The sequence below is a fragment of the Crinia signifera genome, chromosome 1 (genome assembly GCF_055691185.1).
Source record: "Crinia signifera chromosome 1, ASM5569118v1, whole genome shotgun sequence".
NCBI classification, from domain to species: Eukaryota; Metazoa; Chordata; class Amphibia; order Anura; family Myobatrachidae; genus Crinia; species Crinia signifera.
Genome location: NC_139217.1, coordinates 371603419 through 371721930, shown reverse-complemented (window position 1 = coordinate 371721930; position 118512 = coordinate 371603419). Strand labels below are relative to the sequence as shown.

General features: G+C 43.2%; 2 protein-coding genes across 3 annotated transcripts; both read left to right on the top strand.

Moving 5' to 3' along the window:
• The first annotated feature begins 12947 nt into the window (after nucleotides 1-12947).
• ABCB9 (ATP binding cassette subfamily B member 9) lies at nucleotides 12948-86648 on the top strand. Of its 2 annotated transcripts, XM_083151090.1 has the most exons (12): nucleotides 12948-13089; nucleotides 30462-31132; nucleotides 54714-54828; nucleotides 55423-55553; nucleotides 59673-59878; nucleotides 64106-64303; nucleotides 66354-66482; nucleotides 68599-68787; nucleotides 72961-73134; nucleotides 76585-76744; nucleotides 79561-79697; nucleotides 84410-86647. In XM_083151090.1, exons 2-12 carry the CDS (start codon nucleotides 30490-30492, stop codon nucleotides 84665-84667), a joined length of 2340 nt encoding a protein of 779 aa, XP_083007216.1. In that variant the 5' UTR covers nucleotides 12948-13089; nucleotides 30462-30489; the 3' UTR covers nucleotides 84668-86647. The 2 variants fall into 2 exon arrangements, with proteins under 2 accessions (XP_083007216.1, XP_083007226.1); XM_083151100.1 differs by lacking the exon at nucleotides 64106-64303 and having other exon boundaries at nucleotides 84410-86648.
• A 4719-nt stretch (nucleotides 86649-91367) lies between these two features.
• Nucleotides 91368-118054, top strand: VPS37B (VPS37B subunit of ESCRT-I). Its single transcript, XM_083151077.1, has 4 exons — nucleotides 91368-91765; nucleotides 110479-110650; nucleotides 111095-111177; nucleotides 115369-118054. Exons 1-4 carry the CDS (start codon nucleotides 91661-91663, stop codon nucleotides 115873-115875), a joined length of 867 nt encoding a protein of 288 aa, XP_083007203.1. The 5' UTR covers nucleotides 91368-91660; the 3' UTR covers nucleotides 115876-118054.
• The last annotated feature ends 458 nt before the right edge of the window (nucleotides 118055-118512 follow it).

The following is a 118512-nucleotide window of genomic DNA, read 5'->3' as shown; positions in this document are numbered from 1 at the left end:
GGTTCGTACCCAACTTATTTGTGCTAGGAATCCCTGATAAAGAGAACTAGATTGATCACCTAATGGTGTTTTCAATGTAAATGACAAATAGATAGAAATTAAAAGTAAGTTAGTAGAAAGAAGAGCCATGAGTCTCACTTGGGGTAGCTGCTGACCCACCATGTGCCGTAGCAGTGAACAGTGATTTGAGTGTGCCCTAAGAAAAAATGGAGATTCTCTGGCTATAGAAATGATAGTTCAGGTCTGCTGTTGATGTGATAGTTTTTAGGATAACCCCACAATGAGAGCCTGATAAGTAGTGTAGGTCAGAGAAAGTGCAAAAGTAACACGTTTGCTGTTGATTAATGCAACCAATTCCCACCTGGTGGTACATGCCAAAGCCAGGGGGCTGGAGAGTACGCAATGCCAATGAGAGGCGGAGGATATTGGGCCTTATTCTAGTTCACTCTTTCTGACAAAATCCTTCTTAGATGGACAAAACCATGTGCACTGCAGGGGAGCAGATATTACTTGTGCAGAGATAAATAGATTTAGGTGGGGTTTTACTTCAAAGTGAGATCTATATTGCAGTGTAAAAATAAAGCAGCCAGTATTTACCCTGCACAGAAACAAAATAACTCACCCAAATCTAATTCTCTCTGCACATTTTACATCTTCCCCCCTGCAGTGCACATGGTTTTGTCCATCTAAGAAGGATTTTGTCAGAAAGAGTGAACTAGAATAAGGCCCATTGTGAAAGGGGAGGAAGTGCGTACGCCACAGATTGTAATGGGAGAGATAATCACCCACAGTACCTGACAGGGAAGATCAGATACTTCTGGGAGAAATAAATGCTTGATTCTGGCTATGGCCCTTATTTAGATCTGATCGCAGGACACATTTGTTAGTGCCATATATACATATGCCCCCAATAGTGCCAGAAACACATATGCCCCCTACGGTGCCAGGTATGCACCACACGGTGCCGGGTATGCCCCCACAGTGCCAACAAGCTGGTATGCCCCCACAGTGCCAAAAACTGCTATGCCCCCACAGTGCCAAAAACTGTTATGCCCCCACAGTGCCACCAACTGCTATGCCCCCACAGTGCCACCAACTGCTATGCCCCCACAGTGCCACCAACTGCTATGCCCCCACAGTGCAACAATCTGCTATGCCCCCACAGTGCCACCAACTGCTATGCCCCCACAGTGCCACCAACTGCTATGCCCCCACAGTGCCACAAACTGTTATGCCCCCACAGTGCAAATTTCCCAGCAGCAGCACTCACCGTTGTTGCTGCCAGGCGGGGAGAGGACAGTCTGGTGTCCCCCTGCAGTCCTCCTGTCATGTCACCGATGGGAGGAGAGCACAGCACACCGCGTGACTCCTAGTCCTTCCCCACTCACTTCCCTGTGACTGGGCCGCCCACCAATTTAAGCTCGCTGGCCGGCTCCTGATTGGATGCTGGCCCACGAGCTCTGATTGGCTAACGGCCCAGTCACAAGGATGCACAGTAAGGGGTAGGAGAGATGCACAATGCGCGCTCTCCTCCCCTCAGAAGGAGAAGGGATTCAGGGAACCGGCAGCAGGGGGGACTGGGACAGACGGTGGACGGCGGGCAGCAGTGGGAGCAGGAGACACACTTTACAAGGGGGAGAGCCGCATGAGGCTCAAGAGCCACAGGTTGGCCACCACTTTACAATTTGATATCTATAGCAAGAGACCGGTACAGTTGTGTGTTGTCTGCATAGCAGTGGTAAACCAGGCCATGGCATCTGATTAGGTCACCCAGTGGTAGCATGTATACTGCAAAAAAGCATGTGAGATAGTATAGAATCTTGTTGGACACCTCATATCAGTGGCATTGATGATGATGAGTAGAAGATTCCAGAAGAAACTCTCTGTGACCAGCCAGTGAGAAAAGATTTGAACCTGCTAAGAACTGTGCCATCCTGTTCACAGAAATTCCATGATCCACAGTGTCAAACCATGAACTGGGTCTCTTGCCATTAGAAGATCATTCAGCACACATACCAAGGCTGTTTCAGTGCTATGTCTTCTCCTGAATCCTGACTGGAATGGATTATAAATATCATGGGTTGACAGGCGGGTTTCTAGTTGTGTTGTATTGCGTTCTCTCCTGCCTCCCTGCTCTGGCACGTTCCATCAGGTGGGACATGGTTGCATATGCCAAAAGCAGAACTGCTTTTACTTATCATCAGGTTCTCATTGTGGGATTGTCCTAAAGACCATCACAGACAACAGTAGACCTAAACTATAATTTCTATAGCCAAAGATTCTACCTTTTTTCTCCGGACACACTTCACTCACCGTTGCAGCACACAGTGGGTCAGCAGCTACCCAAAGGGAGACTCGTGGCTCTTCTTTCTGATAACTTGCATTTAATTTATATTTCTTTTTCATTGACATTGCAAACACCATTAGGTGATCATTCTAGATCTCTCTACCAGGGATTCCTAGCACAAATAGGTTGGGTATGCACCCACAGGACATGGTTCCTCCAAACTGCTAGATACATTGTGGGTCCACAGCATTTCTAGATATATAAGCAAAAAAACCATTGATTTACGCTGATACAATATACTTTACCGGAATTTTTAAATGACATCTATGTATTTGAGACCTGACTATTCTTATAACCTTCTACTCATCAACACAGCCACCTGAACACTGTGGCTCACATGATCCTGTGTCCAACCAATTGTGACCACCTGAACACTGTGGCTCACATGATCCTGTGTCCAACCAATTGTGACCACCTGAACACTGTGGCTCACATGATCCTGTGTCCAACCAATTGTGACCACCTGAACACTGTGGCTCACATGATCCTGTGTCCAACCAATTGTGACCACCTGAACACTGTGGCTCACATGATCCTGTGTCCAACCAATTGTGACCACCTGAACACTGGCTCACATGATCCTGTGTCCAACCAATTGTGACCACCTGAACACTGGCTCACATGATCCTGTGTCCAACCAATTGTGACCACCTGAACACTGTGACTCACATGATCCTGTGTCCAACCAATTGTGACCACAAACACTTATACTGTTTTATTACAAAAGGTTTACTTGCGAAAAACTTATGTCGACCTTCCTAATGTTTGTATCGTCCTTCAGACCCTGTCGACCTTAGCCATGTCGACCTATTTCATGTGTCAACCTTCATAGTGTTGTCCTAGCGACCGTATACCGTCGGGAGAACAGCACCTTGGAATGGAGCACAGTATCACATTAATGATAGACTACTTTTTAATTCATCTATTACCACTAAGAATAACAGCAATTACAAAGTTATTTAATTAATTAATTGATTGAAAGAAGGAAGGCGGACATAATTAAGTACATTGAATCAATATAAAATATAAGCTCATAGTATTCCATAGCAGCATGAACAAAAGACTGGTAAATAGTGGGAAGTTGGGTTGCACACAGACACACCGAAACATTTTGTGACTCGGACATACGAGGCTGAAGTTGGCTTCTTATTCGGCCAGCTTCTTATTCGAGCTCCAGCTTCTTATTCGAGCTCCAGCTTCTTATTCAGGACAATCACTTTTACAAGGGTTAATGAATCTTAAACCACAAATTTGACTGCAGAAATCAACACAGGGGGTCACGTACATATGACCCACTAGCAATTTATTTTGACCAACAAGGATTTGGGCAGAAAATGGGCACAAAAATGGGCATGGGTCCCAGATATCATTTTGAATAAGTAGCTGGTGTCCTGCAAGGGTTAAACAGCGTTGGTCAAAAAATATTACACTGGAAACCCGCACAGGGGGGTCACTTACATATGACCCACTTGCCATTTCTTTTGACCAACAAGGATTTGGGCAGAAATAGGGCAGTAAAGTGGGCATGGGTCCCAGAATCATCATTTTGAATAAGTAGCTGGTGTCCTGCAAGGGTTAAACAGCGTTGGTCAAAAAATATTACACTTGGAATCCACACAGGGGGGTCACTTACATATGACCCACTTGCCATTTCTTTTGACCAACAAGGATTTGGGCAGTAATAGGGCAGTAAAGAGGGCATGGGTCACAGATTTCATCATTTTGAATAAGTAGCTGGTGTCCTGCAAGGGTTAAACAGCGTTGGTCAAAAAATGTTACACTTGGAATCCACACAGGGAGGTCACTTACATATGACCGACTTGCAATTTCTTTTGACCAACAAGGATTTGGGCAGAAAATGGGCACTAAAGTGGGCATAGGTCCCAGATTTCATCATTTTGAATAAGTAGCTGGTGTCCTGCAAGGGTTAAACAGCGTTGGTCAACAAATATTACACTTGGAATCCACACAGGGGGGTCACTTACATATCACCCACTTGCCATTTCTTTTGACCAACAAGGATTTGGGCAGTAATAGGGCAGTAAAGTGGGCATGGGTCCCAGAATCATCATTTTGAATAAGTAGCTGGTGTTCTGCAAGGGTTAAACAGCGTTGGTCAACAAATATTACACTGGAAACCCGCACAGGGGGGGTAACTTACATATGACCCACTTGCCATTTCTTTTGACCAACAAGGATTTGGGCAGAAATAGGGCAGTAAAGTGGGCATGGGTCCCAGTATCATCATTTTGAATAAGTAGCTGGTGTCCTGCAAGGGTTAAACAGCGTTGGTCAAAAAATATTACAATTGGAATCCACACAGGGGGGTCACTTACATATGACCCTTTTGCCATTTCTTTTGACCAACAAGGATTTGGGCAGTAATAGGGCAGTAAAGTGGGCATGGGTCACAGATTTCATCATTTTGAATAAGTAGCTGGTGTCCTGCAAGGGTTAAACAGCGTTGGTCAACACATATTACACTTGGAATCCACACAGGGGGGTCACCTACATATGACCCACTTGCAATTTCTTTTGACCAACAAGGATTTGGGTAGAAATTGGGCACGAAACTGGGCATAGGTCCCAGATGTCATTATTTTGAATAAGTAGCTGGTGTCCTGCAAGGGTTAAACAGTGTTGGTCAAAACATATTACACTTGGAATCCACACAGGGGGGTCACCTACATATGACCCACTTGCAATTTCTTTTGACCAACAAGGATTTGGGCAGAAAATGGGCACAAAAATGGGCATGGGTCCCAGATATCTTTTCGAATAAGTAGCTGGTGTCCTGCAAGGGTTAAACAGCGTTGGTCAAAAAATGTTACACTTGGAATCCACACAGGGGGGTCACCTACATATGACCCACTTGCAATTTCTTTTGACCAACAAGGATTTGGGCAGAAATAGGGCAGTAAAGTGGGCATGGGTCCCAGAATCATCATTTTGAATAAGTAGCTGGTGTCCTGCAAGGGTTAAACAGCGTTGGTCAAAAAATGTTACACTTGGAATCCACACAGGGGGGTCAGATACATATGACTCACTTGCCATTTCTTTTGACCAACAAGGATTTGGGCAGTAAAAGGGCAGTAAATTGGGCATGGGTCCCAGAATCATCATTTTGAATAAGTAGCTGGTGTCCTGCAAGGGTTAAACAGCGTTGGTCAAAAAATATTACACTGGAAACCCGCACAGGGGGGTCATATACATATGACGCACTTGCCATTTCTTTTGACCAACAAGGATTTGGGCAGAAATAGGGCAGTAAAGTGGGCATAGGTCCCAGATTTCATCATTTTGAATAAGTAGCTGGTGTCTTGCAAGGGTTAAACAGCGTTGGTCTAAAATGTTACACTTGGAATCCACACAGGGGGGTCACCTACATATGACCCACTTGCAATTTCTTTTGACCAACAAGGATTTGGGCAGAAAATGGGCACAAAAATGGGCATGGGTCCCAGATATCTTTTCGAATAAGTAGCTGGTGTCCTGCAAGGGTTAAACAGCGTTGGTCAAAAAATGTTACACTTGGAATCCACACAGGGGGGTCACTTACATATGACCCACTTGCCATTTCTTTTGACCAACAAGGATTTGGGCAGAAATAGGGCAGTAAAGTGGGCATGGGTCCAGAATCATCATTTTGAATAAGTAGCTGGTGTCCTGCAAGGGTTAAACAGCGTTGGTCAAAAAATGTTACACTTGGAATCCACACAGGGGGGTCAGATACATATGACTCACTTGCCATTTCTTTTGACCAACAAGGATTTGGGCAGTAAAAGGGCAGTAAATTGGGCATGGGTCACAGATGTCATCATTTTGAATAAGTAGCTGATGTTATGCAAGGGTTAAACAGCGTTGGTCAAAAAATGTTACACTTGGAATCCACACAGGGGGGTCACTTACATATGACCCACTTGCAATTTCTTTTGACCAACAAGGATTTGGGCAGAAATAGGGCAGTAAAGTGGGCATGGGTCCCAGAATCATCATTTTGAATAAGTAGCTGGTGTTCTGCAAGGGTTAAACAGCGTTGGTCAACAAATATTACACTGGAAACCCGCACAGGGGGGTCACTTACATATGACCCACTTGCCATTTCTTTTGACCAACAAGGATTTGGGCAGAAATAGGGCAGTAAAGTGGGCATGGGTTCCAGTATCATCATTTTGAATAAGTAGCTGGTGTCCTGCAAGGGTTAAACAGCGTTGGTCAAAAAATATTACAATTGGAATCCACACAGGGGGGTCACTTACATATGACCCACTTGCCATTTCTTTTGACCAACAAGGATTTGGGCAGTAATAGGGCAGTAAAGTGGGCATGGGTCACAGATTTCATCATTTTGAATAAGTAGCTGGTGTCCTGCAAGGGTTAAACAGCGTTGGTCAACACATATTATACTTGGAATCCACACGGGGGGGGTCACCTACATATGACCCACTTGCAATTTCTTTTGACCAACAAGGATTTGGGTAGAAATTGGGCACGAAACTGGGCATAGGTCCCAGATGTCATTATTTTGAATAAGTAGCTGGTGTCCTGCAAGGGTTAAACAGTGTTGGTCAAAACATATTACACTTGAAACCCACACAGGGGGGTCACCTACATATGACCCACTTGCAATTTCTTTTGACCAACAAGGATTTGGACAGAAAATGGGCACAAAAATGGGCATGGGTACCAGATATCTTTTCGAATAAGTAGCTGGTGTCCTGCAAGGGTTAAACAGCGTTGGTCAAAAAATGTTATACTTGGAATCCACACAGGGGGGTCAAATACATATGACCCACTTGCCATTTCTTTTGACCAACAAGGATTTGGGCAGAAATAGGGCAGTAAAGTGGGCATGGGTCCCAGATTTCATCATTTTGAATAAGTAGCTGGTGTCCTGCAAGGGTTAAACAGCGTTGGTCAAAAAATATTACACTGGAAACCCGCACAGGGGGGTCATATACATATGACGCACTTGCCATTTCTTTTGAACAACAAGGATTTGGGCAGAAATAGGGCAGTAAAGTGGGCATAGGTCCCAGATTTCATCATTTTGAATAAGTAGCTGGTGTCCTGCAACGGTTAAACAGCGTTGGTCAAAAAATGTTACACTTGGAATCCACACAGGGGGGTCACCTACATATGACCCACTTGCAATTTCTTTTGACCAACAAGGATTTGGGCAGAAAATGGGCACAAAAATGGGCATGGGTCCCAGATATCTTTTCGAATAAGTAGCTGGTGTCCTGCAAGGGTTAAACAGCGTTGGTCAAAAAATGTTACACTTGGAATCCACACAGGGGGGTCACCTACATATGACCCACTTGCCATTTCTTTTGACCAACAAGGATTTGGGCAGAAATAGGGCAGTAAAGTGGGCATGGGTCCCAGAATCATCATTTTGAATAAGTAGCTGGTGTCCTGCAAGGGTTAAACAGCGTTGGTCAAAAAATTTTACACTTGGAATCCACACAGGGGGGTCAGATACATATGACTCACTTGCCATTTCTTTTGACCAACAAGGATTTGGGCAGTAAAAGGGCAGTCAATTGGGCATGGGTCACAGATGTCATCATTTTGAATAAGTAGCTGATGTTCTGCAAGGGTTAAACAGCGTTGGTCAAAAAATGTTACACTTGGAATCCACACAGGGGGGTCACTTACATATGACCCACTTGCAATTTCTTTTGACCAACAAGGATTTGGGCAGAAATAGGGCAGTAAAGTGGGCATGGGTCCCAGAATCATCATTTTGAATAAGTAGCTGGTGTCCTGCAAGGGTTAAACAGCGTTGGTCAAAAAATATTACACTGGAAACCCGCACAGGGGGGTCATATACATATGATGCACTTGCCATTTCTTTTGACCAACAAGGATTTGGGCAGAAATAGGGCAGTAAAGTGGGCATAGGTCCCAGATTTCATCATTTTGAATAAGTAGCTGGTGTCCTGCAAGGGTTAAACAGCGTTGGTCAAAAAATGTTACACTTGGAATCCACACAGGGGGGTCACCTACATATGACCCACTTGCAATTTCTTTTGACCAACAAGGATTTGGGCAGAAAATGGGCACAAAAATGGGCATGGGTCCCAGATATCTTTTCGAATAAGTAGCTGGTGTCCTGCAAGGGTTAAACAGCGTTGGTCAAAAAATGTTACACTTGGAATCCACACAGGGGGGTCACTTACATATGACCCACTTGCCATTTCTTTTGACCAACAAGGATTTGGGCAGAAATAGGGCAGTAAAGTGGGCATGGGTCCCAGAATCATCATTTTGAATAAGTAGCTGGTGTTCTGCAAGGGTTAAACAGCCTTGGTCAAAAAATGTTACACTTGGAATCCACACAGGGGGGTCAGATACATATGACTCACTTGCCATTTCTTTTGACCAAAAAGGATTTGGGCAGTAAAAGGGCAGTAAATTGGGCATGGGTCACAGATGTCATCATTTTTAATAAGTAGCTGATGTTCTGCAAGGGTTAAACAGCGTTGGTCAAAAAATGTTACACTTGGAATCCACACAGGGGGGTCACTTACATATGACCCACTTGCAATTTCTTTTGACCAACAAGGATTTGGGCAGAAATAGGGCAGTAAAGTGGGCATGGGTCCCAGAATCATCATTTTGAATAAGTAGCTGGTGTCCTGCAAGGGTTAAACAACGTTGGTCAAAAAATATTACACTGGAAACCCGCACAGGGGGGTCACTTACATATGACCCACTTGCCATTTCTTTTGACCAACAAGGATTTGGGCAGAAATAGGGCAGTAAAGTGGGCATGGGTCCCAGAATCATCATTTTGAATAAGTAGCTGGTGTCCTGCAAGGGTTAAACAACGTTGGTCAAAAAATATTACACTGGAAACCCGCACAGGGGGGTCACTTACATATGACCCACTTGCCATTTCTTTTGAACAACAAGGATTTGGGCAGAAAATGGGCACAAAAATGGGCATGGGTCCCAAATATCATTTTGAATAAGTAGCTGGTGTCCTGCAAGGGTTAAACAGCGTTGGTCAAAAAATATTACACTGGAAACCCGCACAGGGGGGTCACTTACATATGACCCACTTGCCATTTCTTTTGACCAACAAGGATTTGGGCAGAAAATGGGCACAAAAATGGGCATGGGTCCCAGATATCATTTTGAATAAGTAGCTGGTGTCCTGCAAGGGTTAAACAGCATTGGTCAAAAAATATTACACTTGAAACCAGCACAAGTGGTACACGTACATATGACCCACGTGCAATTTATTTTGACCAACATGGATTTGGGCAGAAATAGGGCACTAAAATGGGCATAGAAACCAGATGTCCTAATTTTGAATAAGTAGCTGATGTTCTGCAAGGGTTAAACAGCGTTGGTCAAAAAATGTTACACTTGGAATCCACACAGGGGGGTCACTTACATATGACCCACTTGCAATTTCTTTTGACCAACAAGGATTTGGGCAGAAATAGGGCACTAAAATGGGCATAGAAACCAGATGTCCTAATTTTGAATAAGTAGCTGATGTTCTGCAAGGGTTAAACAGCGTTGGTCAAAAAATGTTACACTTGGAATCCACACAGGGGGGGTCACTTACATATGACCCACTTGCAATTTCTTTTGACCAACAAGGATTTGGGCAGAAATAGGGCAGTAAAGTGGGCATGGGTCCCAGAATCATCATTTTGAATAAGTAGCTGGTGTTCTGCAAGGGTTAAACAGCGTTGGTCAACAAATATTACACTGGAAACCCGCACAGGGGGGTCACTTACATATGACCCACTTGCCATTTCTTTTGACCAACAAGGATATGAGCAGAAATAGGGCAGTAAAGTGGGCATGGGTCCCAGAATCATCATTTTGAATAAGTAGCTGGTGTCCTGCAAGGGTTAAACAACGTTGGTCAAAAAATATTACACTGGAAACCCGCACAGGGGGGTCACTTACATATGACCCACTTGCCATTTCTTTTGAACAACAAGGATTTGGGCAGAAAATGGGCACAAAAATGGGCATGGGTCCCAAATATCATTTTGAATAAGTAGCTGGTGTCCTGCAAGGGTTAAACAGCGTTGGTCAAAAAATATTACACTGGAAACCCGCACAGGGGGGTCACTTACATATGACCCACTTGCCATTTCTTTTGACCAACAAGGATTTGGGCAGAAAATGGGCACAAAAATGGGCATGGGTCCCAGATATCATTTTGAATAAGTAGCTGGTGTCCTGCAAGGGTTAAACAGCATTGGTCAAAAAATATTACACTTGAAACCAGCACAAGTGGTACACGTACATATGACCCACGTGCAATTTATTTTGACCAACATGGATTTGGGCAGAAATAGGGCACTAAAATGGGCATAGAAACCAGATGTCCTAATTTTGAATAAGTAGCTGATGTTCTGCAAGGGTTAAACAGCGTTGGTCAAAAAATGTTACACTTGGAATCCACACAGGGGGGTCACTTACATATGACCCACTTGCAATTTCTTTTGACCAACAAGGATTTGGGCAGAAATAGGGCACTAAAATGGGCATAGAAACCAGATGTCCTAATTTTGAATAAGTAGCTGATGTTCTGCAAGGGTTAAACAGCGTTGGTCAAAAAATGTTACACTTGGAATCCACACAGGGGGGGTCACTTACATATGACCCACTTGCAATTTCTTTTGACCAACAAGGATTTGGGCAGAAATAGGGCAGTAAAGTGGGCATGGGTCCCAGAATCATCATTTTGAATAAGTAGCTGGTGTTCTGCAAGGGTTAAACAGCGTTGGTCAACAAATATTACACTGGAAACCCGCACAGGGGGGTCACTTACATATGACCCACTTGCCATTTCTTTTGACCAACAAGGATATGGGCAGAAATAGGGCAGTAAAGTGGGCATGGGTCCCAGAATCATCATTTTGAATAAGTAGCTGGTGTCCTGCAAGGGTTAAACAACGTTGGTCAAAAAATATTACACTGGAAACCCGCACAGGGGGGTCACTTACATATGACCCACTTGCCATTTCTTTTGAACAACAAGGATTTGGGCAGAAAATGGGCACAAAAATGGGCATGGGTCCCAGATATCATTTTGAATAAGTAGCTGGTGTCCTGCAAGGGTTAAACAGCGTTGTTCAAAAAATATTACACTGGAAACCCGCACAGGGGGGTCACTTACATATGACCCACTTGCCATTTCTTTTGACCAACAAGGATTTGGGCAGAAATAGGGCAGTAAAGTGGGCATAGGTCCCAGATGTCATCATTTTGAATAAGTAGCTGGTGTCCTGCAAGGGTTAAACATTGTTGTCAAAAGAAATTGCAAATGGGTCATATGAAGTGAAGCCTCTGCGGGTTTCAAGTGCCATACTGTTTACCAATGCTGTTTAACCCTTGCTGGACACCAGCTACTTATTCAAAATGATGAAATCTGTCACCTATGCCCATTGTATCGCCCTATTTCTGCCCAAATCCATGTTGGTCAAAAGAAATGGCAAGTGGGTGATATGTAAGTGAGCCCCTAGTGCGGGTTTTCAGTGTAATATTTGTTGACCAACGCTGTTTAACCCTTGCAGAACACCAGCTACTTATTCAAAATGATGAAATCTGGGACCCATGCCCACTTTAGTGCCCTATTTCTGCCCAAATCCTTGTTGGTCAAAAGAAATGACAAGTGGGTCATATGTAAGTGACCCCCCTGTGCGGGTTTCCAGTGTAATATTTTTTGACCAACGCTGTTTAACGCTTGCAGGACACCAGCTACTTATTCAAAATTATATCTGGGACCCATGCCCATTTTTGTGCCCATTTTCTGCCCAAATCATTGTTGGTTAAAAGAAATTGCAAGTGGGTCATATGTAGGCAACCCCCCTGTGTGGGTTTCAAGTGTAATATGTTTTGACCAACACTGTTTAACCCTTGCAGGACACCAGCTACTTATTCAAAATAATGACATCTGTGACCCATGCCCACTTTACTGCCCTATTACTGCCCAAATCCTTGTTGGTCAAAAGAAATGGCAAGTGGGTGATATGTAAGTGAGCCCCTAGTGCGGGTTTTTAGTGTAATATTTGTTGACCAATGCTGTTTAACCCTTGCAGAACACCAGCTACTTATTCAAAATGATGAAATCTGGGACCCATGCCCACTTTAGTGCCCTATTTCTGCCCAAATCCTTGTTGGTCAAAATAAATGGCAAGTGGGTCATATGTAAGTGACCCCCCTGTGCCGGTTTCCAGTGTAATATTTGTTGACCAAGGCTGTTTAACCCTTGCAGGACACCAGCTACTTATTCAAAATGATATCTGGGACCCATGCCCATTTTTGTGCCCATTTTCTGCCCAAATCATTGTTGGTCAAAAGAAATTGCAAGTGGGTCATATGTAGGCAACCCCCTGTGTTGATTTATGCAGTCAAATTTGTGGTCCATGATTCATTAACCCTTGTAAAAGTGATTGTTCTGAATAAGAAGCTGGAGCTCGAATAAGAAGCTGGAGCTCGAATAAGAAGCTGGCCGAATAAGAAGCCAACTTCAGCCTCGTCTCGGACATCCATAATGCAAAGAGAGGCACCGACTCCAGCAGCGACCTGGATGTTGTCCAGGGTCACCCGTGGCCGCGTTTGCCCTGTACCCGGATGCCGAAGCTCTACTCACAATCGAGCTTGGGCATGCTGTGGGTGTGGCTTACTGACGTCAGCGCCTGTCTCAGCCGCAGCAGCATCTGTCTGACTCTGTAGCAGGTGAACGGAGACGTATGGAAGAGGTAAGGACCGCACACTCCCGCATCCATCACATGGCGTGGCCCCCGCAGGCTCCTGTCCACTGCGCCGCGCAGTGTGGAGGGCGCCGGCAGGACAGACCATAATGACCCTCACTGACTAGTGTTATACTGACTCTTACCTAGTGTCCGTCTATGTATGGCCAGCATTGTACCGGGCGACCTTACACGCTGCCCTTTCTATTACATTTAAGATAGAAAGCGCTAACGCTGTACAGTAGTAGTGGTATCATACCTCCCAACATGAGCCTCTCCAGGAGGGACACATTGCTCTGTTCCTGTACTTCCCTGTTAATGTGTGATTGCCAGCACCTTTGTACAACAAACTTTCAAACAAATTAACATGTTCAACACAGATGAAGGTAATCATGCATTAAGAGGGAAGTCCAGGAGCAGAGCAATGTGTCCCTCCTGGAGAGGCTCATGTTGGGAGGTATGGTGGTATTATTACTGGCACATAGTAAATTACATTATCAGAAAGCTCCTGTCGTGGATAATATCTTATTTGTTTGCACTGGACACCTGTATTTATATATATATATATATATATATATATATATATATATATATATATATATATATATATATATATATATAAAGTCCGATGAATCGGCACTCACCCAGCACAAAGCTTGATAACTGGCCCCGGGTGCCCTCTTGGGTAGACCAGTGATGTAGACAGCGTAAAAGATAGCGGCACTCTCGGGAAATAAACGACACGTACTCAGCAATTGCTTAACGTTTCAAATCTTGTTAGGATTTTTCATCAGATTTCATATATATATAATGTGTGTGTGTGTCCAAGACAGACCGCACTCACAAACGGTCCAAGTATATAATATAAAACCCATCAAGGTTCATGTTGTACATGACATTAAAAGTGACAAAACTGTCTAAGATGTTTGCAGTAGAAAGAGCCCATAGGGTTCCTATGCGAGCAGGTCCCCCGGGTGCCCCACCTAGAACTTTAATCTTCAAAGTACTGAACTTTCGGGATCGTGACATTATTTTGAGGCTGGCTCGGGAGAAAGGGCCGCTGGAGCATAATGGAGTTAGAATTGCTCTTTTCCCAGATTTCTCGCTTGAAGTTCAAAAAGAACGCTCAAAGTTTACTGAAATTAAAAAAAGGCTGAGAGAAAGAGGTGTGAAATATTCGCTCCTATTTCCAGCGAAACTGAGAATTGTGGTGGACGGTTCGACCCGTTTTTTTCAAAATCCTAATGAGGCAGCAGTTTGGTTAAATCAATGGGAACCAGGCCGCCATCAGTTGGCAACCTGCCAGGAGTAATAGTGTTAATGAATGCAGGGAGCTCACCGCACATTGGTGGCCTTAAAGGAAGCTCCATAAGGGGTCGGGATAAGGGTGGGTAGAGGTATGCCTTGTGGGTATGGGTATACAGGGAGGGGGGCGGAGGGTGGGGTTGGGGTGTTATGTGTTGGTTTAAATGTTGTATGTAGAGGTAAGCCCGAAGTCAGTTGTGGTTTATATTTGGAAATGTGGTGGGGGTCAGCCCGGCCTAGTAAGGCCAGAACCTATTCTGCCGTGAGGAGTGGAGAGAGCATGGTAGGCTATAGTTGTAATTTATTTTTAACATTAAGGAAATGGTGGTCCTAATGACCTGGAATGTTCGAGGTATAAACAATCGGGTCAAAAGGTCTCTAGTTCTGGGGTATTTAAAAAAATCGAATGCCGATGTGATTACTATAATTGAAACCCACCTAGTAGGCAATAAGCTTTTAGCCTTAAGAAAACCATGGGTGGGGACAGCCTACCATTCTCAATTCACAACGGCCTCGAGGGGAGTGTCTCTTCTAATTAGGAAAACTCTTTCGTTCATGTGCAATCGTGTTTTAATTGACCCATTGGGGCGGTTCATTTTCCTAGACTGCCAGATCAATGCCAGGCATCTCCTTATTCTGGCGGTGTATATTCCTCCGCCTTTTTCATTTGAAATATTATCTAGGGCAGTGGAATTTACGCAATTGGCTCCTGATACGCCTGTCATTTGCATGGGCGATTTTAATAATATATTGAATGTTGAGTTAGATAGATGGAGCAAAAAAAGTGCTGGTCAGAAAAAGGGTAATGGGGGATTTGGGGAGTTCATTGAAAATTTGGGCTGGTGTGATCCTTGGAGGATTAAAAACCCCGATAGGCTCCAATATTCTTGTTACTCCGCATCTCATCTGTCCCTATCAAGAATTGATCTTATGCTTATTTCGGTAGGACTACTACCCGAGGTTAAGAAGGTGGAATATCATAATAGAGGGATTTCAGATCACTCGCCGCTCTGTTTAGAACTTGAGGAGGATGGGAGGAATTTACAAAAATTTTGGAGGTTTGACCCCAGATGGTTGGATAGATTAAGTGGGGCAGAGGGGTTAAATGAGAGTTGGGAGGAATTTTGGATTCTTAATAGAGACTCTGCATCAATGGCAGTGGTGTGGGACTCTCTTAAGGCACATATTAGGGGGACATTTAAAAAGCAGATCAGTGTTACTAAAAGGGAGAGCCGGGATAAGATTAGGAGATTAGAGGATGAATGTGTAGAAAAAGAACAGAGATTTATTGAGGTAGGTTCGGATGAGACACAAGCTGCTTGGTTGACAGCTCAGCAGATTTGGCTAGACAGTCTACAGGTAGAAAATGCCAGGATACTGGCTAACAATATGCACACAAAATATGTAAGTTGGGATAGATCAGGTAGATTTTTGGCGCAGCTTGCACGAGCAGAATCCCCTCCAAATACTATCGCCAAAATAATTGATATTAACGGCCAGTTGGTGACTGCCAATAAAGATATTGCAAATGCCTTCAAGGACTATTTTTTAGACATATATGATTCTAAATTGAGATACAGTGAGGAGGAGATTAGGAGTTTCTTGGGGAAGATAGACTTACCATCCCTCACGGGGGAGATGAGGGAAGAGTTAGATGCCCCGCTTAGTTTAGTGGCAATAAAAACTGCTATTAACTCCTTCCCTAATGGGAAATCTCCGGGGTTGGATGGACTGCCAGGGGAAATTTATAAAAAATACATTGAGGTACTGGCACCAATGCTTTTGGAAACACTCAACGTTTGTTTTGAGGAAAATACATTGCCTGCTTCAATAATGGAAGCTAAAATCATAGTTTTATTGAAATCAGAGAAAAACCCTGAGTTATTAGAGTCCTACAGACCCATTTCTTTGATATCATTTGAAGCGAAGGTGTTGGCAAAGGCATTGGTGTCTCGATTAAACAGATTTATTGATAAGTTAATTCACCCGGATCAATCCGGCTTTATGCCGGGCAAATCCACTGTCATAAATATACGCAAGGTTTTTAAGCATTTACAGGAGACTAATGCAGAGTACCCGCTCCCCGCGATCCTGGCCCTGGATGCCGTTAAAGCCTTTGATGCAGTGGAGTGGCCTTTCCTTTGGGAGACCATGCGGCGGTTCGGCATTGGGCCGACATTCATCAAATGGGTCCAGCTATTATATGCGGCGCCACGGGCCAGGGTGGCGGTGAACGGGAGAACTTCTGATCCCTTTTCCCTATATAGGGGAACGAGACAGGGTTGTCCACTCTCCCCCATGCTGTTCGCCCTCTCTATAGAACCCCTCGCCTGTCTTATGCGCAACCACCCGGTAATAAAGGGGTTAAAATCAGGTCCAAATAATGAGCTACTGGCTTTATACGCTGATGACCTTTTAGTATTCATGCCAGATGCTGAGAAAGATGTCCCTGCTATATTGGAGTTGATAGGTAATTACGGGGATTTTTCTGGTTTTCGGATTAATAAAAGTAAATCAAGCTTGATGGCTATTAGGCCAAATGCTCCAACAGATAGAGTAACAGATCTGGCCGTTAAGTGGGTTAACCAGTTTAAATATTTAGGTGTTTATATCTCACGTAACCCGAAAGATTTTCAAGAGCTGAATTTAAATCCCCTGGTTGCTTATCTAGCGGGGAAAATCAAAAGTTGGGGGAAATTGCCCCTGACGACAATGGGTAGAGCCAATTTGCTGAAAATGATTATTCTTCCGAAATTTTTATATATTTTGCAGCATGCCCCAGTGTTTATCCCTGATACCTTTTTTAGAAAAATCAATAGTATGATTTCCACATTTGTGTGGAACAATAAACGACCAAAAATACGATTACAAGCCCTAATGAGAACTAGGGAAGAAGGGGGAATGTCAGTTCCAGACTTTGAGCTCTATTACTTGGCGAGTCAGATAATATCTCTGCAGGAGTGGCTGAAGAGGGAGTCCAACTTCGATTATTATGGGAAGGAGGGGTTAACACCGCTACAGAAAATTATAATGGGACATAAGGGGGGTAGAGATACACCTATGACTACTCAGCTAGTTAAGATATGGAAGAAAGTAAATAAGATCATGGCATTTTCTGATTGGGAAACTGAATACCCACTCGGGGATTTAAATAAATTTAAAGTCTTGAAGGCATTGCAAATTAATAAGGTTTGGCTACCATACGGTATTAACTGCCTGAGTCACTTGTTTGCTAATGGAAAGATAAAATCCTTCGAACAATTAAAACAGGAATTTGACCTACCTGAATCACATTATTGGAGGTATTTACAGCTGAAAAGTGCCCTTCTGGGACTCTTTGAGGGAGAGGTCCCCAAATTCGGTACGAGTCCGATAAAAAAGTGGCTGATAGGGGGGAATAAGCCTAAGATGCTGTCAAGGATATATGCGGAGCTTGTACAGATGAAAAATAAAAATGGGATGTTGGGATTGAAGGCTAAATGGGAAATGGATGTGGGTCCTATTCGAGATTGTGAGTGGAGACGGGTCTTGGGAGTAAATATGAAGCTCACCAACTCGATTAGGACTCAACAAATTCAATTATTAATGATGCACAGAGCATATCTGACCTCAGAAAAATTATATAAAGCGGGATGTAAAGAAACGGATATTTGTCCGAAATGTGATACTGAAGTGGGTACATTTTACCATTTAGCATGGGAGTGCAGAGAAACCCAGGAATTTTGGAAAGAGGTTATTTCCTGCCTGTGTAAGGTTGGGATTAAACAGGAGATGTTAACACCAAAATGTTGTTTGTTAAATGTATTACCTGATCAATATCAACAGTGTATCGATAAAGAGTTTATTTTTAATATGGTGGCACTTGCTAAGGTAATGATTGCTAGAACATGGCTTGCTAAAAATAGACCCTCGATGGTGGAATGGAAGGCTTTGGTTGAATTTACTATTAGGCAGGAGAAATTATTATATGCACGTAGAAACACGTTAAGTAAATTTATGAAGCACTGGGGTAAATGGAAAAGTAATGAGGATGGCACTTAATAGATTTATGAGTGTTATGATACTAGAAGGTGTTTTGCGATAATGGAATAAGCTGTAAAATATAATTCACAAAAGAAGTTAAAGAATTTTAGGTCACTGATGTATAAATAGATATTGAAAGTAAGGATAGTGGACATTTTGCTGATATTGGAGTAAGTCACATGAGCACCTGAAAGGGGGAAAGATAATTTTTTTTTTTTTTTTTTTTTCTTCTTCCTTCTTTTATAATGCGGAATAGTAAATATATGTATAATATATGTGTGAATATACCTAATAGTTAATTGACGTAAAGGGCAGGTTGCGAGGGCTGTGTAAAAACTATGGAGCCTTGCTGACTACCCGTATTTGATCACCACAGAGTTTTAGATGGAATGGGCTACCTCTTGTATTGTTTTTTCTGTGTTAATATTTTTGATTTCAGCTGAGTATAGCGAAAATAGAGTGTTGTTTATACTGTAATTGCACTTTTGCATTTTTTTTTGCTATTATAGCTATATTGGAGTATTGAATGCTAAGTAATAGACGGACTTTACCCAGCTGAATTTGCAAGTTATGAATTTGTATGTTGTGTGTTTGTATCATTGTCTTATTGTCTTTTATAAGTATGAAAATAAATAAAAAGGAAACAAAAAAAAAAAAGTGACAAAACCCAAAACCCAACGGGTGGCACTCCACTGTAGATGTATGTAGCAATTCCGATGCCTGGTCCATAAAGGCAAAACAGGGCAAACTTACTCCCCACAATGTGGCAGAATCAAGACCGACACTGAGCGCTGAAGAAAACTTATTTTTATTCCATAAACGTGCAAAAAATAGGTAATAGCTGCTGTTACCTGTCTTTCCACACATTTGTGGAATAAAAGTTTTCTTCAGCACTGAGTGCCGGTCTGGATTCTTCCAGAGTGTGTGTGTGTGTGTGTGTGTGTGTGTGTATATATATATACATATATATCTTAAAAGATTATGGGTACTTTATTAAGACCAACAGTTTTGGGGTTCCCCCGTTGTCAGGGACAGCAGCATGTTGTACTTTTGTGCTGCTGTCCCTGATGACGGGGGAACCCCAAAACTTTTGGACTTAATAAAGGACCCATAATCATTAAGCCTGTGTGAGTGCCGCTTTTTTGGAATACTGTGGTGAGAGATCCTTTGGAATTATCAAGGAGGGCACCCCAGCAAGTATGCATGCTTTTGCAATTTAAATTTGTTATGACACTTTGAGTGCCGGAATTTCAAGTTTGAGATATATAAAGAACAGTAGTTTTACTGTGTGTCAACGGCGTTTCGGGCTGGGGGCCCATCTTCAGGACAAAAACAGTAGCTGTTATTGTCCTGAAGACGGGCCCACGGCCCGAAACACTGTTGATACACAGTAAAATGACTGTTCTTTACAAGTACCTGGAGTGACGTCTTTATTCTGCAATTGTACACATACCAGAGTGTTCCTCTGGACGGACGGGCACCCAGGCCAAGATATATATACTGTGTATATATATATATATATATATATATATATATATATATATATATATATATATATATATATATATATATATATATATATATATATATATATATATATATATGGGTTCCCACTGGTGGTGGGATGTGGAGCACTCTCCTTTATAACAAGTAGCTATCAACATCCAAGTGAACACGCAGAAAAATGTGTTGTTAATAAATATATTGTACTTGTGATACAATTCTGTTTTATGACTCTTTATCTTATATAATACTGCCAAGTGGGGAGTTTATTTGGCATATTACCTTTAGGCTAGGTGCCCAATTCACTATTGTTATATATATATATATATATATATATATATATATATATATATATATATATATATATATATATATATATATATATATATATATATATATATATATATATACACACACTTTGGAAGAACCGCACTCAGTCCATTGATAGGAGATACAGGGCGGTGCTCCACTTTAGAGGATTTTGAATCCCAAACATAGAATTTGCAGAGAGGCAGGCACTCACCAACACTGAGATTTTGTGCAAAAGCGAAGTAGTATTTATTCGTCACATCATAGGGACATCAAACAGGCATCGACGTTTCGACCCACAACAGGGGTCTTTGTCAAGATTATCAACATGGGTACACCAGACAAGATATACAGCTAACCTACTGACCGGCTATTTATGGCTTGTACCTTCATTAACTGTCACCACCCACTCACCTGTGGCAGTCTAACAGGAAACACTGAGAATACCGATTTACACTAACAACAAACTTACCAATCTTACAGGATAGAAGAATCCAACTGCGTACTGTTACATAATTAACTTAGAGTGCACCCAAAGGCTAAAGAAAGCCGTAAATTTACTAATTGGGCTTGAGACGCCGTGACCGGAAGTATCATGCGTTCCATAGCTTTGGAACGCACCTTCCGACCGGATGTAGTCATCCACAGCGCTCAATTGTACATAGGCAGTGCAGCGTACTCACAGCTGCTGCAGAACAACCCGGAAATGCGATGCGTTCCACACTCATGGAACGCAACCCGGAAATGTATGCGGATGACAACCGCTATACTATGAAATCACCATAGGCAGTTTGCACGATCTAATAGGTAACAACTATCATATATCTCAAGCCATACATAGCATAGGTCAGCAGGTCACTTGCGTAGCATCGAAACGTTGCAGTCAATAAAGAATAATTTGTTTTACCCACTGCCGTAACGTATATTTGGAGTGCCGCGCTAATACTGGGACTACATACGCATCTACAGTGCGGGCACCCAGGACTCACAAATTGAAGGAGGCTGTGCCGGGCATCTGGCTCTCTCTCTCTCTCTCTCTCTCTCTCTCTCTCTCTCTCTCTCTCTCTCTCTCTCTCTCTCTCTCTCTCTCTCTCTCTCTCTCTCTCTCTCTCTCTCTCTCTCTCTCTATATATATATATATATATATATATATATATATATATATATATATATATATATATATATATATATATATATATATATATATATATGTCTTACATTTTTTTAGTCCATTTATTTTATATCAGAATCAACTTTATTGACCATGTATATATGTGTACACTAGGATATTTTTGTGGACAACACAGCAGTAGAGAACGAGGGGAGAGGGGGGCGGTGGGGTTACATACATTTTAAGCATTTCAATCCTTAAGATACATTTTTAGTGGACAGGTAGTTAAAAGTTTATTTTATTTAACGGATAGTTGTTCAGTTGATGGATGGCTAGTGGGAAGAAGCTTCTTGCAGATCTGGTAGTTCTCACAGGGACGGACCTGAAGCGTCTTCCCGATGGAAGGAGGTCGAACAGTTTGTAATCAGGTTGCAGCTTGTCCGTCGCGATCCTTCCGGCACGCTTCCTAGCCCTGGTTGAGTATATGTCTTTAACAGGGGGGAGGCCAGTTCCAATGATCTTCTCTGCTGTCCTCACCACTCTCTGTAGTCGTTGTTTGTCGTTTTCACTAGGACCCCCATACCAGATTGTGATAGAGGAGCATAGGACGGACTCCATGATTGTGGTGTAAAAAACACACAGCAGATCCTGCGGGATATTGAATTTCTTGAGTTGCCTCAATAGGAACAGTCGCTGTTGGGCTTTTTTGACATTAGTGGTTATATTTAAACATGCTTGGGATAGGCATATAAATATCCTTACAAAGAAATAACGATCAAAAAGGGTTGAGATTACCTGAAGGATAAAAAAGGGGCAGACTAGATGGACCAAATGGTTCTTATCTGCCGTCAAATTCTATGTTTCTATATTTAGTCCCCATTTCAGGTCACTGGTAATGGTTGACCCTAGGAATTTGAAGGATTCAACAATCGGCATCACTGCGTTGGATATTTTTAGCGGGGCCAGGACATTTGGTTTCTTCCTGAAGTCAATCACCATCTCTACTGTTTTGGAAGGGTTTAGGACAAGTTTGTTCACTTCTAGTCTGTATGCGGATTCCTCGCCCTTTTCAATTAGGCCGATGACAGTGGTCTTGTCCGCAAATTTTATGATTTTCACTGATTTCGCTGCTGAGGTGCAGTCGTTAGTGTAGAGGGAGCAGTGGGGAGAGGACGCATCCCTGAGGGGCACCGATGCTGATCGTGCGTGCACTGGACGTGTGGGCACCGGCTTTCACTACCTGTGTCCTTGCCGTTAGGAAGTCCGCAATCCAGGAGCATGTTGATACTGGTACTCTTAAGGAATGGAGTCTTGGCTGCAGGATGTGGGGGGCGATGGTGTTGAAGGCCGAGCTGAAGTCCACGAATAGAGTTCTCACATAGGTACCGGGGAGGTCGAGGTGTTGTAGAGTATAGTGCAGCTCTAGGTTGATCGCATCCTCTACACTTCTATTTGCACGGTAGGCAAACTGCATGGGGTCGAGATGGTGGTTGCACACTTTTTTTAGGTGCGCCAGTACCAATCTTTCAAATACTTTCATGGCCACTGAGGTTAGTGCGATTGGCCTGAAGTCGTTTAGGTCCTTTGCTGGTGTTTTCTTTGGGACCGGGACAATGACTGAGCTTTTAAAGCAGGCAGGGACCTTTCAGGAAGCTAGAGAGGAGTTGAAGATCCCTGTGAAGATTGGAGCAAGTTCTGTTGCACAAGTCAGTAGGATAGATGGCGATACTCCATCAGGTCCCGCAGCCTTCCTTGGTTTAACACTTTTGAAAAGTGGTTTATTTTTCTGCTGCTGCTAAACTAGTGCAGGAAATGTCTGACTAGGGATGGACATCGCATCACAACTTTGTTACCATCGATGTTTTTGTTTGGTAGTAGTTATACCATTCAGCGGTTGCGCATGGTGTTCCAATGATACACTGTTATATTCTCCATCCATGCCGTAGTGGATGGTAGAGTATGAAATACCACCTTACGGCACATGTCGGATCAAAATTTTGTAAAGCACTCATGCCAAACTTTTTCATGTCAACCTTTAGATCCTGTCGACCTTTTGACCCTGTCAACCAATAGTGGTCGACCTTATGACTGTCGACCTAGCCACTGTAGATTTAATGACTGCATACCCATGTCCATTGCAGCAAAACCATGACCCTTTAATGAGTCATTTTAACGTAAGGACATAACTTCCACACACGTCAGTCTCACATAAGTACATACTGTACTTACAGTGTAATTTGCCTATTTATTTAGAGATGGAGGTCATGTCATTGGTAACTATTCTGTTATATACTTGACTGTTACTAAGGAACTTTACCCTTCATGAACTCTTTGGTCCCAACCAGTGACTTATAGGTACAAGACAGCTTGCTTAACACCGTATGTGGTAATTAATGGGTATCCATTGTGATGGTGTTATCATGCATGTGCCAGTTTTAGATTATTACAATTGTTTAGTTGTGCAGACAATCCCACTACTATTCTTTTATCTACACAATACTATTTAGAGTGCAGCTATCCATTTGTATTTCTTCTTGTTTTCCTCTGCGGGGCCTGACTATCCCCATCCCCTTAGCAGCAGCTGTTAGAACCCCAACCCATACACGCGCCTAAGACAAAGAATAAAGGGCCATGCATACACAGGCTTACAGTTGGGATGCTGGCAGTCGAAATACCAGCATTGAATCCTGCTTTGCAGCTACAGGGCCAGTGCCAGGATCCCGACATCGCTAGAAATAGTGATACCAGATCCTCCTGACTGCAGGCATGCTTATGATAAGTATTCTGGTTTGTGTTAGGGTAAGCCATAGTGGGGGTGGTGAGGAAGGCCAGGTTTAGCACTAGGGGGTGGGTTAGGGTGCGAGGGGTAGTTTTGGGTTAAGCCATGGGGGGGATGGTTCAGGTGTGGGATAGGAAGGTTAGGGTTAGGCTGCAGGAGGAGGGCAAAGGGGGTGGGGGGGTCAGGGAGAAGGTTAGTATACCATTGGGATGCCACTGTCTGTCTTCTGACTGTCGGCATCTGTATGTATTTCTTACATTCTATAGGTTATATGGGTGGACCCGGTAATTTGGTAGCTCTTACATAGCGAAATAAGTCATTCTGAGGGTAAACCAATTCTTCATAAATATTGTCCATGAAGTGCATCTGTGATGACTGTATCCTTAGATCACTGATTAGTTCAGCCCACAAAATGACAATAATATAGATGGCTAGAAATAAGGAGTCAGGTTAGAAATAAGGAACCAGACTGATGTCGATCACTAAATCAGAAATATTTTATGTAAGTAGAATAAATTAAGTCTTTAATATACTAATAGAAAAAATGGGTGGTGTTTACCTGTTCACTAGGCTGCGAACATACACAACCTGTTGAACAGACCCGAGTTAACTGGCCCTTTATCTCCAAGATATCATAAATAGTCCCCTAAGTTTTCAATATCCTCATAATTCTCCTGCTCCAGTCAAGCTAGTACCACTGCATCTTAGCTCTGCCAGGCAAGTAGAAGTGAGCCTGCCTATTAAATATATATGTGCCTGTAGGTAATGTGATCATGGAAAGAAAGACAGTCTCATGGTTAATTATCAGCATGTGTTAGACAAAGAGAAAGCAGCTGTACTGTTAATTTCTTAAAGCACAGGTTCTCAAAGTCAGTCCTCAGGACCCCACACTGTTTTCCAGATCTCCTCACAGAATCAGGAGAAATAATTTGCAACACCTGTGGATCTTTAAAAATGTGTCAGTCAGAAATTTGTGCACCTGTCCAGTGACCTGGAAATCGTGAACTGTGTGGGGTCCTGAGGACCAACTTTGAGAACCACTTGCTTAAAGACATCTACATAACTGTGTGAAAGGAAGGACCTGTAAACTACATGTTGAATCAATGTGAAAAGTTTTGTCATTACCCAGGGTTGCCTACCTGACCACCTCCTTCAGGGAGAAAATGCTCTGTTCCTGGACTTCCCTGATAATGTATGATTGCCATCACCTGTGGTTAAAACACCTTTCTTATCAATTACTTCAATAGCCTTCCCATTAGAGTTAATGGCGGAAATTTACTAAGCCAAATACAGCTAAAATATCGTAATTGTACTGCAAAATACGATTGTTTTAGGTATATTCGTATTTTCAGGATTTACTATCCTGAAAATATGTTAATTTGTATTTATGGGACATTCGTATTCATATTTACAAATACGAATGTATACGCCATCGATAGAATACGAATAGGAATCACCAATCAAAAGAATGGTGATGGTGATTCCTAATTTACTAAACGGCCGTATTGAAAATAGGGCTGCTAATTATGGCAATTAGCGGGATACGGCCGCTAATTGCCAGCCAAATACGCCAGGAAAATACACAGCATATTTGGCAGAAGCATGCACGGATCAGTCAGATCCGTGCATGCTTTCAAAAGTCCCAGAGATTTCCCAGTGGTGGATTCCCTGATATCACCCAATGGTGAGATGGTATAGGGATGCAGTCCTTAAGGTATGGCTGATACCAGGCTCAGTGGCTGCAAATTGGGGGATCCAGGAGATGGTGTAAAACTGGTCTGGATATGCTGTGGTGAAAGCACAGTGTACAAGTCACTGCTTTCTGTTCCAGCATAATATTGGAGAACCTTCACCCTTTCCATTCAACACCTTGGAATCCTCACCACAGCATATCCAGAACCAGTTTTACACCATCTCTTAGATTCCCCAATTTGCAGCCACTGAGCCTGGTATCGGCCATACCTTAAGGACTGCATCCCCCTATACCATCTCACCATTGGGTGATATCAGAGAATCCACCACTGGGAAATCTCCGGGACTTTTGAAAATTCCTGTCTCACAGGACTCCACCATCCATGGTAACTATATCCATCGGTGTTGATTTGGACAAAAAATCCATTCCTCACAAATTTGAATGCTAGCAGTTTTCAACCATTTACTCATACTGTTTTTTATTATCCATTTATTATCCTCCTCCTTTATTATACTCGTAAATAAATTAACAAACAGTCAGGTTTAAACCTGACTGTTTGTCAATTTATTTACGAGTGCCGCCGTCACCTCTCCCCATTTGCATGCAGGAGCAGCTTAGCACTGCTCTGAACGCAGGCGGGCACCGGCTAATTTGCCTTATTATTCCAAGTTTTGGAGTGCCATCCCAGGAACTATATATATATATATATATATATATATATATATATATATATATATATATATATATATATATAATGGCGTAGCAGCACTCCACGGATTTTAATAAGAAGACTCCAGACACTGGTAACAGTCAACGTTTCGGAATTTACTTCCGTTCTCAAGACAAGTTCTTGTCTTGAGAACGGAAGTAAATTCCGAAACGTTGACTGTTACCAGTGTCTGGAGTCTTCTTATTAAAATCCGTGGAGTGCTGCTACGCCATCCCCTCTGCATTTCCTTTACCTGCAGCACCCCGGTCAAATACCCCATCTCATTGCTGGAGTGCCGGTTTCTTCACCTATATATATATATATATATATATATATATATATATATATATATATATATATATATATATATATATATATATATATATATATATTTCTCATATATATATATATATATATATATATATTGTATTGTACATGATTGATTGTTTTATTAATAATTTTTTTATGTTCATTTTTTTTTTAACTAAATTCTTTTCAGACTAACCCAAGCGCTGTATCACACCTTTTTTCTTGTATTCATACCCTTTGGGAGACTTACACCCTCCCGATACAGCAGCTGTAGCAACACTGGTGGTTCCTTCTCTCTTCAATACAATTGATATAGAACTGAACTCTAATTCTCTCTGCACAAGTTACGTCTGCCCCCCTGCAGTGCACATGGTTTTGTCCATCTAAGAAGGAATTTGTCAGAAAGAGTGAACCAAAATAACCCCCAGTATCTCATCCTGACATCCCACGGCGTAATACGTTTTCCACACCGCACACCCACTTGCTGGCCCTATGTTTGCTTGCTGGAAATGCACCCTTTTCCATCTCACGCCTTTGGTTGGTAATCCAGATTTTCGTCCTTGGCGTATGGCAGGCATTTCTCGAGTAAACCAATTGGTTGATACCACAGGCACTCTGAGCTTTCCTGATATCCAAAAAAGCTGGGTTTTACCAAACGAAGAGATATGGAAATACTTTCAGATTAAACACTTTCTTTCAAGTATCTGCTCCTCAGCTAAACCTCTGAGGTCCCCTAAGCCTTTTGAAAATCTATGTACAGCTGAGTCTTACCCTCGTCACTTTCTCTGATGCAATGTTTCTAGCTAGTCCAAAATTCATGTTAGATTGGGAAAGGGATTTACTAGGGTCATTGAGTGAAGATGACTGGGCAGAGATTTTTAGAAACATCTTTTCCTCCTCGTTTAATGTAACAACAACTGAAACCCATTAGTCCTCACAAGGTGGTACCGTTGTCCTAACCTGTTAGCAAACATTTATCCGGGGGTTTCAAATTCTTGCTGGTGATGTGAGAAAGAAGTGGGCACGCTTTTACATATATGGTGGGACTGCTCTATCATCCAACCTTATTGGGAATCAGTAATAGCAAATGCAAGTATCATTTTACAAGAAGACCTTCCCAGTGTCACTAGTTTTTGGTTACTTAATCTTATACACAGACCCTATTCATCATACAAAAAAGTCCCTACTACGACACTTGCTCAGTGCGTCTAAAGAAGTGATTCCTATACACTGGAAATATAGCTCTCCTCCCTCTATCCTAGAGTGGTGTAATCAGATATGGTTATGGAAGACCTTATTTCTTCACTGGAATCCAAACACCTTGCCTTTGCCTCAACTTGGCTAGCCTGGTTAACATTTAAAGAATTGGAACACTATAAAGCTTTACTTTAATTAATTTATTGTCGATGCTTCTCATTAACCAATTTTTCTTTTAAGACTTTATTACTGGTGATCTGGTGATTAGGGGTCCCCCCTTTCCCCCCCCCCCCCCCCCCCACACACACACACCTTTTTTCCTTTCCCTTTCTTGCTGGTCTCACTTTTCTCTCCTTGGCTTTGCTCTCTCTTCCCTGTGGAGTAAGTAGCTGTTGCTGTCTTGATCCAACTGGCTGACATTTATTCCATCCTGGCACAATGTGAGCGGATCTCTAAAATCCGAATTATTGATCTGGTTTATAAAAACCAGATTTACACCCTGAAACTTTTTATGTTGTTTTTTTTTGTTTTTTTTAAAATAAATTATTTTTGGTGGAGAAATGCATGTCTTCGGATTCTTGGAACCTAGGGTCACAATATCTCGAGAGACCTCTCCCAGATAGATGGCGAATTCCCTAAATGAATCAATTCTCACCTAGGCTCAGGTTCCTCTGACATTTATCTATTGCCTTGATGACCCATGAGCAGACCAGGGCAGGTTTTATATGCCACTAAACTAGCTAAATGTGTCTGCATTAAATGACAAAGTCATCCATGACCATATAATGCTTTGGGGTCGTGGGCAAATATGACAGCCTTACTTAATATAGGTAGAACATTGATAACCCTCACTACCAAAACCCTAATGTCCTACAGCCTGACTCCCTTCAACAGCCTAACCAAGCTCTCCTGCAGTCTACTACCCCACAGCATCTAAACATCCTGCAGCCTAACTGTACCCCATGGACTAACTGAGCCCTCCCGCAGCCTAATTGAGTCCAACTTCTTGTAGGACAATACAGGACCAAAGATTTTATTTTATAGCCAAATGTCAGGGCAGTCATGATCCAGAAATCCACTATTTTCCTGGACCTGTGGGCAGGGGCATTGTCATGATGGAGAAGGGCACCAGGAGCATCAGTTCTTGGATGGTGCCTGGTAATGCAAGCCTATTTCCAGCAGTTTCGTGACGGTGGTACAGTAAGCAACATAACCATTCTAGGCCACAACAATGGCCAACATCTTCTTGGCAATACTGCCAAGCAGTATTATTGTGTATTTACTATTTGCATTAATTATTTTATGAGTAATACATTTATTGCTATTATCTTTATACCCAATTGATCCAATTGAATGATTTAGCGCTCCACCTTACATTATTTGGCCAACACTTTTGGGAATTGACCTTCCCTTGTGTGAGCAGCTTGGCAAAACACCCCTACAGGTGCCTGATCTACCATTAGTAAAATATTCTCTATTTTTCAAACACAGCCTGTAATATTGCAATTGGAATCTGGTTGGCTGGTACTTTAGGGGTTATTCTGGTTGATTCGCAAGGCTGCGAATATGCAGCATTGCAAGTCCACCAAATCCTGCCTTGCGAATGGTGGCCTGGCCGCCACCCATTTGCAAAGGCGATTCCCTCACAGGGCCTGCAAATTAATGTTACACAGTAACATCCATTCGCAGCCTCGGGCGATCCGCCCACAACATTGGATGGTCGGCGACCATGATGATGGCGAAGGTGCACGCATATACTGTTAAGTCACTTACATATGCGTGGACGCTCAGGAGGAAGTGGGTGGGCAGCTGACATTTGGTGATGTCAGCTGGCCGCCCCCCGCATCATTGGGGCATTTGCATGAGAACGCCCAGTGTTCTTATGGGAACACCCATGAAACGCTGGGCGTTCCCATATGCAAATGGCCCAGCCCACTGCTCCACGCCCCCCACCCGCCCACTTGGGTGAGTGTGTCCGACATTGATCTCCCTGGCCGCACGCATCTACGCATCAGGACATGCGCAGAAATGCATCTGCGCATGTGCAGATGCATCGGACCCCTTGCGAACGAAGGGGTCGAAACGAACGTACCTGAATTAGGCCCCTTATCTCCATCCAGTTTCTCTCTCTCTAAGGTTTAATGTATAGAAACCCCTATTTTATCATACAACACCATCTTCATGGTCTGTAATATTCTGTCTCAAGTACTATATAAGTACAAACTCCTTCTCAGGGCCACACAAGAGATCTACAGTATACGTAATGCCGAAAACACTATCATTAGACACCACTGTCGGCAGCCCTATGTGTGTGATGAGGTTGGGCAATTTGTTATCCATAAAATTGAACCTGTCAGGTTAATCCTAAATGTTAGTATTGGTGTTTGTGAATAAAAACTGAATATTGAGTATGTTATTATTACATAAGATGTCTTATTTACAGGGTAATTGAAGAAGATGTGCCTTGTTTGATGCGAGAAGAACCAACACATTTAAATATGAGTTCTTGCAATGTTGTTATGCTTTGCACACTCACATTCACTGTCTGTGACCTCACTATATCTACACTATTGTACAACTTCAGCTGTAAAAAAGCGAGTATTATTCAGGACATGATGCAGTTTAGTATGTTCCACTCTATGATGGATGTCTGGGGAACCTCTTTGCTGAGAACCTGCATATCTGTAGGAGCTGTGATAGGTGTTGCACGAAACAGAATGAATGGTCCTCAGAGGCTGCAGGCATCCATAACTCCTATGACTTTGGTGTGCTACCTTATTGGTTCTTACGCCATGATCAAATTGTTGCTGTATTCTGAGGTGGAGAATCCTGTAAAAGATCCTTGGTTCTGGAGTCTTCTAGTATGGACCTGGGTGTCATCAGCTGTCACACTCTTGACATGGAGACAACTGGGCAAGTTAACATTTTCCAGGCAAGAAGCAAGGTTTTATTCTACGCTGTTTGATGATCAGGATGTGGCACATGAGGACAGACAGAAACAGGATGTGCAAAGTGACATATCTGGATCAACTGTAGGAAGACTGCTATCTTATTCTAAACAGGATTCTGGTTATCTGCTCATAGCTATGGTCTTCCTTCTCCTGTGCACACTGGGTAAGTTATGAGTACACTATATTTTCATCATTATTAGCTGTAATTATGAGTTTGTCTAACATTAAAAGCTAATTAAGTGGATTAGCAAAATTATGGTTTAACAATAATATACACAGAAAATCACAGACATTTCTGAGCCCAATGTACTGTATCTAGGATATTCAAACGATAGTTTTACATTAGGGGCATGCAGAAAAGCATATTTATCTTTGAAATAGATGGGTTATAGCTGAAAAAGACAACAACTACTGTAGGAACAGGAGACTAAGATTATAGTGGGCACAGGTACACCAACACTAGGAAGCTGGAGATTGGAAAATATTGTTTGGTCTTTCAATTGAATTTTTTCCACAGTCTACCCATCTTCTTATGGGGACTTCCAGCAGTATTAAGGTCCCTACTCTTAGTGTGATATGGGCACGTTTCATGGGATTCAGATGCATTGTTGCAATGGATCGCATGAAAAGTGTCATATCGCATGAAACAAAGACTGGCGTCCTAGGATGTCCTTCTTCTCCGGGTAAACTCAGTAGCAGGCAAAATACAAAGGAGTTAAAATATAACATTTACTGACAATAATCTTGGGTCAGTTTAGAAGTTGGCTGTCCCTGCTGCATGTGAATTTGGGATTGGCTGTCCCCACCAGGAAGTGAAAAAAAAAGAAAAACAATGGATTGGATCACAGCGTCTGGGAAAGAGGCTGGTAAATTGAGGAATATCAGCATATGTTAATTTTGTCAAACAATATATCAATAAAACATTAATATATCTGGAGCTAAAGTCTGAGTGATGGAGATGGATTTGAAATATGTGGCTTGGTGAACCACAATAATGTTTTTGCATTAGATATATTACTCTTTGTGTTTCTGGTAGTTGAGTACTGTAACGCCGGCATCCCAGCAATTGCTTCAAACAAATAATAATCCTTTGCAGCATAGGATACACTCACCGCACTTGGCACTAAAGTCCATGAATGTTGGACTCTCCGTGTGGGACAGAAAAGGGTAAAACCCACTGATGAATAGATTGAGCGGTCTGGCACATCATGAGATGCAAGGCACATTGGGAGTTGGAGCTGATTGGATGGTGCATTATCACTTAAATCTTCCCCTGTGATTTTTTTTTGCCATTTATCTGAAAGTCGTCCAATGTTGCAATAATGACCACCTCCCTCTAAAACGTAAATGAGAAAGTAGGTTCACTGACCTAGAAGTCTTGGTTATTTAGAGAGGGCAAATGAATAGACAGATAGTGGCTATGATCTATTTATGATGTAATATATGATACAATTTTATTTAGGGTCAAAAGCAGAGGCATCACAAGGAGCGTGCAGTCTGCATTTGGGTGTCACCTTTCAGGGGATGGCACCAGAATGCTGAATCCTACAGAAACTTGGTGGGGCAGTGTGACATTGGCCTTTATTTTGGTTCACTCGCATAGGCAAATTCCTTCTCAAATGGACAGAACCGTGTGCACTGCAGGTGGGGCAGATGTAACGTGCAGAGAGAGTTAGATTTGGGTGGGGTTTTACTTAAAAGTGAGCTCTATAGTACAGTGTAAAAATAAAGCAGTCAGCATTTGTCCTGCACAGAAACAAAAGGTACTCTTTACCTAGAAGGGCGCCCACGATTTTGATCGTGGGCATCGTAAGGAAAAAAAAATCGCGTTGATCGCATGCGACCAAAAAATCGCATGCGATGCGACCGACGCGATGACCGCGATTTCCCATAGGGAACAATGTTAAATGTCCCAATTGACCCGATTTCCCATAGGGAACAATGTTAAATGTCCCAATTGACCCGATTTTCCATAGGGAACAATGTTAAATGGCCCACAGAGGCCAAATATGCACCCTGAAGTGTGAAATGGCCCCCCCAATTGTTAACGCCACCCCACGATCAACGTCAACCCGAAGCGTGGCGAGGGGCGGCGGTACGCTTCCTCCGACCTTTTCATACCCCCACTATCCACGTCGGCGTGGAGTTGAGAATAGAAAGTGAGGCGAGCACAGCAAGCCACCGAGCCCGAAGCGTGGCGAGGGGCCGCGGACACCTTCACAGGTATTAGTTAATAAACCCCTTTTGTCACTAATTGATACAAAAAAAAGGTATGTTGGGATGTATAGAGGAATTGTAAAAAAAATCGGTGATTTCTGAACCAAATCCATCAGAAAACCTTGTATAGATAGGTTCCAAAAGACTATCAAATGCTAATTGGCATCTAGGCTAACCAACATATTGGAGACTAAAAGGATTGAATCAATGAGGCTAATTGCTGTTTTTATCTCTTTCACAAAATTTCTTAAGACACAAAAGGGAGGGGAGAAAAGACTGGAGCCTATAAGTCATTATCTTTCTAAAGAGCTAAAAATAAAAATTTAAAAGCATGTTAGGATGATAAAGTATGGAAAAAAGCAGATTTAAAGGTAGAGTAATCGGTTTCCTGTATAGAGTGTATTCTAAATGGGAGTATGTGTATCTGTTAATCACCGACACATCCAGGAAATCCACGGTGGTACTGTCCACATTTGCTGTAAATCTGATCTGACTGTCCAACTGGTTTAATTCTATGGAAGTCGAGTTACACACACGCCATTTTAGGATAGTATGGCCGCCATTTTGGTTCGCAGAGTTGCGCAAATAAAGTTTCCATACCCGAGTATGTGTGACAAAGTGGACCAGAAGAGTAGCCATACTATCACACATAAATTCATAATAACATACTGACACTAAATAAAATATAGTTAAAGGTTTAGAACGCCACACATAGCTTAGTTAGCCCTGCATACATCTGTCTGTATCATGTTTAGTACCGTTCCGTTCCGTTCCGTTTCTTATGCGTAGTATTCCGGTCATTGCGAATATTTCACAATATACACGGCTCGACAGTTATGGACATAATCCATATTCCAGAGACAGTTTCTGTTGAAAGTAGGTAACAAAGGAAACTAGATGAAACCAGTTCTTATCCCTGCTGACGCCGAAACCATCAAACAAAGGACTCTTAAAGTTCACTCCCCTGCACCTATTCAGACCAGGTGCAGCGTCTAACCCCCAATCACAGTGGACCTGACATATGATCTCTGACCAATGAGAACGGCCTTTGACCTCCCCTTTCTGACCCTATAAGATAGGCGAACCAGAGCAGCCAAACTCTCTTCGGCACATCTACTTTTCCCTGACTTACCACCGGACTATAGTTCATCCCTGAACGATAGTGAGCTCTGACCGGACTGCGCTTCGCATATTTGATGAGAACGGGTAACGGTTGCATTAACGGTATTTATACTTATTGTATAGTTGGCTGGTTGTGTCTTGTATCTGTATTATTTCCCCTTAGCAGAGCCTGTTTAGTATTCATTGTTAGCATATTGTATCACTTGTTAAACCTGTATTTTCTATTCCTGTAACCCCCTTTTGTCCATTAGGGACTTAAATACAACCTTTTTATGGAGTTCTTATCTCCTTACTTCTATACTGTGGTTTGTGTCTGTTATTCGCATTTAGCGATAAAGGTATATTACGGACACTGTCCATAAGGGTATATTCGCAGATTAGAGACAAATTACTGCAAAGGAATCTCTTATTAAGGTATTGGTTCTTGGTGTACAATATACAATCAAAGGTACGCTACGCTGCGCTACGTTTTGTTCGCACGTAGTTAGGTATAAAGGGTACGCAGGTTGCGGACTTATTACGTAACCTGCGCTTTTCACTTATTGTCTCTCTGGTCATATTTAATAGCCATTAACAATTGGGGGCGCGTCCGTCCGCTCCACATTCCAGAACTCAGTACCAGGCGTGCGACCCGACCTATACCAGCAAAAGGGTGGAAGTATTATCCATTGCTGGATAGGCCGGGTCCGCGGCGGTGCGGGGTTCGGGAAGTGCTAGCGTTGAACCCGGAGCACAATAAGTGAAAGCCACGTGTTTAAAGCATATATTAAGTGTTTAGTAAACTGTACTTCTGCCTGCCACAAGTAGTTTAACGGGGTATAGTGTCTTGAGTTGCTTGTTCATTACAGTATATGTACCACGTGCGATAAGGTTCGCACACGTGGAGTCTGTGTTTATTATAGTACATAGAGGATCCCCTCTGTGCAAAACTATAATTGTTTATTGTTAGTTACTGCAAAACCAGGGACTCCGCCACGTGGCGACAAGCCCTGGGCCTTTTTGCAGTAACGTAAAGCGTCTATTGTGTATTACGCAAGGTGCGCGCGCACGTGCCCATATCGGGAAATTTTCGCATCTTTGTACGAGATTTACGGATTAAGTGCGGGATTTATTTCGCATCTTCATACGTAACTTTCGGACGGAGTTAAGGGATTTATTCCACATTTAGGCGCAATTACTGCGTATAGCGAAACCCGAGTGCAACCTTGCAAATATACTATAGAACACGTGGGTGGCCGATTCATCGGCGGCCTGTGAACAGCGCATGTACACACGTGGCTGTTCATTGGTACTGCACATGCAGCACACATAGGAACTCAAAGGTGAACAGTATTGAACCACTAGCTTTATTTAAACAGTATAGCAATATACTGTGGATAAGGTGGTGATTAAATAAAGAGAAAATAAGTTTTTTTTCTTTTTGTTCATTTTCTCATTAAGCAAGCAACTCAAGCATTATTTTAATAGATTCCTATAGCGTATTATAAGGGATTTATACCTGCATAAGTATCTAGTGACAAGCTACCAGCCTGGGAAGATTTTCTGTACAGAAATATTTCAAATATATGCATAAGACCAAGGTGTAACCAGCGCCCAGTGTGAAAAATAACTGAGGCGAACGGGTGTGTGACGACACGACTCAAGCGCAGTGTAGTCCAGTGTAGGACAGTCCAGTTAGGACCGGGTTCACGTGACGACGTGCCCATAGGAACTGCCCCTTCAGTGGAATTGATTCCGCTAGGAGGGTACAAGAAGATACATCGGAACGCACTTGTTTCCGATTAGCTACTTTAGAAATCCAATTTTTGGGGGTATAGGAAAACAAGTTTGTTATACCCTGGAAAAATTGTGCCGCACCAAGCAAGTTGGCTAGAAGTTCGCTGCTAGTTGAAAGACTTGGTGATTGAGTATCGTACCTCGTATCCTTCGCACCTGCTTGACTGTGGGATGTTCTAGGAAGCTGTAGAAGTGAGTGTTTGGGGAGCTCTCAGATAATTAATAACCCACCGATATCTATTAAGCTGTGAACGTTTATTCCTGTAATTATGGGTAATAACGGGTCACGCTGTGATAACGTGCATGTTAGGGAGGAAGCAAGCCGGCCAAAAGGATCGGCTGCTTTTATGATGTGCTGTAAGCACGGTGAACTCGCAGTTGTTTACCAAAATAAATGGAGAAAAATGACACAAGGCAGCAAGTTAGAATTTCCCAGTGTTGGTAGCTTCGATCCAGAAATCTTATCAGCAGTAAAAGATGAAATATGCCTACTCTCCAGTCGTAAGGAGAGAGTGAAGCATATAGATATTCTTAAATTGTGGCAGAAGGAAGGACAGGAACAATGGGGAACCAGAGATCTGGCAATACTTGACGCAATCAGCCACAATAAAAATGCAACCGTTACAACCGCTGCCACAATAGAATCAGCTCCCCCGCCCCCATATGTGCCGAAGGGGTTAATGACTCATAAGAAAGACATGAGTAATAATGTATCCATTGCTAACTTGTACCCTGTTTTTACCCCCTATAAGCAAGATACAGATCCACAAGGGAGATTCCTGACATCAGCCATCCCTTGCGAAGCTAGCGGAAAGGAGAGAGAGGCTGAGACAGCCCAAGCTGCTGCTGCCGTTCTGGTCGAGGAGATGGCTGATGCCAGGAACACGATTGGAGACACAGGTAAGTACACACAACACAGCACAGAGATAGTTGCTCCTGGGATGTTGTCCAATGGTGCAGGGGGGATACAGATCCACCCTCTGCACACAGTGGAACCTCCTTGTGGACGGGGAGGCGGGATGAGGTAATGCCTGTAAAGGATAGTGACATGCACAATACATGGACACGATTGGAACGTCATTCAATCATTAAAAATTTCCCTGATCCCAGCAAAGATCTGGCAAAGTGTCAGAAATTTGTAAGGGAGCGAGGAAATTCAGATGAGCCCACCAATAAGGATTGGCGATACATGTTGAGAGCTTGCCTCCCTTCACACATAGATGTCCAGAAGTTCATTCGAGACAGTGGTGTGGAGGGCGATAAGATTTTAACTGAACAGGGCAACCAGGAAAATATACGCCTAATAAATATACAATTGGGTGTATATTTCCCAGCGACAGTTGAAAATACCCTAGGGTTCACCATCACACAGAAAGATGGTGAGTCCACCAGCGGATATTTCAACCGTGCTTTACAGGTGTTGCCAAAACACTCTGGTATCCCCAGCCCCAGGGACAACATACATCTTAAGGGAGGGATTGTCTCTGTGCTGATACAAGGTCTTAGGGAAAATCTGAGAACCAACATAGAAACCATTCACCCCAACTGCAGACAGATGTCAATACACACTTTAAAGAAATCTGCTGTTGATCTGGACAAACGATTTATGACAGAAAGACAAAACCAAATAGTATGTTTCAAATGTGGAAACAATGGACACAGAGCCAGACATTGCAGGGTAAGTAACCATAGAAAACATAACACATATGTAAATAACTGAGAGACACAATGGGAGAAGACAGGTAGGTCTCAACACATAGCCATAGCCCCACCTAGTAGCCAACGCCGCCCTAAGCATGACACATATATGCAAACAGGGAGTAGGACACACATACACCCCACATCCAGGTAACATAAGACAATATCTGAGGGAGGAGCCTCAGATATGGGTAAGTGGAATAGTTTAAATATAAAGTTCTTTTTGTATCAAACCCGTTAACAACATTCCCTCCTGGTCTAGGTTGTGCCAAGCAATTAGTAGCAGCAATTGGGGTAACAGGAAAAATACAGCATTACCCACTGACGAAACCAGCAGATGTTACAAGCGGGCCTCTGCATACCAAACACTCTTTTCTGTTGGCTGCAGCGGCCCGACTAACCTCCTGGGTAGAGATTTACTATGTAAAATGGGATGTGTCATCTATTGCACCCCTGATGGGGTATTTCTGGACACTCCTAGAAATCTTACACAAGAAGTGCAAGATATGCTGGACAGTCCTCAGAGGCTAATGTTGTATTCCACTGTTATAGAGTCAAATCCATCTAAGGTAGCTAAAAACTACAGCACAAATACCGAGTTCCCTTTGAACTAAAGATGGGAAGGACACAGGATCAATGGCAACCATAGCTTCAATAGAAACCCTGTTAAAAACAGAAAGTATAGCGCCCTAAAGTACAGCCTCACCATTCGAAATCTGAGGTTGAGCTGGAAAAATACCCAGTGAAATAACAAGGTTCCCAAAAGAGAACTTTTAGCTAAATACCCCTAGACACAGCCCATAGTCACAACCACACTGGGAAACAGAAAGAAAGGGAGTGCTTACAAATCAGAACAGGAGTTGAAAAGGGTAAGAACCAAATAGTTGAGAGCCAATTCCCCCATAGTGCTAAATCCTGGTGTCATCAAAATAAAAGAAAAATTTTCGGTTGAAAATAAATGTACACATTACTGTCATTAATATTTTCTACCCTTTTTGAGTTTTTCTCTCTCTTTTTCCAATTTTTTTTTCTCCTTTCCCTACTTTTCTGTTCCAGAAACCTCAGAAAGCCACCAAGCCCCTCCCCCGGGTCTTGCAAGATCGCACACTGTCCTTACGGCCCACAAATGGGTAAATACCAATACAATGGGTTAATGATCTATTGTTATGTCCTTTCCTCATCCACAGCACCAGCAGTTGGCGATAGACAACTTCTGGTGTATCCTCCTGAGGCAGGACATAAGGTATCTCAGGACGGATTGCGGTTGCGCCTGAACAAGGGGGGGAGGGGGAGGGAAATCTGGGACACATTAGTAACCATAAACCCACAAATCATAGAAAAATAGTTCGAAAAATCTGTCGCACTCCCAGCAGAGAAAAATACCCATTGTGAATATGCGATACCCCATAAAGCGAGTAGTCACAATATATTTTTCAGTAAATCTTGAACAAAGTCCCAGTAACTTTAAGCATTGCTCCTAATGTTACCCAGGGCAACCACAGCCACCATCTTGTGAAAAGCAGTCCAAGTAATGCACAAAGCATTCCCCTTCTACAAAGAATGAAAAGGGTTGTAAAACGCATTTACATATAAATAGGTACAATCGCAAAACCCATGTCTTCACAGACAAATGTGGATAGTAAAGAAGAAGAAACAGGCCTGATTACAGCCTTTTGCCATGGGTAAAACTGACACAAGGGACCATGTGATTTAGAATATTAGACCTGCTGAGGGGGTGACAGATATAGTGACGTAAGAAACCTGGCGATGCCAGCCTGACCAATGTCGTACTGCAGTGTACAATTAAACCCTATTACTTAAGCACTTCACACAGTGTAGTTGCCATAGCACTACCGGTATACAAAACTGAGAATGTGGTGTTGGGGTGTGTTTTAACTGTTTATGCTCCTCATATAGTCTGGACACTCCTAAAATTCTGCCTAAACATGTGAAAAATATTCATCAGCCAAGTTCACTAAATGGGAACTTGCATTGATGTTACCAGTAAAATGGGTAATATTGTAAACCCAGCAACCCTCTTACCAGGTGTGCCCGCCAAGGCACAAAGGGTGGATTGGTGCTGAGGTTGCTGGAATGGTGGAATTTAGTGGGAGCCGAGACCAATATGATTGCATGACATGTTCGAATCAGACCTTTTGCAGCATGCCCCCAAAGGGTGGTAACAACCCATTGGAAGAGGTAATTCATTTTTTTCTCTCCCTCGTTCTTTCCACAACACCGAGAGGGAAAAATTGTACACTGGCTATACCGTAATAGATGGAAAAGGCATAGTAGAGGCTGAACCCATTGGACGTCTCACTCAGCAACAGCAGTCTCATTAGTAGTACTGCGAGCTGAGAGAGAAAAACAGCCAATATTCATGCCGACTCCAAGTATGTTTGTTGGGGTAATACAGAAGATCTTAGGCCCTATGGCGCCTCAGATGTTTTGTTTCAGTAGCTGGCACTCCAGTGGCGCAAGCGTTGTAAGTTTAAAAGATTTCTGACAGTCACACATACTGCCGGACAGAGTGGCTGTTATCAAGTGTAAAGCCCACATCTTCGATGAGGATTCAGTGTCACTTGATAATGAACATGCTGGCAAGGCAGCTGGGTGAGCCATGCGCTCTGCGGATAATGTTTGTGTTCCCCCTGTAAATGTCAGTATATTCACATAGAAATACAAGATTTGTGTCCCCTGCAGGAGAAGCAGTCTGGAAGGAGAAGGGATGTGGACAGGAATAGAAAGATGGACAAGGAAAACCAGTGACTCTGAGAACATGCCAAACTGTCAGGACAGAGATAGCCCATGGCCTGACTTGTCTTGACAGGGAAGGTAGGTGAAAAAAAATTAGTCCGAAATTATAGTGTGCCCACAGACAGGTAAGACGACAGGATCATGCCTTACTTGTCTGGGGGAAAGAAGCTGCAACGGCTGTTCCCACAGAGCCATCTCCACATCCCTCCTCCAGCAGGATCCTCTGCAGGTAATACAAAATTGGCTTTGTACAGTCCACTCTAGAAGCATTTAAGTTATTTATTTATTTTTTTATATATATATATGTTGACGTTTGTGTGTATAGATATGGCAGCCCAGAAGCACCCTTGAGTATGCAAATATATATATGAAAGGTTTAAGTCATATGTGAACCTTCAGGGACTGATGGTACACCCCATAATCTCTTTTTGTAGTAGTAAAATCACTCTCAGAACTCCACCTCATTGGTCCCCATCGAAACATTGCTTGGTGGGCAGCCACAGGTTATGGTAATCCCACAAGGAGATCCTAGACCACAAATGCAAGTGATGTATCCACACCTGGAAAACTGCAGCAAAAGGACTTTGTTGACACCTGTTGTGAACTGTCATAACCATGAACCAGGAGATGTTGTTGTTTCCCCTGCTTTGCCATATACAGGTTGCTTGATAGACCTTTGGAAAGAACCACCCCAAATCTTGTTGATCAGCACTACCTCAATAACAAAGTTGCAGAGAGAGAGATTCGGGTACGTTCGTCCTACTGCCAAAGGAACAGAAAACCAAAAGGTCCTTACACTCGAGGGCGAAAGAAAGAAATCGCTAAGAGGCACCATTTCGGGAGGACTGGAGAGCAGCTAAGGTCAAGCAACCTGTACAAGCTACAAAAGGGACTGTGACACACCCCACTGGTAACAGGTTGGAAGGATCACTAACAAAATTTTTCCTTTCTCAGTTTTCTCTATTGTTGTGGGTCCTATTCTTGTCTTCCCCCCACTATCCGTTATCTTCAAAATCAAGGATACCGCCGCCGCACTGCTGCCAGGCATTGGACGGACGATACAGAGTTCTGAGAGTGTGTTACCCATCCCAGTTTGGGTCAAGGTAGAATCTATAAACTTGACACATTACCCAGGACCGGATGTTTGATAGTGATAATACCATCATACTTAAAAGCATACCAAAAAGAGAGACAACAAAGAGTTCAAGGGTCTGTTGTCACAAACAATACCTACCAAAGGATGCCATATCTGAAAAACGTGTATATGTTGTAACCACCCCTGTTTTTATTTTTATCCCAAAACTGTACATTATCCTTCGTGACCCTGAGTAGATTGTTCGATAAATGCGGCCCATCGTTTATCCGTGATCCTGGATCGGCCAAGAGCAGATGGTTTACTCCCCTTATATGTTTATTTCATGGATCCCAATTTCTTTGTTAGGATTATGAATTTCTGTATTGTCGTGTAAAATGTTTTTTTTTATGTAACAGTTTTATATTTACTGTTAAAGGGTGGACTATGGAAGTCGAGTTACACACACGCCATTTTAGGATAGTATGGCCGCCATTTTGGTTCGCAGAGTTGCGCAAATAAAGTTTCCATACCCGAGTATGTGTGACAAAGTGGACCAGAAGAGTAGCCATACTATCACACATAAATTCATAATAACATACTGACACTAAATAAAATATAGTTAAAGGTTTAGAACGCCACACATAGCTTAGTTAGCCCTGCATACATCTGTCTGTATCATGTTTAGTACCGTTCCGTTCCGTTTCTTATGCGTAGTATTCCGGTCATTGCGAATATTTCACAATATACACGGCTCGACAGTTATGGACATAATCCATATTCCAGAGACAGTTTCTGTTGAAAGTAGGTAACAAAGGAAACTAGATGAAACCAGTTCTTATCCCTGCTGACGCCGAAACCATCAAACAAAGGACTCTTAAAGTTCACTCCCCTGCACCTATTCAGACCAGGTGCAGCGTCTAACCCCCAATCACAGTGGACCTGACATATGATCTCTGACCAATGAGAACGGCCTTTGACCTCCCCTTTCTGACCCTATAAGATAGGCGACCCAGAGCAGCCAAACTCTCTTCGGCACATCTACTTTTCCCTGACTTACCACCGGACTATAGTTCATCCCTGAACGATAGTGAGCTCTGACCGGACTGCGCTTCGCATATTTGATGAGAACGGGTAACGGTTGCATTAACGGTATTTATACTTATTGTATAGTTGGCTGGTTGTGTCTTGTATCTGTATTATTTCCCCTTAGCAGAGCCTGTTTAGTATTCATTGTTAGCATATTGTATCACTTGTAAAACCTGTATTTTCTATTCCTGTAACCCCCTTTTGTCCATTAGGGACTTAAATACAACCTTTTTATGGAGTTCTTATCTCCTTACTTCTATACTGTGGTTTGTGTCTGTTATTCGCATTTAGCGATAAAGGTATATTACGGACACTGTCCATAAGGGTATATTCGCAGATTAGAGACAAATTACTGCAAAGGAATCTCTTATTAAGGTATTGGTTCTTGGTGTACAATATACAATCAAAGGTACGCTACGCTGCGCTACGTTTTGTTCGCACGTAGTTAAGTATAAAGGGTACGCAGGTTGCGGACTTATTACGTAACCTGCGCTTTTCACTTATTGTCTCTCTGGTCATATTTAATAGCCATTAACAATTCATACACCATCATTAGAAGGGAATCCTTCGTCCCTCTCCATATTATATATTATATATTTTTTTGGTTGTTTTTTTTTCATGGTAATTGGTGGACATAGGGTGAAATAAAGCTGTAACTGGGTGCACTATTGGTACCTGGTGTTGAATGAATGGTACATGGTGGTGGTTGTGGAAACATGCTAATATAATATATATGGGCCCTATGCAGGCATAATTCACTGACTTGGGGTACAGGATGGTTTCAGAGAACGGTTGCTGTAGCCCCTGTTTCTGAGTCGAATTGCAAGTTCCTTACATTGTTCTCTGTATGAATCAATGAATATATTTCTTATAACAGTTTTCTGTAAGAGATAATTTGTCTTCAAATCTTTTCAATTTTTTCTAGACAGTGCTGATTTTTCCTTTTGTGATTTTTTGATTTTTTTCATTTTTTCATCTTTATATTTTATTTTTTATTCATTTTTCTCATAAATATTTCTTGTCGTCAACTTTCTATGAACAGACTTCCTTGGTAGTCTGTTAGCTTTTCTATGTTTTTTAATATGCATATTTTCGAAGTTGCTTAATTATCAGATCATGTGATGTATCAGGTAGTGTGTTTTGGTCGGATATTTATGGTCACATAATATAAGTGTTAAATTTAGTTCTCCATATCTAGATTAATGAATAATTTTTGAGACATTGTGGCGATTAGTTAATAATCAGGAGTGATATGTGGCGCATTCTGATAAAATCCAATATTTAGTGACATCAGGCAGTGCTTGGTGTTTGCGCTAGCATCATTAATGCTGTCCATTGCCCCCTCTTCCGGGCTTGCGTGCGTTCCACGTTGCTGGAACGCACGCTACTTCCTGCTATGTAGTTACCAACATCCGGCTGGCTTATTCTAGCCGAGTACCCGGAAGCTCGTGCGTTCCACGGCGGTGGAACGCACGCCGCTTCCTGTCTCGCTTGTTTGCGTTTTCAAATGCATTTTGGCTTATTTACACGCCAGCTACACATTACAAACTCCTGTAGAATGCTAATCGCCAACCAGGCTCTCTTTTAAACATCATTATGAGTCTGTTAGATTAATGCTGATGGTATTTTTTACTCCACTTCCGTTTTTTATCATACAGGAAGTGGGTGTATTCCCATTAAGCTCAGTGATCCCATAAAAGCCGACCACTGACACCATACATGTACACTCCCTGGTGCTGCCTGTCCTATTTTGTGACATACTCTGTCTTGACAAAGATCCCTGTGGCGGATCGAAACGTTGACATACATGATGATTGATTAAACCATCTACTTCAACTTGCTCTGAGTTCGTTTTGGTGAGTGCCTGCTTCCAGCAAAGAGAATTATATTTGGGATTTTGATTCCCTTAGAGTGGAGCACCTCCCTGTTGCCTTGTTACCCACCAGTGTGCGGATCCTCCTACCACTATATTTGGGGACTTTGCCGGTTTCGGATATCTCCTTGTTCCAGCACCTATATTACCCTTAATGGGGTTCTGAAGAATACTAAAGCACGGATTTCCTTTTGAACTGGGACTATGCATGCATCCAGGAGTGTGCAAAGCTACATCGCATCTACGTGGTAATTAGCTTTTTTAATAGTTTTCTTGCTTTTTCAGCACTGTCTAGGAGTTGATTTTTTCTTGAAATGTCCAATTTTTGAGGTGAATTGCTCAGTGTGTACTCAGTCCTCGGTGTCCCATATTTTTGTGCCTAATTTGTCCTTTTTTGTTTATTCAAAAATCTCTTGTCTATTTGTACAACAATCTGCTCTAGTTCATATAATTGTGCATATATATCTTGTTTGGCTACATTGTATTTTTGGATTTGATCTGATTATGTCACAACCCCCAATTTCTATGCTTGATGACGCGACTCTTGATAGAGCTCAGAATTTACTGATCTCCTTAACTGATAACGAGGCCGAAAAGGTCTTATTTCATCATTCTGAGTTTTCGTCCTTACCAGACGATAAGGCGATTGACTTATATCACAAACTTCTCAAGCTTAGAAGGAGAGAGGTTGATTTGACACTTCACGGTCAATTCTTGTCAGATTACTATAGAAATAAGAGAATACCGAGGGGTTTTCGAGTGAGCAACACACCCACCATCGGGCGTGGTAACCTTGCCTTCTGCACCCGATGGTGTGGTGTGTTGAACAAATGTTCACTTGACCTACTCCTTTTGGTAATTGAGGAGGTTGGCATAGAATTGACCAAAATTAAGAGTGAAATTGCTGTCCTTAATGCAGCCTCTGCGCCAGTCTTGGCTAGTGATTCTAGTACTAATTGGCTCGAGAAACTTGGTGAGCAAATTAGTACCTACCAAAACGACCTCATAACTTTTAAAAAGAAAAAACTAGAGGTTGTTAACCAGGATTATACTAATCACCAGGTTTACAGGTGGCTTAAGGGTGAAACGCGGAAATTCCAAAGTAGGGGTGAAACCCGTTCATTTAGATCCCGACCGAATCTCTCATATCACAGTTTACTCCCAATCGAATTCAGAGGGTGAAGGGAGACCACCTAGAGACTTTGCCTCATCAGCATCGTCATCTTCATCTTTTTTAGGAAGGGTCACACGCAAATTCCCCGATCCTTCGCACCGCCCAGCAAATACCCCACGAGGAGGGGCGGCAGGGGGAAGAAGAAGAGGAGGGAAGGGAAAGTAGGTGAATTGGTGTTCAATATCTCCAGCCAGGATTTAACAGAGGCTGAACTTGAAGTCCTTAGTTTGGGGTTCTCTTTTGTCCCGACAGTTAGACCAAATAAATTTGATTGGTCTGTTGACAATTTTAAATTTGGTCGCAAATTGCGCCTTCGGGAATTTTTTGGACCCCAGACTAGGGAAATGTCAGAGGTCAATAAATTTAAGAAAAATAGCACGTTTGATCCTGGTTCAGCGAACCCAAGCATCCGCACATTCACGCGGCTGGTTGAACAAGAGATGTCTACCCACCATTTAGTGCCACGTTATGACAACCTTTCCGCACCACAGCGCTCAGCCCTGCGTGGCCTGATGGAAAACAGACAACTTGTCTTTCGTCAGGCTGACAAAGGTGGGGGAGTTGTTGTGCAGGATTGGTTGGCATACGACGCCGAAATTCGGCGACAGCTTGCAGACTTCGATACCTATGAAAAACTTGGTACTAACCCGATGCATAATATCAAAAAACGGGTAGATACTGTTCTGCTCCGTGGTCTGCAGGCCAACTTGATTGATAAAGACACTCTGGCCTACCTACAGGTGGATCATCCAGTCTGTCCGTATATCTATACGTTACCTAAGATCCACAAAAGACTGGATGATCCACCTGGCCGTCCGATTATATCGGCGGTAGGTTCCGTGTTGCAGCCTATAGCCACCTATATTGACAGTTTTTTACAAGTGTATGTCCAAAACATGTGGAGTTATGTGAGGGACACTTCCGATTTTCTTGAGAAAGTCCTAACCTTGGGTGACGTACCTGACTCCGCTTTCTTTGTGACTATGGATGTCACCTCATTGTAGACAATGATCCCCCATCAGGGTGGTCTGGATGCATTGAGGGCCAATTTACAGGAGGGTCTCCATAGTGGTCCACCAGCAGAATTTCTACTTGAATTGGCGGAGATGGTTCTACGTCAGAATCATTTCTGCTACATGAAAGAATATTTCTTACAACGATCGGGGACCGCTATGGGGTCATCCCTGGCCCCCTCATATGCAAACTTGTATATGCACCAATATGAGAATATGCAAATTATGCCTTTATTTTCTAAAAAAATTTTGAGTTTTAAAAGATTTATTGACGACATTTTTTTTATTTGGGTGGGCACCGAGAAGGAGTTCATTGAGATGATAGATCACCTGAATAAGTTGGACACTACCATTCGTTTTACATATAGCATTTCTGCTACCAAAATAAATTTTTTTGGATGTTACATTGTTCAAAAATGATGGACAGATCGGTTTCACATTGTATCGAAAAGATACAGATCGTAACTCTTTGCTATACGCTACAAGCCACCACCCGTGTTCCCTGAAGGAAAGTCTCCCTATTTCCCAATTCATACGTGTTCTTCGGAACAACTCATCCGATTCTACGGCACAGGAACAAATCGATGAGATGTGCTCGCGATTCCTCGAAAGGGGTTATCAACAAACAACCATCACCAGATGCCTGTATAAAGCACGCAACAGGCACCAAAAAGAGCAGTTGAATCCCCCAAGAAAATCTGGACAGGATCGCATGATTTTTGCGTCCACATTTAACACAGCATCAGATGACATGGGTAAAGCCATCAAAAAATATTGGCCGATTGTGGCCACTGATGCACGAATGGGTCATGTAAGCAAAATACCACCTATGCAGTCGTTTCGACGTGGACCAAACCTGAAGCAGATGCTTATGAGGCCACAGGTACAGCCCAACATTGGTACAGCCACCTGGTTACCAACACAACGCCTCGGGTGTGTTCGCTGTGCCGATTGCACCACCTGTCGATCGATGTTGATTGGACAAACGTTTCCCCATCCGCACACTGGGAAGAAAATAAAGATACGGCATAGGTTGTCATGCACCGCATCCTTTGTCATTTATATCCTTATTTGCCCATGTGGACTGTATTACGTGGGATTAACCACAAGGTGCTTCAGGGAACGTATGGCGAATCACCGCCTGTCCATCCGTCAGGCCCTGGAAAACAAGAAATCGGACAAACCGGTGGCAAAGCATTTTTTAGTGCATGGACATTCGGTGGCCAGCCTACGGTGTATGCTTATTGATTATATACCACCTCCTCTGCGTGGTGGCGATCGTGCAAAAAAATTGCACCAGCGTGAAGCCAGGTGGATTTATGATCTGGGGACAGTAGCCCCGCGGGGCCTCAATGAATATATTTCTTATAACAGTTTTCTGTAAGAGATAATTTGTCTTCAAATCTTTTCAATTTTTCTAGACAGTGCTGATTTTTCCTTTTGTGATTTTTTCGATTTTTTTCATTTTTTCATCTTTATATTTTATTTTTTATTCATTTTTCGCATAAATATTTCTTGTCGTCAACTTTCTATGAACAGACTTCCTTGGTAGTCTGTTAGCTTTTCTATGTTTTTTAATATGCATATTTTCGAAGTTGCTTAATTATCAGATCATGTGATGTATCAGGTAGTGTGTTTTGGTCGGATATTTATGGTCACATAATATAAGTGTTAAATTTAGTTCTCCATATCTAGATTAATGAATAATTTTTGAGACATTGTGGCGATTAGTTAATAATCAGGAGTGATATGTGGCGCATTCTGATAAAATCCAATATTTAGTGACATCAGGCAGTGCTTGGTGTTTGCGCTAGCATCATTAATGCTGTCCATTGCCCCCTCTTCCGGGCTTGCGTGCGTTCCACGTTGCTGGAACGCACGCTACTTCCTGCTATGTAGTTACCAACATCCGGCTGGCTTATTCTAGCCGAGTACCCGGAAGCTCGTGCGTTCCACGGCGGTGGAACGCACGCCGCTTCCTGTCTCGCTTGTTTGCGTTTTCAAATGCATTTTGGCTTATTTACACGCCAGCTACACATTACAAACTCCTGTAGAATGCTAATCGCCAACCAGGCTCTCTTTTAAACATCATTATGAGTCTGTTAGATTAATGCTGATGGTATTTTTTACTCCACTTCCGTTTTTTATCATACAGGAAGTGGGTGTATTCCCATTAAGCTCAGTGATCCCATAAAAGCCGACCACTGACACCATACATGTACACTCCCTGGTGCTGCCTGTCCTATTTTGTGACATACTCTGTCTTGACAAAGATCCCTGTGGCGGATCGAAACGTCGACATACATGATGATTGATTAAACCATCTACTTCAACTTGCTCTGAGTTCGTTTTGGTGAGTGCCTGCTTCCAGCAAAGAGAATCATATTATATATTATATATTTTTTTGGTTGTTTTTTTTTCATGGTAATTGGTGGACATAGGGTGAAATAAAGCTGTAACTGGGTGCACTATTGGTACCTGGTGTTGAATGAATGGTACATGGTGGTGGTTGTGGAAACATGCTAATATAATATATATGGGCCCTATGCAGGCATAATTCACTGACTTGGGGTACAGGATGGTTTCAGAGAACGGTTGCTGTAGCCCCTGTTTCTGAGTCGAATTGCAAGTTCCTTACATTGTTCTCTGTATGTAGATTCGTTAGATCCATTTATTCGAGGTCGGAGAAATTCGCCTTTAGGGATATTCTCCACAGTTGGAGGAAAATGATGACTCGTTTGATGTAGTACACTGTTGGTTGCTGTACTTTTTCTAAACAGTTTTGTTTCCAGTTTTCCATCAGTGCCTTTATAGATCTTTAGGTCCAAAAATTAGATTTCAGCATCACTTATCTCTGATAAGTGAGTCTGAGATTGAGATTGTTACTATTTAACTCTGCCAGGACGTCATATGGAAGTTGTCTTTCGCCTTCCAGAATACAATTGATATATCGACTCCATAAATTAATATGTTGTGAATATCTTTCATAACTCTCTGAAAAAAAAACGATTTCCCTTTTCCCACCAACCTAAGTATAGGTTGGCGTATGTCGGTGCACAGGCTGCCCCTATCGCGGTACCCCTGGTCTGCAAAAAAACTTATCATCAAAGGTAAAAAAATTATAATTAAATCCAAATGCATTCATTCCAACAAAAATTCATGGAAGTCTCCATACTCTTCCATATTTGGGAAGTACCTTACTGCATTGAGGCCTTGTTCATGGTCTATACTGGTGTATAATGATTCAACATCGAGTCCTACCAGTAATTGCCCATCTTTCAAAATTTATATTGTGAATCTTTTTCAAGATGCCAGAAGTATCACGTGAATATTATGGAAGTTCCAGAACATTTTCCTCAAGTGTAAATCTATATGCCTTCCCTTTCAGATAAGCAGTCAATTCCTGATACAATTGGTCTTCCAGGAGGTATGGAAGGATAGCATTGCTATTTTGGGATTCTCCACCCATAGATATTCTCGTTCTTGCTTAGGGATAGCCCCATTTTGAAAGCCTCTCAAAATGGATTCATATTTTTATTGTATGATACCAAGGGGATGAAGCATAATATGTCTATAGCATTTGGTATTGTCAAGTTGTTTGTAGACTTCTGTGGTATAGAGATTTCTTGGCCAAATCACAACATTGCCACATGAACAGACCAGGTACTGATGGGCGATTTTTTTTTTTAACACAGACCAATATTAAAAAAAATATGGAAATGGTTAATTTTAATACAGATGTCCTCTAATCAGAACTTCCCCTACATATACCACAACATTATTAAGGTCACCTGTGAGGGTTTGAGAGATGGAGTTTTTGCAGTCTAGAGTTGAGCTGGTTGTTTGTGAGTTTGGAGGGAGGAAGCTAGAGGAGGGAGGAAGCTGCACACCAGATCCAGGTACCCCTACCACTTCACATTCTGGTCAGAAATTCGAAATTCGCACATGACCAGGCAGGAAAATCGCATCTATTCGCACCATATTGCATTTTTTAGCCGCTAACTCGCATTCCATTAGTCGATTTCTGACATAAAAAGTAATTTAAAAAAATGCGATAAGGTGCGTTTTTGGAAGCTTACTAGAAATCACACCCCATTAAATCTCGCCCCAGATGTCATTACAAACTATGATCTGAGGTGATCTAAGTATCAGTGTTTGAAATTAATTTAATTGTTACCCTCAGACGGGTTGTTTATGCTTAATTGCTTATTACAATATTAAACTGCCTTTATAATAATATGTTATGGTATTTTCACGGTCTCCATGCTCAGTAACTGATCTCCACAAACTGCAATGTAATTAATTACCGCTATTACTCTGTTCAATCCCCTTTTTCTTCTGTATTCATGTTCTTATGAGAGTAATTGGTACCGATTGCCAAAATATTTAAAAAATATATATTTTTTGAAACTAAGTTATTCATATTTTTTCTAAAATATTTGCTACTGATTTGAGATAATCTGAAATCGCTACATAATCCATTGGGATCTGGAATTATAGGTTGTTAATACCTAACTAATAAGCACATTGCCTGAACTCCGTTCTCTCCCTATTGTTTCCATAATTATATCCTGCAATATTAGTGACATTGTCTCAATTGAAAAATACATATAGACAATAATTGTCACTTACATTTGAGCCGGTTAGCGGATGTAGGTTGTGAATAATATTGAAATGATATCACTTTAAATTAATTATTTTTTCCTAATAGAGGTTGTTTTGTGTACCTAATTGATTGTTGTTTTATTATACAGTATAAAATTAAAAGGTTAATTTTATTTATTTATGGAATATTTTTTTGTTATATTTATGAATAGTCTGCAATGTTTTTTCACCATTTTTGTGTGTGATATATACACACACACACACACACACACACACACACCACACACACACCATTGATGGTGTACCATTCACCTGGATGATTGTTTTTGAACGGTGGATTTTATACCTTATAAGAATATCTGAAAGTAGGCAGGGCCTATCTTTGATATTTGGAATAACGGTTATTTCTCTGATCAGATTATTGCTGTGTACACACGGGGTAATATGATTGCTGGGGATATATTGCTAGCAATATATCCCCAGCAATCATATTGCTCAGTGTCTCCTTTTCACCAGCGATGAAAAAGAGACACTGCTACGGGGCGGAGGGGGAGCTCTGCTGTCACTTTGATGGGAGGAGGGAGGGAGCAGCGGCACGGGGCTGGGTAGATCAACGCTGATCTCCCCGGCGCTGACCTCCTGGCACAGCGATCGCCGGGGAAAGCCGCTGGTCGCAGGAGCATGCTCCTGCGACCATTAGGCAGTGCACACGGGAGCGCGCAGCTGGCGATTATTCCCAGCGATTTTACATGAAATTGCACCCGTGTGTACTCACCTTACGACTTCATTCTTATCAAGATCTGCCTAATAGAGGTTTAATTATCTGAATGATCAGTAATTGATTTAAAGTGTTTTAAGAACACTCTTCGATGTACAGACCTTGTTGTGGGTCTATTTTTGCCACACCCCTGATGAAGTAATTTTTACGATACGCGCGATACCCCCCCCCATCTTATTTCCTGTTTGTCTTGGAGAAAAATATACCAGGCGCAATGTCCTCTGATTTTTGAGATATAGGCCTCTACCAAACGGTTGAGAAGTCCGTTTGTAATAAACTTTTTTTTGGGTGTGGACCTCAAAGGGTTAAACCTTGATGTATGTGAGCTTTTATTTTCAGTAAATTTGTTCTTCTTCTTTTGCAATATATATATATATATATATATATATATATATATATATATATATATATATATATATATATATATATGTGTGTGTGTGTAAATAAATCTATTTGAGTGACCCCACACAGGAGTTTTATTTTTCTTTGTTCTGTATTTATTACATTATTAGCAAGATTAGTGTCCTGCACCCACTCCCATTAGTACCTCGAACAGCTCCCGACATTATATTGACGTTAACACTAACCAACATAGCAGAAGTTTTCCTCTATATGTCTGTGATTAGCCCAAAGTGGAGGGTTTTGTTACCCGTGTCTTAGCACAACTTTACTGTACTTGTTATCACCACGGGCAAGACTTGCAGGAGTCATGAGCTCTAGGGGAATCCCCGTTGACTTCAAAGACCGGACGGCAGCAGTGCAAGGACTTGCTTCCTGTGGGTGAAGCGTGGGATGGCCATTGACCATCAATGAATAGAAATCAATGGTTTATGGCCGATGTTGAATAGTTTTACCATTGATGGGGGAGAACCTTTCCCACCGTCAATGTCAAGCTTAAATTAATATTTTAGTTTTTGCTTTTTCCCCAAGGTGCCGGAGCATAGAACGAAGCTCTGCCTCAAACACTCGTGAAGCCCCACCTCCATATTTTTATTGGCCACAGTCCAATCAATAAAAAAAATGGATGACCATCGATATGTAAAACCATCGATGGTCATCCATTGAATAGTACTACACTGTCGATGGCCAGTTGCACATCGATGTCAAAGGCAACGAAGGCTATCCCTAGGTGAAGCAGCTGACGGGGGGGTGGGGGGTGTTTGTCGCCTGTTTGCTTTTTTTTGTGTGCTTTTTTTGTGTGCATAAAACACTTTTCTCTGAGCCTGCTTGTCACCCCTGAACAAGACCAGCAGAGGCTGGTTGAAACAGCTGTTGGGTCGGCAGTTTAACATGCAGACTATGCAAACTATATATTTTTTTCTTGAATACAACTTATTTTCTTCATCAATCCTGTGTGCTGGTTCTTGTTTTGCTTCTCCATCTGAAACATGGAAGGGGTGAGTGTGATCCTATTACCTTTATATGGAACCTGCACTAACAGGACAACTAAAAGTGAGTGTGTATATATGTGTACACACACACACAACAATCATACATATATAAATATATTTATTTGGTACTTGTGTAGTTTCATGGCGGCAGCTTACGCTACGTTTGAAGCTACGCTAATGGCTGCCTTACTTGTGTAGTTTCGCGGCGGCACCTTAGCTACGTTATCAGCGTAGGCTGTCACCGTGAAACTGCATAAGTAACTACCGTACTGTTGCCGGGAACTGCATCTCTGTCCCTGGCAAGCCTAGTCAGCACCTCTCTGACACCGCCTGCGTCTGAGTAGCTATTGCGGCAGGGAATAGCAACCCGTGGAGCTGATTTTATATAGTGGGGCGAGCACAGAGAGGCACTGAGCCGGAAACATGGCGAGCTGACGCGGATTACACGTGGATAGTTGTGGTATGAAAAGGTCGTGAGGACGAGTAACGTGTGCGCTCGTCACGCTTCGGGCTGCCATGGATAGTGGGGGTGTTTCAGGAACACATTCAAACCTGCCATATCATACATCTGAGACCGTAATGATGACATGTGTTAACTTGTAACTGGATTTTAGTTAATAATAATAAGAAGAATTAAAGCAACTTAACACATTACAGTACAATGAGCCATAACTCATATAATGTACTGCTGACTGACTAGAATACCGCTGACTACGCTGGATCTGACAGGGATGCTTAAGCGGCCCGTGGGAACACTACACTACTTCTGACTGACTGCGCTAACTCCGCTGGCCGCGGGAACACTACACTACTTCTGACTGACTACGCTAGCTCCGCTGGCCGCGGGAACACTACACTACTTCTGACTGACTACGCTAACTACGCTGGCCGCGGGAACACTACGCTGTTTCTGACAGGGCCGCTACGCTGACGGCGTAACTGCCGCTGTGAAACTACACAAGTACCATTTATTTTTACTACCCATTAATGCTTTATTTCTAGTATTAAAAAAACATCATTATATCTAATAAAAGATCAATATCTTTGAATGAAATGCTAAGGGATTATCTTGCACATGATATTGGATAACAGGCAGGGTTAACACAGCCAGAAAATGAAGCCTCTTGTTTGTGAGGGGGCTCGTTATCAGTTTACAAATGCCGTTTTCCTTTATCACAGGAGAAATATTCAGTCCATATTACACAGGACTGGTCATAGATGGTATTGTCGTCCAAAGAAGCTTGAAGCAGTTTTCCAATGCGGTTGTAATACTAGCTGTCCTGGCTGTGGGGAGGTAATGTTCTAGTTCACTACTCATCTTCTGTTGTGAAATGGTCCTCTGCCAAATATCAGTCTCATAGTAACCGCAGCACCACACCTTGGTGCCGATTCAGACCCTTGTCCGATGGTCAGCGGTTTGCACATGTGCCTGTATGTACATGTGCAAAGCCCAGTAACGAACGGCCAGTTGCTCCAGAGAAGGTCCGGGCCCTTTTCAGCCATCTCCAACGGAAATTAAAGTCAGGTAATACTGACTTTTATTTCTGAAGAGGAGAGAAATCATTCGATGGTCGTTGACCATCAAATGATTTCTGTCCCCATCGGCTGCCTGTGAGGGAATGTGTTCTCGTACATCCCCTCGCATGCTTGAGGTCAGCACTACTCTTCCTCTTAGGAAAGCTAACTTACTGCTGAAAAAATAAATTGGGTGGAAGAGCCGTGTCTTATTATGTAGTGCTATAAAATATGTCCGTGGTTACAGTTATCAGATACCGGGAACTGCTTTGGCATAGGCGCAGCTATATGGGAATCCAGGTGGCAGTATTTTCTGTAACACACTTTGGTAACAGTGATAAATGATCATATAAAATGTTTCCTCATTTTTCAGCTCATTTTCTGCTGGGTTACGGGGCGGAATTTTTACCTTCACATTTGCAAGACTGAATATCCGAATCCGCAACCTGCTCTTCCGCTCCCTAATAGCGCAGGAGATTGGTTTCTTTGATGAGAATCATACAGGTTGGTATCTCCTTCTGCCAACAATGGCAGAGCAACATTACTGACATACAGCAATATGAGAAAGGTTTCCTTATTCACATAGATTATTTCCCAGCAAGTGTCCCTGATCAGCGCTTTTAGTAAAAGCTGCTGAATACATTCTATTTCAACATTTTCCCACAGAAAATGGCCCCCATGCATTTATAATCCGATTAATGTAGAATTATTACAATTTATTCGTAAGGTGCCACAAGTGGTTCACAGCGCTGTACATAGGGCACACATTCGAACAATACAGGGTACACAGAAGTAAAAATAGTCACGGCAATACAAACACAGAGCACAGGTAACAATTAGCAGCACAATTCTCAGTACACAATACAGCTGAGATGTAGTGAAGCAAGTAGTTGTCCACATATTACTAGGGGCAGGTTGTCAGTGTTAGAGATAAATGATTACAAGTGAGAAGAGATGCAGGTATAGATGGTAGGAGAGCTGTAATTGAAGGTCAAGTGAAGAGGGCTGTGAGAACAGGAGGGAAGAGGGCCCTGCTCCAAGGAGCTTACTGACTCTAGAGGGAGGGGGAGACAGGCAGGCAACATGAGGTTCAGGCAAAGAGGCCTGAAGGCAGGAAGCGAGCATGGCAGGGATGGCCAGGACATGAGGGGGCAGGTACATGGAGTGACCTCAGTACTAGGTTATACGGAACGGTACGATTGATGTTCAGTGCTTGTTTGAAGCTTTGCAAGTTCAGGGAAAGTCTAATCTAGCGAGGGAGCTCATTTCAGAAGAGAAATATTGAAATGATGAAATTCACGGAGTTCAGCGATTGCTTGCTACTGTGATTGAAACGTACAATATCAGATATGTATTGGAAATGTTTCTGGCGTTGCTGGAGGGTGGTTATTCAGACTCAAAAAATGGTCAGACTTAGGGGCTTTGGGAATGTTGTGGACATGTTTCTGAAGTGGTTGTATACTCAGCACATATTTGCGCACATGTGGCTGGTGCAAGTTTCCATGTTGTGATTGATGCAATTACCTGATCATCACAAAGGGGGTGTCTGAGCCCTTGACACACTGTTGTATACCAGGGATGGGGAACCTTCGTCCCTCAAGCTGTTGTTGAACTGCACATCCCAGCATGCCCTACTGCAGTTTTGCTATTTGGTCATACTAAAACTGTTGTAGGGCATGCTGGGATGTGTAGTTCAACAACAGCTGGAGGGCCGAAGGTTCCCCATCCCTGCTGCACACCAAAGCAGGGCTTGTACCTGTATTTGCATAAAGTCATAGATGCATAGCTGCCATAAAATGCAAAACGGATGTTGCAACGTCCGACTCAGGTTCATAATGCACAGACCCCTGGAAATACAAGGACATATATTAAGCACTTTAAACCAGGCATGTCCAACGTTGGCCCTCCAGATGTTTTGAAACTACACATCCCAGCATGCTTTGCAATAGTTTTAGCATTCTCTAATAGCAAAACTGTGGCAAAGCATGCTGGGATGTGTAGTTTCACAACATCTGGAGGGCCAACGTTGGACATGCCTGCTTTAAACTATAATGGGGCAGTATATAAATTCACTATAAATGCTCACACATTTCATTTACAGAACTAAGGGCACAGATATATGTCCATATGCAGTGTTTGTACACATTTCTGTGGCTCGGTTTGGTATCAGTCATTATCATACATCATTATGCGCTCTTGCCCCATTCCTATACTAGGTGAAAAATCTACAACTTAACATAGACTGTCACTGCCACACATCCCTCCATTCTGTACATCGCCTAAATGAGAACACCCCATTACAGCCCAACTTCACAAGTGAAGAGACACATTCATGTGATATATACATCCAACTTCAAATGTCCATTACTGGTCCAAAGGGTAACTATTATTTTCGTTCCCTTGTAAATATAGCAATCATCCACTAGGTGGTAGTAGAGAACTACATTATGTGATAAAATGAAGATGCTGATGTGATTCTATTTTTTATAATTATGATGCATAGTTTCTTATTAAATAAACTATTACACAGATTGTTTACTTTCAACTCAGTTTAATTGTAGTTTTTAGTAGTAGCCTTCACAGAGTACTATAGCCACTATGTAAGCATCATGCTACTGGTAGTGCACACAAAGATGGAAACATCAGTATGAAGGCGGTTAATGGTTTTATGGGGCGAAGTGTGCGTAAAGTAGGTCCTGTGTACACTGTGGACTTTGGTTGCTATGTCTAGAATTGGGAAGGAACTGTACACTACCATTCTTTCTAAAGAGAGTCACAACTGACATCGTACAGATGCTCATCATTATTAAAATCAAGAAACGCTGACAGTCTTTGTATTGTACCCCATTCTGGACTGCAGAGTTCTTGGCAGATTAAACTGACAGCTCCTGTCACATGTTTTAAAATTGCAGTCAGTTATTCTGCAGTTGCTCTCCTTTTCTGCCTTGTATAAATGCACCTATACTGTATGACAATCCTGAATTGTGTGCACCCATTGCAAATGATGATTTTCCTATAGACTTCCATATTTACATATCCTAAAACAATGTTTCTTGAGAAACAGCATTAAACTGTTTTGGCCTTGCAGCTACGACAGAGGTTCCCAAACTGTGTGCCGTGGCTCCCTGGGGTGCCTCGGGACACATGCAGGGGTGCCTTGGGTTGGGGGTCCAGGACTAACTCAAATTATTAATGGTTAGTTATTTATGAGCAAAACCAGTGCTGGTGGCTGCCAATCATAAAATGTGTACAAACAGAAGCAAATCCTGCCCTTTACCAGATAAATCACCCTAAAGGCCCATACAGACACTACGATGTGTCACATCTTAACTACCATCGTTCATTTTCACCCTTGAAGTGAAAATGAACGACCTCAGCATTGCAGTGATCGCTGGTGCACGACAGATGAGAAAGGACCACAAACGATGCAGGTCCTTTTTCTATTGAAAAACAAACATTGTTAACGACCATAGCCAAATTGACCTGCATGCATGGACGATGGCTATGGTCTTTAACGACCCACGGGTACGCGCATCGTTTGTAGTCGTCCATCATTCACAGCATAAACACTAGACGATGTTGAAAGATTCACCTCCTGAACGACCCTGAACGAAGTCGTTCTGAGTTGTTCAGGAGGTGATTTATAATGGGGTCGTTCATCATCATTAAGGAATCATCGTAGTGTCTGTATGGGCCTTAAGAATCGAATATATCCCCAATCTAATTAAATTTTGTTTGGCCTAGGGGTGCCGTGAAAAAAGTTCTGAAACTCTAGGGTGCCCTGATTCAAAAAAGATTGGGAACCCCTGAGCTACGACCAAACGCACCCCAAGTACCACTGTGCAGCCATGATAACCATAATTATAGACAAAGTGAGTAGTCTGCCAGTCTCAAACATTACCCTAACTATGCTAGGATGTTATTAGCTTAATTAATGCATTTTTTACATTTAATTCTCCTCATTTAAACTTTTCCAATATTTTTGTCCACTACCTTAGAGTTAAGGTTCATAAACACTGGGCGATTACCGCTGTCATCGCTGTTGGGAAAGCCGCTCAGGGCATACACACAGAGCGGCTTTCCCCTTGTCCGGTGCTGTCGGTGGGGGAGAGGATGGCTTTGCATAGTGTATTGCTATGCAAAGCCATCCAAAAAGCCACTCATCTGCTGGTAATACCAGCAGATGAGCAGCTCTCCCGGCGATGATGTGGCAGCACGCATCACCACTCATCACCGGGGCATACACACTGGGCGGATTTGAGCTGAAAGCTGCTCGAACTTGGTGTTTTGAGCGGCTTTCAGTTCAAAATCGCCCGGTGTGTATGGGCCTTTAAGGTGCCCATGTACGGTACAATTATTGTATACAATTTGGACTAGATCGCATCACATACGTTTTGCAATGAGATGAGATCTAGAACAAAAAGTTTATGCAGCACATACTTTTTGAGCCGTGCGATGAGATGTGTGATGTGTGTCTCATCGCACCCAGCAATTGTACCATGTATGGGCACCTTAATGGCAGCTTCAGTTGGAAAGTATTCTGGTTTGGAATCAGATCACTGCTGCATATTCGGTATAACAACTTCTAGTTTTTAATAAGATATATATGATCTTTACTTCCAGGTGACATAATCTCTCGTTTAACATCCGACACAACCATCGTGAGTGATGTGGTTTCTGAAAATGTTAACGTCTTTCTGCGCAGCGTTCTTAAAGCTACGGGAGTGATTGCCTTTATGTTTAGCCTGTCCTGGCAGCTATCCTTGCTGACCTTCTTGGGATTCCCCATCATCATGTTAGTTTCCAGGGTGTACGGCAAATATTACAAGGTGCGTAGTCTCTCTTCTCTGCTTATTTTGGCAGGTTATCCTTTCCACTGTCTCTTTCTTTATAACTGACTGCCTGTTTCTGCAGATCGTTTATGAGTTCCAGATGTGTGGTTAACACTGTGCTCTGTATAGTGCTCAATATCAGCTGATCCCATAGTGGCATTTGCATTTCCTCCCCCTGTCCATTGAAATGGAAGTAACAACATACCTCCCAACATGACTTTCTCCAGGAGGACGCTCTGTTCCTGGACTTCCCTCTTAATTTATGATTGCCATCACCTGTGTTTAATCACCTTTCTTATCAATTAGCTTGTTTAAACCGGATGATGGAGTCATAAATTAAGAGGAAAGTGCAGGAACAGAGTATTCTATGTCTCCTGGAGAGGGGCATGTTGGGAGGGATTGTATTCACATTATTAGATTATGTAAATGATGCGGCAGAACAGTAGATGAACACGCTATGAAACTGATATATGTACTGTATATATATCTGTGGTGTTTAGTTTCATATTGGCTTTATACACTATCCCTTTAAACGCTCATTAATTACACAGGCTCTGCGGCTGGCTGGTTGCATTTCACCTGGTTTTAATCAGCAAGAGAACCTGTGCAATTCCTGAGTGCCACGGTTTGAAGGGATAGTATGGTAAGCCTACTTTAATAGCTACCTGCCAGCCCCCACCTTCCTGTTATTAGTCAGCACAGCACCTAAATATAGCTGAGAATTGCGTCATGTAATGTGAGACACAGGAGCCACACCTAAGGTTCTGTTTCCTAGCAAGCAAGCCTAGGTTTTGCTACAAACTAATGCATAGATGTCATCTATTATTTATTTATTTTCAGTTGCTTTTGTAATTAGTTCTCCAACATCAGATTATTTACATTATATTATGTCTGCCTGGCCATACCTGTATGATTAAAGATACCAACTGAAAAGCAAAAAATAATAATAATTATATGGTTACAAAAGAAGAACTCAATTGTTGGCAAAAGTGTTATACTAAATGCTTAGTAACCAATATTAAGTATATTTTGCTGGGTTTCCTACCTGACCCTCTCCATGGAGGGAGAAAATGCTCTGTTCATGGCCTTCCCTGGTAATGTATTATAACCACCACCTGTGGGGAGCTAGGTAATTGATAAGAAAGGTGTTTCACCACAGTTGATGGCAATCCTACATTACCAGGGAAGTCCAGGAATAGAGCATTCTGTCCCTCCTGGAGAGGGTCATGTTGGGAGGCAGTGGCGTAGCAATCGCTCAGCAGATCCCACGGCAGCTTGGGGGAGCCAGCGCTGAAGGGGTCTGCAGGGCGCATTGAAAACACAAAGTGGCATACAAGGATGATCAGCGGGGTCTGCCGAAAATGTGAGGGTACTTGTTTCCTAGCACGGCCACAATCGCATTGATCTTGTGCCCTTAATAGTGGTATGCGATGGCCCCCGACGCGATGGACCCGATTTCCCATTGAAATGCATTGAAAAGTTAAAAAATCGCGTCGGTCGCGTCGCATGCGGCTAAATAAGCATTAAATGGTCCCGACGCGATGGCCCCGATTTCCCATAGGGAACAATGTTAAATGGCTCAATTTACCCAAATCAACAGGGAACAATGTTAAATGGTCCAGAAACCCCCCAAAACCCCCCAAAACAGTGAAATGGCCCCCCAAAATTAGTTAACGCCACCCCACGATCAACGTGAACCCGAAGCGTGGCGAGCGCAGCGAGCCCGCGAGGGGCGGCGGTACGCGTCCTCCGACCTTTTCATACCCCCACTATCCACGTCGGCGTGGAGTTGAGAATAGAATAGTGTGGCGAGCCCGAAGCATAGCGAGCCCCGCGAGGGGACGCGGATACCTTCACAGGTAAACGCGTCCCCTCGCGGGCTTCACAGGTGTCCGCGTCGCCACGGACACCTGTGAAGCCCGCGAGGGGACGCGTATAACTGTGAAGGTATCCGCGTCCCCTCGCGGGGCGCGCTGCGCTCGCCACGCTTCGGGCTCGGTGGCTCGCTGCGCTCGCCACACTATTCTATTCTCAACTCCACGCCGACGTGGATAGTGGGGGTATGAAAAGGTCGGAGGACGCGTACCCCCGCCCCTCGCGGGCTCGCTGCGCTCGCCACGCTTCGGGTTCACGTTGATCGTGGGGTGGCGTTAACTAATTTTGGGGGGCCATTTCACTGTTTTGGGGGGTTTCTGGACCATTTAACATTGTTCCCTGTTCATTTGGGTAAATTGAGGCATTTAACATTGTTCCCTATGGGAAATCGGGGGCATCGCGTCGGGACCATCGCATGCGATTTCTTAGCACGCATGCGACCGATTAGATTTTTTTACCTGCGATGCCCCCCGATTAGAATCGGTGTGGCCGTGCTAGGAAACAAGTACCAATGTGAGTCAGAGCACCCGCATGGTCACCCTGACAGCGCGGCTCCTCCCTCTCCCCCCACATGCATCCTGCCCCTCCCTCCGCTGTACGAAAAACTTTTTTACAGGGGGGGGGATACATTTCTAGTCACGCCACTGTTGGGAGGCATGTGTTATGGCCGTTTGGATGACCTTTTAATGACACATTTTTAATATTATGCAAAATATTGCTCAAGAGGTAAAACAACCAGTGCAGGTATATGAGAATTTATGAGATTTATTGCCCCAAAATCTACTTTGGATCATCAATTATTTTATGTAATTAAGCTTTTTACACCACATTAATTTCCCCCAGATGTGCCCGTTGCTTAAAGCTATGATGTCAGATTAATCTTTCTGTTTCTCGCTGGTATAGGTTGAGTCTCTCATATCCAAAATACGCAATATTCATAAATAAAGAAATTCAGATGTTTTTGAGAGTGACTGAGATAGTGACAACTTTGCTTCGTGATGGTTTAACCTTTGAGTGCCAACATCCCTATGAGAGATGTTCAAAATATCAGCAAAAAATGCCAGCGTCACTCACACTTGTTATATAAATTCAAATAAAAATTGTTGTGGAAAAAAAAAAGATTATATTTCCTATATACAGTAGGGTAAATATTAGAGGTCAATGATGAATAAAAATGTTTGCTTGCCAATTTTCACACCTATTTTGACAAATTCATTTGGCACTCAAAGTGTTAATGTACACAAAGGGGCCAATTCAGCCCTGCTCGCACAGGTCTGAATTCAGCCGCTACCTGATGGTGAGGGACTGCACATGCGCATAGGTGGTAATGCGCATGTGCAGACCCCCCCCAGCGAGTGCTTCGGTGATATTTTCATTCGCCGGGTTGCTTAGTGCTTGATTGGTGGACACTCAGCATTTTATGGGCATGCATTCCCCTGCCTGTCCGGGGCGGGCGGATGATGTGACATGACGCCAGCGCCCACCCCCAATTTGGACAACAATGTGCAGCAGAAAATAAAGTCCTACTCCTGCGATCAGAGGAAAATTCATTCGATGGTGTGCAACTATCATATGATTTTTCCTCTGTGCAGGCTATTGCGAGTGAATGTGTAAGTATACATATAACTAGCAGCCTATAGAGGGGATTAGACCGGCAGGGGGGGGGGCACCTGTGTTCAGCGGGACTGTGTTAACCTGCTTGCTACGCTCCGAATATATGCAGCCTAGCGAGCAGGTCTGAATTACCCCCCAGAGTTTGTTTAATGAACAACATTAATACAAACATTATTCAAAATCATCTTCAGGCAATGTGAATCCTAGTGGTTGCATACACAAACATTTATCATTTACATTGGACCATCTGCACCTAGCATGGGGCTAATGCAAGTTTCAGTGGTGCGACCGATGGTTGCATCTTAAGACGCACTATGCAGTATTTGCAAGCCTAATGATGGGCAAATTGGGTGCCTCAGGCCCCACTGTGGGAGGGGCTTGTAGTGTCATTTGCATGAAGACACAGATGCGTGACCTGCAAAAGACGCACAGAGGCCACTGCTTCCTGCTCATTATCAGGCCCACATGAATATTTTGCATGTGCTTTTTTGGCATCTGGTGTACATTCCAGGACAGATTATAGTGAAGAAGCCAGTGATAGTATTAGTTGTCTCTGTACATACCAGCGTGATATTACCAGAGGAGGACACATCTGGATGTATATTCATTATGCTGATGACGCCTCTAGAGAACTTTCCTTCTGAGCTGCTGCTAGCCCAGACAATTGCCAGCTTCTGTATCAGATCACAGATGTTTTCCTTTGTGTTTTTGTTTTTTTCATTGTTCGTCACATAGAAACTTGCCAAAGATGTTCAAACCGCTTTAGCAAATGCCAACAGCACTGCAGAGGAAACCATCTCTGCCATGAAAACTGTCCGTAGTTTTGCCAATGAAGAAACTGAGGGCAATGTGTATAGCGAAAAGCTGCAGCAAGTCTACTCACTGTACAAGAAGGAAGCTATTGCCTATACTTATTATGTGTGGTCAACTGGAGTAAGTATGACTGCTGTGTTATGCTACAGGTTACAGGAAGACGTGTCAATCCTCCTAAAAAGTGATGACTGGCTGAGGTTGGCAACTTCTCCACCAGTGGTCTCCAACCTTTTTTGGGGATTGAGCTACTCAAGACAAAATAAACCTACTAAAGAGCTACTAAAATAAATAAAATCTGCATAATAATCAAAAAATGCCCTTTACACATTATGCCACACACACACTGTAATGCCCCTGACACATTATGCCACATACCGTAATGCTCCAGGCACAATATGCCACACACTGCAATGTCCAATATGCTGCATACATACCTCCCAACACTGGAGGCAGAGGAGTAATTAGGGAGCATGACCTACTATTGTGGTACTCCTGTGAGCCCACATCCCCCATTTTTTTCCGCTATGGGGGCATGGCCAGTGCTCCCAGACTCTCTGAATAGATGCTGTGCCATATATACACATGCCATCAGCAGTTCCAGTTACACAATGCCTCCAATACCTGCAGTAATGCCATAAACACAATGCCCCCCAGCAGTGCCAGATAAACAATGCCTACCCGACTGTGGTGCCATTCTAAATAAATACTCTGGCGGTAAAAATGGGTTTAGTGACATGGGGTGCGGCGAATTAAAATGGGGGTGTGATACACATATGCATGCCCCCAATAGTGCAGTGCCAGATATACATATGCCCCAATAGTGTCAGATACACATATGCTCCCACGGTGCCAGGTATGCCCCCACAATACCAGAAACAGGTATGCCCCCATGGTGCCAAGTATGCCCCCACAGTGCTAGTTATGCACCCACTGTGCCAGGTATGCCCACACTGTGCCATAAACACATATCCCCCCAATTTCCCAGCAGCAGCAAAACTCACCGTTGTTGTTGCTCATGCTGCTGCCGGGTAAAGGAGAGTTTGGTGTCCCCCTGCTGGCTGGCTGGTTGGTTGTCTGTCTCCTCCACCTCCGCTTCCCTTCTGAGAGCACAGCACATCGCGCGTCTCTCCTTCCCCTCACTTCCCTGTGACTTGGCTGACGGCCCAGTCACAGGGATACACAGTGAGGGGAAGGAGAGACGCATGATGCATTCTCCTCCCCTCATAAGTGAAGCGGCAGTGGGCAGTGGAGGGAGGGACGGGCAGGCGGCTGTAGTGATCGAGACATCCGGATTGCTACGGCGAGCTACTGGGTTGGCGACCACTGGTTTAGACTGTCTGGTCATCCTACAGTAACAATTTAACATCCCAATATTCAGAATCCTGAATGATCCTTGTAACTATTTTATCCCTAACCCACCCCTCTACAGACTTCCCTCAGCCACCACCCCTATCCCTTATCTATCATTCTAACCCTAACCCAGTACTTACCATAGAGATTCAGCAGAATTCTGACTGGCGTGATACCATTGTTCGCCCTCTGATTGTTGCGATCATAAACATTTTAACACCATTGGTGTGTATCTAGGTGTAAAGATAGAACTCAATTTCACATAAGATGCTAACACATAGACAAATCCAGTTGTTGAACTGTATTATCCAGCTGTCCTGAGCCTTATACCTCTAGTAAAGATCCATTTGGGGCCAGGCTGATTGGAGAATCTAAAAAATAACGGATGTGACTGCGCTTTGGATAAGGATTTGTAGGTGGCTGTGTTGTCCCAAAAGCATGTCCTGAATGATTTGTGAATCTGATTGGTAGATGACCATAATATCCATATGTATGCAGCTATTGGCTAAAAATCACCACTACAGCTGTGCTTAGGTCACATGACAGCGTCACTATGGTACTTGTTTTGTATGCACATTTGTTTTGCCAATCAGATTTTCCAATCAGCCTGATCCCACTTGGATTTTGATAAAGCAGAATGGCACATTTTGGACCCATGCAAAGTGATATCTGCCCTGCTTTGTTCTAAACGAGACAAAACTGCCATTTCTTGGGCAGTATAAGGTAATGCGATTTTGAAAAATGTTATACTTTTCAATAAATAATGAAGAAATGAAATGATAAAATACTAACTTTTTGATTTACTCTCTTTTCCTTTTAGTTTACACAGCTGGTGTTACAGATTAGTATTCTGTACTATGGTGGCCATCTAGTAATATCAGACCAAATGACCAGTGGTAACCTAATTTCCTTTGTTATTTATGAATTTCTCCTTGGTGACTCTATGGAGGTAAGTGCAACGTGCTGATTACTGCACGCACATACCTTTTTTTATACCTTCGTAAAAAATGATCTGCCTGCTTTTGTGTAGTTATTGGCTGTTTATAGGTTGAGTGAGAATCTGAGAGATATGGTGGGTATGCAGTTACTATGTTGACATTCCGTCATACAAAATATACTGGGGGGAATTTACTAAGATGTGTATTCTACTTCACATGTGATGTTGCTATGGGCAACCAATCAGAATCTACTTATTTATTTAGCACCCTCTAGAAGATAGTAGGGAGGATCTGATTGGTTGCCCATAGCAATCTGGTTCTAAAGCTTTACCTCCTGTGGCTGTGCTGCGCATTAGCTGAACAGAGACCAATGCTGCATCTTTGTTTATAGCTGCTGGGAATCACAATGCCATCTGTGGGTCTCTCAGTACGATTCCATGCAGCTGCTGCATTTGCATACAAGCAAATGGAGAAGGCCGTATCAAGAAGTGCTGTCTAAGCTGCTGCTCTGAGGGGTTGTGGAAACCCTCATATGATGAATTTGCCTATTTTCACACAGTTGCTGCGTACACATTTGTAGCTGTGGCAGCATAAGCGCACAACTATGAATTCTGCCCAAAGTCTCAATCAAAACAATGTATTTTGGGATTTTTGTGTCATGTCGATAATAGTCACTGGAGCGCCATGTTTAAAAGAAAATGTTCTGGTAAAGTATTCTGGTAACACTGATGTATGTTGTGCATCATGGCTTGTCTTATTTTCAGTAGTACATTAATACCCCTTTCACATTGCAGCTTTAAGACGGTATATTGCCGTTTTTTTACCGTTTTAAAACGGGAACAGCTGCAGTGTGAAAGCTCCATTGTCAATTTAGTAAGTAAGTAAGTTTTATTTATATAGCGCACTTTCTCCAACAGGAATCAAGGCGCTTTACAGACATTAAAAATAACAATGCACATACTGTAATACAAAGGGTTATCAGTACAAGGAACAGGCAACAATGGCAGTACAGATATACATCACACATATACATCACACGTACAGATAGGCATAAGACGCATTCTAATAAGGGACACGGACATGGGGAACATATTTACCGAGCTGTGCAGTACCCAGGCAGCCATTCAGCAGCGCCACATGGTGATTGCGGATATGGGGAACATATAATTACTGAGCTGTGCAGCACCCAGGCAGCCATTTAGCGGCGCCACATGGTGATTGCACCAGCCAGCACTGTACATATAGAACACATTAGAACAGTACAAGGTACACAAACCTAGACATAACAATTAAAGCACAATTCTTAGTACACAATACAGCTGAGCTACTGTATAAGGAAGTGAATGAGAATAGATGTAGGTGAGTAAGAGAGCTGTAGTTGAAATACAATAAGAGTGCTGTGAGAACAGGAGGGAGGAGGGGGGAGGGCCCTGCTCGTGAGAGCTTACATTCTAGAGGGAAGGGTAAGACAGACAGGAGTGATACAGAAGGGGTAGCAGTGAGCATAAATAGACTGTTAGGATTAAGGATTTTATGCTGGAGGGTGGGAAGATGATCAGTTTAGTCCTAGACATTTTTAGTCTAAAAAAGCGCTGGATCATCCAAGACAGTGGAAGTGCCGGACAGGTGGAGGCATTAGAGGACCAGATGGGCATTTTCAAGTCTGACGGTGCAAATACAAGCATTAAGGTTTACAGTGAATGTTATTGGTGATGTCAAAAAGGTGATGTTATTATGGTAGAAATGTACCGGTTACAGAATACCGGTATTTGAAACGTGTTAAAAAGCAGGATCCTACACGTTTCTGAGACATTTTTCCTGCAGTCTGAACAGCTCAGAAACAGTATTTGCTACAAATGATAACCACACAAGGGTGATAGGTTATCTCCCTGCATGATCCCCGCCCACAAGCAGGAAATAAACACTTAAAATTACATTGTATGGCTTTCTATGGGTGAAAGGGGTTGAATCTGAAAGGTACAAAAACGGTATTGAACCTGCAATATACAGTTTACAACATGCAATATAAAAAGGGCTTAACTGGCTTTTGACCCGTTTTAAGACACGTTTACAAAAACAGGTTGAAAGCAGGTTTGCAATGTAAAACCAGTATTAATTGTATTGCAGTCTTTTGGATCGGTATATGGAGGCTTAATGCAGGGTGTCGGTGCTGCAGAAAAGGTTTTTGAGTTTATAGACCGTAAACCAAAAATGGCTGGTATTGGAAGTCTTGCTCCTGAGCACTTGGATGGTAAAGTGGAGTTCCGAAATATAACTTTTGCATACCCCACCCGACCCACAGCACAAGTTTTAAAGGTAAATAAGTCACAATAATGCTATGTTCATAGGGGTGCACCACATGGTCTTAGAATGTAAATAAAGTCAAATTGTTAGTCTAGGTCAGCGGTTCTCAAACTGTGGGTCCTGACCAGGGCTGTGGAGTCGGTAGATAAATGTTCCGACCCCGACTCCGACTCCTCGTTCTTCTGACACCGACTCCTTGACTCCGACTCCTCTGTATTAATATGCAAATGTATTTAATACATTCCTTGAAGGAAAGAAAGGCAACATACATATTATCGTTACTGGCGATGAAAAATGGTGCCTGTACATCAATATGAACCAGCGAAAGGAATGGCTTAGCCAAGGTAAACAAACGACCCCGCGCATGAAACAAGATCTTCATCCGTGTAAAAAGATGTTGTGGGTATGGTGGGAGAGCTTGGTTGCATGAATTTTTCGAGTCTACATAAGGTGATTTCTACCAACGAGGTATTGAAAGCCTTATTGAACGTTGGAAATAAGTTGTAAACTACAAGGGAGAATACATTTATAAGTATTGGTGCTCCAAATTGTGCGTTGCGTGCCAAATAGTGAAGCACATGAAAAGCATGCTTTTTCACGGTCACTTAACGTGTTCGTTTTGCGGTTACGTGAGGCACTGCATGCATTGGTCTTTATTCTTACAGTAGAGAAGTCATTAATTATTACTTTCGGAGTCGGTGCATTGTTTGCCGACTCCGACCCCGACTCCAGGTACTCGAAATTGCCTCTGACTCCTCGACTCCGACTCCACAGCCCTGGTCCTGACCCCCAAGTGGGTCCCAACCTTCTCAGTATGGGGTTGCAACTATTCAAAAGTCTGTTGAATTGTTTATTTTAGACTCTTCCCATCATGTTATGCCTCCACAATGCTGCCATGCAGGTGCTCTCTGATGACTACACATATGTGATCTTCTGCAGTAACTTTCTGGGGTCCCGTAATTATTTTTATTGTCTGATGGGGTCCCAGAGCAAAATAGTTTGAGGACCCCTGGTCTAGGTATCCATTTTTCTTAAAAAGGTTTGGAAAGTGACAACACCTCTGTTTATATCCCTATCTTGTGGCATTGTCTGTGCACATTTATGCAGGTGCCCCGGATCTGGTGTCAGTAAATTAAAATAATTAATTACAAAGGAGAAAGAGAGAGTGCATGGCAGGAGAGAGAATGTATTGTTTTAGCCGTAAATAGTTATCCCCCACTTAAGGTCCCCACACACTAGAACGATTTTTTTGTCCGATTGTCTGATTTCTGACCGATCGTCTGATATATCAGCTGATTTTTTTATCAATAATTGGCAACTGGCAGATTATTGCCGATTACCGATAAAAAAAATCGGCCAATATATCGGACGATCGGTCGGAAATCGGACAATCGGCCAAAAAATCGTTCTAGTGTGTGGGGGCCTTTAGACTCTAAGATCTTATAATATGAATGCCCATACACACTAGGCGATTTTGAGCACAAAGTAGATAACTTTTCCCATTTTGAGGTACTTTGAGGTCAAAATCTTCAAGTGTGTATGACTGGGTGATGAGCAGTGAGCGTGCTGTTGACCATCGCCCTGTTTTACCTGCCGAGTGAACTACTTTCCACAGTCTCCTATTGTGGAAAGAGGTTCACCACCCATAAAAATCACTGGGCCGGATAAAAAAACGGTCACTGTATTTCAAATGGACCAGTTACCAATTATTTTAACATTTTTCAAGAATGGCAGAGTCTATATTATTAAATTTATTACTAAAAAATATTAATACGGTATGTATTTCTTTTGCTGTTACATTCTTCAGTCTTCTGTTATTAGTTTGAATGTATATTTGTATTCTGGGAAAAACTTTATTTACAATGTGCTCCTTTTAGTCATTCTTATTGCAGCATAATTATGTGCTGTAATATCTTGCTCATCAAGGCCAGACGATTTTTTTCTTGGGAAATTAAACTCATTGAATGAACTTTCAGTAGCGCACAGTTAGTTATGTCTGCAGGAAGACAGTCATTTCTTTCATTTCCAGTCCTATCAAAATCTCTTTTGTGAAAAGGAACTGAAGTTCAATGGTTTTTCTGTCTCAGTGTATTTCCACAAAAGACAGTACTTGTTTCAGCTCTGTGGACACTTGATAACAGAAACCTGTTTCATACTGGACAGAGATAGCAGAGAGGATTTACTTTTACATCCTGCCTTTTCATCTACAGCTGACTCATGTTCCAAGAAGCTGGTTTGTTTACAGGTTCAGTAGTGATGATTTACAGGTTCTTCAAGTCTTATTGAATTTCTGCTGCCATCATCCTCAGTTGCCCGTTCAGAACTGATGAGCCGATGTTAGGTTTGTATAACTTGATGAATGGTCGTAGTTTGGCAGACCTGAAACTTTGTTGTTTCTTGTACCAAATAAACATAAGTTGTTTATGCATTCAAACTGTTTCCAAACTGACGTTCCTTTCTGCACATATCTCATCTGTATGCTCTGGCACCTGAAAGAATAGCTGTAAAAAATCCCTGCAATAAACAGCAGGCTATAAATGCCACCAAACCTGCCTTTTAGTAAATCTACCCACGGTGTTTTCTACAAAAAAAAAGGAGAACAGATACTCACTTATTTTATTCATTTTTAAATGTGTTATGATATTTCTATGTGCTTATGAGACTGCAATAGGTATACTAGAGAGCCTATAACAGCCGCTCCTCTTCCCATAGAACTGTTAACGTTCACCGGTACTTTAACTGCCACCAGGTCTTATGCTCTTAAACTACAGCAGCTAATCTTAAGCAACAGAAGATCCCAGGAATATTATAGAGTGTAATATGTAATTCAGGAGGTGGTATGGAGCAAGAGAATTAGTACAATATAACTAGATTGCAGGGCAGTGCTGATAGCACTGGATAGCCAGATTGTGGAGCAGCACCAGAAGTATTGGTAGCACTGGATAGCTGGATTGCGGAGCAGCACTGAGAGTACTGGTAGCACAGGATAACCAGATTGCATAGTAGTGTTAACAGTACAGGTAGCACAGGATAGCCAGATTGCAGAGCAGTATAGGCCAGTACAGGTAGCACAGGATAGCCAGATTGCAGAGCAGTATTGGCCAGTACAGGTAGCACAGGATAGCCAGATTGCAGAGCAGTGTTAACAGTACAGGTAGCACAGGATAGCCAGATTGCAGAGCAGTATTGGCAGTACAGGTAGCACAGGATAGCCAGATTGCAGAGCAGTGTTAACAGTACAGGTAGCACAGGATAGCCAGATTGCAGAGCAGTATTGGCAGTACAGGTAGCACAGCATAGCCAGATTGCAGAGCAGCACTGGCAGTATATGTAACAGAGGACAGCCAGATTATGAAGCAGCATCTGCAGTACAGGTAGCACAGGATAGTTGGATTGTGAAGCAGCACCAGCAGTACAGGATAGCTAGACTGTGTAGCAGACAAACGGACAGAGTAGACACAAGCTAGCTAGCATTGGCTTACAGATAGGGATCTGATGTCGAGAGTGTGGCAAACAAACTATAACCGGCACAGGAGCTCTGGCCAGAACAATATTTAGGGAAGCCTCCACCAAACAGCAGAGGACTTACTACAAGCTAAATGCAGGTGAAGAGCTGCATGCAGCAGTGCTTTAGGAGTTGCTAGCCAGCCAGTGACCTGGTGTCCCCCCATTGCCTAGTAGCAGTCAGCACATATCGGACCCTGCGAGAAGCCGACACAACATCTTGTTTGCTAGGATGTGACAGAGTATTATGCCAACCAGGAGCAGCTGCAGCCAGGCTTGTGAGGGGAGCGGCCGAGCGACTAGTAATAAAATTCTTCCAGTGACTTTTGCAGAACTAGTTTTAAATAATTACAAATACTGCTTAAAATAAGGAACCAATAAGGCATAATATTGAGCTCTGTCAGAACTGATGCTATAATTGGTGATAGAACCTCCTTGCACTTCGTACAGTCCCATGGTGTGTTGTGCTGGAGTACACTGCCACTCACAACAGTGTTGGTTGTTCTTGCACATAGCAAGTACCCAGGAAGATAAAGAGGTAAAGGTAACAAAATGGGACAAATTTCACTCAAGTGGCAGGACCATGCTGATTACCAATGTACATGCAAACCTCTACCTGTGGCAGTAATTTCACGTGCATCTGGCTTTAAAATCTGACATGTCCATTTTACCTGTTTGTAGAATATGTCCTTTACGCTGCATCCTGGCAAAGTGACCGCACTGGTGGGTCCATCTGGTAGCGGGAAAAGCTCCTGTGTGAATATCCTTGAGAACTTTTATCCTGTGCAGGAAGGGGAAGTTCTCTTAGATGATCAGCCCATTACAGAGTATGACCACAAATACCTGCATACAAAGGTATGTGCAGTTCCAGAGCATCTATCTGTCCAGCAGCAGAATCTGGTGATTTTAGTTTAATCCAGTCTGATATGCTGGCTGGGGCGATTCCGTGGGAGAATTATATGGCGCATACACACGGACCATAATATCAGTCAGTGATGTCACCTGCTCCATACTCGCAGTCACTGATGATATCGTCAGGTGGCGCTGTATGTACAGGCGATGGGGAGGGTCATTATCTACCTGTGGATGCCTGCATCATTAACGATATTAAATGTACATGCTGGATGATATGCATTTGATATCGTTAATGATTTATCACCCAGTGTGTACCCAGCTTTAGATTGAAACGAACCGTACTTGTATAAACAATCAAACATTGTTTTTTTTTGTACAAGGGAAGTATACCTTAGCTATGTGTTCCAATGCTAGTTACATTCATACATATTTTTTATTTTTTTTGGGGGGGGGGGGGGGGGTGTCAAACCGATACTTGGCTCCATTTTGCTTCCAGTGGGATAACCTGATATTGGCAGCATTCACTAAGAATTTGTTGTTTTATTTTTATTCGTTTTTTATTATATTTTTTTACACCAAACTGAATTTGTATATCTTCCCCCCCACAAGGAGTATGAGGTAATCAGGATAAGCTATAGGAAATATGGGCAGAAGTTCAAGAATGTACAGACACTGGAACTGTGAACTGTTGGCTGATATTTTCTGGCAAGTGTAACTAATCAGATAAGAAATGGCGTTACTTTTGGACCATTTAATTGGTGAAACGTTCATACCTACACACTACACAATAAAACGCTGCTCACCCAATTTTTGCCAAATTGGCCCAATAATTGTATAGTGTGTAACTAGCTAAATAAGCAATATGTTGTGTGAAATGTAATAGGGTGAGAGATTTGGTAAGAAATCGCCCGTTTTTTAAAGCAGCAATCATTTACACTTCAAAATCAAACTGGTTATGCAGTGTATATGATTGCCACTGGAGATTTCTTACTAAATATCTCACTTTTTGAATCTCTCATCCTATTAAATGTCCCCCATTGTGTGGAATGTGTTGGTTAGCATCTGGTGGCAAATTGAATAAAAATCAGACTATTTCTTTGAATCACTAATGACTGCCTTGTTCAATGAGTGATAGGGATACATTTACTAAAGCTTCTAAAAAGGAAAAGTGGTGATGTTGCCCATAGCAACCAATGGGATTCAGTCATTTCTCTATTGCATCCTAGAAACTAATAGACAAAATCTGATTGGTTGCTATGGGTAATAACGGTACTCTTTACCTAGCACGGCGCCCACGATTTTGATCGTGGGCATCGCAGGTAAAAAAATTGCGGGCATTGAATGCACTAAAAATCGGGTGCGACGCGACCGACGCGATGCCCGCGATTTCCCATAGGGAACAATGTTAAATTTCTCAATTGACCCGATTTTACTGTTCAATGCCTCAATTGACACGATTTTTCCATAGGAAACAATGTTAAATGGCCCACAGAGGCCAAATAGCCACCCTGAAGTGTGAAATGGCCCCCACAATTGTTAACGCCACCCCACGATCAACGTCAACCCGAAGCGTGGCGAGCGCAGCGAGCCTGTGAGGGGCGGTGGTACGCGTCCTACGACCTTTTCATACCCCCACTATCCACGTCGGCGTGGAGTTGAGAATAGAATAGTGTGGCGAGCGCACCGAGCCCGAAGCGTGGCGAGCGCAGCGAGCCCCGCGAGGGGACGCGGATACCTTCACAGGTAAACGCGTCCCTTCGCGGGCTTCACAGGTATCCGCGTCCCCTCGCCACGCTTCGGGCTCGGTGGCTCGCTGCGCTCGCCACACTATTCTATTCTCAACTCCACGCCGACGTGGATAGTGGGGGTATGAAAAGGTCGTAGGACGCGTACCGCCGCCCCTCGCGGGCTCGCTGCGCTCGCCACGCTTCGGGTTCACGTTGATCGTGGGGTGGCGTTAACAATTGTGGGGGCCATTTCACACTTCAGGGTGGCTATTTGGCCTCTGTGGGCCATTTAACATTGTTTCCTATGGAAAAATCGTGTCAATTGAGGCATTGAACAGTAAAATCGGGTCAATTGAGAAATTTAACATTGTTCCCTATGGGAAATCGCGGGCATCGCGTCGGTCGCGTCGCACCCGATTTTTTAGTGCATTCAATGCCCGCGATGGGCGCCGTGCTAGGTAAAGAGTACCGTAATAACTATTTTCATTTTGAATAGCTTTAGTAAATATACCCCCTAGTGTTTTTAGGACTTTCTTTATCTGTTTATTTATTTTAATTAGTAATATATTAATCATCAATTTAAAACTGTCATCTATACAATATCTGAGCAGCTGCCTGTGTCTCTGTACCCGGGTATCACGGAATTGATAAATGGATATCCCTGGATGCAGACTTGACCAGAAGAGAACAGAAAACAATATAATGGGCCTGATTCTGCATGAGTTATAATTTTGCTTAATGTATCCCGGCAGTAGGCTGTGCGGGCCCGACGAGCAAAGGGCAAGGACGCCCCACATGCTGGGTCCTGTGCCCCCCAATTTTTTCCGGTGCATCGCTAAAGTGTGCACCACCGACTGCCCCCCTGGTTGCACAGCCTATTTGAGAAGCCATTTTTCGAGTTGCATCGGTTGCATGTGACATCACATAGCCACCGTGCCGTCTATACATTCTGGACATGACTGCGTTGTCTGGACCACGCCCCTGCTTTGGCGCCCATGCATCACCCTGTCACTACTTGGACATGTGCAGATTGCATTGCGGGGCTAGCTGAATTAGCTCCAATGGGTATTATTGTTTCACATTAACAAACCTGATCTGCTCACCTAGTAAATGAGAAAATGTATACCTTGTAAGGGGTCAATTTAGTAAATGTAAAGAGGTGATATTGCCCATAGTAACCAATCAAATGCTATAATTTCTCTATTGCATCCTAGAAAATAATAGGCGGAATCTGATTGGATGCTATGGGCAACATCACCTACTGTATTTTCATTTTTAGAAACTTTAGTAAATTTACCCCTTAGTGTGAAACGTCTGCTCATTCATATTATCCCTCATAGAAATCACCAATATAACAATATATTCATAATTGGTCGCATAAAACAATCCCCATTATATTTTCTTTTGTCTTGGATAGTGTGTCCCAAGGGTTATCCGTTTGCTGTTGCTACATCTATAGGAGGATACTGGACCGCCTATTAGTTCCTCAATGCTGCAAATTACAAATTCACAATCTCTTATTCCCTGTGTCTTGGTCACTTCCACAATTTGCAGAAATGCATTGGGTCACACATTACCACTTTGTTGTGCTGTGCCTGAGGTAATTTCTTACTATTTGCTGACCGCTATATCCTTTATACCAGTGGCTGAGCGTGTCTCATACACACTGTCTGAGTGACTTACCATTATAGTTGCTTTTGTTCTCTTTTTATTTTCTTGACAGGTGTCCATGGTGAGCCAAGAACCTCTGCTATTTGCCCGTTCCATTCAGAATAATATTTCCTATGGTCTAAATTGCATACCCCTGGATGTAGTAATAAGTGCCGCAAAAAGAGCCAATGCACACAATTTTATCATGGAGCTTCAAGATGGGTATAACACAGGTATTATTCAGTGTTTTCTGTCACTTGTGCTCACTGACAGGTAGAATGCATGACTGCAGCCAGGACTATGAAGATAGAAGGGCTATACCACTTTCACACAGAATAGCACCTAAATCCCGGCTGTTGCATTGGGTTGGGATCGTTTGGTCTACAGCATGTTGGTTGACAAGCATTAGGCCGACACCAATAGATCGACATGGGGAAAGGTCAACATGGTTTTAGGTCAATAGGTCGACAGTGTCTAGATCGACCAGTCAAAAGGTTGACATGGTTTTTTTCACTGGTTTTTGACCCGAATGTCGACACAGACGGCATGGACACAGTTTTCAGTGCACCGCATCCCCTCGCATTGCTTGCCATGCTTCGGGCACGGTGCCTCGCTGCACTGGGCACACTATTTTATTCTCCCGCCACTCCCTAGTGGATAGTAGGGCATGAAATACTGCGTGTCCATACATGGTGGCTCAAAAAACTGTGAAAAACCCCATGTTGACCTTTTGACTGTCGACCTAGACACTGTCAATCTAATGACCTGTCGACCTAAACCCATGTTGAAATATCCCCATGTCAGTAATAACGGTGTCAACACAATGCTTGTCAACCAACATGCTGTAGACCAGTGGTGTCAAACTCATGGTCCTCCAGCTGTTGTGGAACTACACGTCCCAGCATGCCCTGCCGCAGTTTTCACGATCCATTATATAAAATCTGTAGCAGGGCATACTGGGACGTGTAGATCTACAACAGTTGGAGGGCCATGGGTTTGACACCACTGCTGTAGACCAAACAACCGTATCCCGTTGCATTTGAGTGCCAGGTTGTTTTACCGATCCCAGCGGAAAAGCTCATGTGTCGACCTATTGTTCATGTCATTTCAATGCATGTTGAGCAATAGCAGTTGACCTAGTTACCTAATATATGACAACCCATCTACTCTGTTTTTAATCCTGCTCTTGGAGGTGAAAAGAACATTTAAGTTTGCATACATACACCTTTTGTCCACTCGGCCGTTTATTTACTAGGATGGGCGTTCTATTGAACATAGGATATTGCACATAGCAACCAATCAGAATCTGCTTTATTTAGCACCTAATCATTTATTTAGCGCCTTCTAGAAGATAATAGTTAGAATCTGATTGGTTGTCAATAGCAACATCCCATCTTCAATAGAACACCCGTCTTAGTAAATAAACCCTTCGGTGTATACCTCATTCCAGTTTTGGTAACTTTCCTGGTAAAAACGTAATATACAACGTTTTGTGGCTTTCTGGGGCCATAGATAAATGGGTATTGTGATACTATAATGAGGCCATTGCACTCCTGCCTAATGCCAGTTTAGTACTATCCGATCTTTTCTTTGTTTTATTACAATGATTGTATTTATGACATTGGATTTTATAAGAAGCACATTTCTGCATCAGTCTACATGAACAGTGCAAAAGGTAACTTATATAAAGTACTGTATGTGATGGCTCTCTGCAGCTGTACAAATCACAGTGTCATTTGGAAAAAGAAGCTCTATATGGTATCTTATTAAAGCTCAATTTATTATCTCGTCAGGCTTGTCAAAGTGTACTGTTTGCATGTAGGTGCAGTACATGTAGGTAACTTCACTTCATCTGACATTTACTAGGTGTGCAGATTTTCTCCAATTCCTCTCCCATGTAGGAACAAACTATTCCAACTAACGTAGTTGCTGCAACTTTAACACGTAATGAAGAAACAACATATATTAGTTTAACCTTTCCAGGTCACATCAGTCCCCATCACTGTTTAGCTCTGCTTCATCTCTGCTGTCCTGCCCCCCCCCCCCCCCCCCAATCTGGCCGATGGAGCAACGATGTCTAAATCAACAATGACTTGGTCGACCAATAATGGTTGACTGTGACTAGTTAGATGCTTAAAAATGGTCAGCATACACTAGACACAAGCAAAAGGTTGACATGAACATGGTTGACACTGACAACATCGACTCAAGTTTTTCATGATTTTTTTTTTTTTAACCAACTTGTTCATACTTTTACCATCCCAGTGGACATAGAGGAAGAATAAAATAGTGTGACAGCGCAGCGATGCACCACATCTGAAGCATGGCGAGAGCAGCGAGCCATGTAAGCGGACGCAGTTCCCTAATACAGTGCCATGTCAACATAGACGCGAAAAACCCATTTCATCATTTTCACTGTTGACCATGTTCCTGTTGACTTTTTGCTTGTGTTGATTTTCTGTTACTGTCGATCTAGACGCTGCCATCTATTTATAGGCATCTAAGTAGTCGCAATCGACCATTAGTGGTCAACTAAGTCATTGTCAATCTAGACATCGCTTATTTTCTATACCAGGCATTCCCAACCACGGTCCTCAAGGCACACCAACAGTGCAGGTTTTGTAGATATCCAGGCTTAAGCACAGGTGACTTAATTAGTATCTGAGGGATTCTGATTAAACCATCTGTGCTGAAGCCTGGATATCACGAAAAGCTGCACTGTTGGTGTGCCTTGAGGACCGTGGTTGGGAATGCCTGTTCTATACCATAGCCCTCCAGTGGCTGGTCCTCTCAGAAAGCTGCCCTGTCTCTCGAGCAGTGGGACCTAGCATATATGTTGAGGAGATAAGGCAGCCTTAATCAATTTTGATGTAGGACTACTCGAACTTCCTAGTTTGCAGAATGAATTTGACCGAAATAAAAATCTTGTTTCTCAAGATCTATAGTATTTAGAATTATTATAAGTTAATCATTGCAGAGTTCATACTGTACAGAACAAAAGTCACATATTGTATGTATTTGAAATGGTACATTATTCTTTCTCATTCAGAAACAGGAGAGAAGGGAGCCCAGCTTTCAGGGGGTCAGAAGCAGAGAGTGGCTATTGCGAGGTCACTGATCCGAAACCCTAGGGTGCTGATATTGGATGAAGCCACCAGTGCACTAGATGCAGAGAGTGAACATGCTGTAAGTTGCAATTCATTTACAGTTGTTTCACCATAATTCAGTAGTGAAAATGAACAGATGATTAGATTCAGGAAAAACTTACTATCATTATTATTTTAGAGACTATACTTAAAGTTCATAGTAGCCACATACAACTTGCCACAATAACACAGATCTGGTTGTCAGGAGACAAGAAGTATCTGAAATACTTAGACAAGAACCAGATTGTGATGTCTAGAAGTGGTCCAAAGAAGAACAAACAGTGAATCAGCAACAGGGTCATGGGATCCATAGTCATATTGATATAAGTGGGGAGTGAAGGATAGCCCATCTGGCCTGACCCCACAGAAGCATATATTGCTGAAAAAAATAAAGTTAATGTTGGCTTTGATAGAGAGGTGTCAAGATACACAGTGCTGCACAGCTTGCTGTGTATGGGGCTGCGTAACCGCAGACCAGTCAGAGTGCCCATTCTGACCCCTGTCCGCCACCAAAAGCTCCTACAATGGGCACTTGAGCATCAGAACTGGAGCACAAATCAGTGGCAGTGACTTGGCTCAGTGATATTCCATGATGGCAGTGGCCTCTATCAGCAGGATAATGAACAATGCCACACTGCAAAAATTTTAAGGAATGATTGTGGAATGTGACAGAGTTCAAGGTGTTGGCCTCTAATTTCTTTAGATCTCAATCCTATTGCCCGTCCATTGGTCGAATGGGCAGTGTGCGGCGGGGTCCGTTCTGCGAATGGGAAGTTAGCGGTGGGCTTCCAGCGGCGGATGGGAACTAGTAATGCTACCAGTTCCCATTCGCAGCAGGGACCCCGCCGCTGACTTCCCATTTGCCTCCCCAGCAATGCATGTATCCCGCTGCCCGGATCCCCGCACGCTGGCAAGTACCAGGGGAGGGGGGGAGCACTGCCAAGTACCAGGAGGGAGGGGGGGGAGCGCTGCCAAATACCAGGGGAGGGGGTTAGCGCTGCCAAGTACCAGAGGAGGGGAGCGCTGCCAAGTACCAGGGGAGGGGGTGGGAGTGCTACCAAGTACCAGGGAATGGGTGAAAACGGGTTCAATGTGAAAGGTACAAAAACGGTTAATTAACCAGTAATATACCATTTACAACATGCAATGTGAAAGGGTTTTAACTTGCTCTGACCCGTTTTAAGAAACGTTTAAAAAAACGAGTCAAAGCAGGTTTTGCTGTGTGAAAGCAGAATTAATGTTTTCCAGATCTCCTCACAGAATCACAAGTAGATGAATTAGCTCCACCTGTGGATCTTTTAAAATGTGTTAGTGAGTAATGAGTGCCCCTGTGCAGCAGCTAGGTTGTCTGGAAAATGTGAACTGTTGGTAGCTCTTGAGGACTGGAGTTGGGTACCACTGGGTTAAACAAAGCCAGAGTCATAAAGCTAGCCAAGGGTAGCAGAAATAGTCAAAGACAAGGTCAAATTCGAGGAAATCTGACTGTTAAAAAGCCAAGGTCAAATTCCATGAAATCCAGTGGTAACAGTGCAGCTACATTACAACACAGATCACAACAGGTCCACAAGGACACTGATTTACTACATTAGATACCCAAAACTGGACGGATTGGCTGTAGCCAGGAAGTGGGGAGATGGAAAACTTATAGGGGTTTATTTACTAAGATGGGAGTTTTATTGAAGATAGGGATGTAGCTAGGGGCAACCATTTAGATTATATTATCTTCTAGAAGGTGCTATTAAAGAAGTAGAAACTGATTGGTTGCCTATAGTAACATCCCATCTTCAATAGTTCCATCTTAGTAACTAAACCCCATAGGGTCTATTTGTGAGAGTAGATTAAAGTAATAAAGAACAAGTACCTGTGTATCTTGGTGAAGCCATGTTTCACTGTAGGTTGGATGAAATGTAGATTTAAAAAGGGTTTATACAAACTGAAAAGCATCCTCATATCAATAGACCATGCACAGCAAGCTGCCTGGTGTGAGCGAGCCGGCTGATCCTGTGCGACTCTGCTAAAGTCAGGCGTGATTTTTTTTTTTTTAGATTATACAAAAGCAGACTCTGCTGACTAAAATGATATTCGGCATGCCTTGAGTCTGTGTGCGACTGTGGCTGTATTATCTGCACATGAAATTCTATGTTACAGTGTTTTCCAGGAAATAAGTAAGGTCTGCATGTACATTTTAGTTGCATACAGATGCAAATAGAAGCATTTTTTGGGGGGAAATGCACAAAATGACGCCCGACATTAGTAAAGGCGCTCACAACACAACTGCTGTTTAACATGACTGTAGCAATGATGTAAATTGCAGCATAAAAATTAAGCTATTTAGCATTTTTTGGACTATATGCAGAAGCAGGTAGTTTTTACCCTGGGATTTTTTTAGGTGCACAGTTGCTTGTTAACTTTTTTTTTTTTTTTTTGCTGTACTCCCAGCTCAAAGTCAAGCCCATATCTAATGGTCAAGTACTCCTGAGCTGGATATAATCAACTGTTGTGGCTCAACTGGCAAAACACATGCCTACAATGCAACATGTCAGAAGATCAAATCCCGCAGGGAAAATCGACATCCCTTCTAGTGTGAATGTGACAGTTTTACTGTACAGCAGGGTTGCCGACCCTCCCGGAATTTCCGGGAGTCTCCCGAAAATCGGGACCCCCTCCCGGCCCCCCGGAAGGGTGGGCAACCCTCCCGGATTCAGGGGGGTCCCCCGGATCGCGGCATTAAAATGCCGCAATCATCGGGTCTCAGAGGAGGGGGTGGAGCTAAAACAGCACAATCGCGTCATTTTAGCCCCGCCCCCTCCACTGAGATCCGTGAATTCGGTGTTTTGCCATCATGGGGGCGGGGCTTAGTGATATCACTCTTAAGCCCCACCCCTGAGTGCCTGCTGAACCCCTCCTCTCCGGGCTTCTCCCTGAGAGGAGAATAATAAAGTCGGCAACCCTGCTGTACAGATGTTTTGTTTTTTTTAATGAAAAAATCTGCCCTTTACGGACATTTCACAAGCTGGAATATCTGCTTAAAACATGATTATAATCCATAAAAAAAACTATCTTGTGTGATTTTACTATATTTTATTTGAAGTTTTTCTGGTGTCTTGAAAGATGTACAATGTAGGTAGTGAGAAAAAGTCATTGTTGGGAAGTTTCAGTCAATTGCGGCCAATACGCAAGCCAAATAATGCTGTTTACCTCTACTAATACTCAGCGCTTAAACACAATAAATGGCATTTTCTGACTGAATTGTGAGCACATTGCTGAGGTAACGCCACTGTTACTACTACGTAAGGCACTAGTTAACACAGATTTCTCCTCACACCCTCTGAGGAGAGTGAAAGCAGAAATACTGTAGCTAGTCACAGGTTTACCATGCGACCAACTGAATATCTCTTCACCCTGGCACTGGGTACATCACTGTACTAGGAATTGAATTCCCCTCATGTTTTTATTATTGTACATAAAAGCAAATCATTTTTTCCATTGTGTTTGTGGAGTTTTACAAAGAAAACCTATTTTATTATTCTGAAAATAAACATTTATATGAAAAGAGTTTTCATTTATCTGAATGCAGCTGCTCCTGTGGGTTCATAGCGGTTTATTTACTAAGATGAATTCTATTGACGATGAGATGTTGCCCGTAGCAACAAATCAGAATCTACTTCTTATTTAGCACCTTCTAGACCCGACCTGTCCAACCTGCAGCCCTCCAGCTGTTTTAAAACGACACATCCCAGCATGCCCTGCCACACTCTTGCTCTTAGAAAATGCTAAAACTGTGGCAGGGCATGCTGGGATGTGTAGTTTCACAACAGCTGGAGGGCCGCAGGTTGGACAGGCCTGTTCTAGACAATAATCCATTCTGTTTGGTTGCCCACAACAACATCCCATCTTCAATAGAGCTCCCATCTTAGTAAATAAACCCCATATAATTTAAATGTGACTTTGTTTATTTATTAAGTTCCTTATATAGCGCACACAGGTTCCGCAGCGCTTTACAGAGAATAGTTGACCATTCACATTAGTCCCTGCCCCAGAGGTGCTTACAATCTATATTCCCTACCACACGCACACACACACAGACTAGAATGTTGGAAGCCAATTAACCTATCTGTATATTTTTGGATTGTGGGAGGAAACCGGAGTAACCCGGAGGAAACCCACGCAAGCACGGGGAGAATATACAAACTCTGCACAGTTAGGTGGGAATAGAACCCATGACCTCAGTGCTGTGAGGCAGTAATGCTGACCATAACACCATCCGTGCTGCCATTGTGAGTTTCTTGCATGCATCGTCTGCTTTAGTCCCCATGAGCCTATCACCAATGCAGACGATTCCAAACTAGACAACGCTTCATCGCTCCGGATTAGGTTCTGTTTCACCAACTGTATAAATACTATTAGAAAATACAGGATTTCCATAGTAACAAGCTGGCTTTGTGTAGATTGCCTTGGTACAAATGCGATAGGAAACATGTAAAATGTGTGGTAGACAGTTAATTTTCCCACAAACCTATTACTGTATAAATATAATGTTTTTGGTTGATGACTTACATGGATATCTTGTATAGTTATAACATAAAAGCTCCTTTTCAGATACTGTCTATTTATGCATGCCTTTCCCAGACACCCAGAGGTGTTACATTCCCAGTACCGATAATCATAAATAAACATGAGGAACTGGTGTTCAGAGAGTTTTATCACATATGAACAGCGCATAAGTAACTGTTAATTATTCATCCCTTACAGATCCAGCAGGCGATGAATAGCGATCTGCAGGGACGAACAACACTCATTATAGCACACAGGCTGAGCACTGTGGAGAAAGCACATAACATCATTGTATTAGACAAAGGCAGCGTGGTGCAGCAGGGCAGTCACAGAGAGCTGATGGAGGAAGGCGGACTTTATTCGCAGCTTGTAAAGCGTCAAGTCTTCGAGCTTGCAGCAGAAGAAGACGATCACACAAGGTCACCATATGTTTCTGGCACAGATGAGCTGGCCTAGGACGCTTAGATCTACACATTATAAGTAACTTCTTCTATGAAAACTACTGAAAATATAAAGATCTGACACAATGTCAAAGACAAAAATGGTTGACAAATTTCATAGCCTGCAGTACATAACAGGCCCGATACAAAGGTGGACGCAGTACTGATGCCACACACAAGCGTCTGAGTTTTACAGTGCATGCATCCCAGATGCCTGGGCACGGAGGTGCAGAAAGCGGTTGTGTTCAAAGTCAATCAAACAGGACAACACAGACGGAGAATCTGCTCTCTATCTCTGCATCTATTACATTTGCCCCACCTGCAGTGCACATATTTTTTTTTTAGAACAACCTGCAATCAGCTCTGAACTTCAGACGCTGAAAGTGTATCTCTTAGTTGTTCAAAAATATGACACGGCCTTAGCATAAAGACACAACAGCATCCGTCTCTGAATTAGGTCCATTGTGTATTGTTACTCTGTACTAGATGTAGAGTGTTGCATGTGGATGTGAGGCCGCCCGCATGAAACAACACCCCCCCCTCCCCCCACTCGCCAAGTTCCCAGATCGGCCACAAATGGATGTTTTAAACATCCATTCGCAGCCTTGGGTGTGAGGGCAAAATCTTTCGATGGTCCCCGGCCGTAGAATGATTTCTCCATTGCTTGCAGCTTACATTTGCGAGCGCCCTGTGCGGGAAGCAGGTGGGCAGCCAGCTTCCTGCCCCTGATGTCACGGATGAATTACCATAGGAATGCCCAGCGTTTTCATGGGGATGCCCATGGGAAAGCCCATGAAAACCTGGGCATTCCTATGGCTGCGACCCTTCACCACCGCCTCACGCCCCCTGCCCACGCTGCTAGGTGAGAACGGGACAGCATAAATATGCAAACGCAGATGCTCAACATCGCGTAAGCGCAGGGGTGCGTGTCAGTTAGAATAACTCCCATTGTGTGGTCCAAAGCTAATCATATTGGTCCACTTCCATACATTATTTCTACATCCATGAAAATGGATTCAATTATTTCTTTAATAGTTTAATCCCATATAGGGGTTGCTCCTATTAATTGCAAAGGGTGCAAGGTGCTGTTGCCACAGCATTTAAACTCCAGCAATGGCACCTGATCTGGCACCCTTTGCAGAATGATTTCAGTCCAAATTCGCTGAGAATGAATCACTGCCCTATGGTGCAGTTAGCGCATCTCTGAAAATTAGGGCCGCTCTAAAGTGTGGCCACCACCACAATGATTTGCACCTGCAGTTTAATTGCAGTTACAGGTTCGACCCCATATACTGTATGAGCAGCCTATAAAATGTAATTGACAAAAAGTGTTTCACATGAACCATTCACTGGCCGTGTGCAGTGAATGGATGCCTTTGTGTTGGCGTGCCTCTATGCAAATAGGAAATGGTGCTGAAAGATAGCACCAATTACAGGGAACAGAAAAAATGACATTAATAAGCACTTTACCTCTAGCAGCACTAAAGGAGCCCATACACGGTCCGTTGTGTATGGCTCCGTTCTGTACTATGCGATGCGCGCTCCCGCGCATCACATAGTACGGTACAAAAAGTATGTGCTGCAATTTTGTACTAGCTATACATCGGATCGGATCGCAGTGCATGCACTAGGTATGCGATCCGATCCGATGTGTGCTGTTTAAGCACACAACGGATCCGATTAACGGACCGTGTATGGGGGGGGGGGGGGGATTAAGACGTATTTTGCACATCTCTGTGGTCTTTTAAAGGTATCCCCCTTAATGACTCTGTATGGCATATAAGCAATTTGTCTTTTGAAAAAGCCACAAGTAAATAAAATGCTTCTATTGACTGCAAAGAATAATTAAGCACGGAAGGGAGTACAGTACAGTAACCCCAAAGCAGTGTGTTTGAATATAATTGTGTCACACTACTAGATACAGTATGATGGATAAATGTCTTAAAAAAATAAACTGTCAAATATATTTTAAAAAAAATGTAAAGACACCTGTATTTTTATTCCTCGCAGTTTTTGCTAAGTCCCGCTTCTATAGCAGTTGGTTCACAATATAAGTTATGCAGGGTCAAACACAGGGGGGAGATGTAATAGGATGCAATTTTTAGTCATGTTCCAAAATCGCACTAAATTGAATGTTTTTAAATCAATACAAAATAAACGGTGTGGGGTCCCCCCCAGCATAATCAGCCCTGGGCTCATTGAATAAGTCCTGGTTTTAGAAAATTCAGGGGACAAAATCATAGGGGATCCCCAGGATTTCTAAAACCAGCACCAGGCTCAAGGGCCAGTCCTAGTTCCCAAAATACAGGGTACAAAATGAGTAGGGGGTCTCCCATATTTTGGCAACCAGCGCCAGGCCCAAACAGCCAGCAGGGTAATACCACAGCCGGGGGGAAACTATTGATACTAGTTCCTCCAGCCAAAGTATTCATCACTATGGCTGGTCAGCCTAGGCTGGGACCCTGGAGTGCAGTCCTTACCAATAAAGGGGTCACCCCCTCAAGAGTTAACCCTGCCCAGAGAACCACAAGTCCCAGCATGCAGGTGGTACTTGTAGTTCTACAACATTACAAATGTTGACCCAATTCTCCAGGCGGCTCACAGGAGAATTGAGTCTGACTTGTCCTTAGGACAACTCAGCCTAACGTATTGGGGCCTTAAGCCTTGTTACTAGTGATGACCACTCTGGGGCCACATCATAGATTTGGAGTGCTTTTTCAATATTTATCTTCTGATGTTAGTGTTTTCTACCATTCAATGCCAGATTTTTGATGGTAGTCGCCATTCATTTGTTTGAATTCAATGGCCATCTGATGTTTATATACAACTGAATTCGGCTGTGAGACATCAGGATTGCTGGGTGGCTTTTGCACATCTGTATAGGATTTATTTTGTTTATGTACAAATCATATGAATATCTTTTCTATCAAATTCTTTTGATGTGACAGTTACCTTTATTTATTGACAGTTTCTTATATAGTGCACACATATTCCACAGCGCTTTACACAATCTCATCAGTCCCTGCCCCAGTGGAGCTTACAATCTATACTCTCTAACACACACACACACACACACACACACACACACACGGCCTTATTTTGGTTCATTCTTTCTGACAAAATCCTTCTTAGATGGGCAAAACCATGTGCATTGCAGGTGGGGCAGATGTAACATGTGCAGAGGGAATTAGATTTGGGTGGGGTTTTACTTCAAAGTGAGATCTATATTGCAGTGTAAAAATAAAGCAGGCAATATTTTCCCTGCACAGAAACAAAATTACTCACCCAAATCTAATTCTCTCTGCACATGTTACATCTGCCCCCCCCTGCAGTGCACATGGTTTTGTCCATCTAAGAAGGATTTTGTCAGAAAGAATGAACCAAAATAAGGCCCACACAGACATTCTAGGGTTAATTTGTTGGGAGTCAATAAACCTACCAGTATATTTTTGGATTGTGGGAGGAAATCGGAGTACCCAGAGGAAGTTTTAGGAAAATATACAAACTCTGAAGTTAAGGCAATGGTGGGAATCGAACCCATGCCCTCAGTGCTGCGAGGAAGTAATGCTAACCATTACACCATCCATACTGCCATCACAACAAAAGTCTTGATGGCAGAAGCCTATCATTTGATAGTGGGCTACTGATGTCTAGGGATGGCCATCGACCATCGATGATTTGAAATCATTGATGGCTTATGTCCAATACTTTGCCATCGATGGTGAAGAACCAAATGGTTTCCCTCCATCGATGGCACGGCACAACAAACGTTTTGCTTTTGTTTTTTTAAAGTGCCGTGACAGGGAGCATAACTCCACTCCGACGCCCGTGAAGCCCCACTCCCATGTTTCGATTGGCCCACAGGCCATTCAGTCCGAATGACCACCGATAGATTAAAAACATTGATGGTCATCCAATAATTTAACAATATTCGTGGCCAGTTACACTATTGCCAACAATGGGCATCCCTACCGATCTCCATCTCTACTTCTTTTTTTTTTTATAAATTGAATTTTTATTGAGTTTTCAATAAAGTATAAACACATTAATAGCATCGAACAGTATGCATGTTAATAAAACAGAACAAAAACTGAAACAAAGAAAGAAAGGGAAAAATAAAAACATACAAAATATGGAATGGGAGGGGGTGGGGGGATACTCCAGACATTTGTAATCATAGGTTATATGGGTATAGAGAGGCGACTCTTATCAGTTACATGCTTCATAGGAGATTGGTTCTGTAAGGGGGTTCACCGATAAATAGGAGTCACAGGGTTTGGATAGTAAAATAGAGGGCCTGAGCTAATCAGCTTCCAATGTAATTGGACAAGTCTAGAGGTTGTGTTGATGACGGTTGGATTCTAGGGTTTGGTGTCGGCTTCCGGGAAAGCCAATACTCAGTCCATTTATACCATTTTATCAGAGGGTTCGAGGCTGATGAAGAATAGGTAATCCCAGCTATTTCGAATTCACAGTGCATTTGTACATCCGATTCGATCATATCTAAAGTTGGTACAAAGGGGGTGCGCCAATGTCGTGCTATCATGAGTTTCGTGGCCACCAAGACGTGGCCCATTACATAACGGTCATTGGTGGACATGTCGCCACGGTAAACATGGAGCATAGCTAATAATGGATTTGGGGTAATTGGAGAGTCCGTTAATTTAGATATGGTGTTGAAGACGGCCGTCCACAAGTTCAACAGAGCAGGACAAAGCCAAAATATATGAAGAAGTGTTCCCGTGTGGCCGCAATTGCGCCAGCATAGGTTAGAAGTAGAGGGCCAGATGGTGTGTAGCAACACTGGTGTCATATATAGTCGGTGGAGAAGTTTGTAGAAGTGTTCGGAGTGGGAAATGCATCTGGACAGGCTAAAGCATGTCCGAAAAACTGTGTTCCATTCATCCTCAGTCAGTGAGCATGCTAGGTCAGATTCCCATTTAATTGTGGATGGTAACTTATTAGGCATACTATGACTAATCAGTAAGGCATACCACCACGTTATGTTCCCTTTACTGTCAGAGGCGGTCAACTTATCTTGAAGGTATCTGGGCAACTTTGATATCTTATGGGGGGGTGGGGTGTTACTAGGGTTACCACCCGTCCGGGATTACTCCGGACAGTCCGGTAATTAAGCCGGGTGTCCGGAGTCCGGAGGGGTGGTGTTCCCGGACTATACAATGTCCGGGAACCGCGCTGCCACTAGTGACTAGAGGTGAGTCAGTGTGAGTGAGGAGTCGGGAGTGGGACACGGGAAGACGGCTGCTGCATGGACCTGGCTTGCTCACTGGCTATTTCAAATCTCACGGTTCATCAGCCAATCAGGAGTGGTGGCTCCTGATTGGCTGTCGGACCGCGAGATGGCGCGAGATGTGAAATAGCTAGTGAGCAAGCCAGGTCCGTGCAGCGCCTAGCTCCCCGTGTCCCGGCCGGCGCTCTGTTATAGCCTGCATGCCTGCCTGCCTGCCGATAACACTACACTCGTACACCGGATGCAGTGGCACCAACGATCAGCCCACCCACAGTCTCCCCCCGCACAGCCGGCAAGTGAGAGCGCTCCCTGGAAGCGCTCTATCGCAATACCGTCTGCCTAGAAGTTGCACCTTGTATAGCAGGTGGTCTATAGTGCCGGCGTGCAGGACCACTGGCAGCTCAGCACCTGGATGCAGACGGGACTGATCATGTTCCAAGGGATCGAGTCCAGCCCCAGCAAACCGTGTGAGAGAGCATTAAGGTACCGACTCCTATATTGGGGCAACTGGGACGCCAGACCCCCTTCCCAGGGCTCACGTGTAATCGGCATTATGTTGAAAATTTTTGGCGCGCGCCTACGGCGCGCACTGTCTGTGTTGTTCCGACTTTCCAAAATACCTTTTCATCCTAGCATATCGTGTAATGGGCATTGTGGTGTATGGCGTAACATGTAATGGGCATCAAGCTGTGTGGCATAACGTGTAATGGGCATTATGGCATGTGGCATACTATGGCATTTTGTATGCTATGTAATGGGTGTGTGACGTGTAATCGGCATTATGTTGAAATTTTTTGGCGCGCGCCTACGGCGCGCATTATCTGTATTGTTCCTAATTTTGTACAAATTTTGGGCATCACGGTGTGGGGCATAACGTGTAATGGGTATTACTGTGTATGATGTGTAACATGTAACTGTCATTATGGTATGCAAAATCAAGAATGAAATTGAAGCAAAGGTTAAAAAAAATTCAACATAAGGGGGTAAAAGGGCGGAGCTGGGGGTGGGCCATGGGCGGGACAGTGGGTGTGTCAAGGGGGTGGGCCAATGTCCGGGAATCTCTCAACAAAAAGGTGGTAACCCTAGGTGTTACTATAGAGCCAGTGTCTCAGTTGTAGGAATCCATCTCTACTTCTGTTGGTAGAGATGGTCATGGACCATTGAAGACCGATCATTAACTATGGTCGATGTAGAATGCTTTTGCCATCGATGGTGAGAGAAACAGATGATTTTCCTTCAACGATGGCACAGCATAACAAGTTCTCCCCCCACAAATTGATGGGACAACTTTCACGGTTGTCGGGGACGAAGGTGTTCTCCATACCTCCATCCCCGACAACCGGCGTGGGATAACTGCAAATTGTATTGTTATTACTGTCCTATCGTCTTAAGTTAAAAAGCACAAGATCACGTGCTGGTGTCACGCGTCATCCCCCGCACGCCGCTCCTCATCCTCCTGGCAGTCTTGCTACCCGGAAGCACTGTGTGCGCCGTGACGTGTGACGTCCCCCGGAGTGTCAGAGCGCGCGGTGTGTGGTGACATAGGGGACATGTGACCTGTATTTGTGGCCCAACCCCGCAGCTGACAGCTGCAGCCTTTGCAATTCTCTTCCTGTAGGCGGGGCCAGGGGAGGGTCGCTGAGGACGTCGCCATTCGAGGCGGCCGCCAGTAACGCTGAGCTGAGTGACGGGACCCGGGACAGCCAGGCCGCCGCCACACAGCAGCCAACTCAGGAGGCGTTACAGGGCTGGGTGACAATGGCGGTCGACAGCAGCAAGTTCAATCATCTGTCCCTCACTGAGCTTAACGAGCTTTTAGAGAATGATACCAAGCTGGGGAAGATGGCCCAAGAAATGGATGAGGTGTGTGCTATATTCTATACAGTACCAGTGATACTTGCTCTGGGGTCTCTAAGGGACTGTATAGCATTGCTCGGGGGCCCCTGATGGTGTGTGTGGCATTGCTCTGGGGCCTATGAGGGTGTGTGTGGCATTGTTCTGGGACCTCTAAGGGACTGTGTGGCATTGCTCTGAGGGTGTGTGTGGCATTGCTCTGGGACCTCTAAGGGACTGTGTGGCATTGCTCTGGGACCTCTAAGGGACTGTGTGGCATTGCTCTGGGGCCTATGAGGGTGTGTGTGGCATTGCTTTGGGACCTCTAAGGGACTGTGTGTGTGTGTGTGTGTGTGTGTGTGGCATTGCTCTGGGACCTCTCTAAGGTACTGTGTGGCGTTGCTCTGGAGACCCTGCAGGACTGTGTGGCTTTGCTCTGGGGCCCCTACGGGACTGTGTCATTTCACTGGGGACGTTGAGGGACTGTGTGGTATTGCTCTAGGGCCCCTGTGGGACTGTGTGGCATTGCTCTGGGACCTCTAAGGGACTGTGTGGCATTGCTCTGGGGCCTATGGGTGTGTGTGTGGCATTGCTCTGGGATCTCTCTAAGGGACTGTGTGGCGTTGCTCTGGAGCCCCTGCAGGACTGTGTGGCTTTGCTCTTGGGCCCCTACGGGACTGTGTGTCATTTCACTGGGGACGTTGAGGGACTGTGTGGCATTGCACTGAGACTTTAAGGGACTGTGTGGTATTGCTCTGGGACCTCTAAGGGACTGTGTAACATTGCTCTGGGCCCCTGCGGGGCTGTGTTGAGTTGCGCTGTGGCCCCTGATGGGCTGTGTGGCATTTTTTTGTATAGTAACTTCTATTCTCTACATTTGTGTTTCCAGCACTGGGTTACATGCCTTTAAAATGTCATACAGATATGTGTACTTCTGAAAAAAATATCTTATTCTTTAATGGCTATAAATTAAATTAATTTAACAGTATACAAATTCTGTAGTTTTTCACTTCTGTTCTCCAATTGATGTATATTACTACAAGGTAGGACTCCAAACTACTACAATTACATTATTAGAAATGTTACTGTTAGCGGTCCCATATATGTACCTTTTGCATTGTAATTGCTTTCACCTGTGCTGGAAAGCCTTATCTAACAATTTATATTGAGTCCGACTGTAGTGTCCTATTCATAGGGATTACTGATCGGTACTTTGTCCATTGTGTAGGAATAACTTGTCCCACACAGACCCCAGCTTTACACCAACTTGTATTTTATTTTTTAGATTGCGTTATGTCATTTAGTTTGAGCTATTGTATATTTAGTGAATTTTGTTGGGAGAAATGCTAGTATGTGCGGCTGTTATCCATAAGAAGTTGTAACATTGACACCTGTTTCAGTGTATCTGCTTATACAGTACTTGTCGTCTTGTTTAGATCTACTTTCACCAGCCTGTTTTTTAGTGGAATAAATGACTTTATAGCCTGAGCTCATGGTAGTGAGAATACAGCCTCTCCATTCATTAGGAAATAGTGACCTCACAAATCGTCTCTCTTCCAAAAGCATTTCATACTTTGCTGACACTTTTCTTTCCACAGTACATAGGGTTAGGTGGAACTGGTCCCTCCTTCCATGGTGACCGTAGGCAGGTACTGTAATACACCAACTTCCGTCTGCTTGTGCTGATGCTCCATTTCTGGAAATATCACATGCTGTGCTGGTTTGCATAGAGCCAGTTGCTTGTACAGACTCTGGCAGCCTCAGTCTAATGAACACCAGTTACTGTGTAATCCCCTTATGCCATTACTGGAGCAGACTTTTTCTTTCTCATTTATTTAATGATCTGGAATAACATAACCTTTTCTTCTTTTTGCACATTTAAAATTATAAGATCAATTGGTACTTGTTTCCTAGCATGGCGCCCACGATATTCAGTCGTATAGCATTGTATTCCATTTAAAATTGTATACCATTGTATATGGCATACAATGCGATGCGATTTTAAATTGTATAACCACACTAATGGGTTTTTTCAATGTTAGGGTTAACATCATGTGTTTAAGAACCCCTCCCTCCGTGCAGCCGGTACCTCCTGCATTGCAGATCCCGGCAGTACTATGGACGGATGCGCTTATACAAAAAAGTGACTTTCGGAAAATGGCTGCCCCATAGGAAAACCTGTTTAAAAAACTGTCTTTCGTATGGGGGCAGCCATTTTCCAAAAGTCACTTCTCTTTTATAAGAAAAGTGACTTTCGGAAAAGTTATGTTAACCCGCGCGCACTGCGCTGGGTCCGCTCATTGGCTGGGTCCTAAATACCGTTTCAGACCCGATTTTGAGGCTAAAATACCGGGTCTGAAACGGGTAGGACCCTCCATTTTAAACCGGTAAAGTGGTTCTGCACCTTTCAGACCACACAGATTACCGTTTTAAAACTGTTAAAAATCGGCAGAATACCGGTTTTTAAGTGCGGTCTGGAGATTATACTTTTTTTTTTTTTGAGGCTTTATGTACAAGAGTAATGGTGTGCACACACAGTTGTGTGTTTTTACTTGTTGCCTTGTGAACTGTTTTTTTTTTTTTTTTTAAATAAGTCTTATCAAATACTTTCTCTCTGTAAGATAGCATGAACAGTATAAACAAAGGTCAAGTTTTGGCTTCTGATATGTATCATGCTTGCTCCTGTTAACTACTGCATCTGTGTGTTATAAGACTGATGCCAGAAGAAGCTGGAGAAAGTCTGCATGAAAGGACTTTAGCATTTGAGGATACACACAAACATGTTGTGCGCTCTGCAGGACCCCTTACACTTGTCCAACAAGCTGGACCTGATTTGACTTGAGATTTATCCTATGTGCAGGAGGATCAATTTCTTGGTTAGACCATACTTGCCTACCTGACCCTCTCCATGCGGGAGATAATGCTCTGTTCCTGGACTTCCCTGGTAATGTATAATTGCCAGCACCTGTGGTGAAACACCTTTACCTAGCTCCCCACAGGTGATGGCAATCATACATTACCAGGAAAGTCCAGGAACAGAGCATTTTCTCCCTGAAGCAGAGGGTCCGGTAGGCAAGTATGGGTTGGACCCAACGCGCACGGGATTGTGCATTGGGTCCTACACATCAGGCACATCAGATTTTGTCAGATAAATTGGCCCAATCCATCTGAATGGAGTCAAATCTGACAAAATCTCACAAGTTTAAGGGGCCCTTAAAGGAAAATTTAGAATAGTTTAGCTGAAGTGTGGCCAGTCCTTTCGTATGTTAAGTTATATTCACTTCTAGGATCAGTCACACAAGTTTGGCATTTAGTCGTTTACACCTGCAATTGCAGCACCAAGCATCCAGTCAGTACATTAACCATCACAGCATTCCTTGGATCGTGACTTGCTATTTACAGTATTTTATAGCGGTTGGGTATATTCTTTTGACATTCACAATGTCACCATGGTTTTAATGTCTACATGCAACATGACATGCTGACACAAATGGAATGTAGACAGTGTCCCTTTTGGCTCCAGCTTTTATCTTCTGGGGTGGCAGCCAGGTGGCCATAACTTCCAGAGGAACCTGCGTCCGTTCTGGCAGGGGAGTACTGCAAACCCCTACCCTCCCCTTAGTGCCTAATCCTAGGCATCACCTCCCACAGCCTAAGTGTTGGCATTCTAAGAATGTCGGCATTTTCATGTGTGCATCACACTGGTCAACATTATGGTGTTGACATTACCATGACTGCATATCTTTACATAGAGCCACACCTGTACAGTAAATGTGGATAGGTCACCTCTTCCTATTAAAGTGATTCACATTGTATGTTCTTACAGAATTGTTCGCTTCTGACTCTAGCTCCTAAAGGCCCATACACACTGGGCGATTTTGAGCTGAAAGCAGCTCAATTTTTCAGTTTGAGCTGCTTTCAGCTCAAAATCTGTACAGTGTGTACGGCCTGGCGATCAGCGCTGCTGCGCACTACTGCATCATTGCTGGTATTACCAGGAGATGAGTGATCTCTTCTGGTGCATTGGTTATTAACTCTTTGAGTGGCCACTGAATTTGGCAAAATAGGTGTGAAAAGTTCCAAGCAAAGATTTTTATTCAGAATAATGTCCTGTAATGGTTATCTTTTATATAGTGTTCACTCTAGGATTATTATTATTTTTTTTTCTAGGGCTGGGTGCCGATCACCGAGTAGGGCACCCTTTTTTTTTTTTTTTTTTTCAGGAGGGCACTTCAAACTGGCAACACATTTATAACTACCCTCCCAGTAGTGCCCTAGACAAAATGGACTGCACATGACCTCCGCTATGGCATGGACTGCACATGACCTCCGCTATGGCATGGACTGCACATGACCTCCGCTATTGAGAGAGCATGTATGGCTCTCTAGAGCTATCGGAGGGCCTGGGCAGCACTGCAGCTATGGCAGTGCCTGTGGAGGGCATCATTAGCTGACACTGGTGCCGTCCAGGACAAAACGTGTCAATTCTGATTTTGGTAGCCACTAGGGATGCCAATCCCAGGGCATTTTTTTCAATCCCGGGATTGGCGTGCCTAAAAGAAAATTTCCCCTGTGCCCCACACTGACTGAATTTTGGGGAGAGGGGCAGGTGGCAGCGAGAGACAGGCGGCGGGTATGATGTGGGTAGCCTGGTGGCGAGTAGGTTCCGGGGCCACGCACTTACTTTAGGGGAGCGGGGGAAGCAGGCGGCATCGCCGAGGAGGCAGGCGGCTGGGGGAGGCCCGGCGACGAGCGCCCTCCGACACTGGTGGTGCAGTGCTATGGCCTGCACAGCAGGTCACACACCGGGTCGGGGACAGCCGGGCAGCGTCTGAGCGAGTGCTCAGACTCTGCCTGGCATTAGACTGCGCATGCGCAGTCTAATCCCGAAATCTCTGACATTTTGAGGCCAAATCCCGGGATTGGCCACCCTAGTAGCCACACAAACACTGAAAACAGCAGGAAGTGACAGATACAGCAACATGTCTATCGATGCCTAGAACACACACAAACTGTGGTGGGATGGAGGTGTAAAGCATCCTCATCCACTCCCTCTTTCTGGCAACATGTAGTCTCCTCATTCCCCTCATGCCGGCCTCTTCGCACACTCCCTTATCCTAGCAGCATCTCCCCTCATGCCGGTGTCCTATACCCCCTAACCTGACAGCCCTTCTCACCCACTCCCTTCCGCTCCAGCCAACGAGTCCTCTCCTGGCTCCGCTCACTGCACTCCTTGCTGGGCTCCTCCCCTCTAACAGCATGATGTCGGGTCAGCTCTCTCCGGCCTGGCTGGACTGGTGCGGCGTTCTCCTGCTGACATGGATGCTGGTCTTGTGGACCTCAAATGAGGGTCCTGGGTCATCAGGCCTACTGCGCTACTGCGTCCTGGTTGTGGCTGTGTGACTCCCTTTTTCTGGCTATTACGATGGTGACCGTAGAGCCCCATTTAATCAGTCAGAGAGGCAATCGTAGCCCACGACTTGCACACCTTTCCTTAAAAGCAGAGGCGGAGCGGGCTAGGCTGACAGACTGGACGGCTCACCAGCCATCAGACACATAGCAGTACAGGGGCGGGACTGACACGCCACTGATCTCTGCTCAGAGCGGTTATTAGCTACTCCATCTGAGCTGTCCCCGCCGTGCTGAAATTACACTGAGGTCTCTGTTTAACAGAGACCTCAGCGGCATGTCAGCGCGGCAGGGGGTGGGATTTGGCTGGAAAAGATGACATGCTGCTTTGAGTTTTAGCAGCTTGTTAGCTCTTTCAGCCACATCCCGCCCCCAGCGCGCTAACAGGCCACTCAGTCCTGACCTCTGATAAGAACGGCTGATGGCCACATCTTGCCCGTCTGTCGCTCACAGCCTATCAGTGGCACGTGGCACAAGGGCGCATTCTAATGGTTTTAAAAGGGGCAGAGCACTGTAAAAAAAAAAAGGGGAAAAAACGGGCAGGGCGGGGCACCCTGCAAAATATAGCTTGCTGGAACGCTATTATATAGGCAATATAATCTGTTTTTACACTTTTTTTTTTTAATTTATTTTTTTATTTACATTTATATAACAAATGTGAGCGATGCTGGCATTTCTGGTGCATATCTTGCAAGAATTGGATGGGGTGGCATAGGAGAGAGTTAAGAGTGACACCCAGGCAACAGAGTTGGGGAATGGGAGAGATGATGGTGTTGTCCTCAGTGATGCAGATATTGGGGAATACTCTGGATGGTTAAAAGATGCTTTTGGTTTTGTCCATGTTGAGCTTAACCGAGTGCTCAGGCATCTAGGAGGAGATGGCAGAGAGGCAGCTAGATCCTTAGAAGAGGACAGAGGGGGAGAGGTCAGGAGAGAAATATAGTTGCGTGTCATCAGCATAGAGGTGCTATTGATGGCTGAATGAGCTTATGAGTGCACCCAGGGAAGAGGTTTACATAGAGAAGAGAAGGGGGGCTAGCACAGAACCCTGGGGGACCCCCACAGGGAGGATGGATGCGATGAGGTGGAGCCAGAAGCAGACACTGAGAAGGAACAGTTAGTGAGGTAAGAGGTGAACCAGGCCAGAACAGTGCTAGAGAAGCCATTAGTCTGGAGGGTGTGGAGGAGGAGAGGATGATCCACAGTGTTGAAAGCAGCAAAAAGATCCAGTAGGATAAATAGTGAGACGTGACCTCGGGACTTGGTGGTGAGCAGGTAATTGGTGACTTTGACCAGGGCAGTTTCAGTGGAAGGGGCGAAAGGGAGGTAGCTAGTGAAATGGTTTTATATAAGCTGCTAAAGAGTGCATGGTATGGATTATTTTCTGCTTAGAAAGCTGATCCCTTCTATCTTGTTGTCTTTTATGAGGCATATTTATTATATCTATTTGTTTACACTTCTTTTTTTTTTTTTTTCATGCTTACGTGTAGACACGTGTTTTGTGTTTCATTACTCACCTGATATGTAATATCAGGGGTCAGGGATCTGCTAGCTCTGGTGACTAGGTGTGGTCATCACTGCTGCTCAATCAATAAACTTTCTTCTTTGTACTGTTTGTTACACCGCAGTAATTTCATCCTTATGTATTTCTTGTCCTGGTCTGCCTCTGTTCATGTTCCATAATAACATCTAATGATTCCTTATTGCACCATGAAATGTCTCAGAAGTTTTAAGTATAAGGTATGTCCTATCCAAGGATGGAATATAGCATTATTTTGATAATTCAACACAAATGTAAATTGACATAGATTGGTTGGGTCCGTGATCATCCTTATGCCCCCCATACACGGTCCGTTAATCGGATCCGTTGTGTGCTTAAACAGCACACATCGGATCGGATTGCATGCCTAGTGCATGCAGTGTGCATGCACTGCGATCCGATCCGATGTATAGCTAGTACAAAAAGTATGCAGCACATACTTTTTGTACCGTACTATGTGATGCGCGGGAGCGCGCATCGCATAGTACAGAACGGAGCCATACACAACGGACCGTGTATGGGCTCCTTTAGTAATTTAGCGGGCCCACTGACATTGTGTAACAATGCGCACTAGTGTCAGATGATCGGTGTCATGCATACAGTGACATATGACTCTGACCTGGAGGAGTGCCAGTGATGCCTTTGTATACATTAACACAATCTCTGGAACAGAAGAAAACCGGTTCACAGAAGGCCGAATAGACAAAAGGACAGAGCACGTAGAAACAGGCAAATAGAAATCTGGGCATACAAAGACAAGCAGATATGCATCATGATAGATATCCTAGGCCTAATAAAGGGGGAAATCAGACAGAATTTCAGTATACGCATATATAAGTACTGTAGCATGGACCATTACACCAGGATAAATAGCTATTAGGACGGACCTGACAGACGTCACTGGAAAACAAACCTACAATGGTCCATATAGCTATAAGGACAGAGATAAGGAACATAACAGAGGATGTCAAATATAAGTAACCTACATACATAAAAAGATATTCCTATGTTGTAGGTACAAACTTTTTAGAATAAAAAGATACTAGATGGCCCGCAGCTAAAGATTGTGAAATGTAAAAACTGCTTTTAAATGTTATTATGGTTCTATTGTTTCCTCATGTTATACAATGTGCAAATGGTACCCCATTTATAGATTTTAGTTAAGTATGAAGGGATAAAAAGGGATTGTCACCTATATATGATAATCCATATGGAAAAAGGAAAGAATGCAGAGTACATGAAAAACAGGACCTAAAACACACTGGACATAGAGATTGAAACCTAATACAGAACATTTTATATGGGGTGACACTGAGAAACAGACAATAACACATCATAGATTAGACAGGAAAACAATGAAAAGTAAAAAAAACCTACAAAGATAACACTTAACCTTCAGTTGTGCACAGGATGCTGGTGATAGGCAGAGCTCTTCCCTCTGTGTTAGTATCCTCCATGTTTCTGGTGGCAGCCACCACAGTGGTAATTCAGGCAGTGAATGCAGATTTACTGGGGTATTCAATCCCGGGCCTCGACTGTTGGGACATCCTGACAGTTGTGACCCTGGGCCGTTCTTGGCCTGCTCAACTAATGCTGTGTACACACGGGGGAGATATATTGCTCAGCCATATATGGCTGAGCAATATATGGCTGAGCAATATATTGCTCAGTTTCTACTTTACATCAGCGACCAGAGATGGTCGCTGATGGAAAAGAAACTGCCGGGGGGAGCCCGGCAGTGGTAATCAGCTGGTCGCAGGAGCATGTTCCTGCGACCAGCGATCACCACAGGGGCAAAAACGGGAGCGCGCACCCGGCGATATATCGCCGGTGCACACTCCCATTGCGGGCAATATGGTCGCTCAGCGACCATATTTCCCGCGATTTTGGACAAAATCGCCCCCGTGTGTACGCACCTTAAGATTTGGCAGGTGGGATTCAATATCTCAACCTGCCGAGTGCTGAAAGGGGGCGTGTCCATGAGAAATGACTGGATTATTGAGATACAACCGTGAGCATGACAATCAATGGCTGTTCTTGGAAGAATGGGCCTGACTGCTTTTAAAGTCTGGTTCGTTCTGCCGAGATGCCTGTCCAATATTGTTGGGAAAGACAGCATTAAATAGGCACCCGCCGCTATTTCCACTGTCAGAAATAGAGGCGGGGGATTGAATACCCCCCTCAGTCTGTTTGCATAGACACATACCCCTTTTACACTGACCTAAGTCACTGTGCGGTGTTAAAGGGCATTTTGAAAAATCCAGTTCCAGCAATCTGACCAGGGTAAAATAAGGGTTTTAACCTGGGTTGCTGGGCATTGTGAACAGATAACCTTTGTTGAGAGAACTGGGTTGAGGTTGAAAGTCCTGTTCACTCTATTGGGAGGCAGCGGCGTCTGCTCCAAATGCTGCCTCGACCTGGTGACACTCCCAGGACAGACCCGTGTCCAAAAGGGGCAGACTAGATGGGCCAACTGGTTCTTATCTGCCGTCAAATTCTATGTTTCAAATCACGGTTGTGACCCGACATTTGCAATGTGAAAGCAGTAATACTCTCCTCTAAACATACAGCCTACTACATTTGTACTGGGGCACAAAGCACTCTCAAAATGATGTGCTGTATGCTGATTGTCTTATCTGGCATTTGTCAGAGCTGTGGGTCAGATGTTCAGTCTGTGCCTGTTTTGTAGGTCTGAGCCTGTGTCTGTCCTCTGCTTTTAAGCAGCCTTTGAATTATTGTTTGAGTTAATATTCACTACTAGGTCTACTGTGTCTAGGTAGACAGTCAATAGGTCGACACCAACAAAATGTTGACATGCAATATGTCTACATTGGTAAAAGGGCAACACATTGAAAAGGTTGAAATTGTTTTTTCAATGTCAACACCTGTCGACAAGGACCCCCAATAAGTGTACCCATGCATGGCTTGCTTCACTCATCATGCTTCGGGCCAGGAGCCTTTCTTTGCTTGGCACACTTTACTGTTCCCAATTGTAGTCGACATGACTGGTAAAGTATGAAAAAGTCCAAAACATGGAAAATAAATTGTGAAAAACTCCACCATTCTCATGGCAACCTTTTACTTATGCCGATATTTTGTCTGCGTTGACCTATTACATTTCGACTTTTTTGCTGTCAACCTACTGACGGTCTTCCTGGACACGAGTTTTCGACCCATTCCCTTTTGTGCAGTGATAGATGACCCTGATCTGGAGAAGTACCAGGGTGTGTGGAGGCTTCAAAATGTTCTAGAAATGCTTTTCTTTGTGATTGGTACTTTCATCTTCCTTGGTGTGTGTGACAATCATACGAGGCTCTGGTGGTGTATGGAGATAAAGCACACTGTTATGTGTGAGTTTCTATACCATTCCCTGCATCTGTTATTCATGTAACGGTAATCAAGGTCTCACCAGTACCTGCAGTGTAGTCATTTTCATTTTATAAATAATGTGACATTTATGTTGTCTTCATCTAGCAAGCAAAAACCAAGCGATCATGAATAAGTTGTGTGTGGGGATGTAAGCACTCCCCATGATTTAGTGCCTAGTAAACCACCATTAGCACCATGCAGAATTGAATAACTGTTCTATTGTATTTGATGTCTTGTTCTTTTCACTGATGTTCTGTAGAAGGCTTGCATGTAGGCACGGCTCTGCAATGGCATTGCTACATCATCTCCATGGGTTGGAAGTATGGATTTGGCCATTCTGACATTAATGCCTTGTCTAGTTGTATGATCCAAGTTTGGCCATGTTGTTAGATAGAAGGCCTCATATTGGGGGGAATTCAATTGCACATGATGTGTGGATGCCCAGCTGCGCACATACCATACACTCAGACATTGCAAGTTGTCCCTTACACCTCCATAGGGTGTGAGGGAAACATTGGCCCTTATTCAGATCTGGTCGCAGTACAAATTTGTTTGGAAAATGGGCAAAACCATGTGCACTGCAGGTGGGGCAGATGTAACATGTGCAGAGAGAGTTAAATTTGGGTGGGGTGTGTTGAAACTGAAATTGCAGTGTAAAAATAATGCAGCCAGCATTTACCCTGCACAGAAAAAAATAACTCACACAAATGTAACTCTCTCTATACATGTTACATCTGCCCCACCTGCAGTGCACATGGTTTTGCCTATTTTCCAAACAAATTTGTACGGCGATCAAATCTGAATACAGGCCATTGTGTTGCCAGCAGGATGTTAATCCATGTGGTTTAAACTAGTGAACCCTGGTCTTTAGTATGAATAAAGGTTATACCTAGCATGCATTACTTTGTAGAATAAACACTTATTGCAGTATATAATAAAAAAAACAACAACAAAGAATTTTCCTCCTAGTCTATGTTTTAAGTATGGCATGCAATACAGTGTGCATGGTTTGTCCAAAAATATAATTTACATGATGCCCCAGACAGAAATAATATGACCATGTAGCATCCCATGACCAGAAACTGTATTTCTTCTCTCCGTCTTTTAGTCTGGATTTCTATAGAATATTAAAGTAGATGCACAACACACTTTAGCTCACAATATGCACTCTGATCATAGCTATATCTCTCTGGCGGGTCAGTCAGTTAATTACATTTACTTAGCAATTCAAATATCTTCCAAATACCTCCCTTGGCCCTATTTCCATACATCTTAAAGATAAAGTGGAATTACACATTACTAATGCTACAAGTATGTGACATGCTAGTATCTGTCAAGTGGTGATGCGCCTAGCTATAGCATGGCACTGCTGGAAACTAATATCCCATCACTGTAAAGTAGGAAAGAGCAGCTTTGATATATATTGCAGTGGCCATGATGGGGGTATTCAATGCCCCTGATGGTGAGCTATAATGGCGAGTAGTGACGATAACTCAGAGTATTCTACTCCCTCCCTTCACTCGCCGTTTCCACCTTCCTAGTTTCATTCGGTGAGGTGGAAACTGCTTGTGTGGTCATTAAAACGGTGGAGCTCACCAAAAAAGGCAGCGGACTCGCTGCAAACCTGGACATTTAAAGAGGTTGGTGAGGATTCCGGGCAAACATTGAATACGGCGAATGGGTTGGACGGTGAGGATGGCTTTCCCTCACTGAAAATAAGCCATCCTCGCTGTACAACCCCCCCTCCCCCTCCCTCCCTTTGCTGCCGCATTGTATACACCTCAATGACTGCTCTCTGCTTTTTCTCACCTTCTTGATGAAATTTGGGGGATTTTTAGATGATTCTTTTTGCAAAGAAAAAAGTTTAAATTGATTTTTTTTAAATATAATATTAGGAATGCAAATGATCAGAAAGCTACTGCAGGTTTAGATGCTAATAGAAGAACATTTTTGTCAGGCGTCCGATATTACATCCAATCATTTTCTAGAAAGGAGAGAAAAGAAATTGCTTGTTATTGGAACCCAAACATTGTTGCGATTTCGGGAACCCGACACCTTGGTTGGGCAATAAGGGATATGCAACATGTTGAATTTCCCTACTGGATCGGAGAAGTACGGCCCCCCCGTAGTGGGCCCCTTAAACCATTCCAACGGATTGCATTTCTGATGCCCTCATGTAATGTAATAGAAATATAGAGAGCAAATGTAGCCAGATGAAGAAGCTTCAGGTATTGAGTGTCCTTTATGGCCATGGTGCTACAGAAAAGAAACCTTTACGATGTTATTCACTGGCCACGTCCCAAGTTACTGGTACTCCTCAATAAGGGCACTGAAGGGCCTAGCAGCAAGTGCTATTGCAGCGCTCCCTGGTAGGGAGATTAGACTCGGTAAGAGCCTTATTCTAGCTCTTAAGTGTGGTGCACACTAGAATGATGTGTGTCACAGCTAAGCTGTGTGTACAATCCACTAATACCAGTGGTTCCCCAAACTGGCACCCCAGGGGTGCAGAGGTGCTTTGGGTTATTGATCCAAATCAAACTATATTTGATTATATTATAAATATGACATCTAAACATATTTTACTCCATTTAGTATTTTTTTTTCTTCTTCCTGGAAACTCTTAGTAAATGTTAGGACAAGGGTATCCTTGAAAAAAAGTTGTTCTCAAACTCGGTCCTCCAGTATCCCTGACAGTGCACGTTTTCCAGGTCACCCGGCAGGGGCGCAGGTGCAATCATTCACTGATACCTTTTTAAAAGGTAACAAACGGAGCTAATTATTTCACATGTGACAGTCGGGATCCCAACAGGCATTACACAACATTGGGATCCCGAATGTCAAAACACCGACAGCCGGGTTCCCGATGGCCACCTGCTATTTTCCCTCGTGGGGGTCCACGACCCCCATAGAGGGAGAATAGAATAGGCATTTAGCGCCGTGAGCCCGCAAGGGAGTCCGGACAGTCAATGAAAATTGGGGGTGTGATACACATATGCCCCCAACAGTGTCTTGAGGGCAGGAGAGCACAGCACATCACACATCTCTTCTCCCCCCCCCCCCCCCCCCCCCCTCCGTGACTGAGCCATCAGCATATCAAAGCTTGCGGGCCGGCTCCTGATTGGCTGCTGACCCGCAAGCTCTGATTGCCTCACGGCCCAGTCAGTCTCAGGGATACACAGTAAGGGGAAGGAGAGGCACGCAATGCGCTCTGCTCCCCTCAGAACTGGAAGTGGCGGGCAATGGAGTGAGAGAGGGACAGGCGGCTGCAGTGGTCGAGCCACCCGGATCGCTATCGCGAGCTACTGGTAGCTCTACAGTATATACAATTTATCATTGTGATCTACTTCTCAACTATCCTATTGTGCAGGATATCACTTTGTGTGTAACCTGCACAGCTGCTAGCCAGACATGTAAGCCTGTAATGTTATATTGGGTACTTTTTGTAGTGTTGGTTATGTAAGCAGTATTGTAGTTATTTAACATTATAGAAACATACCCCTCCTTTATGTACAATTGTGTCTGATTCAGTCTGCCATCTGGTCCTTAGCACACTGCATGTGTGTTGGGTATGTGCAGTAAGGTCACTTCGGAGACTTATTTGTACCTCCACTTGAATCATTTATGGGCTCCATTTAGTGTTCTATTAATTAGATCAGATATTCCTGTGTGCAGTATGGGAGATGTACAGTGCGTACAGCATCCTAACATCGTGCATTCCATGCCAATGTCATTGGTCCGCCCCATGGTTTTAAATAATATTTGTGCAAATACTTCTATTTGTGTTAATTACAACATTTACCTCATTTAAAACGTAACCCCTGTGAGATCTGTGAGATTACTTGTTATTATACACTAAAAGGGAAATATAATGGTTAGTGGCATTTGCTATTACTATAACTGTGGATAGTACATTGGTAAATATATGCAGAATAAGAAGACTCCCTGTGCAGTAGTAATTGGGTTTCTATAGAACTGTGCATTTATGTGATAACGCCGGCTGAATGTGGAATATGGATGTTACGCTGGTGTGCAGTGACTGGAGACACGTCCATCTTACAAGCCAGTAAATGCGATGCTGAAGTCAGACAGTCTAATCTGTATGATGTAAACAGCACTTGCACATGGCGCAGACAGCTCTGCTGAAGTCTGTCGCTGGCTAGGACGGTTTGCTACAAGTGATTCTCGCTGTGAGGGGCCTCCCTGGGGAGATGTTTTATGTGAGGCTCTATTACATCAAATAGAAATAAGCCAGCTGGTAGGAAAAGGTAATAGGGAGGCACAAAAAGCTGACTTGGGGGGGGAAAGTCTAAAGAGATCAGTAGCGAATTACAGTGCGCAGTTATAGAAAACATAGTATACGTATGACTGATCTGTGACTAGATCCCATAAAGTGCATTAAGATGGTAATATCTGCCCCTTCACAGCTTTGTTGTTTATCTCTTCTGTCCTACGCTTTGACCTGCTGCATACTTTAATACTAGATGATTTCATAATTTCCATTGTTCAACTACAGTCGGTGCTACAACAAAACTTCATTCACTTCCTCCTCTGGGATCTCTCAGTACAGTGCTTCTCCCACCAACTGTGATGGATCCTCCTCCATTTGACCAGATATTCTATAGATTGTAAGCTTGCGAGCAGGGCCCTCCTACCTTTTGACTGTCTGTAAATACCCTGTTTGTTGTATCACTGTCTCCTTTTGTAAAGCGCAATGGAATATGCTGCGCTATATAAGAAACTGTTAATAAATAAATTAAATAAATCTTCCGCCACTGATGTTCTACTGCTAGTTTATCAAACCTTGCCCTCCCTGGCCACCAGCTTCTTTCCTGAAGCCTTCCCTTAGCTCCTGGGGTGCCGGACGGGGTCCCGACAGTCAAAATCCCGACTGCCAAAACACCGACAGCCGGGTTCCCGATGGCTGTCTGCTATTCTCCCTCGTGGGGGTCCACGACCCCCATAGAGGGAGAATAGAATAGGTGGCTCGCGTAGCGTGGTGAGCGCAGCGAGCCCTCAAGGGGCTTTGTTGCGTTCGCCATGCTGTCGGGATAATGACTGTCGGACCCCTATACCACACCCAGCTCCTGAATCCTCATATGCACTATGACTCCTAATAGTCCTCCCCAATCACTTACATTACTCCCCTATGATCGCCCTGTGAAGGCTACCTCGATCATATAGATTCATATAGTATATCCTACACAAAGTGCTACAATGCAGCAGCTGCGGTTTTCATGCCTGGTCCCAATGTGCTTCCTATACAGAGTCACACAGTAATCCTCATATCGCAGTGTGACTAAGACACACATTCATGTGTCGCACCACTACTTCGGCTGCTTAATCTCTTCCACACTTGTGTTCTCCTGTACCTAGCCTCAACACACCATGTGACTGTCTCAACCATGTAACACAAAGTTCCACAGGTAGAAAGCTCACTCTTCATCTTCACTTCCATACTGTCCATTCAGTCCTCTAATTCTTGTTATTATGGCTTTGCTATTTTCATTGTTCTCCTCTGCTTCACCGCACATCATCCCCTTCCTCCCGCACACTGCATGATTGTACAACCTTCATCCAAGACAAAATTGAGAACCTTCACAAGATATTTTCTCATTTTTAATATAGAGCACATAATCTCCAGAAACTTTCTACCCTTCCTCCTGTTCTCATCCCAAGTAACCAAAGATGAAGTCCCTGCACTCGTTTCATTATGTTGTCCCCTATGTTCAAGTCTTCTCCCATGTTGCTAACCAACTTCCCTACCACACCTGGCTGGACTCACAGGCTTCAGGAATTTATACACTCTGAAAACCCTTCTTTATTACTGCGTATCCTACTCCAACCTATATATATAGTTCATACTAATGCAGACTCTGTTATATCCAGTTCCAGGTAGTAAGTTGGTGCTCTCGTGCCCAGGGCCTAAACTACCTTTTCTGCACTTATTTTAGTGTTCATTCTAGCACCCGCTATCTTTGAAATCCCATGCAGTTCCTGTTCCCTGCCTGGGGTGTCGCTGTCTGCTGTGGTGTTTCTAGCACAAATCTGGTTTGCATATCAGTGCTGATATACAGACCACACTGCGCTAGAAGCACTACAGCAGACAGCGACACCCCAGGCAGAGAAGAGGAACTGCATGGGTTTTCAAAGATAGCGGGTGCTAGAATGAACACTATATTTTGTCTTCTTTCTTTCTTTCTTTCTCTTTTTCTGCCACAGTAGCACTACAATGAAATGTGATGCCTTACAAATGAACAATATTTAGTAAATGAAGTGTATTTTATATAATGATATATTAATCTCTCAATAGCAGGTATTCCCCTTTGTCACATTTCTGTACCTTCTCGGTCATGGTTTTTGTCTGATGCTGCGAATAAGTGATGATTTGGGCACACCAATATTTTATTGTGTTACTTGATATATAATAGGTGAGGTTTTGCTCTTGGTGGCAGTGTGTGAGGTCCAGTGGAACAGTAGCCACATTCTTCAGAGGTTTGTCACTATTTTGTCAGTGTCTCTACAGAACCCCTTCCATAACAAGTCTCTTCTGTGCTCGCTACAGCTCCATTCCTTGTATGGCCTCTGAAGGCTCCGTGCTTCTGTGTCAGTCAGGGGATCTGAATACAGTGCTCCCACTATATGGTGTCACCCTCACTAGTATTCCCTGCCCATAAATACATCAAAGAGCAAGTATTACTCATCCTGATCCAATATTAATGTAACTTGTATCAATCAAGCAAATACTGTATCGGAATCATTTTGTATATAGTAACCAAGCTGAATAATATACGCAAGGCAGGAAGTTATGTCCTGTTCCTTTAGGCCAGTGCAGTAAGTTGCCATTCTTGGGGAAAGATTGGGTTACACAGTAGCAGTGTGGATTAGTGTAATAGGACAGGGCCAAATTATCCTTGGCTCTTATCATTTTTGCCAGTCCTATTAGGAGAAGGTCATAAGAATTTGAAAGAGTTATTAGCAATCTAGTAAATTCAGGGTCAGCGCCACCTTTAGGCAGCTGCCTAGGTTGCCAGGATCTAGGGTGTGGGCAGCCTTGCATCTGTTTTTAAAATAAAATGGCTGAACTTCTAAAGGGGCCTTCACATGTAGAGATGTTGCTGAGCGATGCAAGATAGCTCAGCACACAGTGATGTGTCAGCGCTGTGCTGAGCGATCAGTATAGGCCAGTGATCTCCGGTGAGAACACTAGCCCTGGCCGGCGAATACCTAGATTTCTCCAGCATGCTGTATATTAGTCGCCGGGTGTATTTATATGGCCCCTACACACGGAGCGATGTAGGAGCATTTTCTAAGCGATGTAATCAGTTTAAGTCAGATCGCTTAGAAAATGCCCTGAAATCTCGGGATACGGTCATTGGGTCTACAGCACGTTTGTCAACAAGCATTGGGTCGACACAAGCTTTAGGTTGAAAGGGTTTAGGTCGACAGTCAAAAGGTCGACATGGGGTTTTTCACTGTTCTTTGAGCCGAACTGTGCCGACAGGCGGTATTTCATTCCCTAGTAGTAGTACGTTTATAAATAAACGTACTACTACTACTAGGGAATGAAATACCGCCTGTCGGCACAGTTCGGCTCAAAGAACAGTGAAAAACCCCATGTCGACCTTGACTGTCGACTGATTCCCTACCATGCACTAGGGCATGGTGGGAGAATAAAATAGTGTGCTGAGCGCAGCAAGCAAATCAGTGCACTGGAAACTGTCAACATTCAAGTAAAAAAAAAAAACAGTGAAAAAACCCTAGATGGACCTACTTGCTGTAGACCAAATGATCCCAAATCACCCCTTGTGTAGGCCCCATAAGATTCTACCTGTACACTTTGACCTGAGGCTGGATACGTGGGTATAGGTGTGTAGATAGGGTGCAATAGGCTGACGTTTTGCCTAGGGTGTCGAGAAAACCTTGCATCAGCATTGAGTAAATTTGGGTTAGTAATGAAGAAAGCATTCTATATTCATGGTTCAAAAATGTAAATGATAGGAATTCAGCGATCCTTGTAATAATTCAGCTGGATGTCACCCTTTGTTATTTTGTATCATCTGTATAATGTGCAATGGTATATTTATAATTGTCAGCAAGTTATATGCCTAAATCTGTATTTTGTACAGCTATAAATTGGCATTATACATGTCTTCTGCAAACAATAGTTGCTTATAACCTAGTGGCATCTGCCTCACATGTAGTCATATGAAAATGTGCCATTGAGCCAAGGCAATTTATGGCCTGCCATGGGACGCACTGGTGTACAAAGCCTTTCTTTTCAGAACAGCAGACGGCTTATTATTGGTAACTGCTTTATTGTACTTTAGTGAGGGTTAAACTAAACCACGTCAGTTTGGGGAAGGGAGAGACTACAAAGGTGGCAATACTGTGTATTAATGCAGTCATGCCCTCTGTCTTTCTGTAGGCTCAGAATGTGCAGCTGAACAAGGAAATGACCCTTGCTGGAAATAGGAACTTGGCAGAAGCCAATCTTCTTTACCAGCCCAAATTGGAGAACCTGAAAGCCACTCTAACACAGAAATACCTGGAGCTGCAGACTCTCATGGAATCCCATCAGTTAAAGAAGACAAAGCTGGGTACGTTTCTATAGAGGATTGTTACTGCTTGTGATGTGCTGGTTACCTAATGCCAATAATGTGATTGTATCTATTCCTACACTGGGCATGGAAATAGAGATTCTGTACACTAACGTCTTGGTATAAAATATCTGTGTGTACAATATTCCTTTGTTCTTCAGCATGCAATCTGGCGTAATGGAACTTACCTGTTTGTGTGAAAAGGTGTGGACAATATGACATCTATTTATAGAGATTATAATTTTACTTGTTAAGAAACCTGTTTTCTTTTACATATTTGTTTATGTCATGGCTGCCCAGTATAAGGTGTGCACCGCTAACTACAGAGGGAGCGGTGACGTCTCTTCTGTATACTGTGTGTATCACAGAGATACTTTCATTGCAAGTAAGGTTTTGTGCTTTTATATTTCTAGTATAATATGTACTTTTTCTTTTTTATTACAGATCAGCAGTCTGTGAATGCATCACTGGAAACATTATTGGCACTTCTGCAGGCTGAAGGAGCCAAGATAGAGGAGGAGACTGAGGTAATTCTGCTATTTCCATTGCTCTGGACTGATAAAGCGTTTTCTCACATCAATTAACCCATTCTGCATATTCACCACAAAACAACTCATTGTTATTGGCCAAATTAAGCTAATTAAAGACATTTAGTCATTCAGTGGGAATCCCATGGGTTCTGAAGCAGGTGCTGATATTTTTACCTTTTTTTAAAAAAAAGATGGGGATTAACCCAAACTTCACAAGTTCTCCAACTCCCATGGAAGCGGCTTCATTTGTCCGGCTAATTGAAAATAATAACAAAAATTAAATCCAGCCGTCTTACGTTGCATTTGGCTGCATTAAGAAACCAGTAAATGTCTGCTACTTCAGATAATACCCATATCCCAGTAGGAGAGCGAATTCAACATATGGCGTATTATGGGCCTAATTCAGACCTGAGCCCTAGGCTGATAATCTTCTGCCACCCCGCCCATATGTAAGGCTGTGAGTGGCATTGCAGCATGGCAAACATCAGCAAATCAATTTTCATTCAGTCACCATCAAATTATCCCCCCCCCCCCCCTTGTGTACAGTAGCTGGCCAGCCACCTGTCAATCACCCTGCGTACAGCCAACGCTGGATTTCATCACAGGGAAATGTCTCACAAAATGTAACAAATACCATTTTATGAAAATAATCCTCTGGTCTGGCCAGATAACCTCCTACCAACATCATATGGAAATATGCCTACCAACATCATATGGAAATATGCCTGTCTGCCAGTGCCCAGACATGCTGTAACAACTGGGTGGCAGACAATCCAGTGAAAGTTCATATCTGTAGGTCAAAACACATTTCAGCCACTTTATCCTGGCGGAATAGGGGAATGTCTGTCAGAATACCTTATTTATATATCTTGCGAACCTTATAGAACAACCTTATAGAACATTTATTATCCTGAACAAAGTTGTTTGGACATGTATTAATTTTGATGTATATGAAGATGTTTGAATATTAAATCAAAAAGAGAGCTAGGGGGGTATTCAATGTCTGTCGAGGGCTTTTAAAACGTTTTTTTTTTTTTTTTCGGTCTGCTCGCTTTTTTTTTTACTCGACTTGGCGAGGTCGCGGCTATTCAATGTGTCAATCACGCGAGTCCCCGCCTGTCGAGGTTAGCCCATTGGTGCGAGCTGTGGGCATACAATTGAGATTACATATAAGTTGAATGCAATGAACTAGAACGGTACCGCGTAACATAGGTGCTGCGCAGTGGACACCAAAATAGAGAAATCACAGCCCGGAACTGAGGAAGGGAAACAGAGCAGCAACGGGACTCAAGCTGTTGGCACAGGGGGGTGTTACGTGGGGCAAGTACCCGGCGAGCCTGTGCTGCACGCAGGACCCGGAAGAAGAAAACCCGGGGATCTGCATCAGGACAACAAGCTAACCCGGAGAAGAAGCCTGACTTCCAGCGCCACGCGGTTAGGAACGGACTGCCCCGATGTATAAGGAACTCACAGCGGAAAGTGCACTGCGGGCGGGTCGGGATGTCAGCCCCACGCAACACCCCCCTGTGCCAACAGCTTGAGTCCCGATGTTGCTCTGTTTCCTTCCTCAGTTCCGGGCAGTGATTTATCTATTTTGGAGTCCACTGCACAGCACCTATGTTACGTGGTACCATTAGAGTTCATTGCATTCAACTTATATGTAATCACAATTGTATTTGCATTTGTTTATAATAGAAGTGCCATTACCAAATAAAAGTGAGTATAAAAACATCATTACGTGCGTACATGACTTCTATATTATTCAGCACACTGACAGCACAGCTTCCCCTATATACTCTACGTTGGGGCTAAAGAACACGGGCCAGATTTAAAAAAGAAACAGCCTAAGAACAACACAGCACGCCAACAGATGAAGTTGAGTATCATATGCCCGAGTCCCGGCGAGCAGGGAAAAAATCCAAAGCATTGAATAGATTTCCCCTAAAGTCGAGCAAACAAACAGTGCAGTCTGCTCGACTAGGGGAGAAAACTAAATCTCGACTGGGGAGCAAAACGAAAAAAAAAAAAAAAAAATTCACCAGGCGAGAAATACACAACATTGAATATGTGAGCAAATAAATAATAACCAAATTCGGGCGAGCTAGCCATCAAGCTCGACAAACCGCAAACCTCGACTGACATTGAATACCCCCCATAGTATTTCAAGCACGCCAATCATCTCCGGCTACCAATTCCTCAACAATTAAACAAATAAATGTATGGCTGACAGCCTTGATTGAATGTCGGTGTCTACACCAAATAAAGGGTTCAAAAAAACAAAGTTTCTGCCATTAACTGTTGTCAGACAGGGTGGGAGATTTGAAATTGTTCAGGACGTTTGAGCGCCATGGGACATTGATTTGATTATTTCAACATAAATGCCTGCAGAATATTATTATTACAAATCTTTGTGTCCATCATCCATACACACAAATAGAACCGCACTTGCAGTGGACAGATTTGTTGGTACTCGAATAGCTCATTGAAGCAATGTTTCATTCCTCATGGTGAACTTAAAAGCTATTGCCTCACGTATGCCTGCATGGCATATAGAATAAAGCGAAGGAACTGTGAAAAGAGGAATTCTTGTTTCTGCTACAACTATATTCCAAAATGGCCTGTAAAGATTTGCCATTTTCCCTTAGATAAATAACTGGAGTACTGTGACCTTTCTACAAACTGCTTTCTTCGGTTAGCATCACGCATGCCGTTTGGTATCATCATGTGCACCACGCTGAGCATGATAAGAATTCAAAAAGAAAATTATAGACAAGAACATTTCCAATTGGCTTACGACTACAGTTTCATATATTAATACATTTAAAGTCCATCGGACTGTTGCCAACCTTCTGGGAACCAGTAGCAAGAGGAAAATCTATCCCAGATTAATCAGGATAGTGAGAATTATAGAAAAAGAGCCAAGGAAAACCCATGGTCAACAAGCCCCTTCCCCATTTGCCATGTAATGGCCAATTGCAAAAGATGATCCTCTTCTAGACCTAATCTGAAGACTCACCCTGGAGATCCAACCTCTCCATCTCTCTCTCCCCTTCCACTTTTGTTTATGCTGTTTTCTTCCTATGACTACTGGCCTAACTCAATATTGCGTCTGTCAAAAATGTTCTTATTTATTATCTGTATTAAGGTTAAAATTGATCATAATTCTTGTTTTACCTTGTATGAACCTGATTTCTATATGATATTAAAATCTGAAGGTATTGTTCCTATTATTCACTGTGATCTACTCCATAAAAACAGGCAAGGGAATCTTCCATAGAGGTACAAACTGGTTATGTTTTGTGGCTGCTTTTCTGTGTCTGGCAGTTTCCGCTGCATGTTATGGGTCTTATAACAGGATAATGATTAAAATCACACAGCTTACAAAGTGTACAAGAATAGATAAGAACAGAACGTTGGACTATTCTGCAATGGGCTTCTATGACTTAAAGTCTATCAAAAATCTATGGAAAGAGCTGTAGCATGTAGTCTAGAGAAGCCACCATCAAATGTGAGGCAGCTGGAGCAGTTTGCTAAGGAAGGATGGGACAAACTTGCAGTTGGCAGGCGCAAAAGTCTAATTGGGAGACTCATTGCTGTAGTGGTGAAAATCCTGTTACTGTATGTATTCATTATTGCTACATAGTAATACGCTTTTAAGTATCTTACAATGCAGCTTGTCGGGGTAGAACACAGCACTAACTTGCAGATGCATATACTGGAGTACTCGTCGAGCAATATCAGTCCGCTCTTCCATGTATGCAGATATCAGTATGTGCAGCAGTGTCTGACTTCATTCAGTTAGTGTCAAGGACACACAGCCGCCACCCTGTGGATAGTGTCAGGATCCACAAACTATTATTATTTTTATTATTAGTCACATGTATAGCACCAGCATATTTCGTAGCTCTTCAAAATTGGGAATATAAAACTGGACTGTTATGCTTATCTACAATATTGATACATGGAAGTGGAAAAAGTTCTAGAACTGAATTTTTGCAGACATTTTCAATATTATTGTTTTTCAACATGTGTGTTGTATCCTAAAACAGTATTTTCCCTTTTCACCCGGCTTTCTTTTTAACAGGCATTTAATGGTGAATGTCTATTAGTATTCCCTGGTCACTGGAGCACCTTTGCTCTTTGAAATTAATTCCTTAGTTATATTAACATTTAATTATCTTTCCACAGAATATGGCAGAAAACTTTCTGGATGGGGAGATCCAGCTGGATTCTTTCATTGATGAATATTTATCAAAACGCAAATTATCACATTTACGACGTGTGAAAATTGAGAAACTACAAGAACTGGTGCTGAAAGGACAAAGGCACCCTCAGGTTCCAATGCAACAACCGATTTTGCCACATGAGGGCGCCCAGGCACCTCCAGGACAATTCCAGGCAGGTTACAATATGTCTCCAGCAGTCATGCCCAGAAGAGCAGTGCCACCTCCACCACCTGCCCAAGCTGGAGGTTATTCCAATCCTTATCTAATGGCTGTACAGCAGCAGCCTGCTCCTGGGCTTCCTTATGCAGCATCTCCCTGTCCTCCTGTTCCATCTCGCGCTTTATATCAGCCTGAAGCCCAGATGTCACATCCTGGATACCCCAGTCCATTCACAGCTCAGTATCCACCAGCTGTTCCACAAAGACCGCCGTCACGCTTTCCACCCAACCCTGGCTTCATCATGCAGTGATACAGCACTAGTGCGCCTCACTCAAACATTGGTGCTCCCAACTTCTCACCGGTTCTGTGGGCTGGAAATGGTCTACGGCTTCCTTTCAGTGACTGGGCACTCATACTTTCCATATTCAGAAGAAAATTACAGACCTTTTTGGCTTCTAATATAATATTTTTGTGGGGTGTGGTTTGAGAATATCCGATTTTTGTAGGTTTAGGTTGTGAAGCAAATGTGCAGACAGAACTGGAGATCCTTTACGCCGAATGGATTTCTACTTCCTGTGCCACTGTGTTGCTTTTTATCCATGCTGAATTGACCTCCAGATGCTGCATTGGAATGCTTCGTTCTGTTGTGATGCAGCGATTGGTAACCTTAAAATCAGCTACCAGTGCATGAGATGTGAGAAGACAATAAAGAGCGCTCTGTCTATTGCCAAACTCGTCAGGTTTCTTGGGACCTCCTCAGGTGAAGTTTGAGCAGAGTGCGGAATGGTGACGTTTGCACTGTATACCTTGTACCTGATCAGTTTAATTACTTAAGGAAGAATACAATTAAGTAATGTTACCTTAAGATAGAAAGATACATAGGACAGTAACAGGATCATTCAGGGATTAGAATGTTACTAAAAATCTGTAATGTGCAAACTAAATGCAGATTTAGTGGATGCAATTTCTGCCTGACCGCAATGTCATTTTTTTTTTTAAACTTCTGCACGGGGCTTTGATGTGCCTTAGATTATCCGCTTGTTCCTGGACTCTGCTGAGAGACTGCATATCATTCTACATTGCCCATTGCTTAGCTCTGATTGGCAAGTAAGGGCTCCATTCGTTTTACAATTTCCTGCTTCTTAGCACAGTCTTATTTACATCTATCTTTTTTTTAAATCACGTTAAACATTCTGCCAGTTATTGATGCACATGATGCTCTTTGGTCACCAGTAAGACATATGAGCTAACATTTTATTTATAAAATTATATATATTTTTTATTTCATCGGCAGCACCATGCATTTAAGTGCCACAACAAACAAATGAGGTAGGGTAAAGCCATATATTTGTAGGCGTTAAGAATCCAATATAGTGGTAATGTTGAATATAGGTTGCAGCCAAGTTGTGTGTAAGAAGAGAAGTGTACCATTGCACTACTGTCGCAGAACAGTCTGTCCATTTGTGCCCCATTTATTGTCAATTAAACAGTTAACTATTATAGCATTGTGGTTATTTACCTGCATTTGCTGGTCAATTTCTAACTCCTTGCTTTTAACGTATACAATATATACCAATAACATGTATGGTATATATGTTTAATTATGGTTTACTGGAGTATTTTGTTTAGAGAGAAGGAACAAGAATTTTTAAACGGTTAGGAATTACCTATAGTGTAATAGAAACATGGAAAAGTGTAATCTTTACAAGTACTGTACATGGCAGTTAGCAAAGTAATCTGCTTTCTAGTTGCAATTGACTCGCCTTCTGTCCACTCAATTAGGATCACACGCATGAACAAAGCTTAGGAACTTACCTTCTTTGGCGCATTTCCTCATTCATGACTCAGTCTCCTTGCTGTTAGGGCATTTGGCATTGTGGCACATCACCACTTACGCACTACTTACCTGAAGACCAAAAAGGTTTGTGGTGTCCATTAGCATGGAGATTACTAGAGCAGGTTTTGTTACAGGAATCTTTAATGACTCCATGCAGACACTACACTAGTTCCTGTTTATAGTGTAAAATTACTGTAAAGTTTTATTTGTGTTGTATAACTAATACTGCAGTTGATAATTTTACCTGGTTATTTTCAATAAATTACAGATCTGATTTTAAATGTTCTTATCTGACATTTCATTTGCCATGGGTTCGGATATTGGTAGCTTCTGAGTATTTAGCATTTATTGTTAGGAGCCAAGACCTATATAATCATGTTAAATCAGGTTTCCTCTGCTATATCACAACATGAGTTAAAGCGGGAACGCAATCTAGAGCGCTAGTGCAGGAAGCACATTTAGCAGATACACTGTATTAAAATTTCAAACATTTAATCAGAAGTTTGTCATATAAATTTACATTTTGGTCAATATTGTATTAATGCAACCTTATATGTAAGAAATGTCCAGATGACCATTGGTTGATCCTGAATATAGTGAATGAGGCTCTCTGTCAATCGCCTTAATAATAATAAAGTTTGAAGTGTTCTCACCACTTGTTTTCATGTATCTGGAAGTACGATGGCCAGTTTGTCCCTAATGATGTCAGCCATATACTATATGGCAGTGGTAGCCAACCCTAGCCCTCGAGAGCTACCAACAGTTCACATTTTCCAGACAACCCAGCTGCTGCACTCATTAATCACTGACACATTTTAAAAGATACACAGATGGAGCTAATTAGCTCACTTGTGATTATGTGAGGAGACCTGCAAAACATGCACTGTTGGTAGCTCTCGAGGACTAGGGTTGGCTACCCCAGCTATATGGCTTCTTGTCCAGCCAGTGCAGTTGCAGACTGCTAGCAGTGTCCATCCTCCGGTCCTTGTTGATACAGCTGGATGTTGAGATCCTCAGCATAGTGAGCAGGCTTTACAGCACAGGTGGAAGTGTAGTGGCCTGTGCTGCATATGGCTGTAGAAACGTGAGCTGATAACAGCAGGGATCAGA

Coding starts and splice junctions, on each gene's coding strand:
- VPS37B (XM_083151077.1), top strand. CDS start 91,661: ATGGCGGTCGACAGCAGCAAGTTCAATCATCTGTCCCTCACTGAGCTT. Junction 91,766..110,478: donor TGGCCCAAGAAATGGATGAG/GTGTGTGCTATA, acceptor GTCTTTCTGTAG/GCTCAGAATGTGCAGCTGAA. Junction 111,178..115,368: donor AGATAGAGGAGGAGACTGAG/GTAATTCTGCTA, acceptor ATCTTTCCACAG/AATATGGCAGAAAACTTTCT.
- ABCB9 (XM_083151090.1), top strand. CDS start 30,490: ATGCGAGAAGAACCAACACATTTAAATATGAGTTCTTGCAATGTTGTT. Junction 66,483..68,598: donor TCCTTGGTGACTCTATGGAG/GTAAGTGCAACG, acceptor ATTGTATTGCAG/TCTTTTGGATCGGTATATGG. Junction 68,788..72,960: donor CCACAGCACAAGTTTTAAAG/GTAAATAAGTCA, acceptor ACCTGTTTGTAG/AATATGTCCTTTACGCTGCA.